This window comes from Lygodium microphyllum, chromosome 19, assembly GCF_053477565.2.
Source record: "Lygodium microphyllum isolate KBCC chromosome 19, Lygodium_microphyllum_v1.1.10, whole genome shotgun sequence".
NCBI lineage: Eukaryota > Viridiplantae > Streptophyta > Polypodiopsida > Schizaeales > Lygodiaceae > Lygodium > Lygodium microphyllum.
This window is the reverse complement of record NC_141153.1, coordinates 69,240,426-69,384,604: the sequence shown is the minus strand read 5'-3', so window position 1 is coordinate 69,384,604 and position 144,179 is coordinate 69,240,426. Positions and strand designations below refer to the sequence as shown.

The window sequence follows — 144,179 nt, the reverse complement described above, 5'->3', positions numbered from 1 at the left end:
ATCATGACATAACCCATAGCATACATCCGGTATCGATAGAGAAGCAATACATGTGACAAATGAGCTTCAGCCCGCTCATGTATAGCAGCTCTAAACAGTCCAAAATTGTCAATTTCTAGCCCAAAAACAATGCCAAATCATGGGCAAATTGAATGCATACATTCCCAAGACATTAGGCATCATGTAGACCGCATATGGGCATCAAACAAGGTAACCGGAGTAGAGTATAAGCATCAAATGCCAATGCCAAGTGTGGCTGCCCTGTTTCCAGCACTGTATAACAGTAAATAACAATCCCAAATCAGCCAATATTTCAGGCCAAAATCATGGCATAATCATGTGCATACATTCCCAAGGCACTAGGCATCATGTAGACCGCATACGGGCATCAAATAGCACAACCGGAATGGAGTATAAGCAACAAATGCTAATGCCAATGGTGCTGCCCTTTTTTCAGCCTGTTATGATAGTCCCAAATTTGAAGAAATCAGCCCCGAATGATCAAGACCAATGCCCAAAGCTTGAATGACATCAAACATGAAGTCTATAGCCCTCTTGATCAAGGTAGAGAGCAAGAAGCAATGGCCAAGTGTGGAGCTGAAGTAGACGAGTGCTAACAGCCTGGAAAAAAATGGTGCAATCTGCCCTATTGGTGCTGAACTTGCTGCTGCTCCACATGGGCTGAAAAGGGGGTAATGGGGGGCTCAAGAAGGGCCTATCAAAGGCCTATAACAAGCCTCTTTGAGCCTTGATAGGTGTAAAGCACAATATGAGGAGAATAAGCTTCAAGGGTTTGAAGCCATGGCTGCCCTTGTTGTTTGCAACCTGTAGAATGAAATAAAACCTTGAAAGAATGATCAAATACCTCAGTATCAATGCCTTGAAGGTGCCTCAATAGGCCGGGAAGGTGCTCGGGAAGCCGAGGAGTGACGGGAGCTCGGGGAGATCGGATATGGCTGCCGGGATGGAGATCCAATGCGTGAAGGGAGTCGATGCGAAGGTAGAGAAGCACCGACTCGAGCTCGAGCAAGAGGAAGCCAAGCTCTGATACCAGTTGAAAGGTGAGAAGAATCAAAGCTTGCACACAAGCTATGGCGGGAGAGCAAGAGCAAGAAAGAGAGAGACAAGAAATGGAAACTCCAACAGTCACAATGTGTGACCGGGCCTTCCTTTATTTACTAGTCACTAAAAAATGAATGTAAAGAATAAAGTGACATGACGGGCGCCCGCCACCTACAGTGTGCAGTGGCGGGTACTGTCAGTGTAGTAATACATGGGGCGGCACGGCGGAGGCGCCTTTACCCCAACAAAAATTTCTATGTACTTCATTGCTTGTGTGACTCATGCTAACTTGTCATTCGACAAAGCAAAAAGGTTAACTAGACATTGGCTCAATAATCATTACACATTGCAATTTTAATCATTACATTGTCATGCACAAATACAATATGAGACATTCAAGGTATAATAAAAAGCAATTGTTTTTCATTACACGTCAAAGTTCACAAAGTACATTGCATTGTAGTGTGTTAAAAAAACTCTAGGTCCTTGGTAGCTCTAATCTCTCTCCCATCTTATTCATCTAGATAAATTTATGTCTCTCTGCATAATGGTCATCTACTTGGCATAAATCATCCATAGATATGCCTCCTCGAAAAGGATGACAAGGTACGCTTTTTGTAATGTGTCGCCCTTCCCTTGGCGGTACGTTCTTAGTAGCCCATCAAGAGATATCCTAGAAGCGTCATCTAGGATTTTGGGTAAAACTCTTAGAGTTTGCTAACTAGGCTTGCTTGAGTCTACCCCGCAGTAGAAGTTCTAGCCACTCCCATGAGGATCGATCGGACTTTCGGTGATCAAATCTATTACTAGCAGCTAATTAGTATTAGCAGATTCTAAAGTGATGCAAATCAGGCTTTCTAGTTTCTAATGGTCCATCAAGTGCAATTTTTATTCCTTCTTAGGAAAGCTCTCGACTTACTGAGACCATCCAACTATAGGTCTGGATCCATCCTCCCACTTCCCTTGAGAGACTAAGTTTAGTTATCTAATTACCTACCACTTTAGGTTCAACATATAAAAACAGCTTCTCTGAATTATCTCCTAATACAAATTAGTTACATGCCTTTAATTCACAACACAAAATGGGAGTAAATCAATTCCTTCTTAATAGTTCCTTTCAGAAAAAAAATGACATTTACAATGTTTTCTGTTCAAAGTATTATTCTCTCCAAGTTTTTTTCCCCAACTAGTATTGGAACTTCCAAGAGTTAGTCTAAAAATCGAAAGGTAGTTGGCAATTTGTAAGAGCCTAAGGAGTTTGTGACCAGAGTCCCCCTGTTATCCTCACCTCCTCCTACTAACTAGAGTTCCCTACGACAAGACCTTTTGCATCATGATTGGTCTATTCTCACTACTACAAAACAAAAGAGAAAAACCCCTTGGAGTAGGTTTTATTCATGTTGGCCTTTGGGAGGTCTAGCGCCATTAGAAACACTACCTTAGTCAGTGTTCTATGCTCACCGGAATACTATCTCAGTTGGGGATCTATACTCAATCATCCATCTTTTAGCCATATGATTTTAGAAAAGATCAGTACCTAGCTTGCAATCACAAACATTTTTATTTCAAATGTATTATACTTAAACTTCTAACAGGTTTGTTTTCGAGACAAATCTTTTCTTTTCAAAATTTAATAATATCGAAACAAATCAGCATAAGTGGTAAAATTAGCATAAGTGGCATTACTTTAATAACATCGAGACAATTTCACACAAGTGGCAAAATAACTTCGAGACAAATTAGCATAAGTGGCAAAATAACTTCGAGACAAATCAGCGTAAGTGACAAAATAACTTCGAGACAAATTAGCATAAGTGGAAAAATAACTTCGAGATAAATCAACATAAGTGGCAATACCTTCCAATAGTCTTCCTGGACTTCCTCTTCCTTCAAGATTAGTTTGGACTAAATTTAAACAAGACTTTCATACTTGAGGATAACTCCCTTGGAGTTTCGTGTGTCTTTATCTACAACAAAAGAAAATCTTGGTTAGTTTAATTATGAAAAATATCATTTGGCAATTACATCTCAAGGTTTCTTATATACCGAGGATTAGAACCTATGGTTACCCATCAGAGATTTCGTTTTATCAACATAAAAATGAGAAATATTAAATCTTTTAGGGACACAGCACCTTCCTTGTACTCACTTAGGTTTATCTTGTATAGACCCAAGTTACCCCTTGGAATTTGTGGTTAAGAACTACTCAAATAAATTATATGCACGAATCGAATAAAATCTTATTTTACGCATGCAGCATCTGTTGCTTGTTTATAGGATAAAGGCCTACTAGCTGTTTTTATTTAGGAAAAATAGTACTAGAGGATCATGACGGGTGCTTGGTTGATGGTATTTGCAGCTTCATTTGTAATCCTCGTACTCACCATTCCGTTTGTAGTAATTGTCTCCACAGCATTATTGGCAGCTCCTGCCTCCTCGACCTTTGTAGCTTTCTTCTTCGGGGTCATGGTCTTTAATTGCAAGATCGCAAAAAGGGAAATTTGGTGAAGGAGCTTAGGGGTAATTAGATTGACAAAATTTTGATTGACATGGGAAAAATCAATCACCAAGAATCTCGAGAAATCGAGAAGAGTCTTGATTCCATAGGGGAATAGGATAGAAGGGACAAAGGAATTGAATTCAAGAGCTTGCAAAGTATCCTCCTTGTCTTCTTGACAAGAAATTCCTGTGCTTGCACTTCTCTTGCCTCACTCCCTCTTGCTCTATACTCTTGAGAAGGACCTCTCCCCTCTTGCTCGAATTGCTCTCAATAGCTCCCCATGCCTCTTATTTATAGCTAAATTGGAGAACAAGGGTTATGACTAAGAAGAAGAGCTCTTTATGGAGGGGATCTTGGCAAAATCAGCAATCTGAAGCTTCCAAGATGAAATATGATGCTGGTGATTTGATCTTTGAGGTCCATAGAGCGTGCCAAAGATGTCATGACTAATTTGTCAAGATTGTGGGAGAGAAGGAAGGAGTCTCACTTGTAGCTTTCTTGCTTGCACAATGGGGGAATACACACAAGGGTGGAGGCTGAAAACAGTTTTCCTCTTCTTAGTTGTGTAAGCCAAAAGAACTCTCATACAAAGAAATAGAAGAACCCTATATATGGGTCTCAAACCAAACTTAACTAACTAAGGTGGCATACTAACCAAGCCACGAACTAGAGTAGATAAGGATAGCTGTCATCTAGCTATTATTCATGGGCGGTGTACCAACCGCGTCTACAACTGACAAGTCGGTGACATAAATGCACAACGGTCACCCTGGCATATCACGAGTGGAGCTCGATATCTCAACACTCCCCCTCGAGCTCAATCCCAATTCCTACACACCAAGCAGGTCTCTGAACTTGCGCAGCTTCTCTGCGTCCAATGCCTTCGTGAATATGTCAGCTACCTGATCCTCTGTGCTGACATAAACTAGATCAATAAGACCTAGTAAAACCCTCTCCTGCACATAGTGATAATGCACCTCAATGTGCTTTGTTCTAGCATGATAGACTGGGTTATTTGCCAAGTGTATACTGCTCATGTTGTCACAATAAATGACAACTGGTCCATCTGTAGACTGATGCATATCATAAAGTAGCTTATGCAACCAAGCTACCTCACATGCAGCCATTGCTGCACCCCTGTACTCGGTCTCTGTGCTTGACAAGGCAACTGTAGGCTGTTTCTTGCTGCTCCAAGTGACTGCAGCACTCCCAAAAGAGAACACATATCCACTGGTAGATCGTCTATCAGAAATGCTACCATCCCAATCAGCATCAGTGTATCCATGCAACTGTATCTGAACCCCAGTCTCATAAAATAGTCCATACTGCAATGTGGACTTCACATACCTGAGTATGCTTCTAGCCGCATCCAAATGCGGTTTCCTTGGAGCCTGCATAAACTGACTTACCAATCCAACAGCATAACTCAAATCTGTCCTGGTAATAGTCATATAAATCAAGCTTCCTACTATGCGTCTGTACATAGTAGGGTCTTCCAAAAGCTCACCTGCATCTGTGCTCAGCTTCACATTCTGCTCCAAAGGAACTGAAATAGGCTTACAGCCTGTCATCCCATATTTGGACAGCATGTCCAATCCATACTGCCTCTGCAAGAGCTGTATCCCACTTGGTGATCTAATCACCTCAATGCCCAAGAAATAACGCAGCTCTCCCAAATCCTTCATCTCAAACTTTTGCTTCAATAGCATTTTCACATGAAGGATATCTTCATCACTGTCACCTGTCATAATCAAATCATCAACATAAATGACAAGCAGCATAATACCTTTCTCTGTCTTTCTCACATAAAGTGAGAAATCTGCCTTGGAAATCTGAAAGCCAATAGTGACAAGATACTGCCCTATCTTGTCAGACCATGCTCTAGGTGCTTGCTTCAAGCCATACAAGGCTTTCTTCAACCTGCAAACAAACTCAGGATGAACAGCATGCACATAACCTGGTGGCTGCTCCATATATACCTCTTCTTGCAAATCACCATGCAAGAAGGCATTCTTTACATCCATCTGATGTAAAGACCATCCCTTTGATGTAGCCATAGCAATGACTACTCTTACGGTTGCCATCCTTGCAACCGGACTGAATGTTTCTTCATAGTCAATGCCATATGTTTGTGCATACCCCTTGACTACTAATCTTGCCTTGTATCTGTTCACAGAACCATCTGCATTGTGCTTCACCTTATAAACCCACTTACAACCAATTGCATTCTTACCTTTAGGCAAAGGTACCAATTCCCATGTAGCATTTGCTTCCAAGGCATCCATGGCTTTCTCCCATTTTTCTTTTCCCATGGCTTGCTCAAAAGAAGTGGGTTCTGGTTCTTGTATCACTTTGACCATATATGCATAGTGAATGGCTGTAAATCCATCATATTTCAGCCTATCCACAGGATACCTAGCTCTCGTAGACCTGCGCAAAGTAGGTTCACTCCCAGGTGCTCTCAAAACATCCCTGGTCTTCCTTACTCCAGGTGTAATAATAGAAGGAATACCCAACTCATCATCAATGCTCTGTTCTGAGCCACTGGATTCACCATCCACATAAGAGTGACCTGCATTCACATCAAACATGGGCTGATCTATCTTCTCTTTTCCTTTTCGTGATACCTGCATACCACTATTTGCACTGCCTTCAGAAGATTCTCCTGATCTCAATCTGCCTGTCCATGGCGAAGAATGTGAACCACTGCTAGAAGACGTTCCAGGTCCACTAATATTTTGTGACTGCTGCTGTGAATTCTGTGTAGCATTACCATTTTGTGCATCTACATCATCAATCACATTTACTGGTTTATACCAGCTACTCATCTCATCAAAAACAACATCTCTGCTCACTGTAAACTTACGAGTAGAAGGGTTATAGCATCTATACCCTTTTTGCTGCAGAGAGTAACCAATAAAGATGCACTTCTCAGCTTTTGGATCCAACTTGGATCTCAACTCATCTGGCACATGTACATAGGCAATGCAGCCAAAAATTTTCAAATGAGAAATATCTGGTTTCCTACCAGTATACCTCTCCTCTGGAGTCATTCCATGTATTGCTGCAGTGGGAGTCCTGTTCATTATGTAGACTGCTGTAGCAACCGCTTCAGCCCAATAAAAATCTGGCAGGTCTTTTTCATTGAGCATGGCACGAGATACCTCTCCAATATGCCTGTTTTTCCTTTCTGCAATTCCATTTTGTTGTGAGGTATGACTACATGAATATTGCTGCTTTATGCCATGCTCCTGCAAGAACCTTGCAAACTCATTTGAGAGGTACTCTCCCCCTCCATCTGACCTTAGGCATTTTATTTGCATACCTGTTTCTTTTTCAACCATAGCTTTAAGAGTTTTGAAATGCCCAAACACTTCACTTTTCTTCTTCATAAAATACACCCAAACTTTTATGCTATAGTCATCAATAAAAGTGACAAAATAATGACAGCCTCCAAGAGATGCAGCTTTAGTAGTCCACACATCAGAGTGGATTAATTCCAATGGCTTCTCACTCTCTTGAACATGTCTAGGAAATGGTTTCCTTGCCTGTTTTCCAAATTGACAGGCTTCACATATCTTATGCATTTCTGCAACCTTGAATTTAGGCAATCCTGCAACAATATTTTGGGCCTGCATTGATTTAAGTCGCTGTACATTAACATGACCAATGCGTTTATGCCAGATATCAATATCTGCAACTACACCGGTCCCATGTGCAAACATTGTTGCACTCAATTCAGACATGTCTGCATCCAACGTAAACATTCTGCCCTTCTTCTTTCCTTTTGCTATCAAGCGACCTTTATTCTTCATATCCTCAACAAAGCATCCATGAGGATTAAATCTGACCTGCAAGCCCTGCTCAACCATTTGACCAACAGAAACCAGATTCTTGGTGATATTCGGAACATGAAATACATCAGACAGGTATTTCATTTTCCCATCCTGCATAGACAAAGGAAATTTTCCAATTTGCACAATAAGATGTGCAGTATCATCACCAGTCTCCACAAATCCTGGTTTTTCCATTTTCCTTGCATCCTCCATCCATTCTGCATGACCTGTCATGTGGTTTGATGCACCTGAGTCAACATACCACACATCGTTGCTTTCTTCTGCACTTGTCACAGAATTGTTCATGTGCTGCACCATAAACAAATGCTCATTTCTGTCATCACCCTGTCTACTAGAAGATGCATAATTTCCTTGTTGCAGTTTTCCATTCATGATGTCATTCTGCTTTTTATAGTAGTCTTTAGCCATATGACCCATTTTACCACAGTAGTAGCATTCAACATTACTGTTTGCATTTTGGCCTCTTTGCCATCCACCACGACCTCTTTGGCTCCCCCTGCCTCTAGAGTTACCACGACCTCCTCCATAGGACTGGTTTTCTTGAGTTTGCTGCATATTCTGATTTCTACCACGGCCTCCAAATCGGCCTCCTCTACCTCTGCCTCTACCTCTTCCAGCATTTGAGTAGAAGACAGTTTCTTTTGAAGTTCCTCCTGAAGAAGATGCACCACCATTTCTCTGCTCCTCAGAAATTAGAAGAGCAATCAACTTCTCAAAATCAGGAAATCTTTCATGAACTGAAATGGATGTCCGAAACTGTGCATAATCCTTTCCTAGACCATTCAAGGTCACGGAAACTAAATCATCATCTTCCACTGGCGACCCAATGGAAGCAAGTGTATCTGCAATCTTGTTCACCTTCATGTGGTAGTCATTGATGCTCATACTTTCTCTTTGCACATTATGCAACTCTTGCTTGAGCTGCATTTTCCTGGCTTGCGTATTTGTGCTATACATTTTTGACAAAGTATCCCATGCCTCCTTTGGCGTACTTGCATCCTGAATATGCACAATCATAGAGTCTAAAATACTGATAGACAGCCAGTACATAACTTTCCTGGCTCTCTCATGCCATGCTTTAAATACCTGCATTTGCTGTTGATTGGGAACATCAGGAAGAACTGGTTCTTCTTCATTTCCTGCAACAAATTCCCAATATCCTTTTCCCATAAGGAAATTCGTCATTCTAAACTTCCATGCTTGGAAGTTGTTCTTGTCAAGCTTTTCAGTGACAATCTGTGAAAGAGAATCAGACGCCATTACAGAATACTGCAAAAAATTCTCTCACTGCAAAGAACACAGCTTCTGGCTCACAAGGGCAAATCTACAAAACTGACGAAAGTGGTATTTGACCACACAGTCACTTCCTAGTGACGATTTTGCATCAACAGGCAACAAGGATGATTCTGTAACTCCCAATGTCTCTGCGCACAGGCATACGATGCAATTTCTACAGTAACTTTTCACCGACCTGTAGAACAGTGGTCGCACAGCATAAAACTGGGTCTTTTCCTGAGTGCGTGCAGAAAACTTCCGCCTCCAAAACAGGCCCCGAAATGGCCTCAAATCAAAAAAACAGGGTCTCCGAGGGCTAATGCCCATTTCCCGCAGCATATACTACCCTCTTGCTTCACCGCGAAGGGCGTCTCAACCTAACACAATGCACTCTTGCAATTTTCGGCTGTGCTACCTGCAGAGATCTGCTCCCAAAACAGAAAATGAAAGCAACACTGCTCCTCTTACCAGAACACCGCGAGCTTGGTTTGCTGTCTTGAGCTCCTTACCACGAACAAGGCTCTGATACCATGTCAAGATTGTGGGAGAGAAGGAAGGAGTCTCACTTGTAGCTTTCTTGCTTGCACAATGGGGGAATACACACAAGGGTGGAGGCTGAAAACAGTTTTCCTCTTCTTAGTTGTGTAAGCCAAAAGAACTCTCATACAAAGAAATAGAAGAACCCTATATATGGGTCTCAAACCAAACTCAACTAACTAAGGTGGCATACTAACCAAGCCACGAACTAGAGTAGATAAGGATAGCTGTCATCTAGCTATTATTCATGGGCGGTGTACCAACCGCGTCTACAACTGACAAGTCGGTGACATAAATGCACAATGGTCACCCTGGCATATCACGAGTGGAGCTCGATATCTCAACATAATTTGCTTGGCTCTTGGATGATCTTGCTTCATCCCAAGCCTCTCATCGAACTGAAAAGAGGGTGAGATTTCTGGAGTTGATTGCTAAATTACTAACGGTGAATTTAGGCTTTTTAGTTTAGGATTAGAGATGCCAAGATTGGGGGTTTGTTGCACCGTTTTTTTCCATAAAAAGGGGGGACACTGGCCAGATCATCATCATCTTCCTCTCTTTCTTCTATTTCTTACTTTTTTAAGCTTTAAGTCTTAAAGCTTTATGATTTATCTCTACTTACCAAGTTTTAAATGTGTCTAGTCAAATTTGACTTATGGCTCCTAACTCTCGTTTGCGCAGTCACTTCCGTGACGGGTGGCTACAGTCTTTGTTAATCTAAGAGAATGTCAAGTTACAACCCGCATGTCTTTTTGCTCAAGATCTTCTCTATTTAATGACTTTAGGGTTCTTCAAGTCCATTCTGTGAGAAGTCGAGAAGATTTTAAATTAATGTTGTGATATCACACTTCTATAGCTTCATGTGGTGGATAGCCTCCACTGTAATCCCTTGCATGTAGAATTGATATCTGTAAGAGTAAAGGATTTTCTTTACTAATCATACAAAGAGAACTTTTGTGATCAACAAGTTCGTGATCTTATGGTGCTTGCAAATCTCCCTAAGCATGAAAATAGCACTTTCATGATCAACAGGTTCATGCTCTTATGGTGCTTGCAAATCTCCCTAAGAGCCTGTGAGGTGTTCGCTAGTCTCAATCCACGGCACACCTTTTAGTAGTCCATTAGTAGGTTTTCCGTAAATGATGCTACCCAGTGCTCCCTTGGAACATCACGGGGTTTGTCACTTAGGCCTATCGAGTCTACTTCGCAACGGAAGAGTTCCGGCTGAACCCACTATGATTGACCTGAAGATTTGGGTTCCTAAAATCAAATGGGTCTCCTAGCAGCCAGCTAGCGTCAGTAATTCCGAGTCCCATTTTTAGAGGATTATTTAATCTGAAGCGGACTTGCCATTGCACTTGGTTCAAAGAGAATGGGAGACGGAGGGGAGTGCAGTACGTCAACCCCCCTGCCCATAAGGAAAAATCCCATTCCGGCCCTCTAAAACAATGCAAGTCGGTTCTACCTAATGACTAGTTGGTCAATTTACCGTCTTCCTATTTCTATTGCTGATTTAGAAAAGCTCCCAGCTAACTGGGACCACCCTACCATTGGACGGACCCGTTGGGGGTTACGCCACCCGCTTTCCTCTTATGGTGGGTCATCTTTAGTTTTTTAATTACCTACAACACATTTATTAGAACATATACAACCAGCTTCCTTAATTAGTCCATTAAGTCACAGGTTCCTTCACATAATTTATCTCACCAACACGCATACAATTTGAACAGCAAAGCAAACTTCTTTATTATATTGGAAGTATATTACAATTTCCATCATTATGTCCCAGTGGAAGATACACAAAATTCCATAAGGATATTCTATCCACCAAGATTCCACCCTCATAACTAGTATTTAGGGTTCCAGGATCCCATCCTGGGTCATGAAGGGGCTCGTCAGATTCTTGGAACAATGCAGGATTTACAGTCAGAGCCCCCTCTGGCACCTACAATTCCTACTGTCTGAGATTATCCCTACTGACAAACCTTTCGCCTACGGAGCCGGTCCAAGCCTCTCGTAGCGATAATCATGACCCCTTTGGAGTAGGGTCTCGCCACTAGTTTGGGGTAGCCTAGCACGATCCTTCCTTTTATTCTGTTTGACAATAATTTCAATCAAAAATCTAGATTCTAGCAAACACAAATAGTCCTTTCAAATGTGTATCAAATGATGCAATGACAATCACCCCAACATGTAATTCAGAGCTTCACATAGCCAAGGTAGACCTTATCCTAAGGTAACCTTACATTCTAATGAGGATTCTCCTCCCCATAAAGAAGTGTTGAGTACACCTCTTATAACATGTTAAGCAAGGCATGAATTTTCCATTTGGGTTCACTTATCCAACATAAGCAAAAACCCTTAAGGAAATATATTGTGCCAATAACTCAACAAGATGACCTATAGGATTCCTAAATAGACAATCTGTTTTTATAACCATCACTAGTCAACTCTTAACCTTGTTGCATTTGACCATCACTATATCGAATGCGCATAAAGACATATGTACAATAACCTTTGGCAATTAATTCTATCCTGATTCTATGACTTAGAATCTCAATTATTCTAGCTACAAATCATAGTGATTAATTGTTTATGCTTGTACTAATATGTTTTCTAGATAAGTTATCAATTTGTGTAAGTGAAGAATATGAAAGCTAATATATTATGTAATTATCTTACAAAGCAAAATAATAATCTAGTAATGAATAACCTGGTTTGGCAGCATGACGACATTAGGAACTTCGTCTTTACCCCCGCTCGCATTAGCCACACCCGATGTTCCATTGGTAGTGGTAACTCCCACAACCTCGGGCACTCCCATAGTATCATTGGCAATACCCGTTGCTTGACCGATTGCGTTGGTCCCCATGGTTTTTCCACTTCGTCGCTTTGGAGCCATCGTCCACGAGTGGTTCGAGAGATAGGAAAGGTGGAATAGATTTGAGATGAGAGACCGTAAGAGAATATGGCTTAGTTAAAGATCAAGACAAGGGATTTGAGCTAAGTCTCTCTCTCTCTCTCTCTCTCTCTCTCTCTCTCTCTTTCTCTCTCTCTCTCTCTCTCTCTCTCTCTCTCTCTCTCTCTCTCTCTCTCTCTCTAGCTTCTTCTCACAGCCTCTTGAAGGAGTATCCTTCTTTCTCTCTTCTTCTCTCTCGTAGCCTCTCGGAGTCTCCTTATGTCTCCCTAAGTGCCCCCCATGCCTCTTATTTATAGTGAATTGGAGAAGAAAGGTTGTGGCTGAGAGGAGGAGCTCTTTGTGGAGGGGATCTTGGAAAGATCAGTGATATGATACTCAGATAATAAATCGGATGGTTCCATTAGCTCCGAAAGGGGGGTAAAACCCCAAGACACTTGCTTAGAAATCTCTCAGTTCACTCCTTCTTTTCTCTGTTCAAAGTGTTGTCTACTGCCTGTAGACTGCGATCGCGGCGTGCACGATTTCGCCAGTCACTTTTCTTTATTTTTCTTTTTATAAAATCTTCAAACTAACTAACACATCACTTGTTTTTTCTTTTAAATGACATCTAGTTCTAGAAATCTCCATATCTCTCTTTTTTTTTTCATTAAAGGATAATATCTAAAATATCTAAATTACTTTAGTCTTGTCCAAAAGTCTAATATTCTTAGACCATCCTTACTGCGCACATTAACATTAGTGATTAATATAGCTCATATCTCATGTTCACGTTATAGCTTCCATGAAGAGTAGCTACGGTCCTTGTTAATTCATAAGAAATATCGAGTTACGACTCTCGATTTTATTTATTTATTTATTTATTTATTTATTTATTTATAATTAGTTATTAATGTTAGTTAATTTTTTTCTTTAGTTAGTAACCTTACTAACTTATTAATTGACTGACTAACTTTTGAATTAACCAACTAACTTTTATTGCCTGGGAATATTACAGAGCCACTAGGTGATAGTTCTTCCTCTGCTTTAGCCATTGTTGTGGTTTCCGTCCTTGTGTTTGTTGGGCTTGGGCTTGGGGATCAAGTGTAGGTTTCTCGACAGGGGGGGTTGTTCTGAAGTGGGGAGGAGGGTACTGGAGGAGGAGGAGAAAGTTATCACCTATTGCATGGGGCCCTTACCACCTATTGAATGCCCCTCAATTGCATCTCAACTAGCCTCGGGCCATTCTATCTTGTCCTAGGACCTATTGACCTTGTCATCAATGTTTTCCTTATCATCATTGTTTCCACTCTCCTCATCCATAGAGGCATCACTCTAATTGTTCTCTGACTCATTATTGTCATCTTCCATATCATTGCTTGCTTCTTTCTATTCTAAAGAGTCTTCTTGCTCATGAGCTCTTTTCAAAGTCTTTGAGCCTTTGGATGGACGGGGGGTTGCACAGAGAGAGAGAGAGAGAGAGAGAGAGAGAGAGAGAGAGAGAGAGAGAGAGAGAGAGAGAGAGAGAGAGGACATGGAGATGAAGAGGTTGTGCTACTACTACTATTGGAGCCATCCCATCAGTTGAAATTGGGGATCTTTTTGCCTTACTACGATGGAGAAGTAAAAACTTATCCTTGGCCTTGGCATGGTAATGGATAGCATCATGCAATTTTCTTGGTATAGGTCATGAGGTGGACTAGAAGAGAAGAAAACAATAGAAGTATGAAATAGAAAATGAACTAAAAGAGCTCTGTTTATATGAAACCTAGTTTTAGGGTTTAAGGGGGATTCTCACATGGTTTTACATACGTGCCCATTTTGACCCTTTCCTTTGTCTTGTCATGTAACATGCTATGTATGTGTTCATTGCATATATGTTTTGCCACTTTTTCTTATCAAGCATGTGGATTTGTTTCCTGAGAGATTTAGCCGATGCAGTAGCCTTAGCATTCTCCAATGTCATGGAACAACCAAAGGTGCACCTATAAAACCAAATAAACATTTCTACAAGGTAGCTTTTCTTAATGAGACCACCTCCATGACCTTGAAATATGCACCATGATCCTAGTAATGAGAATTTTTCATACCTTGGGTGCTCCACATTTTCAAAGATCCATATCTCCAAAAAATATAATCCATGAGTATATAATATGTGCTGCAAAGCTATGGAGCATTGACATTAGATTTGGAGCGTCATCAACATATCCAAATATTGAAGAACATGCAAGTAGTAGAGTTGAAGGTGTACCATGTAGTGGGTGATGTTGGTTTCTCCCCATGCATTGATAACTAGATTTATAAAATCATTGACCACTGTATGAAATTCAAGTTGAGTGGAATGATCTATTGATGGTTTTAGCATTATACACACTAGCTTATCAAAAGAATGTCAAATTGGACATTCTTAAGACTAGGGTCTTTTTCCAAATCTATTTTGCATTTTCATAAATCTTTTCATAGCTCCCACTTTAACTTTGATGGCTTGCTAGTCATATTGCTTAGGAATCTCTTCACCTTCATTCCACTCATCATTGATATTTTCTATGCTACATCATAAGTAAGGCCTAATGTTTTATGGTCCTTTTTAATCTTTACCTTGCCTCCATGTACACCTAATGAATTTAATAGCTCCTCGACTTTCTCAATAGTTGCTTTACGTCTGGGGGGAGGCTTCATTCTATATACATAATTGATATGCAACTTCAATAACTTGTCAAATATGCACATGAGGCAACACAAGGTGCAAAAATGGATATTCTCAATGCTAGAAGAATTATTTGTTTTCATGCAAATTGGACAAGATAATGATGTTGATGCCGTAGTATCACAATTGAATACACACTTTAAAGCCTTGAGACCACCACTAAATTGCCAATGAAGGTTGAATTTTTTTACTCTTTCCACGTAGAGATTCTCCCCACTTGTTTGCTTGGAAATTATATCTAAATATAGAGTACATTGAGGGAGAACATTATAGCTTTCCTTGGGCACTTTGACTACTGCTAGCCACCAAATTTCCTTTTCCAACTACACACTAAATGATTGGATAAGCATGCTATCTTTTGCATAGGCCATGGCATAATTGATCAATATAAGATCCACCCTCTCCAACTTAAGTCCCATTATGATTTGGCAAGCTTGATAACAAACTCCAAGATTGAAACAAAACATGGCAATCATAGTTGGTACAAACTTAGGAGAAACAAGTGTACTATATTGAATCTGTAATGTTAGATGAGGACTTGTCAATACCTTCTGAGCATTACACCTATAGAAATGAGCCATGGTACATTGCAACTTAACTAGGTCAACAAAATATTATTGAAGTTACCATAGTCATAAGAAATATTTTGAGCTTTAATTCCCTCCACTTTCATTTTTCCCGTGATAAAAAAATACCCTCCTATTGAATCAACAATGGATATATTTCGTACTCGTTTTATAGCTCTCAATCAAAATGGATGAGGTAAAATTATGTGCTATATTTTGCAACGAGCCAATATAGTTCTCAATCAAAATGGATGAGGTAAAATTTTATAGCTCTCAATCAAAATGGATGAGGTAAAATTATGTGCTATATTTTGCAATGAGCCAATATAGTTGCCATCATACCGTATATGGCCTCATAGCCTTGTCGACTAACCTTGACTGTATCACATGCTATTTGAATTTCTTCTGCGGATAAACTATTAAGAACATCTTTAAGAACCTCATTCAATGTAGCAAGTTGGAGGGCTCGATATATCGAGGGTCTCTCAAAATTCCAATTAGATGCTTGTGTTTTAAGAATGCCTTTAGAAGCTCCATTTGTTAACCCTCACCATTTGCCTCCAGTATCATTAAAAAAATTCATGAGAAAAAATAGATACTTTTCAGAAATAAAGTAGATTTAGATTGTCTTTCAATAGAAAATGATGAACCCTAATGCTTGCACACATCTTTCCCACACTCCACCATTCACGGATAGTGATAGCATTGGAAGTATTGGTGTTTTCTTTTCTTACAACCCATGGGAGTTTGCTTGCATCTTTGTAACTTTGCTTTCACAATGTTCTTGTCCTTCTCCATTTTCTCTAAAAGTGACTTTAATGAAGCATTCTCCTTCTCCAAGGTTGAATTTCTTTGCATGTCCACTATTGCCATGTCTTGTCCCTTGTCTTTATATCACTTCAATTCTTCTTCAAGCTTCTGCACTTTGATTTGTTGATCTTATAGGGCTTTTTGCAATACATTTAAAGAAACCTAGAATTGTAACGAAGATTGATGAGTGCTATGTAACATTGATTGATAATATTGATGTATATGAATATTTCTATCTAAGTGTTTGTACTAACCTAGTAGACCATTTTCACCATCCTTGACAAGAGCAAGCAACAACAAAGAAGTGGAATTGAAAGGTGGATTTAGCCTAGGGCTAGGATCATTAGGATACAAGGAACCATCCACTCAATCAATATTTTTCTTTCTCTCTAAATGATATTGGAAAGCAGTTATTGCAACTAGCCCACTTTTGCATGTAAGGGGACTTTGCAATAACATATTCTTCATCTACACGAACATGCAAATACACCTTTCTCTTACAATTGCTTGTGTCCCTAAGTAGTTCCATTAGAGCAGAAGAGAAAATGGAGTAGATTAAGTATTCATGGAATAATATTGATTTGGAAGGGCTAGAGGACAAAAGAGAGTATGAAAAATACTTAGATGCATATATAATATGATTAGGTACCATTGGAGATGGAGAAGACCATGTTTTGAGAAGGGAGGGAAAGACTCACTTTTTGGGATCAAAATTATTCCGTCTTGTTGATGTGTGGCAATTAGGAAGAGTAGTGGAGCATAAAGTAAGTATCTAACTACCTATGCAAGGTCCTAGGTATCACACATGTGGATATTAAAAAATATGAGTTGATTTTAAGGGCCTTTCATGCAAAAAAGTGTATGAAAATGAGTATTTCAACTTGCAATATGATCGTGTGCCTTTTGAAAAAAAGAAAAATATTTTGCATGAAATTTTTAACTTTTTTATTTTTGGGATAAAAATAAATCTAAGTTGCTAATGTGGCACTTTTAGAAATCCCTTCTTAGAGGATGAACTATTTTAGAGGGACTTTAATGCAAAAAAGTATACATAAAATGAGTATTTCAACTTGCAATATGATTGGGTACCTTTTAAGAAAAAGAATCCAATTTTTGTGAAAATTTTTAAAATTTTATTTTTTGGGAAAAAATATATTTGAGTTGCTCATATGGCACTTTTAGAAGAGTGGTAGTCCCAACTTGGAGGATAAAAAGGGCTAGTTACTAAGGTGAAAAGAAAGGGAGATCCCCCTCCTTTCTAGGTGGGGTCCACCACAAAAAGTGGATGCAGCCTAGGAATGTAGGAGGGCCAAGGAACAAAAAGGCATGCAATGATGACCATTGAAGAGGGACTAATCCAAGATTAAGGATTTCTAAACAATTTCTTACAACACTAGTCCATATTTTCCCTAATGGCTTGATACCATTTTGTAGGGGGGGAGAAAAGTAATACTGAATTACCAAGAGTAACCAAGACTAAACCAAGAGACCAACTCCAAAAAAAACCTGAAAGTTAAGCCTTAAAGAGCTTCAAAGACCACAATCAAGTAACTAGTAGCTATGAAGTAAAGCTAAATGATGAGTAAGGCTCAAATTTTCAAGTTGTGTGGATCTGATTTTTCAATTTTGATAAGAATATAAAATTGTACAATTTGAATCATTATTAAAAATTGTCTCATTATGAATTCCTTCTTTGTTTGTAGATGGCATCCACAAAAGTATGGTTCCTTTCAATCACAGCACACTCCGTGCAAATTAGAGACCCATTAAACAAAGACAAACCGATTTTCTTTGCCCAACAAAGACATGATCTAAAATTGGAGGTAGGCATGTGGGGAGTTGGCCACCTTAGGTTTTGAGATGTCATCAACCTCAAGAATCTGGTTGAAAAATACCAAATAGTGAAGAAACTCATAGTCAACTATGGTCTTGGATCAAGAATTATGACCCAACTACTAGATCTATTAATTTCAAATACAACATAAAAACCAATTAGAATTACAATGAACAGGTAGCTAGGCCCAAAGCAAGTGGAAGAGACATTTGGCATCAAAAGAGGATTAGGAAAGTATGTTAAAACATAGAAGCCCCTCCCCTCCCCTTCTCCCCCTCTCCCAAAAGTGTTTCAAAGGTAGGTTGAGAGTTCAATAGTTAGAATTGACAAGATTGTAGTGAAATTAGTGACCAATGAAGGAGTCCCCTTAAGAGCTATACTAGAAGAAGAGTTGAGGGTGATAACACAACTCTTTCATTATCTCTTTACCTACAACAAAACCTTGACTAGCCCAACCAAGATACCTAAGTACCTCCTAGAAGACATGCTAATAGGGAATTGGGTTAAGCAAGACTTGAATACTTTGTGACTAGAGCATATTATACTCGAAAGAATACAAAGGTGAAGCTTAACTAAATGAAGGCCACACAAAATATCATTAACTGTGGTATATTGCTTACTCGCATCATTGCTATTGTAGTGGGAGTGCCCCTCCAAGAGACCTTTCGATCATGTATAGAGCCACCCACACTTCCAATGGTTCATTTGAGGACACCATTGAAAGAGAAAAGAGAGAAAGAATGATAATATGAGTAATAAGAAGAAGAAGCATAGAGAAGAAAAAGGAGTGAGCTAATCTTTGAAAGACTTTGATGAAGGGAACAAGAAGAGAAATTAATCATTTGTGCTACTAAAAGGAGGTCAAGAAATAAATCGAGAAAATTGAAATTTAGAATGAGGCAATCATAAGAAGAGTATGAAAGGGCTATTAGAAAATGAGTAGAAGAGTCCATGCGTAGTAAGGACCAATCCATCACATAGCAAGTAGTGAAAACCTTATAGTCCAGAAAAGGAGAAAGTAGCTCTAGCAAGGGAAAGGAGAAGGTGAGAGAGGAACCAATTGGCAATTCTATGGCTATTTGTGATTGGTATAGATTAATGAGTTGGCAAAAGCACAAACTATTCTTGAAGTCACAACAACCAATCCAAAAGAGAGCTCTCTCCCAATAGATACTACAAAGAATACCCAAGAATGCTCCAAGGGGCATAATGGCAGGAAGGATAGGAGCCCTTGAGTAGATCATTGGAGAGCTCAAAGAAGACAAGACCAATGCACTCAAGGCCAACTAGGAGCTCTAAAATAGATTGGACAGGATACGTGAAGAGTACAAGCGCTTCTTGATAGACTCCAAAAAGTAAGTTGGAGTATTCCAAGCTCATTTGCAGGAACAAAACAAGGCACTGAAGGAGATTCAAGAAAATCAAGAGTGGGACTTCCAGGCACACAAGATAAAGGAGTGCAAATCAGCACTTGGGGATCTCCAAAACTAGCTGAAAGAGCATGATACTACTCAAATACCTCCAAGAGAATTAAGTACAAGAGCTTTAGAGTCAGCTAAAGGAGTGCAACACAATGCTTAAAAAGCATCCAGATCAAGTTAAAGAATAGGAGACTACCATGAGTGAGCTTCAAGATAGACTTAGGAAGTAAGACCATTCACTCATAGGCCACAGAATCAAAATACCTGAGCTAAGTACACAGATAATTGTAACCACACAATGCTAAGATCAAAGTGGCCTAGGAGAAAAAAAAGGTAGATCTACATGAGAGATGGAATTTGAAGCATCAACGAATACAAGGTCAATGGAGTGCCTCACATGCAGGCTTGGAGGGGACCACCTCCACCAACTTGTTAGGGGCTATGAATATGGTAGAATACAACACATAGAGGCTCTATCAAACCACCTTTATGAATCTCTCCAATGACCTAGGAGCATCCCTATAGAGTGAAAGCTAACGTAGAGTCTAGTTAGAGGCCTATAATTTGGTCATGGTAAAGCAATAAGAGCTATTTAGGAAAGCTATGATGATAGTTTCATAGAGCTTAAGAGGATTATTCACTATTTAGGTTGTCGTATATAGAGTGAAGCAAATGAAAATCTTCATTTGTTGATACTCAAACTGAAATGGAAGAAATGGAGGCGAGCTTACCAAGATCAACAATGTATTGAGCATCATAATCAGATTCTATGACGTTATCATCAGAATTTGCATGACCAAAGTAAAAATAAATATACATGTGCACAATATGGTCTAAAGGATTGGCAATTGTCCATGGGGAAGCAAGATGTGTTAGATCATTATATGGTTGAGATTACTGAGTTCTCACAATCAGAAGAGCCTTCCAAGGCATTAGTTGTGCATCAAATGTCTTTCAAAACTCCATCTCAAGATTTATTATCTGACATTAATTATGGGCAACCTATGGGAGTGAGTAATCAACTAGGTCATGTACCTATGAAGAAATATGTTGTGATACTAGTTACCAAACCTAACAGGGTCAACATTAGTGGCACACAAATCCTAACTATGCGGACAAAGTGCATGCTGAAATTACTAAATTATTAGATGTGGGTTTTATCTATCATGTTTCGTACAGTGACTGGGTCTCACCTATAGTCAACGTTCCTAAAAAGAACTCTAATAAAATTCGTACATGTGTGGATTATCGCACATTGAATAAGCACACTCGTAAAGATCATTTTCCATTGCCCTTCTTTGATCAATTATTAGATCGGATGGTAGGATACCAATTATATTCTTTTATGGATGGGTTTAGTGGCTATAATCAAATTCTAATCAACCCTGAAGATCAACCCAAAACTACTTTCACTACAGAATGGGGGACTTTTTCCTCTAAGGTAATGCCATTTGGTTTGTGTAATGCACCAGCTACTTTTCAGAGAGGAATGATGGCAATTTTTCAAGATTTTATGATTAAGTGGCTAGAAGTTTTCTTAGATGACTTTTGTGTGCATGTTGATGAAGAAAATATGGCTAATCAATTGGAGGAATTATTCCAACATTGTGAGAATATAGGAGTTTCTTTAAATCCTTAGAAGTGTGTTTTTGGAGTGTCATGGGGCATATTACTAGGCCACACAGTTTCAAGTGACGGTATTGCAATGGATATGGCAAAAGTATAGAAAATTGTTGATTTACCTACACCACAAAATTTGAAGCAATTACGAGGGTTTCTCGGTCATTTAAATTTCTATCGATGTTTTATTGAGTCATTTGTAGCAATCGTTACACCTTTAACTGCCTTTCTTAAGAAGAATCAACCTTATGATAGGGATTCAGCATGCCAAGCTGCATTTGAGAAATTAAAAGCTAAATTGGTTGAATGACCAATTTTGGTCTCACCTAATTGGTCTAAAGAGTTTCATATTCATGCTGATGCTTCTATGGATACAATCAGAGTGGTTCTATGTCAAGCAGATGATAAGAATATCGATCACCTACTTTATTATGCTATGCCGAGAAAAATTATACAACAACTGAGAAAGAGTGTTTATCGATTGTGTTTGCTATTACTAAGTTTAGACATTATTTGTTGGGCAATAAGTTTTTTTTTATGTGGATCATGAAGCACTAAAGTACTTATTAAATAAACCCAAACTTAGTGGCTGAGTTACCAAATGGATGTTTCTTTTCCAAGAATTTGATTTTGAAGTCATTACTTGTGCATGTAGGTCACATGTTCTTGCAAACCATATGTCTTGATTAATTACTGACAATACAGAGAAAGGTGTAGATGATGGCTTACCTAATGCTCAATTGTTTGAAGTTTCTATCACAATACCATGGTATGTTGATATCGCTAATTTCTTAGCACGGCTAAATATCCACCAACTGCAACAAGGCATGAACGCCATCGTATTTTATTGCAATGATGGTCCTATGTTTTGATGTCATGCTATCTATATAAGTATTTTCTCGTGACGAAATTTATCAAAGGTGTGCTCAAGAAGATGAGGTACCAGGGATCTTAACTACGTTACATGATGAACCTTGTGGTGGCCATTTTGCAGGAGATTTGATGGTGAAGAAAGTACTTTTTACTGGTTATTGGTGGCCTACATCATATAAGGGTGTATATGAACATTTTAAGAAGTGTATAGGGAGACCAACTAAATGCTCTATAATGCCATTAACCCTCATATTGGTCCTTGTATCTTTTGAGAAGTGGGGTATCAATTTTGTCAATCCAATTGATCCACCTACACGATATCATTCTAATAGGTATATTTTGGTACTAATTATGTAACTAAATGGGTGGAAGCTATAGCACTCAAGGCTGATCAGGGCAAGGATGTTGCTCTATTTCTTTACGAGAATATTATTACTCGCTTTGACTGTCCACTAGAATTGGTTAGCAATCGTGGATCTCATTTCTTGAATAATTTAATTTCAGAATTGATGGATCTTTATGAAATTAAACATCAAAAGTCTACCCCTTATTATCCTCGAGCAAACGGTGTTGTCAAAGTTACTAATCGTATTGTGATGGCAATTTTAACCAAAACAATAGCTGAGAATAGACACGATTGGAATGAGCATTTACCATAAGCACTCTAGGCATATCGGACTGCTTACAAGGTAACAACTAATAATACATGTTTTAGTTTGTTCTATGGGACTAAAGCTATATTTCCTATTGAGTTGGAAGTTCCCACTTTGCATGTTGCATTATCTAATCGCCTTGGTGAGCAGGAATCTCTTAGTAATCGCTTGTGCAAGTTAGTCAAGATGGATGAGGACCATATGTTTGCTTTCTACAATGTATCGAAGCCCATTATAAATGAAGGAAAGCCTGGCATGATAGACGCTTGAAGATTAAAGATTTTTAGATGAATGATTTAGTTTTATTGTATGATAGTCATTACTATAAATTTCCAGGGAAACTTTGTAGTTAGGTCCATTTCAAGTTAAAGAAGTGTATGATAACGATTCAGTGGTCAAGACTTAGAGGCAGTTCATGCACATTTTCGAGTTAATGGTCCTCGTTTGAAACCTTTTGTGACTTAGTTGAGAAGTTTGGGTTGAATGGTGTAGATAAATTATTAAAATGTTTGTCTTGCTTATTTTGTTGTTTTGTTTTGTTTGTTGGGGGATACATATTCTTTATGGGATACAGGTATGGAGATTTTGTGGATGGATGCCCTCAGACCTCATCTTGATGATGATAGTCCTGATCCTATACATACATGACCTTATAGCATTCCTCATTCTCAGACACATAACAGGTTTTTGTATGCTCTGAGAGGTGAGGCATGTTGTGGTACATATTTTGTGGTTGTCTTTTGTTTACAATATCATCCACCATTTGGTTGTAGATCTTGTCAATGGCATCTATTTGTGCACTCTCAGTTCCTCTATTGGCAGTGTTGCACTTATTTTCGACGTTATGGTATCACTATCATGAAAGATGCTATAGGTTACACTTACGAGCAACATGATTATGCTAGTGTATTTTCTCCTGAGCATGACATTGGTCTGTCTAGGGTGGGTAGAGAGCAACAAGAATGTACTAGATATTGGTCTACTGCCTATCACCTTACTCCATCATATTATGACTTGCAAACTAGTGTTAACTGTCCTTGTTGGGATTTTATATGTGGGTATATGGATGCGATTGAGGGTCATTCTTTAGATTGTTTACTAGTGGCACCTTTTCCCTATTATGATGATGATGCCTCGACTCCATTCCATGATATACTGGAGATTTCTAATAATGCACTTGTTGACGATGCTTCTGATATATCTGATGTGAGGGTGCTAGGGATTCTTCAAGATCATCCTATATTTGTCTAATGGATTTGATGTTGACTGTTTAGATGGTTTTGCGTTATGTTTGTTATTTATTTTAGAGGATTTATGGGGTTGTGATTATTTATGTTTAGATTTTTTTGTTTCCTTAGTTTGTTTAGTTTGTGTTCTGATTTACATGAAATTTTTTTAAAGCTTACCCTCACTTCAACTTACAATTTTTCATTAAGGATTATTGTTTTCATACATGTTGGAGAGAGAAAACCATATTTAATTCAAATTATTTTCAATAGCCAAAGGCATTGCATCATGATGAGGGTTCTATTATACAGATTTACCCATGGAAATCCAACACATCAATAGAATGATAGCAATAATGCTTAGCAAAAGCTTCTGGAATTTTATAGTTGGAAGGAAGGTCTAGGAGCATTCTTTACAATAATTTTTGTGGTGCAAGTGGCTTAGGATAGCACGACTCTATCAATCAAAATAACTCAGTTCACTTGCTCATAGTCATATCGATTTTGTTGAATTTGGCATCCATCTATGTGGAAGGTAGGGTTTGATTCAGATTCTTCAAAAAGAAATAAGTAGATGACCTTAAGACTTTCCATCCACTCAATTCGCTTCAGGTTTGTTTGGATGTAAACATAATGGTTAGTATTGATGACATAGTATATGCCTTCATGTGTCCAATTTCTTTCACACCAGTGCTTTCCATCATACAGTGAAGATGGATTATAAATTCAATCCCAAATAAGCATGAATCGATCTCTCTTGTTGAAGTTGAGAGAGTGCATGGTTGATATGAACAAAGCCCAAAATACTAAGAAAATTTGCCACACCTCATCAATTTGATTCAAATTCATCAAGCATTAGTGGCATAAAGAATTTACTCTTGGTTGACTCTTACTTAGTTTTTAATAGTTTGTAATAATATCTATATTCATTTATAAAAAAAATTTGCTCTTATACCAAGTGTAACATGTATACCTAACGAACATCAATAGTACGTATTTTAGTAGCCGATCAAGAAGTAATCAAGATTACCATCATTTGAAACTCATTAGAATAACCAGACATTCATAATCTTGAGCTACTTGAGTCTTTCCACAAGGGAATATTTTCCTCAAACCACACAAGGATCGACCTAAAAATGGGAATCTAAGTCAAATGCTAAAGTCTCCTATCAACCATCTAGCATACGCTTCTCAAGTGACCCCATTGCTATCATCCCTCAAGCCAAAGCAAACTATTGCCACACTTGGCTCAAAGAGAGTGAGAAATGAGAGGGAGCACTACACATTGACTCCTCTACCTATAGGGTAATGTCTCAAAACTAGCCCACTAAAATGTCATTGGTTGGTTTCCAATGATGGGATGCTAGGATAGTCAACATTCGGCTCTTCCTAGACTTGCCTTATCTAATGCTTGAATTGTGATGGAAGCCTCTCAGTGAACCAAGATCACCTTTCCTTTGGCAAGTCCTATCGAGGATCTAGCTACCCACTTCCCTTTAGGGTTTTCTTTAGTTTACTAATTAGTCCTAACATGACTTAATTTGACATATAGTAATCAAATTCCTTAATTAACCCTTTTAATGATGTTCCTTCATGTAAATTAGGCATGGATATAAATACAATTTTAAATAGTCATTTGTAAATAGTTACAAGCCATATATTTATCTACACCTTCTTCAAGGTTCAATGCCATGTCGGTATTCTGTCCCTTACACTAGGACCCTATACCCAAAGTATTTCAATACTCATACATGGGCACAATCCGCCCTTATCTAGCATTAAGACCTTCCAACAAGACCATCTCGAGATCATAGGGTTGGGTTGGTCCTCGAATTCCAAGGAATTTACACGGCTAGAGCCTCTTGGCACACTTGTTGCCTTCTAGCCTAACGTCCTTCCTATAGAGAAGTCTCTTGTATCTAGGGTTGGTCCTAGTACTTGTTGTAGACAAATCTGTCCCCTTGGTAAAGGGCTCTACCACTAGTCTTGGGAAAGACCTAGGTCATATCCAAGAATCCACTCATGATGCGACCATATCTTTTTTCAAAATCCACAATCAAGGCAATTAGCCTATTCCCAACTATGAACACATCTATTTTCCAGCCAACCAAGCTTATCTTAATTCAATTAATCAAAACCAAAACATTTTCTTTTGAATATCACACAAGAGAATATACAATCCATGACTTATTTCTCTTTAAGTGTGATCATATAGAGTGATACATAATAGTCCCCCTAATGTTTAGGTTGTGATACTTCTAAACTATCTTCATACATTTCAAAGGTCATCAACTTTTCTCCTAGATGATATAATTTGTTGGCATGTAATGCTTTAACATGCATGAGCATTGTATCCATCTTTACTTCTAGTAGTTCCATCCTTTAAGGGATAATCATGACTAGTTTTGACGATGAACAATTCATTTTCATTTCCTAAGGTCATTGTAAGTTGCAATCCCCTCATGAATGCATAATTATTTAAGAATATTCAAGGTTCTTTTCTACATGAATAGAAACTACCATTTTTCCTTCATCATTCCAAGTAATAACAATAAACTAATCAATCAATTAATTAATTGTTTGACTTAAGAAAAATTTACTTAAATCTATCCTAGACACCTGAGCAGAAGTTGGTGAAAATGGGACCTTGTTCACACGAAACCTCTTATTCCACTCCAACTCTCTATTGTTTTGGGTCCATCATAGCAAACGAACTTCTTCTTGCATGTTTTTGCTCTATCCCTTCTTGCACCCACATAGCACCTCCAAATTTGTATGTCTTGGAGTAAATCTAGCAATGAGTTACATAGAGTCTTGGAAAGGTAGGGGAGTATTTAGATGAGGAGGAAAGGATCTCTCTCTCTCTCTCTCTCTCTCTCTCTCTCTCTCTCTCTCTCTCTCTCTCTCTCTCTCTCTCTCTCTCTCTCCTCCTCTATCAATATCTCTTAGTACTAACTCCTCCTTTATCTATATCTCTTAGTACTTCTTCTCTCTCTCTTTTTCACTCTAACTCTTTCTCTCTATCTCCTTCTACTTCTCCCTCTATCTCTCACCAACTCCTCTTCTAGCTATCTTTTTCTCTCATTGTGTGTGCGTGTGCGCGCGCGCGTGTGTGTGTGTAGCTTATCCCTCTCACTCTTTCTCACTAACTCCTCTCACATATATATATATATATATATATATATATATATATATATATATATATATATATATATATATATATATAGCATGCTCTAGCCTATAAAACCTTGTCATACATGTCTACAAAGTCCTCAATTCAAAGCATATATTGGTACAGTTGTTGTACTTTGGCGCTCTCTTCTTTCCAAGATATCTATCCATGATGTAAAAGGGCTCACCAAGGACTTCAAGACCCTCTGGTTAATGTTTCATCTTAAATATAGATATATATATTTAGAGCATGCTCTAGCCTATAAAACCTTATCATACATGTCTACAAAGTCCTCAATTCAAAGCATATATTAGTACAATTGTTGTACTTTGGTGCTCTCCTTTCCAAGATAGCTACCTATGATATAAAAGGGCTCACCAAGGACTTCAAAACTCTCTAGTTAATGTTTCATCTTATTTATTAAACTAAAAATGGCTTTGGAAGTAAAGATCCCTTCACCTTTTTCTTCTTCAATGTCTCTTGCATAACTTTGAAGAGTTTAGCATAGCTTTGTCTAGTAATCCCCACTTCGTCCAAGGTGCTTTGGATGTCCTCTTTGTCTAGGCAAGACCTTTGCAGGAACTTTTCAATATATTATTCATTAGTCTTCCTAAACCTCTTCAACCAACATTCTCCCTAAAGCTTTGGAAGAAATAATGTTGATGTAGGCTTGTGATGTTCTCTCCATGTTCATTGTTTTGTCTAAATGGAGAATGGCCATGTCAATTACAACTATGAAAACGACACACATATGAGCATGGATTCATAAGGCATTCGCAAAATGAGTACTTGCTCTAGTCTACTTGATACTCTCAAAATACAATAGAAAAATATAACTAGTGTAGGGTGAGTGACCAACTATTACCGTATTGCTATTACTCTTCTCTTGCAACCTCAATTCTAGACTCTAGTGTCTTGATATTCTTTAGACTTATTTGTCTTTTATACAACCTAAGTGTCATTTTCTTCCATCTAGCTACACGTAGTTCCATTCGAAGACTCCTTATTTTTCATTGGCTCTCCTCTAATTATTTTCCCCTCTTTTTTGCATAACCATTGGTTCTCTAGCTTCGAAATGTTTGAATGGCCTACTAGATTATGAGTATAAGCTAGAAGCCCTTGATGACCTTCTCCAACAAACCTCAACAATGAGGAACACAAAGACAATGGAGGGGTGCTTCTTTTTGTAAAATCCATAGGATACAACCTACCATCCATCTATAAAACGATGTTCTTTCTACCCTCTATTCTCATTGCTTCTAACACACTTGGTGTGTTACAAGACACCTTCTTTCTTTTACAAATAGGTTCATGCTCACTATCCAGATCAATATGGAGGTGGGATAGATGTTTACAATTATCAACGCTTGCAATATGGATGTGGTCTAAAACCCCCCAAAACAAAAATTTAAAAATGAAGAGGGAATATTTGAGAGAGTCAGTGAAGCCTAAAGGAAAGTTTCTAAATGGCAGTGAGGCATTGAAGTTGACAAGTGCATGCAACACCTTTGAAGTTTGTCGTCAATGAATGATAGACAATGAAAGTAACAAGGTACAAAAGGAAAAAATTCCTCGAGATTACTTTTTTTTTCCAAATGTTATTTATAAATGGTATTGCATTTTCTCTCTCCTCAATTTCTTACAAGGTTGAGAAGTGACCTCAAACCTCCCCTAATGAAAACACGTTCAGATTATGTGGTGATAGCTATCTAAGTGTATGATTTTATTAATAATGATGCTAATGGGAGTTCTCAATCAAGTATTAGAATTCTTCAATTGAAAAAATTTGACATGAAGTATTTTGAGACTACCTAAAGAATTTCCATTACCCTAAGAGTACTTTAAAGATCCATCCCTCTTACAAAAGGCCTACCTTGAAGTATCTCTTATATCCACTATACTTGAAAGGCTCCTAATCCTTGCGTGCAATACCTTGAAACTTTATATCTCTATGTAATAGGTGAGAACATGAGGAAAGAAAAATATCACTAGCTAAGACAGATGGAACTCCATCTCACACACACAAACACACACACACATTGAAGAAAGAAGGAAATATTAATGCCCACAAAAAAGGGAAATTTAGCCTATGAGAGAAGCAAAAGTACATTTGTGTCTAAGATCATCTCATTATGAAAACGAAAAATAATTTGTTCTAGTATAAGCCTAATAGCTAAATATCAAAATATCTCCAAGTCTAAAAACTATATGTACAAGATATCTAGATATTAAAGTTCCTCTCTAAATCTCATGGTCAAAGTGAGTTTCCTATGTCTCATAATGAGAGAAAATGGGAGTGCATTCATGTCTAAGATCATCTCATTATATAAGTGAAAAATAATTAGATATTCTCATTATGAAAGTGAAAAATAATGCATTTTAGTATAAGCCTAATAACTAAGTATCAAAAGATCTCCAAGTCTAAAAACTATGTGTGCAAGATATCTAGATACAATAGCTCCTCTTTGAATCTCATCATCAAGGTGAGTTTCCTATGTCTCATAATGATGGACTCTGATCTGACTATGGTATGGGTCCCTTGAGTGCAATGGCCTTGTCTAGGGTGACACCATTGTTACAAACCATGGTTGAGCAAGAAGAGAAGAAGAGATTATGGGGTAAAGAAGAAGGACAAGAATGAGACCATGACAGTATGAAAGAGACTGGATTGATTTGATAGTGAAGCATGTACATTGTTTTATAGATTTCTAGCTTGGACATATACCTCACTCTTTACTTATGGGATTCAGCTACATGTTCCTCTAGCACCACACATACACTCCCCCCCCCCCCCCCCCCCCTCCTTGGTGCTAGCTTACCCTCTAGATAATTGCATTTGATGGTATAAGTTTCCCCCCGAATGCCTACAATGCCTCTAGCTCATGTAGTGTCAAACAAGGTGTAGCCAATTTACTATGTAGAAAAGATTTTGGAAACATTCTTCAGAGTCGGTTTTCTTTACAAAATTCGCTTTCTAGCTCAAACATTCTTTCTTGATGTGTCAAAACTTGTTGCAATTTTTTGTGCCTTGGTTTTCCTTTGTTCCAAGAATCTTGCTCTTTGCATCCATTTCTCCCACAAATATTGCATATAATTTTTTATGAAAAACATTTGTAGTAAAGTGCAATTACTATGGGGCTCAATGTAGAGTCTTGGGCTTGCTCCTTAAGTTTACATTCTTGCTCATATAAAGCAACTTCAACTACATTGATTTTTCTATCAGGTACATTCCTCAATGTTGCTACCACCTACTCATAACCTTTGTTAGGTTTATCCGCACTATTGAGTAGTATCGCAATGGCTTAATCTTCTTCAATATCTTTGCCAATGGAAAAGAGTTGTGCACCTTTAGACTTTTGAATTTATTGATGAGTGATGTTAGGGAGTTAAAAATTATTTAGATCCAATCCAAAAAATCCCATCAAAAGATGAATTTTTTTAAAAAAAATTTGTGAACCCAATATTTAATCAAGCTCTTTCCATGCTTCTTTTGCCCCTTGTATGCCTAAAATGTGGTGGAGTACATCATCTGAAAGGCCCCATGCAATGACTCCAAGTGCCTTATTATTTTTTCTCCTCCATTGTAAGTCATTAGGATTGTCTGCTTCTTCAAAGAATTCCAATATAAGTTTTTTCCCATGAGATGGTGCATAGTTTTCATCTTCCATGTATGAAAACTGTCACCATGAAATTTTGCCACTACTTCTATTTTTGACATTTGTGAATGGAGAGGTCTTACCGATGACTCACACGATAGTGTCTAACTCCAATTTACAACAATATATTTATAAGAGTTACAATAAATTTTTGTAGATTTTAATGATGAGTACTTACATGCAATATGAGCTTTCGGTTGCTTACGAGTGTGAATTACCCTTACAAAAAACCTAGTTTACGGATTGCAATGTGAATGGTGATTAGAAATAACTAGTTTAAAACTGGTTAAGTGTGAAAAATGTTAAGTTAGAGTTAAGGTTTTAAGATGAACATATTTAAGAATATTAAAAAAGAAGAAAGTGTGGACTAACAACGCTGTCTACTTGTGCCAATTTGCAAGGATGAGAGGAAACCGTATTTGATGGCATTCTCATCCAACACAAGTCGATGCAATAGGTGATGGGATGTGTGTGCCTTAACCAAGTTTTAGCAGCCTCTTTTCCTTCTCTATCTCTCTGTTCAAACTTAAGCAATCCCCTTGCTTAATTGATAAGCAGACCCTTTACATGACCAGTAAGCAAGTCCCTTAAGCAAGGCCCTTAAGTGGCCCCCTTAAGCTGGGGGTTTAAGCAGACCTCTTGATTGGTAGGAAACACAAGAAACTTGACAAGTAAACCTTATAAAGATGCTTCAATTTCTACCCTTATTCCACCTTTTGATAATGGAAGCATTCAAGAGATGAGCTAAATATATGCACACAATGGAGAGCTACACCTCAATGAGGACCTTCTTGTCTTCTCAATGAGCTTGGCAACTCCAACCTTCAATCTTCACTCCAATGCCTTCTTAGACAGTACCACTACCAATTCTTAAGCTCTCGAACTTGAGTAGCAGCTATGGATGCCTCCACAACCTCACAACCTCTAGGAAATAGGCTTTAATACCTTGTTATGTTGTGGTCATACAATAAATCCATATTCACAAAGATGTAGGAAGTGGCTCCAATAAAACTCCATATTTGGTCCTAGAGGAGAGGTAGTTGGATCCAAGTACTCCCTATCTCAACTCTCATAATTTCAATCGTAATAATCCAATTCAACTTAGATTAGCTATGGGGAAGTGTAGGATAGTCCAAGCTATAGTTGAAAGGTGAGAATCAGTTAATGTCCACCAACCCACATAAGCTCATCAAAGTCGCCATTTATGAGTACTAACATTCCCTCTCACCCATCATTGTTATCTATCTAGATGATATTAGTGCTATTTTGGAATATCTCTAGTAGGGGAGCTCCCATAACTTTTGTATGAAAGCCACTACTCTAAAAACTACTTCCACAACCATAAGTGTTGGCACTAACTCTACTCCGATAAAATAGGATGTGGACTAGAGGTCTTACTCCTAATCATGTATGACAACAATTGTCAATGGCCTCTCTATGAAATCCTAACCATTATAATGGTATCTCTCTAGGCTAATCTAATCAAGGAGCAGGCTTAGTCATCTATGATGCTCTATAAACTATCATCAATAGAGCCATCATAGTTATGTGATGTCTCCTCTCTACAAAGTGGTATATAAGGTGGAGAGAGAGAGAGAGAGAAGGGGGGGGAGGGGGAGGGAGGGAGGGAGGGAGGGAGGGAGAGCCTAATTTTAGTAGACTTTACTTTTTTGTTGTTACTAATGCTAGTGGCATCCATATGCATGTTGAATAATCAATGACTATACTTGAAAGTATAAAGCTAAAACATTACAAATTGAATTATAAAAGTCAAGGATAAATAACATTTTGCTATAGTATACACCTATCTTATAAGCTCAAAATTTCTAATTAAGCCATATTAATAGCATGTAAGCACTTACTTTCCCAGAACTTGATTGCTAATAAACATACTAAAATGTATCCAAATTTGTAGTCTTTTATGAAAAGCTACATCTATTGTGTGGGGTAAATACCAATTTACCAAATGTCGTGCAAGTACCTCTTTATGTGTACACATTGTATAATTATATATATGTGAAGATAATGAAGAATAAGGGAAGCTAACTACCTTCAAAGACTTCTTGTGTGCTTGCTCTTTCTTTGATCCTCCTACTCTCTCATTCGATTAACTCTCAATCCCATCATTACTTGCTCTAAACTAGTATCAAAGCTACATGTGTGGGAGCTCATGGTTGGAGCAAGGAGTGCAAAGAGTCAATCTTTAACATGAGGTCAAGTAGTCAAGCTTTATCGACACATTGATGCTTATTTTTTAGTTTTGAAAGAGGTACAAATCTTATCACAGAACTCTCTAATTTAAGTCAAATAGGTACCTCAATTAAGAAATCCATTGAACATCATCTTGGGGGTTGCCACAAGGGCAACTTGTTTCCACAAAGATGGCAATTAACTTAAGTGGGAAAACAGGGGGATTACTTACTACCCAAGCATCTAGCCTACTTCTCAAGTTTTGTTTGTTATGGCTTAGTTTAAAGCCTTGCTACCTCTCCTAAATCTAACCAAGTATGGCTAGAGGATAAACTCCACCTGTTTCAAACAGATTGAAAAGAACCTCAAAGCTTGTGTTAATTCTTGCCATTTAAAAAATTATGCCCCCTAATTAGGCTATATAGCCTACTTATCGTTATTAAAAGGCTTGACCATTAATACTTAAGAAGTTGTAGTGAACTAGCCCCTAGAACTAGTTTGAAGAGATCTCTATTCACAAGTAGTGAATTCAAACTTGTCTTCTCTGGAGCTCCTTTCACATTGAGGTTATGCAAGTCAAATATTTTGAAGTTGGTTTCATACTTGGATGCATTTTGAACTAGTTCGATTTGAATGAGTTGTGCAAGAAGTTGTTTTCACATTGCAGACCATTGATGCCAATTACTTTTGAGCCACTTGCCAACAAAAAATATATTATGAAGGACCTCAACTAGTTTTTTGGAAAACTAGTTCAACTTTTTGGTGTTCACATTGCAGAAAGAAAACACGTTGCTTTAGAAGATGTAAAAAGCTATTTTATGCAACCTTTCGCAGGCTTCTTTGGCTTGAGAAAATTATTGGGAAATTGCAAAGGAGTGCTTGGACACCATTTTGGCATCCAAATTGAGTTATTTTGGCATTGCATTTACTAATTGTTTGGCCATTGTGGTGGAACTCCAATTTTCACAAATTTTAAAGGTTATGGCTTCATCATTTTCTTCAAAAAATGTACATTTTAATATTGAGAACTTGGAATTAACTTATCATATTGGAAGGAACAAAAATATAATGTCTTGGTGCAAAAAAGGTAGGTTATGCACATTAAGTTGGAACTTGGTGTAAAGCTTGAAGACAAGGATATATATGCTTGGAATGAAATGGATGAGCTTGCACACTCCACTATTATGTTTCACATAGAAAAGGACTACTTTAATTGGAAAAGCAAGAATAAAGGCAAGCAAAGAAGTGACGAAGAAGGTTAAAAGGATGAAAAAACTAAGGTGAAGATTGAGGAAGTAAACACTATTTGCAACAATAGTGATGATGATTACGTATTGTATGCCTCAACTCTTGGTGATGCATTTCTCATTGCTACTAAATGATGGTATGTCGCAAGAGTGGGCCCTTGATTCAAGGATATTCTTTCGTGTAACTCCTCATAGGGAGTGGTTTGCTACTTATGATGAAGGTAGAAAAGGATGGGTCCATTTGGGAAATGATTTTTCATACAACATTATTGGAGTGGGAGATGTACATTTATCACTCACCAAAAATTCATGTCTTATGCTAAATATAATCCATCATGGATCAGATTTAAAGAAATTATTGATTAGCACTCGGCAATCAAATGAATGTATTTATTGTGTTCTCTTTCATAGTCACTATTAAAAGATGTGTAAAAGGTCACTTGTTGTTGGTAGAGGGACAAAGTCTTGTACTTTATACTCTCTGTGTGTGACTAGGGTAACTAAGTAGCCATATGTATCTCTTTGGCATCACTATTTGGGTCATGTGTTTGTGACAAGAATGAAAGTTTTGTAGTTATATTCCTTCTTTCAAATTTTCAAACTTTGAGATATGTGGACATCATATATATGGGAAAGTTTTGAAGTATCACATAAAAAGTATTTTTCTACAAAGAAATCCAAGCCATTGAAATTAGTGCACAATGATGTATCTGGGCCTATACCTATAGTTTCATTGGGAGACACATCTCATTTTGTTACATTCATTATGATGCCCTTGCAAAAAGAGTGATACATTTAAAGCATTTCAAAATTTATTGGCTTATGTAAAAAATCAATTACACAAGAAGCTCAAATGCTTGAGGACTAATAACGATGGCTTGGAGATTATACTTCTCATGTCTTCCAAAACTTTTGTGAGATCTAGTCCTTAAAATCAAAAATGGGGTTGTAGAAAAGATGAGTAGGACCATACAAGAAAGAGTTTAAAGGATATTATCTAATGTAGGTCTCACTTATGGGTTCAAGGGTAAGGTTGTTAAGAAGCCATTCACTTGATCAATCAATCACCTAGCAAGCTATTGGATGGCAAGATTATTGAAGAGATGTGGTTGGCCAAGAAACCCTCTTATGATCATTTATATGTGTTTGTCTATGAGCACTATATGCATATTTCCAAGGAAAAGAGGACAAGCTTGATCCTAAGTGATGAAAATGTTTTTTTGGATATGAGGATTTAAGAGATATCAGAAACTGATTATGGTACCCAAAGGCTAAAAAGATAGTGCACAACCATGATATAATTTTGAATGTGAAGATACTTAAACAAACCATAAAAATCATTGAGATACACATGGAGGTATTTTAGGAGGATGGACAACTGCCATATGAGTAACATATTCAAGCTATCACATATGAAGCAAGGCTTGGTCAACTAGGAAATTTTGAGGTAAACATGCCACAACCATGTGCATAGCCTCACATTCTACAAGATAGATAGTTGGAGTGATTAGATGCCCTAGACCTCCATACAAATATACTCCATCTCTTGATTATATCATGGTGATAGATTGGGGGAGTCTTCATGTTATGACGATTCTATGACCAGGGATGATAGTCACAAGTGTAAGAAATCTATGCAATCAAAGCATGTCTCTTTGGTTAAGAATGCCACTTGGGAGTTGGTTCCTTTGCCTAAAGGTAAGCATGCATTACCATGAAAATGGATGTAAAAGTTAAAAATTTTCTCACCAATAGTCAAGATAAGTCTTCAGACAATGTTTGTCTTGGTTTTCAAGAAAGACATGGATCTATTCCAATTGGATGTAAGGATAGTTTTCTTTCATGGGGATTTACATGAGGACATCAACATGCAACAAAAAGAGGGGTTTGTTATATAAGGCAAGGAATCGTTGGTAAGCAAGCTTCATAAAAGTATGTATGGTTTAAAGAAAGCTCCAAGGGAATGGTATCTTCAGTTTGATGATTTCATAAGGTCTCAAGGCCATACAAGAAGTGAGACATATTATTTTCTATATACATGAAAGGCTATAGGTGGTAGCCTTATATCATGATCTATTATCTGGAAATGCTTATTGTAGGAAAGTCACTATGGGATGTCAATACATTGAAGAAAATGGTTGCATGATGTAGATTTTTCACAAAATGTAGACTCTATGTAGTCTTATCATAAGATTTGTTTTCACATTCATGGGGGGTGCAATCTCATAGGTTTCTTGCTTGTAGCCATACATGACCTTATCTATCATTGAACCAAATATTTTGCTACCACTAAGGCGTGCAAGGAAGCTATATAGCTCACTCGTCCTAGTGTGAGGTCTAGGCATTGCTAAAGAGGTCCCCATTTTGCATTATGATAGTTAGTATGTCATGAAAGTTGGCACAAAATTGTCTTTCATGTAAAGACGAAACATATAAAGGTGAAGCATCACTTCATCAAGAAGGTGCTTCACAACAAGTTGATGGAGCTTGTCAAGATTCATATGGATGACAACCATGCATATCTTCACACTGAAGATTTCGTATTCAGAGCACTTTGCATACTACAAAGTAATGGGCATTGGATGGTATATTCACTAATTATTCTCCCTCAATAGCACATTGGCCCTTCATTGGAAAGATGTTAGGGTAAATTCCAATGACCAAAGGCCAAGTGGGTAGCCCTTGTATATGTACACATAATACAATCATATATATAAGTGAAGATAATGAAAAATAATGAAGTACCAAGAATCTCTCTCTCTCTCTCTCTCTCTCTCTCTCTCTCTCTCTCTCTCTCTCTCTCTCTCTCTCTCTCTCTCTCTCTCTCTCTCTCTCTCTCTTCATTGACTCCACATCCCACCATCTCTCCCTTTCATATTGCTTATGATTTAAAGAAAGGGTCTACTATAAATAACATACCTAACATTTCTATTTAGCCTATTGATCTTATGTGAAGTACTTATGCACATGATCCAGATTTTTCTAACGATTAGAAGAGATTAGTGCTTGCTAATGGACTTCCTCTAATAATCTTATGTTTAATGTTTCTATGTTTTTGAAAAATGTTTATGTGACATAATTGCATCTAGACAAATGTTTTTAAAGGAAATGCATTGGACACCTTATGTGGGATATAGAGGCATATTAATCACTTCAAAGATTATTGATGAAGATTTATTAACATGATTTAAAGAGAGATATAAATTGTGTACATCCCTCTCTCTCCCTCATTTGAAACACCACCATCAAGTACGTGGATTTTCATTACCTTGAATAATTACTTATTATCCATAATAATAATTGGGACCAATATGTCCTCTCACAATGTTTACAAAAATACTCCTCATACATCAACAATTAAAGTTTCCTTGAGTTTTTATATGGCACGAGAATACCAGATTATATCACTATCTTTACTCCAAAAATGCATACAACCAATCAATTTGGTAGAGACCACGAAAGTAGCCTTGAAATAAGCCAAACAACACATTATCAAAAGCGTAAAAAGGTTCCACGATCTAAGTAAATACACATATACACGCACAAATCTCTTGTAAGGGAAATTATATCTAGCATTGAAGAAAAATGAGAGCTTTTAAGAGTATTCTTTGAAGAATCCACCTTTTGAAGTAGGCCCTCGATTTTATTGACCTTACAACATTGCTCATAAGACGATTAACAATGATTTTAGGAGCATATTGTTTACAATTCATTGACTCTATTGGAAGACAACAACCGGAAGACGCCATGAAGATTATTCAACCTAAATGCATTTTGGATTTTTATCCAACTACCACTCACCATGCTAAAAATTTGTTTAGTACAATAATCATCCTATTAAGACAATAATTTCATGAACATGCTTTAAGGTCTCATCTTGGATTCATCATTGCTTATTGTTCCACTCATAATTGAGGGTGTTTGCTTGCTCACCCCAAGGTAATGTTATTGAGATGAAAAGTAATCATAATAATTATTTTTGTTGAAAGATTAAACCTTGTGCTCTTCTTCATCCAAACCAATATTGCTTGGCCTATTTCCCATGAGAAAACTATATTTAGCATCTCTTTTTTTTTTTGGGTTTAGCATATGATTAATGTTACCCAAGGTAACAATAGTTGACATTATTTAGCGTAGATGAGTCATTTGAAAATAACATTATTTCCACTTCTTAAGTTCAAACATATAGATCGATATAGTTATTTTAGTAGTGCCTTAATACTCTAGTTGTTTGAGTGCAAATGACGATATCTAATGAAGACAAGGATGCAAGATTGGAGGTTGATCATTTATTGAAGTGGATAATTCTTTAGCGAAAGATTATTTATTCACGAGCAATTTGCATTTTTTTGAAACATTGTATTTGACATCACATTTTGTATACTTGTTGAGTTTTGTATCATTTTGAGCGCTAGAGGATGATTCTAGGTCCAAACAGAGAAAAAGAAACTCTATTGTGTTGGTAAAATCTAATTTGGGGTGAATTGTTTCGTAAATACAAGGGAGAGTAGATCACTCATGCTTGGGGTAGATTGTACCCAATTTGCGTTGTCCAACCCATGCTCACATGAGGACAGTGCCCAAGTGGCTATGTTTTGGTGTCTCCAAGCATCACCCTTACAAGTATTATGAATCTGAAATTAACTTGCCAAAGAACAAAGTCACAAATTGAACCAAATTTGAAGAGATCATGGGTTGCACAACCTACCCATTGGCAATCCAACCAACCCAAAACATAGCTCTACAAGGTGGAGACATACTACACTATTTTCATCCCTGAAGCTGGCTCTTGTGCACAGATTAGGTTAGAGAAGCCATGCGCACTAGGAGATTCTAAGGACCAAGTGACAACTAGTCTTCATGGGATATTCTAAGGAGCATGTCACCGTCCATTAAGCTTCTTGGGAGCCCTGCACAGTGGGATTTTCTAAGAACTCTGAATAATTTCCACCATCTGCTTCCTTAGAGAGTGTTGGGATTGAGTTTTCCAATATCCTTCATTCATATAGCCCTGATACTGAGAGCCCATTTCGATCTCATAAACCATGCATTCGAATGACTGTCAACATTCATATATCGAGTTTTTTCATCTCGGTTCATACATCATAGGACATAGGCATGTAACAGTCAATCAATGCACATAAGCAGTAGCAGTCACGTTAGACATTAGAATTACATTGAAACAGTCCCTGAACTGATGTATGCCTTGGAAACATGAAAGCGCACAATTCTTAAACATGCCTATGTGAGAGTCTATGAATGCATTGTAAGCAGTAGCAGTCAGTTTATACATCAGAGTTGCTCAAACGACGTCACTGAACTAATTTGGCTTGGAAAATAAGATTGACATGAGCCGGCTGGCAACAAATAATCCAGGAAGACTTTAAACAGAGATTCTGATCTTGAAACTTTTAACTGCAGATCATGTAGAATGTTTACGGACTGATGGTCTTTAATATGAATGAGAACGCCTCGGGGGAATTTAAGGGAAAGGTGGGCATTTGGGTGTGTCTGTATTATCTATGGAAAAAATGGAAAAAGAAGAAAATGTAAGTAAGTGTCTACAAGGTATAAATTGTATCCGTGTCTGAGGTGGTTGAAGGACACCATTAACCAAGTGTATCTGTATCTGAGGATGGAGTGGGTGAAGAGCACCATAGACCAATTGTAAATGAGCTTTAAAAAGCTGCATGGCTGCACTTGACCTTCTTAGATTATAATGCTGGTGTCACAACAATACATTCACCATACCCATCACGTGCCTGTAGTACTCCACACCATCTGAAAGGAAATGATGTTAAAGCAAGCACAAAGGATGATTCAAGACATGAAGAGCCTACTTCTAAAATGTATAGCATCTGAAAACAAACATGCTTACAGATAAGAAGATGGTTCAAGAGATGAAAAAGTTGATAAGCTTTTTGACGATCCTTGAAGCCAGGTGAACATGGAAGGACCTCATGGTAAGACTCATAAAAGACATCGGCTGCAGAAGCTCTCATATCAGTATGATGCATTAAAAATGTATCAAGTGCAAACATGTTTTTCTTGCTTATGTTTTACACGTGTGACCACATATTCCTATGATTTGTAAGCTGAAACATGCAGTCTTAACAGTACAACTCTGGTTAGTTGCTAGTACTTACAAAATCCTGGAAAGCCTGCAACCGGGGCCCATCCTTGAAATGCCAAATCTATAAAAAGAGTCCATAATTAAAAAGCATTTTTAAAAAAAATCCTGCCAAACTTCACAGCCCTACAAGGGAGGTACCAAATTCTGCATCTCCAATAAAACTGGCAGGATCAAACATGGAAACTTCTCCTGTTGACAGCAGGCCAGTATTTCCCATCTGCAACAAGCATGTCCAATCAAAGAAAGAAAAATAAGAAAATCCCAGTTTCATGTCTCTTCCAACTCACCCAAAGGTCTCCATGCAGAATACTTGGCTTACAAGTATGGGCAGCCAATATACTAATTACCCGATCAGTCAACCTATCTTCTTTAGACCGCAGCTCAGTTGCCTGATCTCCAAGCACTGCATAAACCCGCTAAAGCTGCTGTGTCAATTGTCTTGACGTGCATGTTATACCAAGAATCCAGTTATAAAGAACCTAAATGAAGAGTTGTTAACTTTGAACTAACATGTTGCATTCAAAACTTCTCCATTAAAGAAAGTTACAAATGCAAAAGCATACCTAGACCTTGTCAACAGCTTAGCACTACAAAAGAGAAATTGCGAGTCCAAATACTCCTTAAAATGGCCAAACAAGGTCAATCCAGTCTATTAGAAAATCCACACATCGTCAATCTTGATAGCCGTATGACCTGGCAACACCCTAGATAGAAATGACTACTACAATGGTTAGTACACTTTGGAGAGGGTACTTCTCAACAAGTCAGTCTTGAATCAAATTCTAGGGTGTATCACTTGTTGAGCTAAAATATGCATTACTTGTTGATTAGCCTCTTAAAAAACCCCAAAACACCCTAAAAAATGCTCTTTTAGAGTAAAAACCCTAAAACGGGGAGCGGTTCAAGAGAGTTCAGTGGAAACCCTAATTTGGGAGGCTCCAATCCACATCTATAAATATATAGGCTGCCCACCATTCAACTATCATCCATGTTTGCAAGTTACACCACCTCCATCTGCTATCCAGCCATCATTGACTGCAGCCACATTATCTTCAACCTGTCCATTGCTGTAGGCGACAGCTCTCAGCTGCTAGTGACTACTCCAGATTGTCCCAGACTGCTGTTCAGCCTGCCGTCCATCATCTCCACGGTCAGCCAGCCTGCATTTTCAGCATTGCAGGCCCTGACACTCTCCAAGGTTACACCGCCTCCATCTACTGTCCAGCCATCATTGACTGCAGCCACATTATCTTCAGCCTGTCCATTGCTGTAGGTGACAGCTCTCAGCTACTAGCGACTACTCCAGATTGTCCCAGACTACTGTTCAGCCTGCCGTCCATCATCTCCACGGTTAGCCAGCCTGCATTTTCAGCATTGCAGGCCCTGACACTCTCCAACACACCCTCTCCAGCTGTCGCCCTGCTGTTTACAGCACCTGTGCATAGTTTCTAGCTTCCAATCGGTGGTACACTGCTACGTTTACCAGCTTTCAGTCTTCAGATTGCTGCGTTTTGCACTCCTACACTTTGACTAGTGGTCACAGACTTGGGATCCCTCTCCGGTGGATATCACACTCCGACATTGCTCTGCCCTTGAGCACACTGTACACTCTTACATTCATTTACAGCATTCATTCACTTCAGAGTTGTGTTCTCTCTCTCCCTTCTTCTGTTTGTGTTTGAGTTTTGAGTTTTGCGTTTAGGGTTTGAGTTTTGCCCTCTGTGTCTGTGTCTGTCTCTTTGTGTTTCTGTCGTGGTCATACACTCTGTGTCCTTGATGCAAACCCTAGCAATTTTCTTCACATCACCATCCACCAAGCAAACTACAAGATGTCCTCACACCATTGCCTGCACCAGCCATAATTTTATGTCACCCCAAGGAAAATAGATCCACATCTACCAAGGTTGGTGATGCAAAGGGTAGAAGAGGATGAGGCTGCCTCTAATGGTCATGACTCCCACCTTAGGAATCAAGCTAACCTCTATCTTCTTAAGGAAATCCTTGGCAATGCCCCAATCACTTGCACGTTAAACACTTTTCTTCTTGTAGCTTTTGTATTCCCTCTCAGATAGTTGTCTAGTTTTTTTTTCAATAAAGAGAATGTTTTATTTATGACATCTCCCAAAAAATCCCCCTGTGGCAAAATACAAAGTACAAAGAACCCTGTATAGAGTAGCTAGGTACATCACAAATACAATGGTTGTGTGAACAACCAATCTAGTGGCCTATATTGCCAAACCACCTAAGGGGCAGTGTGAAAAAAGGTACCAAAGTCCCATATTTGCAAGAAGGCATCTCTCCTCCTCATCCTCTCAAAGCTGTCATGTATCCTCTCCCATCTCAGGCAAAGTGTGGATGATCTCCTCAAAAGAGTCTCTACTATGGATACATCCTAAAGATCTATAGCATGGCAATTTTATTACATGTGTATTGGGTAGGGCATTACCTAGTGGGCCTTCTGGTCATTTTGTTGTGCCCTAACCATCTAATGGATAAGGCTTACATGTCGCGGTGCCTCCACCTCCACCGGCACTTTATGGAAACATTCATGTTCTAGTGTCTCCACATCAATCAGCACCCATTGGACATTATCAGCCTACTTAGGCCTACCCACCTCCCCCTCCTTATTCCCCTTCACCTCCTCCTACCTATTCCACTTATCCAACACCTCATGGTTCTTCGTCCTCATCAACCAAACATGTCTTTAATGATAAGACTTGTTTTAATGAGTCTTCACTACTTGGTCGAACCTAATGAGACATGTCCTTGACTCCTAGAACCTATGGGATCTTGTGCAGGAATCAACCTAATCCCACAATTGTTCCGTGTGAGATTGTGCACTCATGGAAGGCTAGAAATGCCTCGACTATTGTCGAGCTGATGTAAAGTCTCTTACTTGAATTTCATTCACAGCTTCAACATTTTGACTTAGTATCTGAGCGTTGGGCACACTTGAGTGACCGCTATGCAACTCGTCGAGATAGGACCCATCACATCAACTTAGATCATGAGCTCCAAAACTTTAAAATCACTAACCAGGATGACTTAAAAGTCAAGTTGGCTAAGTATCAGCGCCTTCTCGCCGAGTTCTCTACCACGAGGACTCCTAAGTCCTCGGACAATCATATTACATTGTTTCTAAATAAGCTATTGAGGAAATACTTCCATTTTGTGCAGCAAGTGATCTCACAGCCTACCATGCCCACATTCTATGAATTTGAGTGACAACTACTACGTTTTGCTCCGCTCTTCGAACAGTTTCATAATTTGACCTCTACAGAGGGGGCTCTCATTGCTTCTTCTTAGAAGAGGCAGCAAGGGAAGGGTAAACAAAATCAAAATTCCAACCAAAATCAAAATCAAAACCAAACTAGTGAGACCCAAGGAAACTCCCCGTCATCTCTAAAACTCAGGTAGCATAATATATCAAAGGAAAATTTGTATTGTCAAATTCAAAAGACCGGCCATTTTAATGACGAGTGTCAATCAAAGGCAAGAGGTGCAACACCAAAAGCTAAGAATGAGACCCCCGCCCCTCAGTCGGATAACCCCCCAACAAGGGAGGCAAGATGGTGGCAACCCTCAACAAGGGCAATAGCAAGGCCAAACCCACACACTACCACTAGTCAACCATCACAGTCGTCGACAATGCTCTCAATGCCAAAGGGCTTGTCTGACTAGTTTGCAAAGGCCCACATCGTCTTCATAGAGACATTTAAGGATGTGAGTCTCATCCATATTTGCAAGTTGTCTCTTGACGAGGTGACTATAGAGGCCCACTCATCATAGCTGAGTACTTCAGCTACTCAAATTGTGGACAGTGGAGTTACTCATCATATGACCCCCATCATGGACATTTTCATTTTCTGAGCCCCTACAGATAGGCACGTACAAGTTCGGAACAACTCCTTGGTCACAATTCAAACTCATAGTCACATCATTTTTTCCACTGACTAGGGTCCAAATCACACTATGTTGGATGATATATACTATGCCCCCCAACTTAGGGTAAACTTATTATCCGTTCAACAACTTCGCCATCTGGGTTTGAGCATCCTTCTTCACAGTGACCACAATTGCGGACCTTGAATCTCAAACTAGTTTAGTGATTGCTCGCAGTGAGGCATAGGCTAGTGGCTTCTTGTGCCACATGACACAGTTTCTTTCCACACCGACACCCAAGGGCTCTGAGTTCCACCACTTCGAGGCTTTAGCCGCTATACGCGAGCCTACAAGAACCGAGCATCTTTGGCATTTTCGCTTAGGACATCTCGACCATAACTCTCTTTATAAGTTGTCGCATGACAGATGATCGATGGTCTTCCTTGCTTGAAGCTATCACGGGATGCCTATAAAGCTTGTCAACTCGGAAAACAACACTATACCCCATTTCCTCAACAGTCTATACATAGAGTTGGGGCATCTCTCAAATTGATTCATCTTGATCTTTGTGGGACAACATCCGCCACTCCAATGAATCGCATATCGTACTTCTTTTTTATTTTGGATGATCATTCTCATTACATATGGGTGTATTTTCTTAAGCATAAGTCCGATGCTTTCACATATTTTTCTGCTTGGGTATTGTTGGTCCATAAATAGACTAGTCATCGTGTAGGATCCATGGAAAGTGAGTGGGGGCAAGTTTATCTCACACGCGTTTTCTAAGTTTCTACAGAAGCATGATATTTCACGCCAACTCACCTCTACCAACTCCCCCTCACAGAATGGAGTTAGGGCATGGGCATAGGAACCAGACCATCATGAACATAGTATGCTCTATGTTGTTCATAGTCGAGCTCTCTAAGCACCTTTGGGTTGAGGCTATTAACACTTCCGTGTACATCCTTAACCAGTGCCCAACTACGGCTGTTCCTCGAAGGACTCTATACGAGACATTCTTTGGCTCTCGGTCTGTAGTTTCTCACTTTAGAATCTTTGGGATTCATGCTTACACACACATCCCTCATGACAAAATAGACAAGCCCACTCCCTGAGCTGATCTTTTGATTTTTGTAGGATACTCCTCTTAAACAAAAGCCTATCATCTATTCAATCGCCAAATAAACAAGGTGATCATTAGGAGAGATGTGATGTTTGATGAAAGAGACATTGTGCAATCTTCTATACTAGATACCATGCCCTTTCCTCACATTGTTCCTACTGAGATAGTGCCTTCTAAGCCAGATCTACTAACTACTCCTAATCCACCCACAAATTCTTCACTTCCCAGACCCCCTCCGCGAGACCCATTACCTCGCTAGTACCAGCAGGCCATGTGGCATTACGGGATCCTTCCACCGGATTCCAATCCAAAGGGCCCTAGAAGATCTACTCGGCTTGCACCTCAAGCTTCATTTGAGTCATTGTTTAGAGCTAAGTATATAGCGTATTCTAAGCCGGATAGTTGGCAAAAGTCTCTTCAATACACCCCAATGGCAAGAGACCATGAAAAAGACGCTTGAGAGCATTAACCAAAATGAGACTTGGACCTTGGTGGATCATTTGAGCCACAAGAAAGTCGTCAAGACAAAGTTGATTTTTAGGTGTAACCTAAAAGCTGATGGAACTTTGGACAAATACAAGGCTCGCCTTGTGATGCAAGGATTTTGACAAAAGCAAGGTATTGACTATGAAGAGACCTTTGCTCCTACAGTGCGATTGACTTCATTTCATTTGTTGGTTGCGCTAGCGCTCACTTGGGTTGGCCTATCTATCGGATGGACATCAAAAGTGCCTTTTTGAGCGGTTATTCAAAGGAAGCCTATGTGGAGTAGTCTCTCGAATTTTCTTCTACTGACAAGAAAGATAAGGTCTTTCACTTGTGGAAGACTCTCTATGGGCTAAAGCAAGCACCACAGTCTTGGTTCCAGAGGATGGATAAGTTCCTTAGGACTCACGAATAGCATTCTACCCCTTATGACCCGAATTATATGTTGTACTACTTTAGAGGGGGTTAGCTATATCCTACTATATATAGATAATTTGCTTATCACCAACTCCAACTCTATTACCATAGCAAAGATAAATGCCCAACTTTGCTCGACTTTTGAGATGACAGACCTTGGTTTATTGTCTTACTTTTTGGAGATGGAGGTAGTGATCTGAGGGTGGCATTTTTGTCTCACTATAGAAGTACGCTCTTCAGTCAGCGGACCAGCGTTTCACGGATCAAACACGGCCTATGGCCACACCTCTTAATCCCACCATCCATCTTTCTAAGGATACCCTTAGTCAGCAATTACACCTATAGATTTGTTGTAGGAAAGCTTCTTTGGTGGATTCACGCTAGGCCAAATTTAGCTTACTTTGTTAGTTTGCTTAGTTAGTATTTCACTACACCTAGAATGTCACATTAGATTTCCTATTTGCATGTTTTGATATATTTGCGATGTACCTACTCTTATGGCCTAACTTATGGATCTGGTTTATGTTTGTAGGGGTATACTCACTTTGACTAGACAATGACTAGGCAAGAGATGATACCTAGCATTCCCACGACAGCTACCTCTTTACCTCACCCATCTCTTCGGCAAGCCACAAGCAAGAGACAGTGGTGGCTTCCACGGCGAAGGTTGAGTATCGAGCTATTTTCAATGGTATCACAAAGACCATCTACTTAAGAAGCTTGCTACCGGCACTACACTTTTCATGAAACTCTCCCACAGTTCTCTACTGTGACAACCAGAGTGCCATTGTCCTTGTGGGCAATCTGATTATTACACCACGAACACAACATATAGAGGTCCACTTTCACTTCACCAGAGAGCATGTTGAACAAGGCACCATACGCCTAGAGTTTGTGCCTTCCTCCAACAACTTTGTAGACATATTGACCAAGGTCGTCAATCGGCGTGTTATAGTATCTTATACCCAAGATCGGCTTGTGTATACCCTCCTCTACTTCTTCAGATTGATCAGGGGAGGGAAAACTCAAACACTCTAAATTCGGGTTGGACATCCTTTCTTGCTCAGTTTTTAGGCCTAAGACAGTGTTGAGCTAACATAAGCATTACATGCTGAATTAGACACTTAAACATCCCCCAAAATTCTTAATTAATTAAATCCCTAAAATGGAGGGCAGTTCGAGAGAGTTTTTAATTGGTGCATAGTACGAGGTCTCGAAACTTTCTATAAATGGGCCGGCTACCCTCCATTCAGTCTTAATCTCGTTTTTGTAGGTTTCAGGCCTTCTAGCTTCGCTGCCCACACCCCGTTTGTGAAGGACATCTCAATCAAGGCTGTCCTTTGCTATCTACATCAGATTGGAGCATGTTTCAAACCTTCTCGCAATTTGCACCTTTACCAGTTGTCCCCTGCTGTTCACAACCTTCCAAGTGGCTGCGATTTGGTCTAGCAGCCTGTTTTCTTGCATTTATAGCAGCCTATATCCTGGCGACTGCACCCAAAGTTTGCGTCTGCATCTATCAACTGCCGCCCAGCACTTTTCCTCTCCAAACTTACTGCATTTGACCCTTACTTCTGCTGCCCAGGCTGCTTACACTCCGCAACTATTTGCATTTGCTGTTTTTCTCTCTCTTCCACTACCTAACTACATCAAATCGAGTCTTTGTGGCTGTGTTTGCTGATGTTCGACTCTAGGAGGCTGCCATTGCTACGTTCTAGGATCTGTCAGGAGTACAACACAAGATACTTTGGAGTTCTTGGCTCTTATTTGCTCTCCCATATAAGAGATGCTAAGAACTTGAAGCTCCTTCCAAGCTATAGGAAACAAGAGTTCTTGAAATGTAGAGGTCTCATCGAGTGGGATGAAACAAAAGATTCCTTTAGAAGACCTAGTGAATTCCCTGAAACTAAAGACTCTTCTGCAATAGAGTCAGACTAAAAGATGTTAAGGGTTTCTTGAAACCCATCTTTTTCCATCTCTTTGTCTAGTTTGTAACCATTCTGAATATCTTTGCTTTGCACAAGATTTTAAATATCCCTCGTTTCTTCTTTGGGTAATAGTGGATATAGTCCTTGCCAAAGATGATGTATTCCAGAGAAATTTGATGACACAAGGTTAAAATTCAAAGGTTTCCTCCAACAAGTACAATTGTTTATATGGATGCAACCAATCATTACCCAAATTATGCTTCTCGGGTTGCCCTTGTAGGGACTCTTCTCTTAGGTATAGATCTCTCTTGGTTTGCCCCCTTACTTGAGAAGGAATCTCCATTGCTATATAATTTTGAGGCCTTTATACAAGAGTTTACTGCCACATTTGGAGAAGTAGACAAAGCAAAAGTAGCTAAAACAAAGAGTAGAAATCTATGCCAAGGGTCGAGACCCGCCTCGGTATATGCATCAGAATTTTAGCAACTCACATGCAATCTAACATGGCATGAGGATTACATTAGGGATAAATTGATTTGATGCCGTTCAAGCCATTGACAACTCAAGAAAAACAAAGAAAGGATGAGAGTTCATGGAGCCACTACCCCATCATTGTCGGGAAACGTTGACATTCAGGCTACACAAAGCTTCAAGAAACCTAAAAGGTCTCCTTCTACCTACAAATCCAATGTTAAGCTTTACATTACCAATATAGATTCACCTAGAGGAAAGATAGATAGACAAGCTTTGTTAGTCTCTATAGCCACACCATGCTTCGTGGACAAAAAATTTGCAGAGCAACATGGTATACAGCTTCTAAGGAAAGCATAGTCAATATGTATAAAAGTCATCAATGGTCCACTTCCTGCTTCGGGTTTTGTTGTTTCTGGAGCCACCAGCACTGCCATGTCACCAAATTGCTGCATTTTGATATTTCTAAAGCTGCCTACCTTGCCACATCATCTAGATTTCCGTGTTTGATAGTTTCGCACCATTGCCAACTGCCATGGCATCAAAGCTTGCTGCATTTGCTGTCCTGCTCCAACTACCCATCTGTCTCACTGATCTAGCCTTCACACAACAGCATTTGCTGTTTTCGGAGGCTGCCTGCTGTGTTTTAGGATCTGTCAAAGTACAATAGATTCTTTTGCTCATACTCTCTGTCTCAATCCAAAAGAGAGAGAGGAGTTCGAGGGTTAGTTTTTCACCTAGAATAGTGTGTTTGCTGCATTGAGCATTGTATTTATTCATTATTTAGATTTCTTTCATCTTCTATATTAACTGTAACCCTAATTAGTTCGGGCATCTATCATACGATTGTGTTTGTATACTGTAGTCAAGCATTTCTTTATTGTCACCAATAAGCTGGACTAGAAATCCTATTCAAGTACTGTCCAATGATGAGAAAAGAGAGGCTCCCCTGGAATCCTCATATCCACGTGCTTAGGCCTTTGTCTATACCCATTCTATAGCCCCTCAAGTTGCAACCATGGTCTGTATTATGCCATGAAAGATCGTATTGAGGACTCTTCTCACCTCCTAGCCTTCAAAGCAATTCCACAAGTAGCATCTATGTGCCTCACCTAGCTCACCACATCTCACATATGCCATTGGGTCATTGCTATATCCTAGCCAAGTGCCAATTGCTAAGCTCTTGTGTCATGTGAGCTACTAGTCACAGAAAGAGGGATACCTTCCTGGGCTTAAAGCTATCATCCAGCCTCCTCCAAAATTCTAATAGGAAATGATCTGAGATGTTTTATTTGTGCCAATGAGAGGTTGTTCTAGCTATCTGATCGTATTCATTTGAATCCTCCTTCCTAACCTCATACTATGACCAAAGGAGACCACATCACTTGGCCTATTGAGGAATGGATGCCTCCATGCCCACTCTCCCAAATCCCACCATGGTCTCTAAAATGGGCTCCTTTGGTAGGCCCAATGTCTCCATCTATCTAACAGCAAGGTAGCAAGGTCCATGTCTATATGTCACTTTTTCTCACACACTGTCACTACTCTATCCTTTGTCTAGCACATCCTATGAACTTTGTCTTTACCTAGTCCTCATGTTGAAGACAACCATCTTGCTCAACCATAAAAGTAAATACTCTATCTCTCCTAGTTGCAATGACCACAAGGACTCAAGAGGATGTCCCCATAAGAGAATAGACCTATCCAAGTTTGAGATATATCTATATCCCACCTCTAGTCAAGAGGTATTCCCTCTATCACGGCCTCAAGCATAATGCAATAGCCCCTAAAATACAAAACAATCTTCCACTCAAGCAACAACCTGTCTAGAGAACCTCCCCCAAGATAAGCAAGTCCTCTGTCCAAGAGTATGGCCCATCAACTCCAATCCTAGATAGTGATCAAAGGGAAGAGACTACCTCCTCTTCTCTTCAATTGAAGTCAATGGCAATTGATGGAGGGCACATGAAACAATCCTCTATACTCTCATGATAGCAAGAATAGATCTAACCTCAAAACTCCTCCCTAAGTCTTTGGTCTTGATCTCCTAGAAAATCCATTGAATGTTGGGCATGGTTCTCCATGTATAGGTGTAATAGCCTCGAGCCTCCCCCAACAGAAGTTTCTTCCAAGGCTCCTTACCTAGAAGAAGACCCCTAATCCAACCGGTCTATATATCAAATCTGTAGGGCAATAAACACACAACTTAAAGCACCCATACTATTCAATTCAGCAAAGAAAATAAATAGCACAGAGAACTTGAGAACTAGGGCACTCTTGAATAGTAGACGACACCAAATTGGCCTTCAATGTGCCTAATCTATGCATGACCTATGGGAAGTGATGTACCTGTTAGCAGTTTAGTCATCTCATGTTTGAGTCTAGTGGGCTAGGCATGTGGGCTGGGCATCTGGCATTTTTTGTGTACAGTTATTGTGGCATTTCCAGCATTTATTGCTGGTCAATGCTGGCCGGCCTGGTCACAATTATGGCATTATTTTGTGCTATATAGTCAGGCTCTCTCCTCCATAGTTATCATTCATCACTTGCAGATTCCAATGCATGCCTTGCTAGAGAGAGGGAACCAATGCCAATGCCCACGCAGCCAATGACTCACTGTTGTATGCAACTATCTCATGTTTGGTATATGGATCCCATTTCCCATACATATCTTTGAGTTCTCCTTTGCAGTGTTCTTGTGTCTTCTCTTTCCTTTCTCTTCTATCTTGTGTTCAGCAGTTTATTTCACCATACTTCTTTGCTTCCATTGCTGCACCCACATCTGTCATGGTATCAAATTTCTACAATCCGGGTGCTGTTTTCTGATGTTACAAGTCTTCCATCACTCTTCTCTGCTGGTTGCTGATCTTCTGCAGCTGACAAGGCGACTTTCTGCTGATTAAAATCAGCCTGTTTTCAACCATCTGCTGCCCTTATTTTATCTAAGCAGTCTGCATTTGCATTTTCTGCATTATGTTACTGTGGTGCAGCTGCATTTTCTGCCTGTTTTTTCTGTGTTTTACCTCTAGCTGACTAAATTTTCTGCATCATTTCATTATTCCTACAAGCTGGCCGACTGCATTTTCAGGTTCTGTTGACTGCATGTAATCTTCACCTTCTAGCTGTGTTTGCTCAAGTCTTGCTTGCTTGCAACAGTTATGTTGTGATCTACTGTCTCTACGCTCCATGTGAACTCTATTTAGTGTAGTCTATACTGTGTTTTGGCTGAACTCTCTCTTCTTCTCTTCTTTGCTTTATTTTCTCTTCCTATCTTCTCCAGATGGCTCACCTTGTGTTGTTCCACTCATGATAAACTTCACAACCCTAATTACTTAACAGAGAGTGTTGTTATGAAAGCATGGTTTGTGTAAAAGCGCTTATGGTACATTGTTTCTGGAGCTATTCAATGTTCTCAATGCCCCACTCCTCTTCCATATGATTTCAATGTGGACAACCACGAGAAAGTTGTGCTTACGTGGGATTCCAATGATACTCGTGCATATTCTACTCTTCTTCGCTATATCTCTAAAGAGGTTCTTCCAACGGTCACCACTTGCAAGACAGCTTTAGCAATATGAGCAAAGCTTCAAATGTTGTATGAGGCTCCCTCAACTATGCATGCAATTACCCTTTATGGACATCTCCAATAGATGAAGTTTGCGTTGAAGGACACTATTGAGTCATTCTTGCTTCGTGTTACACAAGTACAGGATCAGCTTCATCACATGCAATCATCCCCCCACAAGCTCATCTTGTGGGGATTATGCTCTACAAGCTCCCTCTGTAGTGGAGTCGTCGATGCTTTGCAAGCCCAAACATCATTGACACCAATGAGCTTTACACATATGTCGTCCATGTTGCTTGAGCATGAGGCATCTTTGCAATTACAAGGGAGGTTATCACTGTGGTAACAAGGGACATTTGCGCAAGCATGACAAAAAATTAGCAACTTTGAGGAAGGAGGAGGAGGAGAAGAAGAAGCATGATACAAACTCCTCCATTGAGTCATCCACCTCCTCCAATTCCGATTCTAATCCTCATGCCATAGTGAAGGCCAAGGCGCGGAAGGGATTCTCTCCTTTAGATCAAGGGAGGGCTTGGCAACCCCTCTTGTTGCTTTCTAGTGCAAGTGATGCAGTCTTCCCTCACAACTCTCCAGTGCCAAAGAGGGAGTGTGAGAGGGTGGTAAGATGAAGCGAGTGCACCTCATCTGTACATGTATACCAATGCACATGTTTCAATGAGGGAGTGTGAGAGGGTGGTAAGATGAAGCGAGTGCACCTCATCTGTACATGTATACCAATGCACATGTTTCAATGAGGGACTCCCCTGACACATCAACTGAAGTCTAGCAGGTTTGAACACCCTAGAGCGGGGATTAACATCTAGGTTCATGATGGGTTGTTACTCAATTTGGCTCCTAGTCTGAGCTCACATGAGGGACACTTTGGCGGTGTTGACCCAAGGCAGGGAATCCATGTTCACATTGCTCAGAGGCATTTTTGACACGATGGTCATGTATGTTACTACAAGGCATTGTTGACAAACACAAAGAGCTGTCATGATTCTTCTCTATTTTTAGGTTCTGGTATGATCAACATCGACATTAGGTTCTCTCTGAGACACCTTGGTAGTGGTTTATGCATCCACTACTTGGATATCCACGGTTCTATTCTGGTAGTCTTTTTTGTATGGACTATGATGAGTCCTTATCATTGTATCCTTGTATTGTATCAAATCACCCATGATCTAAGAGAGGGTGTTAGCAGTTTAGTCAACTCATGTATGAGTCTGGTAGGCTAGGCATGTGGGGTGGGAATCTAGCATTTTTGTGTGCCATTATTGTGGCATTTCTAGTATTTATTGTTGTTGGTCAGTCAACATTTAATACTGGCCGACTTGGTCACATTTATGGCATTATTTTGTTCTATACAGTTAGGCTCTCTCCTCCACAGTCATCATTCATCACTTGCAAATTCCAGTGCATGCCCTACTAGAGAGGGGTAGCCAGTGTCAATTCCCATACAACCAATGACTCACTGTTGTACGTGATTGTCTCATGTTTGGTATATGGACTCCATTTTCCATGCATATCTACGAGTTCTCGTTCGCAGTGTTCTTGTGTTTTCTCTTTCCTTTCTCTTTTGTCTTGTGTTCAGCAGTTTATTTCATCATTCTTCTTTGCTTTCATTGTTGCATCCACTTCTATCAATACCACATGGTCACAAGAAGAATCTAGTTGCCTATCACCACTCTCCTTGCTAATGAAAAGCCTCACCAAGCTCTAATAGATGGACTTTTCCCCAATGCTCAAAGAAGAGGTGCCAACTATTGCTCTCAAGTACTTCCATCCCCACAAGGCATCCAAGATATTTCATCATAGTCTCATGAGGGACCCATGTGATATCCTCATGAAATATCCATTCCAACTACCTAGTATTTTATACCCAAAATCCATAAGACATGTGCTAATTGATCAAGACACGTGATGCTCGGAATGATAGCTCTCTTCACATATAAAGCAATTAGGGCATGCGCTTGCGCATCACAGCCATCCCATCGAATCTACTCTTGAGTTAGAGGCGATGTGGAAGAGGAAGATGATTCAACATCATGAGGACCACACCTCTCAATCTGGAGGCAAGAGGTGGTACCAATGTTGGAGAAGCCGGCCTTTGCTCTTTGTCATTGACAATATGCCATAAATGATTTGCGACAAGAACATGTCACATCATGTAATCCCACATTGGGTGATTGGTGCTGTCGAGCTTGTCATGGGCACCAAGCATACCCAACAAATCATTATTATTGCTGGCCATGAGTGGAAATGAACAATAAAATAATAATTTCCAAGTGAAAAGAGAGAATATAAATGCTCTAATAATAATAAACCACTAATAAAAGAGATGCTGGCTGTTTCAATGAAGTCAAATAATATGAAGGAAAATAATTCTCTCTTGCCGTTTTCCCACTAAGGAGAGAGAAAATATGCTGAAAATAATAAGTTTCAGAAATAAAATATTATCCGAACAAGGCAGCAATCAGCAATATGCTGAAAGCAGATATTAATGGCTGACAATGCTGTGATAATGCGAACACAGCAGAGAATGAGCAGATCCGCCCAATGAATGCGCCAAAATAAGAGATTGTCCTCAATGTCAAGAGAAAACAGGACTATCAGCCAAATAATATGATTTCTGAGCACCACAAGGCCAAAGAAAGTGATTTGAGGAAAAAGCCCCAATTTTGGAGTCCCAAAGCAGTAAAATTGGACAAAAGTCCCAAATTTTACCCAAAAATTGAAGAGAAATTGAAGGAATTGGATAAAATTATTGCCCGATTGGTCCCAAACACCACACCTGAAGTTGAATTGAACCTCAATTTTGGTGAAATTTGATGCATTTCAAAAAAGCCTCAGTTTTTGAAGAATTTGGGATGAAGTTGAGATCAAATGGTGAAAAGCCCTAGATTTTATCGGAAATTTGAAGAGAGATTCAAAGAATTTTTGTGAAATTTTTACCCGAATGGTGTCGAGTGTCACACTTTTGATGAATTGGGCCTCCATTTTGATGAAGAACACCAAATTTAAGACAAGCCCAAACTTTAGTGGCAAAATTGGAGCGAAATTGAATGTTGCCAACAAAAAGCCCCAAAATTGACTATGACTAAAACTTTTTTAAATTCGATGGACGCCTCTGGGGAAATTGATGGAAATCCCCAAATTTTTGGCGTGGATTGAAGTTGAATTGGGAGATTTTGTGAAAATCCCGAATTCTTACACAATTTGTGCATAGATAGGACAAAAAGATTTGAACACCGGCTTGTTGGTGATAATAATAGAATTAATAAATAACAAACCATTGAAATAGAACTTTTTAAAAAAATAATGTGTTGATTTGATAGGCTGTTCTACATGGCAAGGCACAACTAAACAGTGAATGTGGCAAATAGTGCAATGGTCCGGGGCAGCCTATAGGCAAGCAACGTGCAGGTCCAATCGGCAAGCGATGAAGGTGGCAAATGCCTATCACGTCAGCACAACACACAAGAAAGGCGGCAAACCCCAAGCAATGTGTCTTGTTAGCAGAAAAGGTAGTAGCAACATTGTCAAACACTGCAACAATGGAGGCGCAAGGACGAGGCAAGTCAAACAAGGTAGCTCCTTCTGCAATAGAGGAGGCAATAGATGAAGACAACCATCGTGGCTATGACTCAAGAATGAAAATGGGCGGCACTAGGGCTGCAAGGCAGAGCCTCAAGCAATGATGGGAGTCTTCAGAGGTGATGTGTGCAAATGGGCAAAGAAGATGGTGGCACAGAATGCAATCGACTACCAAGGAGAACATAGAACCCGCCTAGTGACAATGGCTTGTGGGGTAGCTAGCCAAGCGAGAGGAGCTCAATGGCAATGGCTAGTGGTGGATGGTCATGAGCCATGGCAATGGCGATGCAATGGAAGCAAGTGGCTCTGATGTCACTATTGGCCCAAGTGTGGAGTAATTGCATGAATCGCGAATAATTTAATAAAGAATGAATGAAAATGAAAGAATTAATCAATGTACAACAGCACTCCATCGCAAATGAGAAGTGACGTAAGATAATAGGTTTCTTGCTATTCATGACATTACCTCCTTTAGCAATGAGTTTCACAAGGAGCGATGATGGGGTTTCTTAGTACGGCTCTTGGCTTCAATGGATGTCATTGATGAAACTCCTTTACTTTAGCTAGTGCTCAACGAAGATGGGAGGTTGGTTCCCATGTTTACTCACTAGCATCATAGCCCTTCCAATGAACAAGGTATTCAAGCCTTCCCCGAGAGATTTTGAAGGACTTACCACCCAAGAGCCTCACAACTAGCATTGGGAAGACCCCTATTTACACTCGAGTTGAGGAGCTTAAGGGGAAGCTTCTAGATGATGACATCATTGATAACATTAGCATTACTGACATAAGCAATGTTGATGTGAGCATTGACTCAAGTGGTATTCTGGACCTTCCGAAATGAATCTTCTAAAACCTTGTTAGAAGCTTCTAAAACTTTCTCAAATCTTCTAGAACTTCCTGGAAGATATTAGGTTTCTTGGTGCCCATGATAATTGTTGAGAAACCCTTCACCCACCGTTTGTGTTTTTTGTGTTTCTACATTTTGCATTTAGGATTTGCAGCCCCAAAAAGGGGCACCATCCTAGACTGACGTTGCCATTTTATAGGCCACTCTCTCATTCATTCTTTACAGCTAATTAATTCAGTCCATCACCTCTTCTCTCCAGCCTCTCCACTACCCTCGCACCCCTTCAGAAGAACATTGTGGTTCGTGGCTCATGGCTGTCTTCATCATCTTCCTTGTGCTACGGCTAAGCAATGTTGATGTGAGCATTGACTCAAGTGGTCTTCTAGACCTTCCAAAATGAATCTTCTAAAACCTTGTTAGAAGCTTCTAAAACTTTCTCAAATCTTCCAGAACTTCCTAGAAGATAGTAGGTTTCTTGGTGCCCATGATAATTGTTGAGAAACCCTTCACCCGCACTTTGTGTTTTTTGCGTTTCTGCATTTTGCATTTAGGATTTGCAGCCCCAAAAAGGAGCACCATCCTAGACTGACGCTGCCATTTTATATTATAGGCCACTCTCTCATTCATTCTTTACGGTTGATTCATTCAGTCCATTGCCTCTTCTCTCCAGCCTCTCCACTACCCTCACACCGCTTCAGGAGAACATTGCGGTTCGTGGTTCATGGCTGTCTTCATCATCTTCCTTGTGCTACGGCACCCTTGTTCCCTTGTATCACATTCACTCCATGATTCAAGTCTTCATCATTCCATTCATCAGAGTTTCTTCTCTCTTCCCTTATATTCTCAGTGTTTGCCAAGTTCACTCTGTGTGCCTCCCCACAAACCCTACTATCTCGTTGGTACGTCATCTTTTGACATGGTATCAGAGCTGGATCTGCTCAAACAACGGCAAAGATCCTTGTGCTACAGCTAAGCAATGTTGATGTGAGCATTGACTCAAGTGGTCTTCTAGACCTTCCAAAATGAATCTTCTAAAACCTTGTTAGAAGCTTCTAAAACTTTCTCAAATCTTCTAGAACTTCCTAGAAGATAGTAGGTTTCTTGGTACCCATGATAATTGTTGAGAAACCCTTCACCCACAGTTTGCGTTTTTTGTGTTTCTGCATTTTGCATTTAGGATTTGTAGCCCCAAAAAGGAGCACCATCCTAGATTGACGCTGCCATTTTATATTATAGACCACTCTCTCATTCATTCTTTACGGTTGATTCATTCAGTCCATTGCCTCTTCTCTCCAGCCTCTCCACTACCCTCACACCCCTTCAGGAGAACATTGCGGTTCGTGGTTCATGGCTGTCTTCATCATCTTCCTTGTGCTACGGCACCCTTGTTCCCTTGTATCACATTCACTCCATGATTCAAGTCTTCATCATTCCATTCATCAGAGTTTATTCTCTCTTCCCTTATATTCTCAGTGTTTGCCAAGTTCACTCTGTGTGCCTCCCCGCAAACCCTACTATCTCGCTGGTACGTCATCTTTTGACATGGTATCAGAGCTGGATGTGCTCAAACAACGGCAAAGATCCTCCACTCCAGTGACGGCAAAGACCAATGGCGGGTTCAGTATCCACTTCTCTTCTTCTTCCGCTACATCAAAATCTCGTTTTTTTAGGTTTCAAATGTTTTCAGCTTGCTGCCCACACCCCTTTTGCGGAGGACATCACAATCTCAGCTGTCCCTTGCTCTCATCTGCAGTCTGGTGCTTGTTTCCAGCCTTCCACCCACAGTTTGCAGTTGTTTACAGCAAAGCGACTGTTGCTGATCACTCTCCATTCAGAAAATAATCTCGTTTTTGCAGATTTCAGGTATTTCAGCTTGCTGCCCACGCCCTGGACGTGGAGGACATCGCGGTCCAAGCTGGCTATTGCTGTCTATAACAATCCGGTGCCTGTTTCCAACCTACCACACACTGTTCGGAGCTGATTTCAACATATTGATTGCTACTGCTAGTTTTCCCCGCGTTTTTAGTCTTTCTCTCTCCTGCACTCTCGTCTACATCAGATCCAGCCTTCCTTCGCTGTGTGATACACTACTGCTGGTTTTTTCTGCGTTTTTAGTCTTTCTCTCCTGCAGCCTACGTTTTTAGTCTTTCTCTCTCCTCACCTGCGTTTTTAGTCTTTCTCTCTCCTGCACTGTCGTCTACATCAGATCCAGCCTTCCTTGGCTGTGTTATCCCACAAAGATCCTCCTCATCAAAGAAGACAAAGACTGGTGGGAGATATCCTTTTTCTCCCTCCCACCCTTCCTTCTCCAGTTTGCCACACCAGTACTCTCTCCTGCAGCCTACATTTTTAGCCTTTCTCTCTCCTCACCTGCGTTTTTAGTCTTTCTCTCTCCTACACTGTCATCTACATCAGATCCAGTCTTCCTTGGCTGTGTTATCCCACAAAGATCCTCCTCATCAAAGGAGACAAAGACTGGTGGCAAGTTTAGCATCAACTTCTGATTTCTCTATCATTTCTATTGCCTACATTTTTAGTCTTTCTCTCTCCTCACCTGCGTTTTTAGTCTTTCTCTCTCCTACACTGTCATCTACATCAGATCCAGTCTTCCTTGGCTGTGTTATCCCACAAAGATCCTCCTCATCAAAGGAGACAAAGACTAGTGGCAAGTTTAGCATCAACTTCTGATTTCTCTATCATTTCTATTGCACATTGGGAGATATCCTTTTTTCTCCCTCCCACCCTTCCTTCCCCAGTTTGCCACACCGGTACCATGGCGTCTCCACCGACAAATCGCCCTTCTACTGGGTGCTACTACTGTGGCACGAACAGTCATCCCACTGAAGACTATCGACATCGACCTTTGCTCCCCACCCCTCCGGAGTATATGCGTCTTCCACCAAGCACTCCTTGTGCCACCTCTCCTTTCTGGGCCACAGAGATTGTTCTGCATCAGTTATTAAAGTACTATGCTCAAGGCAATAAGACGCATCCGATGTGCACTAAGTCCTTACGAGCACATGGAGGATCGATTGGTGCTATGACCTCCTAGAGATCGTCACAATGCCAACGACAATCTTCTCCCACTTATTTTTAGGTACAATGGCTTCCACAACCTATGGATCTACAATCTGCTCCATCGAGAGATAGCAATTGTTTGATACCGTCTCCTCATTAGTCCGCTCCTTCGAGAGAGAATGGCTACTCGACTCCTTTCTCTTCTTCAGCTACCTAGTCCGCTCCACTAAGAGACACCGACTATTGCCCACCTCTTGCTCATTCTAAGCCCCACCCTTGACTACTCAGGTTCGAGAGGCCACCTCTGGGAGTTCTTCGGCACCCCAGATACCTTCTTCAGCACAACCGACGGCACTTCCTTCGTCATCAGACAATGTGGAGTCTGTGATTTATGAGTTTTTGGATTCCCTATCTACTTTAGAGGGGGATTCAGAAGGGGATGTTATTTATTTGCCCTCAGAGGGGGCATCTACTTCTTCTTCGACTTCAGCAAGGGCCCTCCACCTCCCACCTCAGAGGGGGAATCTACTCCACATGAAGTTATTCACCCATCCTCTACTTTCAAGGGGTGGCTGTCTTCAACCAGTCATCTCTTCTACTAATACCCAGGATCTTCAGGTACCACCTAGATCGGGACCTCGGAGGTTGGTGACAAGGCCTTCGTATTCCTTCCAACATGGATGCATGGAGCTAGTGGCTTCTCTCCCGAGGTTGAGTTTTGGGTTCTCCAGTTCACTCTGTCTACTATTCTTTATTGTAGGTTACCTTTCAGGTGGAAATCTTGGATCTTAGGGATCCTCCACGTCTTTTTCCTCCTCTTCACTTCTTGCCTTGGTCACTTGGTCAACATGGAGCCACCTCCTAAGATCGAGTACGGGCATATCCTTATGGTTCTCAGCACCACACAAAGTCCGACATTCCTTCTATGCATTGTATGTTTTCATCATCTTTATACTAGGGCCCTTAGGCAAGTGAACAATTTTCCCACAAGGGACACTGTCCAAGTGGCACCTGCTACATGAGCATTCTTCAGCATGAAGCATTGCATCTCCACCTCTCTTCTCTTGTTCCCTTTTTTGGGCCTAAGAGGGGGTGTTGATAAACCCTTCACCCGCAGTTTGCATTTTGTGTTTCTACGTTTTGCGTTTAGGGTTTGCAGCCCCAAAAAGGAGCACCATCCTAGATTGACTCTACCTATTTATAGGCCACTCTCTCATTCATTCTTTATGGCTGATTCATTCAGTCCATCCCCTCTTCTCTCCAACCTCTCCACTACCCTCACGCCCCTTCAGGAGAACATTGCGGTTCGTGGTTCATGGCTGTCTTCATCATTTTCCTTGTGCTACGGCACCCTTGTTCCCTTGTATCACATTCACTCCATGATTCAAGCCTTCATCATTCCATTCATCAGATTTTCTTCTCTCTTCCCTCTATTCTCAGTGTCTGCCGAGTTCACTCTGTGTCCCTCCCCACAAACCCTACTGTCTCGCTAGTACATCATCTTTTGACAACAATTATGTCCCAGCACAATAGTGTATATCTCTCATGGAAAATGGGCACATTGATTTGCACAAGCCTAGACTTGAGGGCTATGTAGACTCTTGAGTGGAGAGGCAAAGGCTTTTATTCTAAGCCTCAATCATCTTGGGCATCACAAGTGGGTGTGGCTAATAAAGTGCTTCTAATTTGCATTGCTTCACTTTGCGATAGATGGTGCAGAGCATCAGGTCTAGGATACTTTGGTGACTTCCTCATTTAAGTAAGATATGCAACCTTGGCTCCATCCTTTTGAGCTTGGCTTTACATACCATTCCTTTCAGCATCCTCATCCCTAGGCTAGATTGGACAGGTACATGTTTGCCAAAGTGACTCTTTCCTTCTAGAAGTGCTAAACATGTGGATGGAGCCATGAGGTGTACTTTCAAAGCACTGTCCTTTGGTGTTAAAAATGCTCCATCAGCAACAAATGGATGCTTTCAAGGCCCTTCTTGGTCTTTACCTTTTGCGATTGAGTCAATCTTTTTAGATCCCAAAGTATATACAATCCACTTGGTTCGTAGAGCTCTCCTGCCCGTTACGTCATTGTGCTCCCACCCCTCTATTCGTTGCGCCCTGGCCCACCCTTGTCTTGTTGCTTCGTAGTGCGCCAGCGCCATCGACTCTCTCCCCCGCCATCGACAACCACCAGCGCCCATCTCTCTCACCCTGCGAGGGCCCGTCGCCAGCTCCTTGCGCGCCGCCTGCATCCGTCCTGCCCCCCCCTCCGCCTGTGCCTACCTGCCCCCCCGCTTATCTTTGTTCCCCCCTCCCAACTCCCCGCCCCCCGAGTGCTGCCTTGCCAGGAGGCCTGGCCCGCTATCAGGCTGCAACACCACCGCCATCGAAAACAGAAACCCCCCCCCCCTTCGCCATCGACACCACCCCCCTTCCTCCTCCAGTTGCTTCCTCCCCCTGCAGCAACTCCCCATCCAGTAGCACAGCAACGCGATAGGTAGGTTCTCCCAAAAGGGACGCACGATGGAAACCTATGGTCAAACGCCGGTGCACTCACTGACTACCCCCCAGTCGAACACCTTGCGCGTAGTCCTCTCTGAGGAGCAGCTCTTAGCCGTCCGAGCTAAAGAGCTGGAGCTAATGGAAACAGCGATTTATGGTCAAGTAGTAGGACATTCCCCAGCCAGGGCCCAGCTTCAGGATTGGCTCCACTCCACGCTGTGCATTGGCACAGCGCAGATCATGGAGGCGGTCCTATTGGGCCAAGGGATCTTCATGGTCCGCCTCAACTCGGCAGACGCAGCTCGCGAACTACTCGCCAGTTCACCATATGTATCCACGAAGGGGATCATATACATGGTCCCTTGGTACAGTGGCTTTATTGTGGAGGCGTTTGCACTCCACAACCGGTTTCTTCGGCACCCGGTCACCCTTCTTTTCCCCGGCCTGGCGATTGAGTACCGCTGATGGAAGACTTTGGACGGCTCTTCGGCACTCTCCTTCCCGCGTCCTTCACAGATGCAGTGACAACTGCAGGGGTCCCAAAGGTATGGGTGGCAGTGAAAGAGGTCAAGAATATCCCACAATTCCTAGAGATTGAGGCAGGCGGGTACTCCTTTAGGCAGGAGGTCATTGTGACTGGGCAACCAGAGCAGTGCCTGCCCTGCCACGACTTTGGGCATCAGGCAGCAGTTTGTACACGTTTCAGAGCCAAGGCGGTTCCGCCCACAGGTCTGTAGGTGGACGCTGACGGTTTCACACGGGTCCAGAGGCGACAGAGAGGGAGACGACCAGGGGGGGCGTAGCCAGCCCCTCAAACCCAGCCTCATCAGCAGGGTGTTGGCTAGCAAACGGCCCCCTCTCGGCAGAGCACTCCACAGCCCCCCCCCTGTCCGCCCCACCCGACAGGACCGCACCCCCCCCCCCCGCTTTCTCCACATGCGCCACAGACTGCCTCGCCTGAGTTCCCACAGGCCCCCCCCCCCCACACCCGCCATGCATCTCCAGCCATCCCACCATAACTCGATCCTCTTCACCCCCATCACCCCCCCTACCGAGCACCCCCCCTGATCCGCACCCAGGTTAGGTGAGCCCCCCCAGACCCACCCCCCCTTCTCCCACAGGAGGTGATGAGCCACACACACCTACCTCCTCTGCACACCAGCAGTCTCCCCCCATCCACACAGCCACCAGCTCATCTACCCCTGCCACACACTATACTTTCCCGAGACAGGCACAGCTGCTGCCACAAGAGTTTTTCCGCAGTGGCCCATGGTCCTACTTGCGAGTTGCAGAGCGCGGAGAGTTCCCACTACCTCTAGAGGTGGGAATCTTCGTGGTTCGTAAGTCAAGGAGGGACAAGGTCCACCTACTAGTACCACCGGATGGACCAAACTATATCTTTTTTCTTCAGTCATCTTACTCAAAGGAGTGGACGACTACACAGACACAGCCACCAGCTTATCTGCCCCTGCCACCCACTATACTTTCCCAAGACAGGCACAGCTGCTGCCACAAGAGTTTTTCCGCAGTGGCCCATGGTCCTACCTGCGAGTTGCGGAGCGCGGAGAGTTCCCACTACCTCTAGAGGTGGGGTTCTTCGTGGTTCGTAAGTCAAGGAGGGGCAAGGTCCACCTACTAGTACCACCGGATGGACCAAACTACATCTTTTTTCTTCAGTCGTCTTACTCAAAGGAGTGGACGACTACACAGATTGAGAAGGAGTTGAAAAGTTAGGTGGCGGATCACATCTCCCAGTGGATGGGAGATGAAGGATTAGCATTGTCGCACAACAGTGGCCAAGTTGCATGATGGACATTAACTGGTGGGCTGGCGCCGACGTCCCACATTTGAGCATTATCTTTCGAGCCCCCCCACAGTGGAGAGCGCCGAGGGATGTGATCGAGTGGTCCCCGGCACAGACGGCCCGCTTCTACCAGTGTACAGAATCGCGTTTTTCAGCATGGCTGATAGATGCATTGATAATACCACCTGGAGCATCTATCACCCTATGGTCCGGCCGAGGGCCACCATGGGGGACTGGAGCTCACCATCCAGACCGGCGGCAAAATGCACTTGCATACCTCACAATCTCTCTTCCTCATCTGCAACATCCACACCGAACAGATGTCTATTCGGTCAGTCACAGGTTTCCCCATGAGCTTACATCTTGCATTCTGGAATGTAAATAGTCTCCACTACAGTGGGGCACGTGGCTCGAGAAACCTGATTGTCCGGCAGGAGTTGCAACCTGCCCTTGCCAAACGGATAGACATCTTGCTTCTACAGGAGCACAAGCTCACCCTCGCCCAAGCTCAGCGGGTTGGGAAGGTACTTCCGGGCAGCTCGCAAACTTACTGGGAGCAAGCCATAGGTGCCCACGACAGGAGCGGAGGTGTATGCACCTCTATTGGCCCGAGTCTCACCACTTGTGTACGAGACCACGGGACGATAGTGGCAGGAAGGGTTCTATGGATCAGATTGGATATTGGGGACTCGTGTATCGGAGTCCTCAATGTCTATGCCCCTATGGAGGTTAGGGCACGCAATAGATTCTGGGTGGAGATTGCTGCTGGACTCCCAGAGGTGGACTCCTGGATTGTTAAAGGAGATTTCAACAACCTAGAGGCTTTGGAGGACCAGCAGGGCAGAGGAAGAAACTACCAGGGCATGGCTGGGGAGGAGCAGGAGGCATGGGAGGTCTTTTTGCTTGTAGCCGGAGCACAGGATGCCTGGAAAGACCTTGCCTTCCCAGGAGGAAGAGGTCGTTGGACTTCTCCTGGGGATACAGGCGGCTAGGTGGAGCCTTGCTGGAGCGGTTGGACAGGTTTTATATGGGAGAGTGGCGAGGCTCTCGTGGAGGCCAGATTGAGCGAATTGGCAGGCACCACGTTATCCGATCACTGCCCGGTTCTCCTAGCTCTTGATCCACCAGCATCCGCCCTAGATACACGATCCTGTCAGATCCCTGACTCGATCTATAGGAGGGTGGAGGTGTCGAGACAGATAGAGCAAATTTGGACCAGAGAGTGGGTCAAGAGGGACAGGATAGCAAAGGAGGTTGCAGAGGTCCTAGCCGAGTCAAGCAGAATTTGCCAAGAGGCAACCCTACAGGCCAAGCAGCAGTGCTAGGAGGAGGAAAGAGCACTCCGGCGAGACCTTGCAGCCACACAAAGATTATTGCAGGAGGCACCAGGAGACCGCACCCTCCACACACAGGAGGTGCGCGAGCGTGCAGCCATTGCAGGCCTAGAGAATAGGCACTCGGAGTTCTCTAGGCACCAGGAGACCCCACCCTCCACACATAGGAGGTGCGCGAGCGTGCAGCCATTGCAGGCCTAGCGAACAGGCACTCGGAGTTCTCTTTCTGCACTTCAGCAACTTTTTTGGCGCGGAAGGGGGACACGATGTGCATGGAGTTCTTCCAGGTACACCAGCCCCGCACTGCGGCAGAACAGATACGCAGCCTTAGGGATCAGTATGGGAGGACCCGTTCTAGCCCTGATGAGGTGATGGAGATTGCCACCGACTATTGCACGCGCCTCTTCCAACACCGGAGACAGCTTCAGCTAGAGGACAGAGCTGCAGACAGCAGGTATGGGATCACACCCCGTCCCTCGTCACAGAGGACATAGGACACGCCCTCCTAGCCCCCTTCACAGAGAAGGAACTAGAGGAGGCTTTCCATACACAAGATGGGCAGAAATGCTCGAGGGGGGATGGCCTCTCTAAGGTTTTCTTCAGTACCTACTGGGAGGTGGTGAAGGACCCCCTACTGAGGGTGATCTTCACCTTAGGACAGATGCCAGGGAGGCTCTCAGCAGGCCTTATCAGTCTTCTCCCCAAAGGGGGAGACCAGTTGGAGCTATCCCAGTGGAGACTGATCACCTTATTGTCAGTGGCCTAGACAATGTATTTACATTCTTTGAGGCGACAGAGTAGGCTCAGCATAGTGGGCAGAGACTGGCAGCACTACTCTTGGACTTCGAGAAAGCTTATGACAGGGTGGACTGGGATTTCCTAGAGGGTACCATGGTGAAGTTGGGATTCCCCCACGCTTGGATTCGCGGGGTCTCCGGCCTGTACAGATCAGCCACCAGCAGGGTTCTCATAGGCGCAAGGCGAGGGGAGGAAATCCAGCTGGAGAGATCGGTCCGACAGGGCTGTCCCCTGGCCCCATACCTGTTCCTACTCTTCGCAGAGGCGATGACTCACTTCCTCAGGTCACGTGTGAGCGGACTACGCGGCCTCCGACTTCCAGTGGGAGAGGAGACTGAGTTGTTAGACTCAGAGTACGCAGACGACACAAGCTTCTACATAGAGGACGATGAGGTGATGCTGGGGAGAATGAGGCTGGCTCTTGATGTGTTTTGTGTTGCAGTGGGTGCGAAAATCAACTGGCGAAAGTCGGTTGGTTTCGTCACAGACCCCGACTCCAGCACGGAGTGGGGTGTCTACTTGGGATTTAGATGGGCCCAACTCCAGCACGGAGTGGGGCGTCTACTTGGGATTTAGATGGGTGAGCAAAGGGCAGACTGTCCGATACCTAGGGTTCCATGTCGGACTTGCCATCACTCCTACCCAGCAATTTCTTCCTGTCCTAGATTCTATTCGGAGGAAACTGACCTACTGGATCACGGTTCGCCTCTCACTAGCTGGTCGAGCCCTGGTGGTTAACCAAGTCCTCCTAGCGACGGCCTGGTACATCACCTCGTGTTGGTGCTTCTCCTCATCATGCGTAGGGCAGCTTCGCCGCCTACTGCGGAATTTCCTTTGGTCTGGGTCTGATGTCTCCAGAGACTCCAAGGCCAAGGTGGCGTGGGCAACGAGCCTTCAGGACTATAAACCGAGGCTTAGCGATGAGTGGAGGCCGTCCCTGAGATGGATCTTCACTTCAGCCCAAATCACCCCCCCCAAATCACCTTTCCTGCAGAGCCTACTCCGCGTATGGCAGGGCCTCCGTAAGGCCCTAATCCAGAGTCCCCCCATGTTGCTAGGAGGAAATAGATCGTCAGTCGGTGATCTGGAACCTCCAAGTCAAAGATAGAGAAGGGTCACAGATAGGTGAGCGCCCCACATCCAGTGGGCTAGGTGGGAGGCCGGCCAGGATCGTTCCATCAGGACATAGCGGGAGGTGTACAGGATGGCGGACGAGGAGGTGCTGCAGCGAGTATCAGGGTGCACGAGAGGAGTGGAGTTGAGGAGAAGAGAGATAGACGCATCAATACCTCCGGAGTGGCTTGCCCCCCCAATACGAGAGCCGACAGAGGCCGAGGAGGTATGGGCAGCCAGGTTCTCTCCAGCAGGCATCCCTCTTCAGGTGGCAAGTAGAGTGGGTGGCGCCCCCTAGGGGACCTTCTTCGCCGTTCAGGAGGGGGGACGTCTGGCCCTTGACAGAGGGCAACAGGATGAGGGGATTGCCACCCTTTCAGGGAGGAGGATTCAGGTGGTGGGTCTTCAGGGGAAGACTTGGCGACTAGACCCCTATGTTTTCTGAAAGGAGCTCAAGGAGTGGCACCTTTGGATCTGGGAGGGTAGACCACTTGATGAGCTGGAGTGGGATCCAGGAGAGTGGCTATGGCCGGCCTCTGCAGTTGCCAAAAAGCCACCCAGGTTCCTAGAGTATACTGCCAGGATTGGCAAACATGTACTAATGCAGGAGGATATGGACTAGGTGCCATCACGCAGCAGGCACTGGGTAGAGCACAGCATCACGGAGCCCTTCCGACGGACCTTCTGGCGCCGCCTATGGAATAGCTAAAGGCCGAGGAGGGTGTCGTGTTTTTAATGGCTAGTGACACATGGAGGTTTGGCGGTGGGAAGCTGGCTTGCCCAGATGCAGGAGGGAGGTTGTAAGCGCTGCACACAGCAGCCTCTGGAAACCCCAAAGCACTGCCTTTGGTCTTGTGAGGAGGCATAGCTTGTGTGGAGAGGAGCATGCCGTATCCTTCGACATATAGCCCCCATCCTTGGGTGTATTTCATAGGAAGCTTTCTGTTGGCAGGCAGTCAGCCAGGGCCGTCACCTTTTGTATGAGGCCGGGATGCAAGACACGATATTCATGATTGAGGCAGGGTCATGTGCAGTGGTCGGTCTAGAGGCTTTACCCATCCGCCAGGTACTGGAGCCCACAGCAGACCGCTCGGAGATATGGGAGATCATAGAAAGTCTTACTGGATGGCATATCTGGAAGGCGCGATGCCAAGTGGCTTTCGGCGGAGAGAGACTTTCAACACTTGCAACCTTAGTAGAGCTATGGACCTCCATCATCCATTCCCTCCGCGGCCGATGGGATCAGGTGCAGGGCGAGTCCAGGGCTCGTCAGGAGCTCCGTGGTCACTTCATGCGTAATTGGGGCGGCCAGGGCATGTTCTTTGTGATGCAGGCAGGCAGCCCCATTTGGCAATATACCCCCCCCCCCCCCCCAATCGCTTCTTGCCCCCATCCCCCCTAGACTACCTTGAGAGGCTTGTATACATGATGTATTGGTGACTTTGCATCAGCTCCAGTTAGTCTATTGAGCATGAGCACTCTGTTGTAATCAGTTTTTTTGAGTAATATAATCAGCCACATTTTACTTGCAATATATATATATACAATCCACTTGCCTGCAAGTTTGTCAGCCAAAAAGTATATACAATCCACTTGCCTACAAGTTTGTCAACCAAAAAGTATATGTCTAGAATTCCAAGACCTCCTAGCTTCTTGGGCAAGGTACAGGTTTTCCAAGCTACTTTGGGTGCTTTGAACTTTGAGGATTCTCCTCCCCAAAGGTAGTTCCTACAGAGGGCCTCTAGTTGTGAGAGGCTAGATTTTGGAGGCCACCAGCAGGCAAGAAAGTATAAATATGAAGGGAGGATGATGCAATTGAGTGACTATTCTCAAAGCGAAGCCAGCCTTGAGATCGTTCCACTTGTTAATCTTATTTTGCCCATGTGAACCTTGTGTAAGAGGAAGCATCTACCAAGGCATGGTAGCCTTTCAAACTAGTCCAAGCCTAAATATGATTGGACACTCAACTATTTTGAGGGATTCCCAAATTCTCGAGTGTAACTTGGCTAACCCAGTGGTGTAAACGCCCAATGTTCTCTACCCCATTCAGGGTTTCTTTGGTGTAAAAAGCCACATGGTAAGGAATAGCGTTCCCCCCACCACGTGGCTAAAATTTCCACCTGAATGGTCAGTTACCTGGTGGGCAGCCGGTTTCTTGATTTTCTTGGAGCCAATGTTAAATCCTCAGAGAGAGAGCATTTTGATGCTGTCTTTGGAGCTTGCAACTATCAAGATTGAAGTATAGCATGTGCATGGATCAGGGCAGCAGCTGATCTTTTCCCCATATGCTTGAGAAATCAGCATGTCAGCTTTGCAACACCAAAACCAGCCTTTTCTACTACACTTTTTGAAACTAGACTTCCTTCTCGGATAGGGTGGTTTAACCTAATTAAACACTTAATTACAGCAATTAGCAAATGAACATAAACTGAAATGCTCACTTTACGTTCATAAACTTGGACAGTGGACACCCTACTGGCCCCAAAACTGGCGCCCCTTTCAGTATTTCTTTAATTTCAATTGCTGATGGATAAATTACAAGCCGAGATTTCGCAATCTCCTTGGCTGATTCAAAAGCCCTTAGCAAAGCATAACCCCAACTCATCAAATGCTGCCCCAAATTCACAATAGATGGGCTGGCATCTGAAATCCTCGTAATTCCACGAATTTCCGGTGCTGATTTCAGTGTACAATGCCTTTGACTGATGGCACGGGTCCCAAGGTGGCTGCTAAACCCTAATTACTGCTATAATTTAGGGTTTACAGCAGTAAACTCTCTACTGTCCACCAAATTTGGCTGTACTCTGCTACCCATGGCTGAGAATTGTTGAGAATACTTGAACATAGACTGGAGGAGATGAGAGAAAGAGAGAAAATCAGCTGAAATGTATCTTCTAATTCGTAGCTCTGATGACAAATCTGATGGCACCAACAACTTCAAAAGGGGGGTAAAACATCAGCTTTGCTACCTAGCCCTCCTCTCCTACTGCCGCCTCTCTTGAGGTGGAAGAGAAAACCTGCTGCCCCCTGTCCTGTCGCAGCGTGCGATCAGTCGTCCTCGCCTCTAAGAGCCAAATCTGATCACCTCCTCTCCCTCCACCAAGCTCTGAATGGCTGCCATTCAACTTCACCACCCTCCAACAACCTTCTCCCTAGTTGCATGGGAAAGTTTTGCCAAGTGGCAGTCTTCCTAATGCATTTTCAGCCATTAAATTAATTTTTCAGAATTAATTAAATTTAAAAATTAATTTCAACCCTTTTGATCCTGCCCAACATTAAACATACCCATTTGGAATGAAATTGGCTAGGCCATTTGCAACTTGCAGTGGTTCCCAACCTCTGTTGACCCTTAGACTAGCATTAATTAATTAATTAATGCTAGTCCCTAGTGTCACCACTGACACTTAATGGCCAAACAATTGTCCTAGGGTCCAACCTGGCACCAACTAACCACCAAAACCCAGTTGGCATAACTTAACACAACTTTTTCCTTTAACACCCACTGCATACTCGAGGTCCATGGCCCGTTCCCATGAAATAACTGCCATGTGCATCACATGTGCTAAACAACCTTGCACATTTGATTAGTAACTTAACCAAATGTTACTAGCAAGATTAAAGCATCTCAAAATTTCACATCCCCATGACAGACCTCCCCCTTGAAAACCTTGCAATCGTCCTCAATTGCACTGCCTTGGGCCAAAGCAAAAGTATATCGCACTGGAATTTCAATTTGGCATGACAGCCACCACAACATTGGACACTGTTGTCAAACCATTGCATATGCGCAAAACTTATTGAAAATTTCCAGCCAGCAAAACATAATAGAAAACTGAAAAACAGTTCAAAACTGTTGCTAGAAACCATTGGATGCATCCATAACTCATGTTTCTCAACCATTCTGACTTCAAAACCATAGTAAAGCATATTCTCAGCATAAACCATGGCTGAAACTTTCAATGGCATTTGTTTACATGCGGCTGTCCATGGAATCAGCTGTAAACCATTAAAAACTGAGCATGACCTGATCATAAACTGATCATGGACTGATATGAGAACTGATCACAAATGGCTGCAAATGAGACCCCAAACTGATCACAAACTGATGATTAAAAAAACTGATCAGAAACTGATGCAAAAGCTGATGCAAAACTGATCCCAAAGTGATCATAAACGGTTCTCAAACTGATCAAAAACTGAGCTAAAACTAATCAGAATTTGATCTCAAAATTGAGGCAAAAACTCATGCCAAACTGATCCGAAAACGCATGCATAAGTATAGTCTCAGAGCCGCGGTGACAACCATACTCATATACATGTATCTCACAGTGACTAGTACACCGAGTAGTGACCTCATGGCAGACATACTGTCAGCACAGTACCTTGGATGCATGCTAAATACATCCAAGATCCACTACATACGAGAGCTGTCCAAAACTGGTGGAGTGGAAGTGCTACCTCCCCCTTGAGCATCAGGCAATGCTCCGGACAACCGCTCTGCTGAACCTGAGTAAGGCCGATCCAAAGTCGGCTCTAACTGAAAGGCATCGAGATAAAGTTGCAACAACTAAGGATGGTCTGCCAAGTCATCCTCTTCCATCCATTGGTGAATAATTTTGAAACTTCACCAAATATCTTCTGGAAACTTTACCTCTGATCTTCCTTTCTTTATGTGCCCAAATTTGCTCGGGTACCAAAATCTCATCTAGTTCCTCAACCTCTGGCTGAATTTCAGCAGATACATCTTCTGGCACATCACCATGAAAAGGTCTCAACAAACTGACATGAAAGGCATTGTGTATCCGCCAATGTGGAGGTAATTTCAACCAATATGCAACATCGCTGACCTTTTCCATTACTTGAAAGGGTCCATAGTATCTCATGCTTAACTTCGGATACAACCTCTCTCTTCCCTTCATCTTTTTCAGCCTTTCCTTTTCGAAACGCAGCAATATATAATCGCCCTTTGCAAACTGTAAAGCACGTCTATGGCGATCAACTGCCCGCTTTTGCTTATCCTGTGACCTCTGAAGTGCATACTTTATCTTTGCATAGGCTACATCCAAGCTTTCCACAAAGCGATCAGCCTCAAAGATCTTATCCTTAGTGTGCAAAATAGGTGGAACCTTCTTGCCACCCTTAACCACCTCAAATGGAGCCTTGCCAGTGGAACTATGCATCGTATTATTGTATGCAAACTCAACCAATGGCAAATACTGATCCCACTGTGTCTTGTGGTCTGAAACATAGCACCTCAAAAGATCCAACACTGTGAAATTTGCTTCCTCAGAGACTGACCATCTGTCTATAGGGTGGTTTATTAGGAGGGCCACTTCCAAGGATAAGGTCTATGCCATGATCTTCAGGTCTTTCAGGTGGTAGCTGCCCTGGAAGTGACTAAGAGAAGCAATCAACATACATTTTCAGAAATGACATGCGATCCTTCTCTAATTTAGACATATTCCCAATATTCTCACTATCATCCTTATCCTTAGCAAAAACTAAATACGCTGAAAGATGATTTTTCATTACTCTAGAAATAGCAGCTGCAGATACAACAGGGACAGATTCCCCTTTTAACTTTACATCTAGTGTGAGTGTCTTTCCCTTATGTTGAATAGTGATCTCTTTTGCATATGAATTAATCACTGCATGCATACGGTGGCACCATGGCATACCAAGCAACACATCACAACTCTCAAGAGCAATGTAAAACTCTTCGCTGTCCACATATCCCTGTATGTGCAACCGAAGCTTTCCAATGAGTGGTGTGACAAGTTCTGCATGACCCTTACATGCCATTCCAACTTCCCCCATGGCTCCAACCTCATCCTCTTTGATGCCTAGACGGGCTGCCATGTTAGTAGAGATGAAGTTGGCTCGTGCACCATTCTCAAAGAAGATCAATGCATGCTGATCCCTAATTTTTCCCCATGCTCTGCACAACTCAGTAGCATCATCATTGGGCTGATCACTAACAACATCGGGCACCAATCCCACTGATGTTTTGGGCCTTTTACCCTTAGGATCTCCCTGATTTTCTGATTTTGCAGCTTACTGCCTATTGGGACAGTTCTTTGCAATATGACCCTCCTGTTCACAAATAAAGCATTTATTTGTAGCCATCAATTCCCTACGTTGTGCCAATGTTTTCGAGCCCTTTCTTTGCTGTTTTGGCCTCTTTTCAGGCTGGTTTTCAGATATGCCCCTTTTCTCAACCTTAAACGACTTTTTATTCGGCTTCTCCCCGCTCTCTTAGAAGCCCGAATCCTTTCCACACAGCAAAGCATCAGCTGTAGCAGCAGTCTCTATGAGCTGAGACATGCTAGACACGGTGGATTTTATGCAAAAATCCCTGATTCCTTTGGGCAGCCCACATACATATTTTCCACTTGCTCATTAAGGAGTACGGCACGATAAGAAGTGACAGGCAACAATGCATTCCAAAACTTCTTATTGTATTCCTCTAAATTCTTGCATTCCTTAGCATCAAGCTTGTTCCAAGCTATCATGATGTCCACCTCAAAGGTACTAGTCAACCAATTCGATGCAAACATTTGCTTGAATTGTACCCATGATGTTGACGGTGCTCTACCTTGCATCAAGAGCGTGGACCACCACTGCAATGCATTCCCCTTCAAGAAAGTGGCTGCCTTTCGAATCTTAGAGGATTCGGTGAAGTTTCCCCCTGAATAGGCTGCATCAAACTGCTGAAGCCCTATCTTGTGCACCATTGAAGGACTCAAACTTCACTGCTTTTCCACCCTCATCATAGTCTTTGGCTTCCCCTTTGGGAGTCAAGTTGTCATACACTAGCTGCTGCAAAAAGGGTGCATTTGCTGTATTTACATCATGACCAAGCCCAAATGAAGCATTTGGATGACCAGCAGTCATTCCTTGAGCCCCATAAGCATTCGGGGGTGCAGATGCATTGCCAAACATTCCACTTTGTGCCCTAGGCATCAAGCCAATGCTACCATACATAGGGTTTTGCACATTTCCAGCCATACCCGAAAACAATGGGCCTTGCACACCATGCATTAGCTACTGCATACCATAGGGATTTGTGCCATGCATTCCCGTATGCAACCCTTGGCCAACCATTGCATGAAAAATCGTACTACCACCAAAGTATCCTGGCTGCCCCATCATAGCATGCATGCCCGGCTATCCAAAATCCATTGGATTGGCACTTTCATAATGGCCTTGCATTTGCATTCCTTGCCCCATAGGTACCAATTGTTTAGCTTCATTGGCCTCCTTAGGAGCTTCAAGTGAAGGATTTGGCACTACCTTCGGTGCATCTTGCTGTCCTGAAGGTGTAGAAGTTGACTTCTTCTTCTTGCCCTTGTTGTCCTTCTTCGGAGCATTCAAAAATCGGGTGAACTGAGGATCCTTTGCCAATTCAGCAAAGAGATTTGCTGCTGTCCTCATCTGATTCTTGAACTGGTCATCAAATTCCTCTTCACTTTGCTGGTCATCTACCTCATGACGGCTTGAAAGCCCTGCATCTTGCCCAACAGCAACATTTTCAACTTGTTGTCCATCATGAGAGCCTTGTCCAAGATTAGGCATTGCATTTCCTTCATTCCCATGAGAATTTCCATACTGAGAGGCATCATCACTGCTTGATTCCATCTCACTATATGAAGACATGTTGTTGTAATTTCTCAGCTGAGCACAAAAATCAGCACTAGGACAAAGCTTTGGCTTGCAATCAGGTGCCTCGGGCTCACCAAATCAAGAGATTGAGTAATTATCCCAGCAATGAAACCATGAAACCAGTCTTCCTTCTCGGATAGGGTGGTTTAACCTGATTAAGCACTTAATTACAGCAATTAGCAAATGAACACAAACTAAAATGCTCACTTTACCTTCATAAACTTAGATAGTGGATACCCTGTTGGCCCCAAAACTGGTGCCCCTTTCCGTATTTCTTTAATTTCAATTGCTGATAGTTAAATTACAAGCCGAGATTTCACAATCTCCTTGGCTGATTCAAAAGGCCCTTGCTCTTCCAATAATCAGCAAAGCATTCGGGCAAATTGCCTCTTGATTTTCACCTAGGACTTGCTCTAATGGAACCCCAACTAGTCAAATGCTGCCCCAAATTCACAATAGATGGGCTGGCATCTGAAATCCTCACAATTCCACGAATTTCCGGTGCTGATTTCAGTGTACAATGCCTTTGACTGATGGCACGGGTCCCAAGGTGGCTGCTAAACCCTAATTACTGCTGTAATTTAGGGTTTACAGCAGTAAACTCTCTGCTGTCCACCAAATTTGGCTGTACTCTACTACCCATGGCTGAGAATTGCTGAGAATACTTGAACATAGACTGGAGGAGATGAGAGAATGCTGTAGAAAGAGAGAAAATCAGCTGAAATGTATCTTCTAATTCGTAGCTCTGATGACAAATCTGATGGTACCAACAGCTTCAAAAGGGGGTAAAACATCAGCTTTGCTACCTAGCCCTCCTCTCCTACCACCGCCTCTCTTGAGGCGGAAGGGAAAACCTGCTGCCCCATGTCCTGTCGCGGCGCGCGATCAGTCATCGTCGCCTCTCAGAGCCAAATCTGATCACCTCCTCTCCCTCCACCAAGCTCCGAATGGCTACCATTCAGCTTCCACCACCCTCCAACAGCCTTCTCCCTAGTTGCATGGGAAAGTTTTGCCAAGTGGCAGCCTGCCTAATGCATTTTCAGCCATTAAATTGATTTTTCAGAATTAATTAAATTTAAAAATTAATTTCAACCCTTTTGACCCTGCCCAAAATTAAACATACCCATTTGAAATGAAGTTGGCTAGGCCATTTGCAACTTGGAGTGGTTCCCAACCTCTGTTGACCCTTAGACTAGCATTAATTAATTAATTAATGCTAGTCCCTAGTGTCACCACTAACACTTAATGGCCAAACAATTGTCCTAGGGTCCAACCTGGCACCAACTAACCACCAAAACCCAGTTGGCATAACTTAACACAACTTTTGCCTTTAACACCCACTGCATCCTCAGGGTCCTTGGCCCGTTCCCATGAAATAACTGCCATGTGCATCACATGTGCTAAACAACCTTGCACATTTGATTAGTAACTTAATCAAATGTTACTAGCAAGATTAAAGCATCTCAAAATTTCACATCCCCGTGACACTTTTTCTCCTCCAATTTGAGCTCTCTCTACAACTGAGATGTATCCATTTTCTTCAAGATCTCACATTGGAGCACTTTCTGGACATTTCTACCACAAAGAAAGTGAGATGTGAATGGTTTTATAGCACGAAATGCATTTGGAAAGTGAGCGATGGATGGTTTTGTCAGGGAAAATGCCTTGCAAGGCAGAGTCAAGAAGACAACATTGGACAGGTTTGGAGCATTTTCACCCTGGTTTTAGGCACCAATTTGTTGGTGCTTTATGCCTATGTTTTTGGGGCAAAGTCTCATATGGTTTTGACGTACTTCTATCCTCGACAGATAGCCCAGCATTAAAAGCTGGTCAGAAGCTTATGGTTACGCATAACTTTTTTTTGCATTTGCATTATTGAAAAAGAAATATGGTTACGGATCTTTCTGTTTGCAAGCAGACCTACTATGGCCAATTGTAAGTGCCCAATACTAAAATTCAAATCCGAAAGCCAGCTGGTAATAACCTGCTTCATGGCAAACTGCAGTGAGATCCAAACAAGGCTTAGAAGCTGTAGGATCAGATGTAATCTCAGAATTAAGTACTTTCTTACTGTATTCTATTTTTGAGAAGCAATTTCTTACTGTTCCAAATGGGCAAAGTAGAATGTAGTCTTCCTTTGTTTACACAAACAAGCGTACTTGAGTTAGCATGAATCATCAATTAAACACATTTGACCCATAACAAAAGGAAACATCACAAATGCAATGTCTAGACGTAGAAACTATTAAGGAATAAAAATAGGTACCAAAAGTCGCTCTTTCAATCGTCTCTCCACAAAAAACTCTGTCCAAGACAATGTCCATGTATTTTGCAAGGGTAGAATACCAAGCCTGAAATATATGTCATTAGCACGCTTTTGAAGCTAACAATTGGCCTGCATTACATTCTTCCTGTATGTCAAGCATGTCATGCAATTTTTAAATGCGGATCAATACTACCTTGTTCCTATAGGGAAACCAAACATTTCTCCAACGTCAAACTGATGCAAAGCAGCCAAGCTCTTTCCTAGTGTCTCCTGACTTTTTTTCTGTAACTGACCAATCAATAAAGAGCTCTATGTTAGACACACAAAGAGATGAAAAATCACTTCAATCAAAAAGTATAAGCACCAAGACATGTTTGCTTTCCTTTTTCCAAGAAAAGAAAATTCCATAAAACTCGTCAACAACAAAAATCGCTGAGAAAAACTACAACACAAAGATCTAACACATTGGTCGCACTCAAGGAACAATGATCAATATGATGGTTGTAAGAAGAACTAGTTTGGCCATCTATAAAGCTAAACCATGTAAGAAGTCTCAAGATTGAAGAAGGTGCCTACATCCCAGATCACTAGAAGATGTCTCCCCATGTGTAACCAAGCAATGATGTGGTAAGACATATCGCACAAAACATCTCAGAACTACACGCTAGTTCTATTTTTGTTACCTAAGCCTAATAGCAATCATATCTCCACGGGGCTTCAAAAAACAGTTAAAGGGTTCTCCTCCCTACCTACTAGCCTCTAGGGCAATCCAAAGGCTCCTTGACCGCTCCATATCTCAAACAAGCTACTAGCATTATGGAGTCTGCTGTAACCTAGCCAAGCACCTACTAGTACACTACCACTACCTAGCCAACTACCGCCTACCAGAAGCCTAAGCAGCATGAACCACAAAAAGAGTGACATTTTTCTTTCTAGTCTCTTACAAAATTCTCAAAGGAATAGCTGAGTACTGTCGTGTTTGTGACAATATTGAGAAGCAGTTAGAGTCATCCTAATCTTGCTTGTGGAAATCCTCCTCCCTAGTCCAATTGGGTATTGGAAAAAAAGATTGTTACAATGCATCTCCAAGAAGAGGTTTCTGCAAGCCTTCTCTTAGATTCCAATAGTCTTTACAAAGTTGTTTTCTACTATGCCCAAAATCTCCCACTCTCCAGTGTAAAAAAGGTTGGACCTCAATCTACATACCGCTTCTATTGCAATAACCTACCAATCATGATCCTTCATCATTGCACCCTAAACACTCTCGCATCAACCTCCACCATCCTCAAATAATGAGAATGAAAATATCTTTGTTTTTCAGCAACTACCACAAAAAGAGGAATGTCTCCTTGTGCTAGCACCCTTGAAGAGACTATATAGTCTATGTCTACTTTGAGACCCAATTTGAGTTTAGAAAGAAGAGGTTGCCCCATCTACTCTTCTCCACAATTTAAGATTTGATGGAGTTGTGTTATAGAGAAGACATGTCTTTTCGAAGACTTGATGTGGCCATGGACCTTGCAACTCAGTCCTTATAATTGTAAGCATAAGCATGTTTAACTTTTTTCATATTCATTGTTGTTCTCAAGGAAGTTCAAGATCCTTTTTCAATGCATCAAGCTCAATAAGTGACAAGGATTGGCTCATAAAAAAGGGAATTGCAATTCCTATGGCAAACTGGGCCATTGTGAGAGAGAATGCAAGAAGAAGCTAAGAGATCACCTTTGACACCCATTGCCTTCTCGGGATCCTTAGCCTATTATCACAAAATAACTGCCATGTGCATCACATGTGCCTTGCAACATTACACATTTGATTATTAAGTTAATCAAATGTTACTAACAAGTGCAAAGCATTCAAAAATTTCACGTCCCCATGACTATTTGACAACTGCCTTGAGATGCATGCTCAGAATTGACGACCTAGGAGACTGGAATTCTTATAGCTGAAATTAAAAAATTTCAAGGAGATTCAAGTGGCCAGCTAGCCCATATCAAATTTTGGGCTTAATTTGTCTCGCAAGGAGCAAGGTGAAGGCCAATGCCCCAAGAAAACCAAGGGGAAATTTGGTTTGAAGGCTTGCTGGTCACTAATGACAACAAGTAGCACTTAGATTAGCAGAGGAGATTGGTGAATCTCAGTTGTACTCCACCCATTTGCAATAAAAGCTAAAGTAATACAACAAGGAGCACCAGTTTTGGGGCCAATAGGCTGTCCATTGTCCAAGATTAAAGTGGTAATGTGTGCATTTTAGTTTATGTGATTTATTTATTTCTTGTAATTAGTGTTAAATCGGGTTCTTACCACCCTCTCCAAGAAGGAAGGCTGGTTTCAAGGTTCCATTGTCAGGATACCATCAACTCCCTGAATTAGTGGGCATGAGGCACGTGATTAAAGGTCAGAAGTTTTGCTCTAGTATTGAAATTTATTCAGTTAAGCATTTATAAGGGGAAAATGCAATGCCTAATCTTGGAATAGGCTTACAACATGGACAGAAAGGAGAAAATGTGGTTGTTGACCAAGACGCGAACACCCCTTTTTCTTTTAGATTAAGTGGAAATAGAAGAGATCTATGCCTACTAAATAACATCAACTGGCATAGAAAGGTAGACCATAGGTAAGCTATGGCAATCATCCATCTCATTCCACATCATTGACTTGCACCCATTGTCAATCCTTCAAGGCCATAAGATGCTAATGCCAGCAAGGAAATGAAGAATTTGATAACCAATTCAAAGCTCGATTTGAGGCAGCAGTTGACATCTTTGTTCAATTGGCCAAAGATCCACAATTTGAGAGATTTTTGAATTCTCCCAAAAAGAACAATAAGGGCAAGAAGAAGATGACAACTTCAAAGGCCTTTGGGCAGGAAGAAGTTTCTAAAGAACAACCACCATAGCCTAAAGATGCATCCAAGGTTAGGGATGAGCAAAAGCAAATGGTACCAATGGGATTGGACACCCAAATGCAAGGCTATCTTGGTAGTGCCAATCCAATGGGTTTTGGACAGTTGGTCATGCATGCAATGATGAGGTAGTTAGAATACTTTCATGGTAGCACTATTTTTTATGCTATGGTGGGCTAGGGGTTGCAAACGGGAATATATGGCACAACTCCTTATGGTATGCAGAACCAATGCATGGTGTACAAGGCCCAATGTCTGCGGGTATGGCTAGTTATGCATTACCAACCATAACCCCCACGTATAGCGATGTTGGCACGATGCTGGGGCACAAAATGGCAAGTTTGAAAATGCACACATACAGCCCACTATGTGTGAAACTCACGGTATTAATATTGGTCAGCAAATGCTCCATATAGTGCTGGTCATGAGGGAAATGCAGCTATTAATGAATGCAATGTATGGCAAAATGTATCTTGGAATGGCTAGTAGTATGCAAACTCCCATGCACAATCAGATTGCAATAGTCCAAAGTATGCAAACAAGAATTTTTTCTAATGCATTTGGTGCTCCTAGCATATCAGGTATACATGAGGGGCTAAGTCAACTAGATGCGAGGTTTCATGTTTGTGAAAATAAAATTGTAGCAATGTGAGAGTTTCCAAGGATCTGTGTGCTCCAACAAAGAAACCAAGTCCTAGAACCTAATGGAGGTTTCGAGGCCACTAGATGAAACCAGCCTTCCTTCCGTGGATGGGTGAAAATTCCCTAATTACAACTTAGATAGGGCAATAACATTTATTACAAAACTGAGAAATGCAAATTAACTTACAATCTTGGACAATGGACACCCTATTGGCCCCAAAATTGGCGCCCCTTTCGGTATTTATTTAACCTAATTGAAGAAGAAGTTGATGTACAATGGGATTCTCCCGATCCCTTTCGCTATTCCAACTCCCCTTGCCATCCAAAATGACCAACAAGTCTTCAATCTGATTTGCCCCTTGATTCAGGCAGTCAATTGGCCTTCACCCACTTTTATGGACATGAAAAATGTCCAAATTCATTGATGTGCTGGTCCCTCCACTTGAATTTGACTAAAAACTGCTTCAGCCCTATTGAATCCAAGTCTTGGAGCTTCCAATTTCTGGCATGTTTCCTGAGGCTGCTGCTAAACCCTAATTTCTACTGCAGATTAGGGTTTACAGCAGAGAATTCTGAAATTTCTCAACCTCTGGCGATCTCAATTCTATAATCTTTGAAGCAAGCTCTAGAAAAGCTCGGAGATAAGAGAGAATGCTGAGGAGAGAGAAAATTTAAACTTTCTTCACGAAGAATTGAAAAAAATCTATCATTTACTGCAGTTGCCCTATCTCAACAACTTATAGATGCAAAAAACTAAAGAAAATTGGTCATTTACTATTCCTGCCCTGTCTCAACAACCTGTAGATGCTGGCATCTGCTGATGATTGGTATTCTCCTGCCCTTGGCTATCTCAGAAGGTCCTCCAATGGCTGAAAATCAGACCAACAGCATCTCCTCCCTCTCTCCTGCAGACTGAATGCACTAAAAATGGCTCTCTCCAGCCTCTAAAGACGTTTTTCAAGCTTGCATGGGCATTTTTTACAAGCGACGGCCTTCCCAAATGGTTTTTCCAACATTATTCATTAGTAAATATTAACTTTCAATCTTTAAATACTGAAAATTAATCTAATAACTATTTTGGTGCCCTAAAAAATAATCTCACTAGCCAATGATTAAATTCCTTTGGCAACTTCCATTCCCGAGTATCTCTACGCTATCTTTGACCATCAAATTGGCATTAGGTACCATTAAACACCACTACTCTAGTATCACCAACTGACACTTATGGCCAAATGAATTACCTATCCAACAACTAGCACCAAATACCACCAAGCACCTATGCGGCATAACTTATAGCAACTTTTGCCTTTGACATCCTGTGATTTCCTTGGATCTCGAACTCATAAATTTACTCTAATCCCAGTTATACCTCACATGTGCAACATTTACTTAACCATGTGATTAAAAATTAATCCACATGTTAAGTGAGGTTTCAAAAATACATGTCCTCATGACACTATAAGTTAGAGGTAAAGTTTACATGTATTTCTTGGTGAAGCTTCAACATTGTTTCACCTATGTGTTTTATACCTGACTTTGGATCGTGTTTTTGGGTTTTTTTCAAGCTCAACAAAGCATAGAACATCCAGAGTATATCCTCATGTTCAATGGAAGGTCGCATCTCCATTCCCCTAGTAATGGAGAGATCAATTATGTAGTGGATCTCGGATATACTTGGTTGCATCCAAGGTACTGTATGCTGATTGCATTTCTACCGTTCGAGTCACTATTTAGTATACTAGTCACTATGAGTTGGTATGCAAATGTGTATGGTTTGCACCTACCCTCTAAAACTATACATATGCAAGGTTGCTAGCATGTATGGAATATATGAAAGATACATTTGGATGTGATGTACATTCTGCACGGTATGTATAGGATACATGGATGGTATGCAACGTACATTTGTAGATGATGCAAAAGAAGTACAATTGCATAAGTCACATATGGTTTGCAATTGATGTGTGCTTTACATGACTATCATGTAGTACATTGCCATGAGACACTCATCATGCTTAGTTCATGCATTACTTTGCCTTGGTGGTCAGAGTATATTGGGTTTTGGCATGTGGATGCATCCTTTATGATTCTGACACTAGTTATAATTCATGTGTGTGAATTGTAATTGGTTTGAATGACTAGAATTTCACATGCAAAGGGCATAAACATGGTTAAGTAATTTGCATAAGTTAAATATGGTTTGCAATTGATGTGTGCTTTACATGACTATCATGTAGTACATTGACATGAGACACTCATCATGCTTAGTTCATGCATTACTTTCCCTTGGTGATCAGAATAGTATTGGGTTTTGGCATGTGGATGCATCTCTTATGGTTCTGACACTGGTTATAATTCGTGTGTGGATTGTAACTGGTTTAAATGACTAGAATTTCACATGCAAAGGGTATAAATATGGTTCAATAATAGGTGCACATATTGTTTGACTATGATGCCAATACATATTTACAATAGAGGCAATGGATGCTTTGGCAAATCATAGTGTAGTCAAGGATGAATGCAAGGATTTCAAGGATTAAAAGTTAATTAAATGTGCAAATGTAACTTGCGCATGTGAGACACAAGTTAATTATATCACAATGTGGAACCCATGACTCCAAAATATCAGTTGATACCAAAGGCAAAAGTTACAATAAGTTATGTTTGATATATACTGGGTGGTGTCTCGTTGTCAGATTTTGGCCTAGACCAATTTATTGGCCACTAATGTCCGTGGTAACATTAGAGACTAGACATTAATTAATACGAGTTTAAGAGCTTATAACTACTCAAGGATACTTAAAAACAAATCGGCCTAGCCAATTTAATTATTGGTTGGTGAAATTATTTTTCTAGACACTAGACTAATTATTAAAATAATTTTTAGAATTAAATATTCTAAAAATTAATTTAATAAGCTGGATAATACTGAAAAATTGGATTAAAAGGCTGCCACGTAGCAAATCTTACCCATGCAAGTGGAAAAACATTTTTGGGGGCTCATGGAAGTCTATTCTAGTCACTATGAGAGAGGAGGAGAATATTAGAAAGCAAGGAGATGCTGATATGATTTGCAACCACCAAGAACCAATCCTATGGCAAACAACAGTTGGAGCCCTATAAGTGCAGTGACAACATACAGGAGGGGATAGCAGCCTTTCTTGTGGACCTAAGTTGCAAGTGATAGCTTTCGTGGCTATTTAAGCGAGGCAACACAATGTTTTAGACTTCTCGAGATGAAACTCTAAAATTTATCTCCCTACTGTACTCTCTCTCCAACCATTTGAGTCATCAAAGGTGAAGATATTGGAAAATCTTTGTTGTAAACCCTAATTTTCAGTAGAAATTAGAATTGAATAGCTGCATCAGGATGTGTCCTCAGTATCGAGGGCCTAGGACTTAAATTCCAACTTCTAAAATTAAAAAATTTCAAAAAGATTCAAGAGACTAGCCAGCCCATATCAAATTTGGGCCTTAATTGGTATTGGAAGCAAGATGAAGGGCAATTTTCCAAGAAAGCAAGGAAAATTTTGATTTGAAGGCTTATTGGCCAGTAATGACCACAAGTAGCACTTGGATTAGCGAAGGACATCGATGAATCTTAGTTATACTCCATTCATTTGCAATAAAAGGTAAATAAATACTGCAAGGAACGCCAGTTTTGGGACCAACAGGTTGTCCCTTGTCCAAGATTAAAGTGGTAATGTGCGTATTTCAATTTATATGATTTATTTACTTGTTGCAATTAGTGTTAAATCAAGTTATTACCACTCTCTCCAAGGAGGAAGGCTAGTTTCAACCCGCTAGATGTAGTAATTCTCCCCATCGAGCTTCAGATCTGAAGGAAGAGCCGGTAACACAGGACCCTACTGTCCATAATAGCCCGAAACTCCACATTCATCTCGAAAGACATTGTCACTTCAATAACCTGCACAAAAACAAGGGCAATCCCCCTCCAACTCAAAAAGCACACTCTACTAAGGCTTCCTCTGCTTGTCCCGAACCTGTTTCAACTATTGAAGGCAATGAAAACTCAAAATCTACTCCAAGCAACTGAAAACACAACTTTTTCTCCTTCATGAATAGCAAAAACAGCAACTTTTCTCCTTTCCCTTGCTTTTCCTCTTTGCCTCAACCTTGTATGGACAGTGGATGGCAGCCCTCCCACTCGCCCTCAAATGCTGAAAACACAAACTTTTGTCACGTTGAAATCTCCATTTCAAATTTTCCCATGATATCAAGTCTATGAATATTGTGCAACTGGACTAATGGGTCCCATGAAGTCTATACCCCATTTCCCAAAGGGTTGGCGGGAAATTACCGGAATGAGTCCTATTTTATCCTTTCGAATAGGTAACTTCATGTGTTGGCACTCATCATAGTGTTTGGAAAATCTGGTTGTATCCTTAAAAAGAGTGGACCACCATGATTGGGTTTGAAGTACTTTTCAGGGTGTGGTATTGGCGTCAAAATGTCCTCCAGCTATGCTGCCATGAGCTTCTTACAGGACATTCGCAATTTTATGCTCACAAATGCACTGCCTTAAGAGCCCGTCTTGCCCTAGGCGATATAACTGGCCTATGATTAATTGCAGCGCAAAAATCTATTGTGAGTGAACACTGAAATGAAGAAGGCAGATATATACAACGGGCTGTCAAGTGTATCTCCACCGGACAACACCTAAAAAACCAAGTGAAGATTACCGGATGCTGGCCAGCCTATAAGGCAAGAAATAATCAATAAAATAATCAGGTCAGCCAGTTAAAACTGGCCAACTGCTGCAAAAATGGAATCGCAGCAATAAATGATGATTAAAGAATGTTGTGCAGCAATGCCTATGCCAGTGACATCTACACAGATGCATGGCCAGCCTGACTGCCAGCAATGCTGGAAAACACCAGACAACTGCATAAAATTGTTCGACAGGAAAGGCATAACTGTGCCCGAGAATGCTAACTGTACAACAATACACAGCCAATGCCTGTCCAAATAAATCTCTAACACAGCCACACTTGTCTTCCCTAGAATCAAAGAGTCATACTTCAGAGCTGCTACTAAACCTGCTGAGTTTGAAGAAACAAAAGGGTCTTCCTCCTATTTCTCAAATTTTTCTAGTAGATGCTCAAATTCTACTGGTGGATGGGCGACCACTCTTTGATGATTCATTCTCTTCTTTAGACAGAGTGACAATGATGATGGTGCTTAACTACTGGGTTTGAAGCAATGAGTGGGAACTGGTTCCCTTTACTCAAGAAGGCTGGTAATCCTGGCCTTCATCCTATTTCTCAAATCCTTCTAGTGGGTGGGGACTGCTTTGTGATTATCCTTCTCAAGTCAGCAATGATGATGATGTCTACCTATTGGGTTTGAAGCAACAAATGGGGGTTCCCTTTCCTCAAGATGCTGATAATCCTGGCCTTCCTCCTATTCTCAAATTCTTCTACTGGATGCAGGACCACTCTCTGATTATTCCTTCTCTTCTATAGACGGGGTCACAATGATGAGATGTAGTAGCTGCCATGAGAAAGATTAGATCCTAGGAATGGGAAATGAAAGAACACATCAATTCTTGGACATAGCATGAGAAGAGAAAATGTTTCATGAAGGGAAATTCTCAACCTGTACTATGCATTCATGCATATGCACTCGTAATGACATGCCTGACGCTTTTTTCTGTGTGTTGTCAGTGAGATGTGGGCCCTCCCCAAACTTTAGTCTTTTCTTGCTTGTCAGTGAGATGTGGGCCCTCCCCAAACTTTAGTCTTTTCTTGCTTGTGCTAGACCAGGAAATAGGCAGCATTAAGGAGTGCATTCTGAACCTCAACATATAGCTCTTTATAGCCATATGTGGAATACACCCTGCTCATTCAAAGGTTCCAGATTTGGCTACAAGCAAGTCTTTGCATTGGATATTGGTAAATTTAGAAGTTCTCTGCTTGTCAATAGAGAAACGAGGAACCCATCAACAGGGAGCGACTTTCATAGCACTAAGCAGTCACTGTGCAAAGGAATCAGGCAGATCCTGCTGGTTTACTGATATGTGGGTTTCACTAAACAATCCTTCTACATTCAGAGCTAACATCCGATGCCACCAGACTAACCTCTATTACATACCAAAGCAATATTTCTTTTCCATATTAGATCTGCAGCAATTTGCAAGATTACAAAACTCTGCTACACGTACCATACCAAAGGGACGAAATTGCAGGTGTTCCAAGATGATATATGATCCACCATTTGGTAGATCTCCATATCCCAAAGGATGAGGAACACGTATTGCTTGAGGTATGCTTAACTTCTTCAACCTGAAAATGTGGAAGACAAATTCAACTCCACTCATGCTACTAAAATCTCTGATATCAAATCCTGACATTTGCATAAATTTTATCAAGCATTTACATATCCTCACATAAAATTGTGTTCGTTTAGCACTTACATATCCTCATGTGAAAAGAATATGTCCCTACTTTAAGAAGGTTACACAAGGATTTCACTCTTCCAGTTTTGATTTCTTAATATAATTTAAACTTTCAGTCTTTCACCCAACAACAGAGACTTTTTTGATAACTTCTTGCAAATTTGATAGCAGTTAATATCTATTATCTTTTTACTACAATACCAGAGCAAAAAGCAACCTTTATATGAGCCTTTCTTCTCATGAGGTTTTAAACAAGTCAGTACGACACACCTAATCCTCAGGGAGGAATTACAAACAAGAGAAGAAATACAACATTGTGCCAGCTATTTTGGAGTATCCTTCATATATTGGCTTTAGAGGAGTGGGTGGTGTATGGCAGAGGAGTGTAGGATCTCAATCAGCTGTGATGTAACACCAGTAGAGTTGCAGAATCCCTCTGCAAAAACCCAAGGTAGATAGCATCTTGGTACATCTGGTCAAACTCACAGTTCAGAGTATGATGATCAGCTTGCCTGGGGGGAGAGAGTGAGTGGGTGTGATGTTGGGTTTAGGGTAGAGGCTATGATGGAGAATGAGAGGATCTTTCCTTTTTTCCCAAGGCTAGTTATACACCGTGGTGGACAGACAAATTTCGCGAAAAGAAGTGTCCATCATGCCATGTGCCGCGATTCCATTCGACCCATGTTTGTAGACGACGACTAGTGGACACTTTTGGGTGGGGAAGATTTGCAGGGGTTTGAGACAAAGGCTATGATGGAGAATGAGAGAATCTTTTCTTTTTTCCCAAGAAAACAATATTCTATTGAGGCCCCAGCCAAAACACCAAGGCCAGTTACACACCATGGCAGACAGACAAATTTCATGAAAAAAAAGTGTCCATCATGCCAAGTGTCACAATTCCATTCTACCCACACTTGTTGGGTTGTTGAGACTTTTGGGCCGAGGAGATCCCCCACCCAAAAACTTATCCACACCCAACATGCTAACTGACATTGTAAAAAGTTGTATCACGAGTGAAAGATTTGAGCCCCTGCCAATCATCACAAAGGGGAGCCTTTAAACACCACTAGACCCATTTTATTTGTCAAACATGGGTGCTGTGAATGTGTCCTTTCACGGATACATTGCACATTGCCCCATCCATCCGGGGCAGTGGTGTAACTGCCTCAAGGTAAAATTATAAATACAATGTACAAGAAGTGAGAAACTGATCTGGTGGGCCATAATGCCAAATGATGTGAGGCCCTAAATGAAAAAAGGTATTAGAGTCCCATATCTACATAAAGCACCTCCCTCCTCATCCTCTCGGAGTCGCCTTGAAATCTCTCCCATCTCCCATAGAGAAGATGAATAATCTGTGTCTAAATTTTAGAGAAGATGAATAAGGAGTCACCTTGAAATCTCTCCCATCTCCCAAAGAGAAGATGAATGATCTGTGTCTAAATTTTAGAGTCTTTGCAATGTAAACATAGAATGAGAGGATCTACCCCAATGGGTTGGCAGGATGAAAAACATCTTGTATGAGCTAGGCTCTCTCCCAAGATCAATTACATAATCCATTGTATGCTCCCTCCTCCATGTGGGAGGCTGGCTATGGCAAAGGAGTGTAGGCGCCCAATTAACTATGATGTGAGTAGACACAAGTGGTGCCACCGAATCCATCTTCAAAAGTGTATGGTAGACTAAATCTTGTAAAAATCTAGTTGCACTCACAGTGGAATGGACCATAGTGCGATGGTCAGCTGTACAAAGGAAGGAGGGGATAAAAGGGGAGGAAAAGACCAGAGAGGAAAAAGGATAGCAAGGTTTTTTAGGCTGGAAGGAGAAAGGGGGGCCCATGTCCTAATTGCAGCAACTCTTTACCAAAATGCGTGTGTTGGGGGTAAAGGCACCTCCGCCTAGCCACCCATGTATTACTACACTGACAGTACCCACCACTGCACACTGTAGGTGGCGGGCGCCCGTCACAATCACTTATTCTTTATTCTTTTAGTGACAGTTTGACTAAAGGAAGGCCCGGCCACACATTGTGGTTATTGGAGTTCCCACTTTTGAGTCTCTCTCTCTCTTGGCTCTTGCTCTCCATCCACCATAGCTCTCACCGCCAAGCTTCTTCCTCCTAGGTTCCACTTCCCTTTCAACTGGTATCAGAGCAAAGGCATTGGAGCTTGCCCGCCATTCTCTTCAGCCCAGATTTGAAGAGCTTCAATGGCAACCATGGCACCTTCATTTGCAGATATGTTTTGATCTCCCGCCTCCTCCCCGAGCTTCCGGACCTTCATCGGCTTCTTCCCAAACTGCATTGGAGCCCCCTTGACATCGCCAAGTGCCCCCAAGGGCTGTTGAAGATCCCCCAGCCCCCAGGAACAGCCAGCGCAATTTTCAGTGCATTTTTAGGGGGCTGGGCTGATCTGCTCCCCAGCATTTCCTTGCTCCTCCTCAGCTTCCCAGCACTCTTGGCAACCTTCCCGAGCATTGCTTGACTCCCCGGCATTATTGCTTGACTTTCGGTAATCGATTCGAGTGCTTCCCCCTTCAGCCCTTTGCTGCATACACAGTCCTAGGACTGTCAAAACAGGGCAACACTTGACATTTACTGTTTGATGCTTCTTGGCATTGCCCGTTTAATGTCTATTGATGCCCGGTGATGCCCGGATGTTATGGGATGCTATATCTATGCTTTGGGACTGATTTAGAGCAGATTTGAGCACCGTTTGAGCTTCATTTAACAATAAATTGCTTGCTGTAATACAGTGGGCTGAAGCTCATTTACTTGGTGTATGCATTGGTTCATGGATACAAGTGCTTATTGGAGGTTTGAATGATTATATCAATGTATTTGGAGGTTGTCAAATGCTTCTTGGTTCCAGAATGCTTTTAAGCTTAGATTAAGCTCCGACTTGGTCGTTCTTCACTGGCATTTGGCTTCAGTTGGCATGCTTTGGACCGGTCTATGCCTATTGTCACTGCTTGACATTTAGGGCTCTTGCATTTATGCTTTGGTCAAATATGGATGCCACTTGGTTTACCCATGCTTGACAGTTACTTGGAGCTTTGTCTTTAGATGTACTTGAGCATTTTGGATCTACTGGGCATTACATTTGGTTATCCGTTACATGCTCTTTGAATGCTTTCAAGCTTATGCTTTATGGGTCTGAGAGAGCTTGGGATTTATGCTCCGGATGTACCCTACTGGGATTTGGCATTTCTGATGCTATGTCTTTGATATATTAGAGCCTTGCTCGCTCTCTTTGCATCTGACTTTACTTCCAGTAGGGGAGCCGCTTGGTATATTCGGATGTACACAGAGTCTTATTTACAGATGAGCTTGAGCTTGTGGGACAATTACCTGCATTTGCTCTCTTGAGAGCTTTATGTCTGCAGTTTGTCTGTAGTGGGCTGATTTGATACGCCTACTGGGGCAGGCACCTATCTTTGTCACAGGTTTTTCAGTTTTGTATGCATCTTGAATGGTTATGTATTGAGCCTCTTACTCTATTAGTTCTGCTTATACTTGGTCTCTTCTCTTACCCCGAGACCCATTACATGCATGACTTCTCGACCTATGAGATGTCTCTTGCCTGACAAGTGATTGATTTGACAGTTTTTTGGTACCTTCTTGCCCCTGGAAATTCACTGTTGGATGTATCCTGCTATGTGGCAGTTGCAGTGACATATGTATCAGTGATTGCTTCATTTTGGGACAGTTTTACATACTGCTGTCACTTATTACAGCAAGATGAAATCTACAAATTTTGAGCACTTCTATGAGGGTAATGCTTACTATTTGATGTTATCTTGGTCATATTTGGTGGACATACACTTCTCTTGGTGAAATCCACTCTTTCAGCCAGTTTTAGTAGTGGTTTTAGTGTATTTTCTACTAATTACAGCAACCTACAATTTTACTTTTTTGCTTTGATTTGGGACATTATGGCTGGTCATCTGAAAGATACAGCTCTCTTTAACATTGCCAAGTTGGATGGTACCAGCTATGGGTATTGGAAGTCCCAAATATGGGAAGTTTTGGTGCGAAATTGCAAATAAAACCCTTGCATTTCAAGGGTATTAAGCCTAAGGATATGGATGATGATGTTTGGATGGAAGTTGACGAGCTATGCAAGTCTACCATTATTTTGTCACTCTCAGAAGAGGTCCATCATAATGTTGTTGAAGATGAGAATCAGAGTGCATGGGATTTATGGGAGAAGATTCAGGAGCTCTATGCGCACCAAAGTCCTGCGTCACAAATGTATTGGCTGAAGCAGTTAATGGGCCTTCGCATGAAGGAAGGGACCTCCCTTTCATCTCATTTCAATCAGTTTCATGCTATCATGAAGAGTCTGTTGTCACAGGGTATTGAGTTCAAAGACAACTTGCATCCGTTGTTTCTACTTGGCACCTTGCCTGAATCATTGGATGTCTTCCGTACTGCCATATGCACGAACAAGCTTGATGGGCTGAAAATCAAAGATGTTGAGAGTGCTTTCTTGACTGAGAAAATCAACAGAAGAAGAAATGATGCTTCCCGCTCTTCATATGCATTAACCATTAGAGGTGGCAAACATGGCAAGCATGATAATAATCATAAGGGCATGGACTCTCAGAAGTCCAGGTCCAAGTCACGTGGTCGCAATAAGTCCCGTGAATGGAAGTCTCATCTTACCTGTCATTATTGTGGGAAAGCAGGACATATTAGGCCGCAGTGCCATAAAATGCGCAATGATAAGCGCAAGGAAAATGGAAAAGAAAAAGTGCACGAAAAGTCTTTTGAGTGCAGTATTGTACCTGCAAAGTCCAGTGTGAAGATAGAAGAGGTTAACATCATGCAGGCCACTGATTCAGATGATGATTACATACTTGCAGTTTCTTTATGCGATGCCTTACAGACTTCTGAGATACATTCTATGTATGCACAGTGCTCGCTCTTGGATTCGGGTGCATCCTTTCATGTGACACCTTATAGAGATTGGTTTCATACCTATCGTACCATGTCTGGCTCTATGCGTCTTAGTGATGACAGGTCTCTTGACATTGTGGGCATTGGAGATGTTAGGTTGCACTTTCCTTCTGGCAGTTCTTTTGTTTTACATGATGTATGCCATGTACCTGCGTTGACTCGCAGCCTTATGTCAGCTGGTCAGCTTAATGATGCAGGGTATTTTGTGTCTTTTAGAGACTCTGCATGGAAGATTACTCGTGACAGGCTTGTGCTTGCAAGAGGTGCCAAGTCTGGCAGCCTCTATCCCTTACTTGTATCTAGAGCTACATTGGATCATGTTTTGTCTGTGGGTTCTATCCCCCATGTATCCCTTTGGCATGCTCATTTGGGGTATATGTCTCTTAAAGGAATGAAAATGCTCTGTGCTTTTTGCAATATTTTCCGCCTTTTGACTCTTCACACTTTGATTCTTGTGATCATTGTTTGTATGGCAGGCAGACTAGAAATACGCATAAAAAGTCTGGTAAGAAACGCATGGGTGAGCCCTTGGATCTTGTGCACTCAGATGTATGTGGGCCCATGCCCTGTCAATCACTTAGTGGAGCAAAGTACTTTGTTACTTTCATGGATGATTACTCACGTAAGGTTTGAGCTTATCCCATAAAGAGAAAATCCGATGTCTTAGACATATTGCAGTGTTGGCTTGCATTGGCAGAGAACCAGTCTGGGAAAAGGCTCAAATACCTAAGGTCAGATAATGGGGGTGAGTATGTATCACGTGCTTTTGAGCAGTTTTGTGATGAGCGGGATATTAAGCGTCACTCAACTGCCCCTTATACCCCACCCCAGAATGGTATAGCTGAATACATGAATAGGACCATTTAGGAAAGGGTCCATAGCATGCTTAGCCAAGCTAGCTTACCGCAGCACTTTTGGTCTAAAGCAGTTACTACTGCAGTGCATCTCATTAACAGGTCGCCTAGCAGTGGCATTGACTTTCAAGTTGCAGAGGAGGTATGGGCAGGCAAGCCCCCCTCTTATGATCATTTGTGTGTCTTTGGATGTGAGGCATTCTGCCATGTGCCCAAGGACAAACGCAATGAGCTAGATCCTAAGAGTGTCAAATGCATTTTCATTGGCTATGGAGATGCACGAGAGATGGATTACCGTCTATGAAATCCGCACGCGCGGAAAGTGATCCGCAGCCATGATGTCATCTTTCATGAGGACAAAATGCATATGCAGCCTAAGAAAGTCGTTGAGATACGCAGAGTTATCTTTCAGGAGGAGCCACCTGCTCCCGTTCAGCCCGCTCCACGGCCAGCTAGACAAAGTGCAGCATCACCTGATGCTCATGGCCCAGATGCTAGAATGCTGATATTAGACAAGATGTCGGTCAGGTAGCAGAGCCTGGATTGAAGCGTTCTACTAGAGATAGACAACCTCCTGACCGTTTTGCGCCCTCTATGGATTATGTACTGGTTACAGATGCAGGAGAGCCTCTCACTTATGATGAGGCTATGCACAAGGGTGATTGTCACTCTTGGGAGAGAGCTATGCAATCTAAGCTTAACTCATTGCATAAGAATCAAACTTGGGATTTGGTTTCCTTGCCTCAGGGTAAGTAGACTTTGCCATGCAAGTTAGTGTACAAGCTGAAAAGTACCCCTGGACACCCCAAGCCGGCATACAAGGCTCGATTGGTTACTAAGGATTTTAAGTAGAAGCATGGTGTTGACTTTAATGAAGTCTTTTCTCCTGTGGTCAAGATGACCACCCTACGCTTAGTCTTGGCCTTGATTGCACAGTTTGACCTGGACTTGTACCAAATGGATGTCAAGACTACTTTTCTACATGGGGACTTGCATGATGAGATTTACATAGAGTAGCCTAAGGGCTTTGCAGACCCTGGCAAGGAACACCTAGTGTGCAAGCTAAAGAAGAGTTTATATGGCTTGAAGCAGGCACCTAGGGAATGTTACCTTTAGTTTTATGCATTCATGCAGTCATAGGGCTACAGTCGCAGTGCTATGGATCCGTGCTTGTACACGAAGGAAGCCCGTGATGGTTCTTTACTGATTTTGGTACTCTATGTGGATGACATGCTTTTAGTTGGGACAGCTCATGAGGAGCTAGATGCTCTTAAGGCTCAGGTCAAGAAGAGCTTTGAGATAAAAGATCTAGAACAGGCCTCTCAGATACTTGGTATGCGTATTACGCGCGATAGATCTCAGGGACTACTCTATCTATCACAGAGGGAGTACATTCATAAAGTCCTTGAGCGCTTCCGCATACAGGATGTTAAGCCTATTGACTGTCCATTATCTTCTCATGTAAAGGTTTCACAGGCCGATTATCCGCAGACAGATGAGCAGAGAGCCGAGATGGCCAAGATTCCCTATGCATCAGCCGTGGGCAGTCTTATGTATGCCATGATAGCCACCCGTCCAGATATTGCTTTTGCAGTTGGGGTTGTGACACGTTATATGGCTACACCTGGCAAGAAACATTGGGATACCGTGAAGGGTATCATGAGGTACCTGAAGGGCACAGCAAATATGTGTCTTTATTATGGCAGCTAGGATACAGGAATTGTGGAATACACTAACTCTGATTATGCACGACATGCAGATAGTAGGAAGCCCACTTCTGGCTATGTGTTCACTTATGTTGAAGGGGCTATCTCTTGAATATCCAAGGCGCAGAAGTATACAGCCCTTTCTACTATAGAGATAGAGTATATTGCAGCCATAGAGGCTTGCAAGGTTAGGCCATTTGATTGCAAACCTTGGTATGACAGATGTTATGCCTACACTGCATTCGAATTCTATGAGTGCCATTCAATTGGCCAAGAATCCTGGCCAAGAATCCGGTCTTCCATGCGAAGACGAAACATATTGAGGTGAGGTATCACTTTATTCGCGAGGTCGTTGAGAACACGTTTGTTGACCTTGTCAAAATTTTGATTGAGCAGAATCCTGCAAACTTGCTCACGAAGAGCGTCACTACTGAGCGCTTTGCCTTCCTCAGAAGATTGATAGGCATTGGATGAGATGACGTCTTTTTCCTTATCCTGTTGTACACATGTACATGTTGTACTGTCTTTTCTTTTTTCTCTCTCTCATTGGGGCAGATTTGCCTTTAAGTGGGAGGTTGTTGGGGGTAAAGGCGCCTCCATCTAGCCGCCCGTATATTACTACACTAACAGTAGCCGCCACTGACACTGCAAGTGGCGGGCGCCCCTCACAATCACTTATTCTTTATTCTTTTAGTGATAGTTTGAATAAAGGAAGGCCCGGCCACACATTGTTGTTGTTGGAGTTCCCACTTTTGAGTCTCTCTCTCTCTTGGCTCTTGCTCTGCATCCGCCATAGCTCTCACCGCCAAGCTTCTTCCTCCTAGGTTCCACTTCCCTTTCAGTGTGATAGCCCCAATGTCAATATAAAATAAGCTATCTAAACTCGAATCCTCTTCTAAAATAGGCAATTGTATGGGGTCTTCAAAGCCAAGTCTGCTCATGGTCTATGCATTGAGACTTCCACCAGCATAACGTCTCTTAGATAGGCAAATATTTGTAATCTCATCTAGTGGTGCGTTGAATGGTGATGTGGCATCTATCTCCATATCCTCGTCTTATCCATCATCCACGACATGTCTTAGAAGTGTTATTAACCCCTTCTAGGGAGGCACAACAAAAGGATCACAAAAAAAATGATAAATTTTTAGAATGACAAGAGAAGCACAAATCAGAGCACCTATCCAATACATGTAATTTTTTGCACAGAAAATTATTTTGAAATTATTTTGTAAAAGAGAGCCAAGCTCACTCCTATACCAATTGCAATAACATCTTGAGTGGGGCACAAGCACAAAAAATCTAGGCCCAACAAGTTTTTAAAATGTTGTAAAATATCAAAGAATGCGTGCAAGGCAAGAGAAGACTAGTCTAAGCCAAGGAAATGGGAGGGTGCCCAAGAAAACTAAGGCCATATATAAAAGCTAAAAAGTAAATGAATAAGCTCATTCTTGTGGTGTGCAATCTTGTGAGCTCTTTTTTTGCTTCTTACATATATCTTTCTTGTGTGTGTGTGTGTGTGTGTGTGTGTGTGTGTGTGTGTGAGAGAAAGAGAGAGACAGAGAGAGGAAAGGAGAGTGTGAGGTAGAGTGAGGAATCAATCTGGAAGAAGCTCTTGCTTCCTCCTCTTCTTTTTCTTCTTATTTTTCTTCAACATGAACTTTGCATGGTGATTGAGGCTACAGAGGTGGAGCTCACTTGAGGCACTGCTTGGATTGTGGAGCCATCGATGATCCTTTTGTGGATAGACTACAACAAGAAGGTAAATCAATGAGTTCCTTGTGTCTGTTTGAGAGCACGCAATGGTTATGTGAGAGGTAGCCATAGCCATGTTGCTTGAAGCACTTGAAACAATAAGTGTTACATTAAGTCTAGTGTGCGTAGCTCATGAAAGTAACAACATTTGGGATGAAGACCCTCTTCTTCTACTAACTTATTTTAATTGAGCGATTGGAGAAGTAACCTTAAGTAGTTGCACATGGCGATGAAAGCAAGGTTCGAACAAGCTAAGAAGTCCTCCACAAACCATTTAAAAGAGGGAATCAAGTCCTTCTCATGGAACTTGAGGCTATCTTCTAGCTTATATATATTGACATTAAAAATTAGGGGAAAATCATACCTACCAACCTTTCAGAGTCGTAGTTCGACTTCCTGCCTCCTTGGATAAGGCATGTAGTGCTAGAATTTGTCAATTCTAGGCAGTACTCAATGTAATTTGTATGGTATGTGAACACTTAAATAAGTGTCAAAGTGTGGTGTGGACACCTTGTGTCTTAGGACTTCAATGTGGTGACACTGGGCCCTATGGTTGGTTAATTTAACTCTAGTTAGGGTGTGGAAGGTTGGTTAGTGTGAGGAAGGAAGGGAGGATCGAAGCTTAGCACAGAGAGCAGTAGACAGTGTGAGAGTGAAGCATGATACCCAATGCAATAGACTGAAAGAGTGTAAACTGAAAGTACAAGAGGTACAACCCTTAAACCTTAGGGTTGTAGGGGATGTTCACACCCGAATACGGTAAGTGCCCGTAAGTGTGTGTCATGCATAAGTGAGACGTGAGTGAAATACCCAACAAACCCCCTGGAGTAAAGAGTGATCAAGAGTACAAGGATCATCCGCTACCAAGGGAGATCAAATTTAAAGCATTGCGAAATGCTTTAAATTTTTCACGAGGAAGAGCTTTGGTGAAGATGTCTGCCACATTACTAGTGGTAGAACAATAGACAAGGCTGATATCACCTGCATGTAGCCTCTCTCTGACAAAGTGATAATGTATCTCAATGTGTTTTGTTCATGCATGAAACAGTGGGTTCCGTGCCACTGCAATGGCACTCTGACTGTCAGTGAACAAAGGAGTAGGCTCCATAACAAATACATCCAGATCAGCTAGCAAACGCCTAATCCATACGCATTCAACTGTGATAGTGAAAGCTGCCTTGTATTAAGCTTCACATGACGATGTGGCAACAGTGGACTGTTTCTTGCTAAGCCAAGATATGCAAGATGAGCCAAGAAAGAAACAATTGCCACTAGTGGAGTGACGTGAATCATAATCACCAGCCCAATCAGAATCACTGTAAGCATGTAATTGCAGTGGTTTCTTCTTGGCATAAAGCAATCCAAGAGATCGAGTACCCTGCAAGTAACGGAAGACACGATTAACAGCTTGCCAATGTGACATGCGTGGCCGATGCATATATCTGTTGAGGGCTGAAACTGCAAACTGTATGTTCGGCCTAGTGTTGCATAGGTAAATAAGACATCCAACTGCTGGAGCATATGTATGTATATCAAACAAATCACTGTCATCATGTAATGACAGCTTAAGTTCAAGTTCCATTGGTATACAGATTGGCTTACAATCTTGTAAGCCAAACTTCTCAAGAAGTTTACCAATGTATCTTGACTGTGATAACCCAATACCTCTAGCATCATGTATGAACTGAATGCCCAAGTAATAATGCAAAGACCCCAAGTCTGACATGTCAAAAGTTTGCTGCAAATTTTATTTAAATGCTGAAATCTGATCAACATGTGTCCCTGTAAGCAAGAGATCATCAACATAAAGATAAATGATCAACATGAATCCCCCCTCTTTACATACGTAAAAGGTAGACTCAAATGAGTTGTTTATGAACCCTTGGCTAAGCAAGAAAGCATCTATCTTTGCATACCAAGCTCTAAGAGCTTGTTTCAAACCATATAAAGTTTTTTTCAGCTTGCAAACCAAGTGTTCTCATCTCTCAATTGCAAAACCAATGAGCTGCTGTACATATACTTCCTCGTGAAGTTTCCCATGTAAAAATGCAGTTTTAATATTCAACCGATGTACAGTCCATCCATAATGAGCACCCAAAGCAACCATAGACCTGATGGTCGTCATGCGGGAAGTAGGAGCAAATGTCTCCTCATAATCAATGCCTTTCCTTTGTGCATAGCCTTTAGCTACAAGCCTTGCCGTGTATTTGTCAATGGATCTATCTACATTCCATTTTAGCTTGTAGACCCATTTTGTTCCAATGGCTTTCTTCCCAAATGGCAAAGACACCAAATCCCATGTTTGATTCTTAGTGATAGAATCCAATTCAGCTTGCATTGCTGCTCCAATGCACACTCTGTTGTGCATCCTCAAAACATTCCAGCTCCTCATCATCAAGGGTGCTTGCTGCCATGACAAACTCCAAGGTATGTGCAGTATCATGCATACGAGCTTGCCTTCTAGTACAACCAGCCATGGGTGCATCCAGATGACTATCTTTCATAGTCTATAAATACCATCTAGGCATTTATCTTGCCTTTCGACTGTGCATAAGCTCTTGCTGAATTTCAGTTTCAGCACTTTGTTGAATATTCAAATCAGCCAATGGCTGATTTTCTGCATTTTCCAAAGGAGCAGCTGGCTGAACATTGAGTTCACTTGCTGAAACTCCAACTGAATCACCAAATGTAATGGGCAGCAGCCCTTCAAATACATCACGGGCAGCCTGATATGTGTCTAAACCAGCCAGGGACAGTTCTGATTTTTCATCAATCCCTACTGACAAACACCTTTTTAGAAACAGGATCATAGAGTCTTTAGCCTTTGCTTTCACTGCTATAACCCACAAAAATACATTTAACAGCCTTGTCATCCAACTTTTTTCTAAGTACCTTTGGAATATGTGCATATGCAAGGCACCCAAAGGTATGAAAGTGTCCAACAAAAGCTTTCCGGCTGTTCCAAGCCTCAAAAGGTGTAATTTTCTTCAAGCTTTGGTGGGGCATCTGTTCAAAACATGGCAAGCACACGTGACTACTTCCATCCAAAAACTGTGAGGCAAGCTCTTTGCCTTCAGCATACATCTGGCCATCTCCATGAGTGACAGATTCTTCCTTTCTGCAACCCCATTCTGTTGTAGAGTATAAGCAGTAGTGTACTGATGGACAATGCCCTTGCTTCAAAAAAAAATTCAGCATAGAGGACATGTATTCTCCCTCGGTCTAAACGGAGAGTCTTAATTTTACAACCAGACTGGTTTTCAACAAGTGTAATAAAAGCCAAGAATGCATCATCCACTTCTGACTTTTTGACCAAAGAGTAGACCCAACAAAATCGAGTAAAGTCATCAATAAAAGTCACAAAATAGTAACATCCTCCCAATGACTTTGTCTGCATAGGCCCACATACATCCGAATGCACTAACTGCAACCTGGCTATTGCTCTAAAAGCAACATCGCGGGGAAAAGAAAAACGATGCATTTTCCCCAAAATACATCCTTCGCACAAGTGCTCAGGAGGTCTCTCGAGTAGAGGTAATCCATCTAGCATCTGTGTACGCTGTAAGAGTATCAAGTTGCCAAAGTTGACATGCCCCATCCTAGCATGCCATAACTCTACCTGTATCATAGCAGGAGTAAGAGTGGATGTCAAATACGCTGACCGATCAACTGAAAAAGCATCCAACTCGTATAACCCATGACATAAAGTGCCTGTCAAGACCACGGTCATGTATTCTTTGTCTCTCACCATGCATCTGTCATCATCAAATGTGACTCACAATCCACAACATGCGAAAGAAGAAATAGAGAGCAAATTCTTCTTTATGCCTGGCACAAATAAAGCATCCTGTAGGTGGAGAATAGAGCCATCAATGGCTATGAGCACAATCTCCCCAATACCTCAAACAGGGTATGATACATTAATGGCACACTATACAGACTTGCCAACTGGAGCAACACTAACAAGAGCAAAAAAATCTCTGCGATATGTAATATGCCTAGAAGCACCACTGTCAAAAACCAAGTGCCTATATCCTCAGTAGAGCTAAATGCTCGATCTGCCCAAGAGATGTCATAACTGCATGTGTAAAAACAATAGTCCTTGTCTACAACAAAGGACGCAAACTCAGTAGTAGTGAAAGGAGGCATCAAAAACAAACATTCCTGACTCCCTCTCCTTGGTAATACGCTTTCTGCACTCAATGATGTAGTGGCATAGCTTCTTACAATAATGGCATTTTTCCTTTTTGGCTTGCGTGTCCCCTTGTTTTTTACTTGCTTGTGATGTGCCAGAAGTTCCAGAACTTTGCAGAGCATTCTTCATTTAGTTGCCGTTGCCCTTCTATCTAGCCATAAAAGCCTGCTCAGAGGCTATAGCATCCACACTACTATTTCTACTTGTTTACCCCTCCTCTAGAAGCAAACTGACTAACTGAAGAAAAGTGATTGGCTGCGCGTCAATCCTCATGGTGAGGTTTAAGGCCATATGAAAAGCCAAGTACGAAGGAGGTAGCGAGTTTAAAGTGGTAGATATCATTTGTGCATCCGAATAGTGCTCATCAACATTCATGAGTTGCTCTCGCAAGTCCTGAATTTTGTTCAAGTGATCCTAAATAGAATCACCTTCATCCATTTTCAATGTCTCTAGCTCTTTCTTTAAGAAAGAGATGTGAGTCTCATTCTTGCTTGCAAGCATCTGCTCCAAAGTTAGCCAAGCTTCTCGTGAAGAAGCTGCTGAACGAATGTGGGGGATGATTGACCGCTGAACTACCAATGCAATCAGCGACAAAGCCTGTGTATCCCATGCTTTTTGAGCTGCTGATCTTTGTGGAAGTGGTTGAAGTGGAGCAGGCTTGTGGGAGCTTTCGCTCAACCGCCAAGACCCACGGACCGCTTATTGCTTCAAGCGTTCCAAGCCGAGCACTAATGGCTACCTCTCACATAGCCGACGCGCCATCCATATCTACGGGTGTAGTGAGCTTACCTCCATGCCGTTCGAGTTACCTCCTCTCCCGCGCACTCCGGTTACTCCACGATCCAAGTGCAAGCTTCAAGCAAGCTCCATCCTCAAGCTCCACGCTCCAAGCTCCATAGCCGCGAGCAAGAGAAGAGAAAAGAAGAGAAGAGAAGAAGAGAGGAGAAGATGGAGAGCTTCTCCACCCCACGGTCCCTCACCCTCACACACTTACTCCCTCACACTCTCACACTCCCTCTCTCAAGCACAAGCTCAAGCAAGCAAGCAAGAAGAAGAAGAAGAAGAAGAAGAGGAGAGCCACTTTTTGCCATACACAAGAATAAGCTTCTCATTCACTTTTCAACTTTATATATAAAACCCTAAATCTCTTTTTGGGCGGTCATCTCCTTATCCCCTTTTTTACATGGCCGGCCGTGACCTAGGTCCTTTTTCCCATTACCCTTCTATCTTCCTAGCTTCCTTCCTACCACCCATCTACCTTTACAAATTGCACGGGTAAGAGCCCGGCGCTCCTTAAATTAAATCACGATGCGCTTGCGCTCTTTTACAAAAGTATTGACTTGCGCTTTTCCTTGTGCGTCTTTTCCCTTATTTAGGACTTTTCTACGCTTCTCGTGTTTCTAGATTTTTCTTGGCGCGCCTTCGTCTTCCGTTTCACTTTGCATTGGTATTTGTATTCTGCTTTAGCTTTTCCACATTTTCCACCTTATTCGTTTGACGGTTAACATTACCCCCCTCCTAGACGAGGGCCAGTCCCATGGCACTCCTCGTCGAAGGTGGCATGCGGAGCTTGCACCGAAGACGTGGGTGGAAGGGACTATTGTGGTTTGCCTTGGAGGAGTTCTGATGTTGGTGCAGATAAAGGTCGTTGGTGGCGCTTTGCTGTTCTGATTGGCTGGTGATATGATTGTTGTAGGTGGCGATAGGGCTACTCTTTGTTGGGAATGGTCACTCATAGCTGGCACGGGTGTTGGTGTTCTTGGGATGCTCATGGTGGATTCTGCTCGTGATGATTCTCTGGTGGTCTTGCATGATGAAGTGAAGGACAAGAGTTCAGAGTTGAGTGTTGATGTAGAGCTGACGGCGCTTTCATTGGAGTCTTTAATACCTGCAATTGGAAAACCTCTCATGTGGTCTCTCCCTAAGGGGTAGTGCTAGTCTTCTTATCGTACACAAGACATATTTTGATTAGTTTAGGAGACAAGTCGAACTCTAAGCAAGCCTGGAGTATTGTCCTGCACTTGAGGATCCAAACCGTGTATAGGTTATAGTGTGAATATTAAGTGAGTACACGTGCGTAATTAGATATTACTGAGTTAGAAGACTGTTGGCATGGTTCCTTGTATAGCAATGGGTCAATGAAGCAAGGGGCTAAGTTGATGGAAAAATTTATCAATGAAGACGGAGAGTACACTTGAAGATTGCTTGAGACATCATTATGGTCTTGTCAAGGCAATGTAGCATAATTGAGCTCCTTGATGTCTTAGCTTTTGGTAGCTAGTGGCTACTTGTAGTGCTTGAAAAGTATGGTGTACTTTTCCATTGTCTTTCATGCCTTGCTTACCACTGTTGATTGTAATGGCATTGAGATGGAGTACAAAAGAATTGTGCAAGTGGTTCAGGGTGACAGGTCTAACCATAGGCGAGGCGAGCTCCCTAGGTATGTCCTGCCCTTGATGTGCCCTGAACAATTGTGGGGGATGTACAAAGGGCTAGGGAATTAGAGACGGAGCCAGCCGACCAAGATCACCGGACGTACCTAATTTGAGGACCCCTAGGTACGGTATTGTGATCGTGTGTGCTTTTTTTTTTCCCTTTTCTTTTCTTTTCTTTTTTCTTTCTTTCTTTCTTTTTTTTTTGGTGGAAAAAATGAATACAATCAATGCCATACATTGAGGCTGTTAGCCTTTCATTTGGATTGAGAAATGTTGGGATGGCTATGAAGAATGGATATTACAGAGATGATTGTGTCACTAGCCTTGATGCTAGAGGAACTATTGTTGAGATGAAAAGATACCTTGAGATTTTGCAAACCTTTTTGTAATATGTGAGACATCAAACAATTGAGGTAGCACTTGGAGTGAGCTGTGCATGGACAAGGGCAGAGCATCTTGCGAATTGAATCCTGGATGATGAAGAGACGTTCGCCCTTGTTGAGAGCGTGGCTCCTGCCCGAACATAGAGTTTGGCCAAGAAGGAGGAGGTAATCGATGATTATGCTTTGGCCATGCTCAGTTGCAATATGTGCTTTCTGCAAAGGTGTCCTTGGGTTCTCATCCAGTGGCACTTCCGTCATGGCTTTTGTTTCTTGGTATTCCTGTCACTTTTTCCATAATGGTTCTTTATGGGGTTGGTGGTCTTGTGGTGACTTGGATGTTAAACGCTTCTAGGCATTGACCTGTGTCATTCTGCATTCACTTGGAAAGGCGTGAGAGTACATGCAAGTCATATGCTTCAACCATAATGAAAATGTCCAGCTAAACAAGACATCGCCAACCTAAATCCCTTAGTTTTGACTTGATGCGTATCACCTGCACTTGGTCATCATTGCTTATGGGGTGTGTTGTTCTTTGCTTCTTTTGGTATTATTTACACAGCCACAAAACAAGTTGTTTATTTATGTACATGTTCATGAAACCATGTCACTCCGTGAGGATAAAAACCAATTGTAGAACTCAGGATTGTATTCGAGTGTGGCACATATATCTAGCTTCTGTGGTAGCCTACTTAGCAATAATAAATATTTGGCAACATCGAGTAGAATGGTGCCTTGTCCCAATCTACTGGAAGCATCTAGCTCCTCCTCAGTGAGAACTTTATTAATCAAAGGGCTCTCTAGGCTAGTTCCAACTAGGTCAATACCTCGAACTGTAGCTAGAACTCGAAATGAAGTTGGTGCCACATAGGTCGGGTCTCTTTGGGACCGCCATTTGGCCAGTCGCTCCTCTGAGACTGTCATGATTTGGGCTCCAAGTTCGGCCATTGTAGCGCGGTTTTCAAATCAACGTTTTCCAAATTGGCTTCTACCCTGTGATTGTCGCTTTAGTTGCTCTATCTCTAAGAGATTTGGCTGGCAGAGCATTTCATTAAATGTCACAGTTAAGCGTAGTTCGTCAACCTCCTCGTCAGAGATGAGTCGCATGCGTTCATGTAAGAGCTTGTCATAATGTCCGTCGAGATATTCTTGCTCTTCCCACGATAGCGGATACGGCAAATATTCCTCAAGCTGCTCTCTAGGGAATGTGCCCATGTCTGCATGAACATAGACACGTGCGAATAATTTCAGTTTAGTGTCCCACTCCGTCAAGCACTCTGCCACATCTCTATGTTCTATGAGGGCTTGCTCGGCTGCTATCTCATGCAAAGTTCTAAGGGTTTCCTTAGGCTTTAGCATAGCTGGGGGCTCAGACCTAGATGAGCAAGATTGATCAATGCCAGGATTGCTTATGCCTTTGAGGTTTTCATGTTTCTCCTGAGGCTTTATGGTAGTTGTGTCATGGTTCTCCTCGGATGTGACCGGCATGGTCTTAGCATCCTGTTGTGACAGTGTTGTATCCACTCTTCATTGATCAATGCAAGTTTCTCTATCGGTGGATTGAGTGTCGCAAGCAACAATTGATGGTAATTGTTGCTTTGATTTATCAGAATACATGGATGTGTCTGAGATTTCACTGTTGTTAGGAGAGATGGCAATGGGTTTATCTATGGATGAACCAGACACTTTGTTCATCATCTCTTCAGTACTCTTGGTCCCAATCTTCTTGTCGTCTGCAGTAGCTTGCAACTGTCGTTGTTTTCGTTGTTTTCTTCTCTTTCTCTTGGGCACTATCCTTTAAGAACTCAGGATCCTAAACTAGGTCAATAGTTGATGTGCTTGGTTGGGCCTTAGTATTCTCTTTCTGTGGCATGTCGTCATGGAATTTTGCTACGGCCTCACTAGGTTGAACAGCCTTGCTAGGTTGCGAGGGTTCAACTAGCTCTCTTTTTGGAGAGTCTAGCTGTCCAGCTAATTCTCCTCTGTTCAGCCCCGCATTCGATTGCATTGACAATTGCCTGGTTAGGTATTTACTCTAGATTTTTGTCCTTATCTATTAGAACCTGTCTCCATTGCTTCTTGTCAAGGTGAGTGTTGTGTTTAGAGCTGTTGTTCTCTTGCTCTGGAGGTTTGGGTGACTCTAGTGTAGAAACCAATGGATGGTTTAGGATTTTTGTCATGTAGGCTTGGAAGAAACCAATTGAAGAAGTCAGGGTTGTATTGATGGGAAGCATAGAGATCTAGGATTGTAGGGTCTTGAGTGAGGCAGAAGACATATGCGCTGACATCAAGTACCATGCTCCCTACTCCTAGCCTGCTAGCCACGTGTAGATCTTCTTCTAGAAGCACTTTATCATGCAAGGGATGTTTTTGGACAGTGGTAGAAAGCTGGATATCATGGGCAATTGCCAATGAGGTCGGGGCAGCGTACGTGGAATCATGTATTGATGTCCAAAGGGCTTTCCTTTGCTCAACAAGTGTCATTAGTCGGTGGCCAATTTTGGCTGCCAAACTTTGGTTGGAGTACCAATTTTGTGCAAAGGTACCTTGTCCTTTCCCTTTTCGTTTGATTGCTTCAAGATTTTCCTTGTTTATCTCACATAGAGCTGTATAAAATGAGGGTATCAAGCGCAATTCTCTAGCTGTGGCTTTTGGGATGTCCTTCATGACTTCTTCAACAATAGCTGCATAGCAGAGACAAACATGTTGCTGCTCATACCAAGTCAGTGGTTCAGCTATGAGCTTTGTGTGCTCTGGTGTTGGCCTTCCGATGAACGTATGCACGTGTGATGGCTGTCAACTTGTGATCAAGCTTCACCGTGCACTTTATCTCTGGTTCATTGGTCAGATGCGCCATTTCTTTGGCCAAGTCTTCAAGAGATTTATCCTCAAGCCTAGGCTTTAGGTGCTTTGGAAGGATTGGAGATCTCAAGGATGTTTGTTGCGACATCTCTTCCAAAGGTGAATTGCTAAGGACATGTTCCGCAATGGGTGTTGTTACGGCCAAAGGTTGTGACTGCTGTGGCCCCTAATTGGAAGTAGTGGTGGCTAGTTCAGTGGACTGGCTACCATTGGTAGACTGCAGTGTCAAGTCCTTAGACAAATCAGAAGTGGTCGTGTCTTTTGTTGCCCTTTGCGCATTCACTTGTGTAGATTGAGCAACGGCACGAGGCTACTGCTGCCGTGCTTCCAGTGTCCATTTAGGTGAAGAGGATGTAGGAGATTTGGGACTTCTACGTGGGCTTGGCACTGACTGGAGAATTTGCTCGTGATTGTTAGACGATTCTGTCATTAGCTTTGTTGAGCAATCAACCTTATCGTGAGCAATGTTATGCCTGTGGTGCTCATTATCCTCTTGGGAAGTCAAAGACTCCTTGGGCACTAGTGGACCTTGTGCACGCTCGACAGTTGCCTCTGATATCTGCTTGCTAAGCACGCTAAACTGAGGATCTACTTTTTGATAGGTCATGTTTGGTTTCTTGATTTTAATCGTGAGGGACTCAATCACTCCAATATTTTTGGTTCGAGACTTGAATTTTCGTTTAGGTTTCCTCCTACTCCTCTTTGCTTTTGACATAATTTGGGCTTCTGACAGAGGTGGTTTACCAGGGGGTTTTGGTACCCAAATCCATCGGTTGCCTACATAATACCCTTGAGCACGAAGCAACGCCTTGGATATCCATCGTGGCGTTGTGCTAGCTCTCCATCGATGCCTTCGTCTATAAGGCTGGGGCTTCTTTCGTAGTCTTCTACGATATTTGTAAGTCCAAACCCTATCCTTGGCCTTGTCTCCTAACCTTTTTGTTTCAAGTATGGCCTCACTCACTAGTTCTCTCCGTTCAACCTGCGCTTGTATCAACTCTTTCAACAACTCCTTGCTCTCATTACTAGGCTTGCTTGGTATGTCAGAATGCTCCTTGCCCTTCCCTTGAGGTTTGGTGAGGTCACCCTTGCTAAAAGTCGTGATTATCCTCACACCTGGTAGTGTTAGGTGTATCCTCTGTGCTATATGGTCGGCTTCACACTTCGTTGCCTTTTTGAAGGCCCTTCCTAGGAGGATTTCCTTTCCACAATTCTCGCTATTTGGAGGAACATAGAACAGGACTGGCAAGCTTTCTGTTTCAATAGTTACAAGGATTCTGTACTTCCCTAGAAGTGCTTAAGGGTGTTCCCCGTAAGGATTAAGAGTTGCATCAGTCGGTTTGAGCTCTGGTTGACCTAGTAAAGTCCATGCTTCGTAAGTCAAGATATTGAAATCTGCTCCTTCATCAATGAGAGCATCAATGAGAGCATCAACACTATGCTTTCGCTCAACCGCCAAGACCCACGGACCGCTTATTGCTTCAAGCATTCCAAGCCGAGCACTAATGGCTACCTCTCACATAGCCGACGCGTCATCCATATCTACGGGTGTAGTGAGCTTACCTCCATGCCGTTCGAGTTACCTCCTCTCCCACGCACTCCGGTTGCTCCACCATCCAAGTGCAAGCTTCAAGCAAGCTCCATCCTCAAGCTCCACGCTCCAAGCTCCATAGACACAAGCAAGAGAAGAGAAAAAAAGAGAAGAGAAGAAGAGAGGAGAAGATGGAGAGCTTCTCCACCCCACGGTCCCTCACCCTCACACACTCACTCCCTCACACTCTCGCACTCCCTCTCTCAAGCACAAGCTCAAGCAAGCAAGAAGAAGAAGAGGAGAGCCACTTTTTGCCATACACAAGAATGAGCTTCTCATTCACTTTTCAACTTTATATACAAAACCCTAAATCCCTTTTTGGGCGGTCATCCCCTTATCCCCTTTTTTACATGGCCGGCCGTGGCCTAGGTCCTTTTTCCCATTATCCTTCTATCTTCCTAGCTTCCTTCCTACCGCCCATCTACCTTTACAAATTGCACGGGTGAGAGCCCGGCGCTCCTTAAATTAAATCATGATGCGCTTGCGCTCTTTTACAAAAGTATTGACTTGCGCTTTTCCTTGTGGGCCTTTTCCCATATTTAGGACTTTTCTGCGCTTCTAATGTTTCTAGATTTTTCTTGGCACGCCTTCGTCTTCCGTTTCACTTTGCATTGGCATTTGTCTTCTGCTTTAGCTTTTCCAGATTTTCCACCTTATTCGTTTGACGGTTAACAAGGTTGAGATGCCCGTTGTGCACATCCTCCTGGAGGAGGAGTAGCTGGAGCCACAACTCCAAGTCGAGCTTCTTCTCCACTAACATAATCCCAAAGATTTTTTGCCACAAGTACATTCTTCATCATGAAGGACCAAAGTGAATAGTTATTTCCATCCAATGTGTCTTCCTTGGATACATAGGTGAAGACATCTCCTCCCTAATTTTCCATGATTATCAATTACCAAAAAAAGGCAAAAGAGCAATGTCAAAGCAGGACCACACTGAAAATCTGAAAATTTCCACAAATTGCAGGAAATAACTTTCTACAATTAGAGTACAGAGGTACACTCTGTCAAAATTGTCTGTAATGCACGCAGTCCACTGTACCAGCAAAATTCCTAAAATTTCTTGCTTCAGATTTATTCAAAACAGTCTATCAATGACTGTAGCTGCACTCCGTATGCCAATGTCCCCAGAAAACATAAAAGCCCCAAAACTTTTTGATGAATGTGTCCAGAAATTGCATTCAATGTGTCCAGAAATTGCATTCAATGTGTCCCAAATACGTTTCTGAATGTTGTGCCTTGTTGCGTAGGAACCCCTGCTTCCAAAAATTTATGCTAGAATTAAAATTTTTAAAAAAAACGTTTACCAGAAAAAAATTACGGATTGACTACTGGCGGGCGTGCAAATGATGACGTGAGGACTGTCAAGCGGGACGTCAGGTGTCAGGCGAGTACAAGCGGCGCTTTAGATGGGCGCTTCAGTTGGACTGGGCTAGCGATGGTTAACAGGCGCAACAACTGGCAACAGCTGGCAGGGCGTGCGACTGATGACATAAGGACTATCAAGCAGGACGTCGCAGGCAAGCTGGCGGCCACACGAGCGCAACACAAGGGTGTTGGTCTAGGCAAGCGCTGGTCGAAGCGAGCGCAAAACAAGGGGGCTGGTCCAAGCGGGCGCTGGTCCAGGCGAGGTGACTGCTGATGGGTGGAGCGTGTGCAGTCTAGACTGGGAGGGCAGCAAGCGTCTGGCTAGACGGCTCCAAGGAGCAAGTCGAGCTACTACAGAGGGCTCTTGTAGTCTTCCACTGAGGCGTTGGTGAAGCAGCCAATGGGGTAGAACTAGACTGAGCGGAGGTAGAACCTAAGTTGAGCAGAGCAAAGCCAATGCTTTGATACCAAATGTGAGGGAGAAAGGCAAGATCGAAGCTCAGCACAGAGAACAGTAGACAGTGTGAGAGTGAAGCACGACACCCAATGCAATAGACTGAAAGAGTGTAAACTGAAAGTACAAGGTACAACCCTTAAACCTTAGGGTTGTAGGGGGTATTCACACCCGAACACGGTAAGTGCCCATAAGTGTGTGTCATAAGCACATACAAAATAATACCATAAGTCTGGGGGAAAAACCCTCTCCTACCGAGAGTAAAAAGTGCCTCAGTGTCTTATTGATCACCGACACTCCTATATGAACATAGGCATAAGTGAGGCGTAAGTGAAATACCCAATAGTTAGGTCAACCTTAGACCTTAGTTATACTTTCATTTAGTACTTGCAACCTACTATAACATCAAGACAGTACACACTCTTTCTCTTTGGCTCACACTATCATTGTCTACTCTCTCATTTCTCAATTCCATAGCCAATCCTCACATTTGGTATCGGGGCCAACTCGAGCCTCGAGCTTTGAGCCACCTTATTGCCATCAAATTCGCTAAACAGGAGCTAAGAAGATCACTATTGCCAAATCTACCTACCAAGGAAAAGAAGAAGAGAGAGGAGTTGCAGCAGCAACACTGCCAGTGCTACCTAGCCCTATTATACCTACTACCCTCTCTACACTTGAGCCATCGTTGTCGACTCCACCAACAATGCCATAGCTTTGCCCTGCTATCTACTACTTACCGACAGTGCCTCCTGCAATGCTAGCCCCACCCATAGCACCATCCCCCTACACACCGCATACACCTATCCGCCATCGCCTCTACCAACTATGCCATACTCCTTGCAACATGCCCGTCAACGCTGTCGTTGCCCTACAATCTACCAGCTAGTCTCGCATCTCAGGCACCAACCTGCTTTTCTTCTCTGCCCGTCACACAAAACCACCCAAGAATTGACCATCAACGACACATTTGGGGTCTCACACACATCTGGAGGACTCAAAAATTTAGGACTTTTGTCCAATTCAAGGTCCTTTTCATGCATCTTCAACAAAATCGCTGACATTGTGCAATTCCACCAACATTTCCACAAGAAATTTGGGGCTTTTGTGATTCTTGGATCCGGCATGCATCCCAAAGGTGAGCTAAAGTTGCTGGTTGTTGTCAACCTACATCTTGAGGCAACATTTCATCAAATTTTAAGACTGTAAGTATAAAATTTCTTTAAGAAGATTTGGGGCTTTTGTCTTTTACGCATACCAAGGCAAGAAACAAACGTAGGTACAGCATTTATTTGCTCGTTGAAAGAGTTTGGGAACGGAAATTTGTGCAAATTTGGGGATTTACAGCATTAAATTGCTGAAACTCCATTTTGTGGCATGCATCCCAAGGTACAGCAGTGCATTGCTGTTTTATGCACATTTGGCATGCTTTACAAGGCATTTCAGGCACAATTATTTTGAGACAGTTTTGGGACAGTTTTAAGATTGCATTCTCTATCACGTGTTGGGATTTCCGTACTCGAGGGAGGACAGTTCACACTTGAGCTTGAAAGTGTTTGTTTGCAGGATTTGTGCATTTTACGGCAGCAATGGCACAACAAGGTCACCATGATCACAGCAACATTTTGGGAGTCCTTACTCCAGGAAAAATTGGATGGCACCAATTACTCCTTGTGTAGTTTTCATGGTATGCAATCTGCTCGCAGCTAAAGATCTTTGCAATTATGTGACCGGTGATTTGGCTAGACCAGGGGGGATTGCTCCTCAAACACCTCAAAGAGATGCTAGAGGACAGCCAGCTGCCCCCATTCCTCCTACAACCGATCAAAGGAGATGGGACTCCAAAGATGCACAGGCCTTGTCTTTAATTGTTCTATCCGTCAAAAGAGCAATAATAGCTCATATTTGGTCTTGTAAGATCTCGAAGGCAGCATGGGATGTTCTTAAGCATATGTTGTCAGCTAGGAATGAGGCCAAAGTCTCTTACTTGAGAAGAGAGTTGGCAAAATGCACACATGGATGAGGGTGATGGCATGATAGATCACCTTACCTACATACAAGATTTAAGAGAGAAACTGCTGAATATTGATGAGGTGATACCTGATGAAGAGATGGTCAGCATCACGCTTAACACTCTTCAGAGTCTTATCTTGGTTCCCATACTTCATTGAATTTGTCCTTAAGGGGGGCACAACAGCCCCTCACATTCGTGGAGTTAACTGGCCTCTTATTGCTGTGAAGATATGCTAGGGTTTCCATTGAGGAAACACAAAATGTACAAACCTTTTGAGTATGTTAAAGTATGTTTTCATAAGTTGTAAATATATTATTTCTTACATGTAATTTTCTTAAAATATTTTTCTTAAAGTCTCACCACAAGGTGGCGCTAGATTTTGGAGATGGCAGGCCAAGGAAAAAAAGTCGTGCAAGAGAAGACAATCAAACCACTAATGCCATTTACCGAGAAAGAACAAGAGGATTACAAGCCAAGAATGGAGGTCAAAGGATATCGCCACTTGTGGTATAGGTAGATTCATAACCTAAGGGAGATGATAATCAAGAATCCAGATGCCATGGGGCTAGTGGATCAGTGTCGATCAAGCATCTATATGAAAAAATTCAAAGGAAATGTAGATTATGAAAAGTGCACGGAATTCCTAATGACCTATGACCCTAACAGGCACAACAGGGTAGTCACAGTGAATGATGACAATGGGCAATATAACAAGTGGAGGTATCTCTCATTCCAAAGGTGGTCCATAAAGCCCCAGGCCTACTAGACAGAAAGAAGAAGTGGCCAAAAATGGATGTATATGCAATGCTTGGGATGGACAAACAAAAGGTTAATACATGCTCTATTTTCTAGCAATCAATACAATTCTATGATGAGCAAGATCCAAGTAGTGATGCTAGAAAGTGTAGCTGCACATACAATGGATAATCAGAACCTTAATGCTTTTGTTATAAAGACCATCCATGATATAGTAAAGGTGATCATATCTCATGCACAAGAACTTGAAAGCTCAAGACCCATGTTAGCAACAAGTAGAGAAATAGAGAGGAAAAAAGCTGCACAACTAAAGCCACATTAATAGGATTCCGAGGCATGTGAAGAGCAATTATACAAGAGGTCATCAAGAGTCCACAGACGAGAGAAACAAACATTCCATGAACCCCCAAGCATAGCAATACCGGAGGTGTCATCCACACACATAGGAACATTGGAGCATGAACCCTCAAGAGACCTAGAAGAACAGGAGATCACAAAACTATAGCTAGAATTGGAGGAAACTACCTAAGGAGTTGAAACAACTACAAGGGCAATTGGTAAAAGAGTTGGAGGAAGCAAAGCAAACAAGAGAGAAAGCAAAGCATAAAACCAAACAGCTTGTGGAGTGTGAGAATGAGATATAAGAAACCATAACTACACTCAACTCCAAAAGCAACTAGACTACGAAGTGCACCAAAGAAAATTGGCTAGAAGTCCTCACGAAGAGGTGAAACAAAGAGCTAGAGCAGGCAAAGGAGAAGATGAATTAGTGGGAGGAGAGAAATGTTAATGCCATGCGAGATCTCACCACCTGCTTAGCTCAAGTTGAGTGTGAAAAAGACTTTACAATTAAGAGGACTAGAACAATAGAAGCGATACGGGCATAGTAGCAAAGCTTCACCAACACGTTACTTGAAGTATGAAAGCCATGTGAGGAAGACAGATGATAATCTTAAAAAGAAGCTCCAGCTCACTAGGCAAGCACTCAAGCACAGCTTGGAAATAGGAGTTCCCCAGTTGGAATACAGGATGACGAAGGAAGAGCAAGTGCTATGACTAAGGGAAACTAGACTCTCAATAGAAGATCTAAGGTTGATTGGGGTAGTAGCCAATGAAGAACCCACTTCAACCCACATAAGAGCCACCACCATCACCCCTTGCACCTGAGTTAGATTGGGAAGAAGAACCTGAGGAACAGCTATCCCCACAATCAGAAACCGCCATAGAAACTAAAAAAGGCACCCGCTTCGGAAGAAATTACAAAAGCCATGCAATGCAAAGAAGAAAGGAGGGGTGGAGAGAAGTAGACGAAGACTCACTCACACACCCCGTAGATGTGTCCTTTCCATAGAGAGGGAAGTACATCTCAATTAGTTGGGATAGGAAAATTAACATGTGGGAGTAGTGGGAGGCTCAAGAATTCCCCATGCGTTCTCTTTCAACTTTCCCACAAACTTAAAAAGTTGTTACCACTCACAATAATGCAAAAGGTAATTCACGTATCCTCACGACATGAAAGAAATGGCTAGCGCTGAAAACTCAAGATCTTGGAATGTAGTAGCGAGAACCAACCAACCATTGGCAAAACAAAGTGTTCAAGGTACCAAAGACTGTGAAGAGCTATGACTCTCAACCAGCACGGAGAAGGAATATCCTAGATTGACAATATCGAAGCATAGATTAGATTCTACAGTGCACTACCCTTTGAATGGGGAAAACCCAACTACATGCCTTATCCAAAGAGGCAAGGAGTTGACTACAACTCTGAAAAGCATGGTAGATATGATTTTTTCCTATTTCTTAATATCAACATAGATAAGCTAAAAGACAGCCTCAAGTTCTATGAGAAGGACTTAATTGCCTCTTTCAAATGGTTCGTGGAGGACTTCTCAACTTATTCAAACCCTGCTTTCATCACCACATGCAAGTATCTAAGATTACTTCTTCAATTGCTCAATCAAAAGAAAGCAGTTAAAGAAGAGGATCTCCATCCACTCTTCTTTGACATAAATGCATGAATAGATAGATATGCCATGGTAAGGCTACTTTTTCGAGCTACACTGTTACCGATATATTGCTTCTAATTATTAGAGGATATGAATATCAACCGATTTACTAGTTGCAACTACCCCTTCCTCCCATCTACACCCCTAGCTGTTAGGGCAGCACTAGAGACCTACACAATGAGTAGAGCATACTTGGAAAAATCACTGCGACCACTCCCTCACCAAACACCAAGGAACTAAAGAGAGCCACAATGAAGTTCTCACCCCCAAAAAAAAAAGAGATAAAAGTGAACAACATTTTCACTCAAGGTCACATTGCATAGGGGGCTCCTACCCCCTAGCTGTTTTCCACCTCATAGACTCAGAGCACCTCAAGAGCAAGACATCCTGAAAGCATCAGTAGACCTCAAGTCTACCCTGAGCTTTGCAACACATCCCCCTAGTACCAACTGGATCCTCAAGTGTGGGATAACACTCCAAGCTTGCTTGAGGTTCCACTCATCTCCCAATTACACTCACACTTGTATAACAATCACAACATGACAAGGTAGACACTTGAGATTCCTTCTATAACAAGAACTTAGCTTAAAGATCGACTCGACCAAACCAATGACATCAGTAGCCTCCATCATCCTGACCTCTCCCCTCCCTTTAACTCGATGACAAGCTAACCCCTAGAGAACAAAGAAATAACTCATCCATCCACACCAACAATGGTCCAAAGCTGTAGCATTATTAATGATTACCCTCTACATGACCAACCAACAGTGGCCACACTAGGATATCCCCCAAATTACAAAGTGTCATAGGACTAGCACAAGTCTATGAGGGGAATAATGTTAATCCCTTCTAGGAAGGCACAACAAAAAAAGTGTAAACAGGAAGACAAACTTTTAGAATGACAAGAGAAGCGAAAATAAAAGCGCTTGTCTAGTATATTTGGTTTTTTGGACATAAAATTATTTCAAAACTATTTCATAAAAGAGAACCTCACTTCCATGCAAACTGTAATGACATCCTAAGTGGGGTACGAGCACAAAAAATCTAGGTCCAACAAGTTGAAAAGGAGTTATGAAAACTCAAAGAGTGTACCCAAGAAAACTAAGGCCATATATAAAAGCTAAAAAGTGAATGGATAAGCTTATTCTTGTGGTGTGCAATCTTGTAAACTCTCTTCTTGCTTCTTGCATGCATCTTGCTTGTGTAAGAGAGGAAGAGATTGAGAGAGAAAAAGAAAGGGAGAGTGTGAGGTAGAGTGAGGAACCATTGTAGGAGAAGCTCTTAACTCCTCTTCCTCTTATTTTTCTTCTTTAACGCAAAGCTTGCGTAGCAATTGAAGTGACCTTTAAAAAGTCATTTACAATACCATTCTTAGAAACTATGTGTCTTAGGAAGCTTTTCCAAGCATTCTATCCAATTTTTGTGTATACGCAAAGATCATCTACAAACACCTCCAACCATTTCCGAAGCATGTCCTTGAAGATGTTGCACATGAGCCCCTGGAATGTGGTAGGAGCATTGGTCAAACAAAAGGGTATTACTCTGTATGCAAACACTCTCCATTTAGTTACAAAAGCCATTTTGTACATGTTGTTTAGATGAACTTGCACTTAGTTATAACCTAAAAACCTGTCAAGGAAACTATCGGCTTCTTTTCCTACTATCCTCTCCAACATGTGCTCGGTTTAGGCCAGTGGATAATTGTGTCTCTTCGTTCATCGAGCTCATAGTTAAAATACACATTACACCACCTTTCCCATCACCTTCCCTACACAATTCTAGAAAGAACACTCTCCATTTAGTTACAAAAGCCATTTTGTACATGTTGTTTAGATGAACTTGCACTTAGTTATAACCTAAAAACCTGTCAAGGAAACTATCGGCTTCTTTTCCTACTATCCTCTCCAACATGTGCTCGGTTTAGGCCAGTGGATAATTGTGTCTCTTCGTTCATCGAGCTCATAGTTAAAATACACATTACACCACCTTTCCCATCACCTTCCCTACACAATTCTAGAAAGTATTGCAATCGATCAGGAGGGGGAGGGAACATAAGATTAAGGCTATGGAGGTGGAGCCCACTTGATGTGCATCACTTGGATTGTGAAGCACTCAATGATCCTTTTGTGAATAGACTACAACAAGAAGGTAAATCGGCAAGTCCACTACATTTATTTAAGAGCGTGCAATGGTTATGTGAGAGGTAGCCATAGCCGCATTGCTCGCAGTGCTTGAAACAATAAGTATTCCGTTGAGTCAAGTGTGCGTAGCTTGTGAAAGCAACAATAAGTGTCTAGTGAAAGTAACCTAATGTAGCTTCGTGTGAGTCTCATATTATGTAGATTCAGCCCAAAAACCCCTTGCATCAGCCCTAAATGTACATCATTTCCAAATATCATGCTCACATCAACCTTCCATTAATTTGGTGAAGTCACTTGTTTTGTACTTTGCGAGCACAAGCATACCCCAGCTATTGTAATCATCTTCTCAAGGAGTTTTTGATAGGGCTATTAGGCCCCATGTGTTATATTCTTTGAACCTTCTGTTCAGTTTGAAGTTGTGCTTAGTACTTGTGCTTCTGTATTGTGCATCCTTTTGCAACACCGGAGGATATAATATGTTGTGAAACTAGTCATGTGCACACACACCCCTTTTGAGGGAGTACTTCTGCACCCATCCAACTATGCCATGCTATTTTGGTGCTTAAAACCTGGGTTTCAGAGGCAGCTTAAAAGCAAAACACACGTCAACAAGTTAACTAACTCGTATGTAGAACTGAGTTCCAAACACTGGACAGAAAGCTGGAACTATTACTATTTTGGGAAACCTTTGCTACCTATGCAACAACAAGGATCAAAATTAAGATTAGAATGACCTTGATTAAATTATTCACCTAATACCCAGACTTCTTGTTTACTAAATGAACATCACCCATATTTGATCGCCTGACTGCTAACTCTATTTACATCTTAGGCTTCCTCAGCTTCAAACAGATTTAAACTATAGCAATCAAAGTGCCAGTTTTACAATATGTTTGATGATGAGCTCTTTGCAACATGCATACATGAGGCGAGTTTTTTTTTTTTTTTTTTTTGATACATGGGATTCTGGCACCTTCTTTACCTAGATTCACATATGGCTTGGCGTTACAAACCACCAGATTGGGTAGTCACACAGCCCTTCAGTAGACTTTTCCAAAGAGAATTAGATAGGAGGCCGTTCTGTTATGTTGTTTAATCATGAATGTCCTATACAAGGCTTCTATTGTATTTTGCCATGGTCTAGTCTGGCTGAGATGCCTATTCATAGGATCTTCCTTTCTTGTTTTAGAAAAAGCTATTTGCAATATGTTTGATGGCAATGCTAATGTCCCCAATCTGAGTGTATCATCTTGGCTGGCTCAGTTGTGCATCCTTATTTTCACTTGAGAAGGTATCTTTTAAAAAGATGAAAAATGGATAAGGTTAAAAGCTTTGTTTTCAGATACATACGCTTCGTATTCACCTTTGAACATGTCCTCTGCCACAAGTGACCTGCACAAAGAAAATCAAGTCATCAAGTTGCTAAGAAGTAGTTGTGAGAATAGTAGAAATGAGACTAAATGCACATCTCGTATGTATGCATGATCGTAACACTCAGCTCCATTCTGGTGAGATGTGATATCCACAATGAGATCCTTTTCAAGACAACCGTTTAACAACTATGAGCCAAATGACTGCAATGGAGAATACCTGAGTAGTTTAGTGAACAAACACAAAAGAACACTACACTCGACCTTGTCAAATTGTACATATAATGTATATAAACTACCAACCCCACCATATGTAGCATAAAGTTCAACCTTGCAGGGTTGCTGGCTATTCCTTTCTGATAAACTCTTTTATGCAAAAATACACATAAGAAAGTTTCAAGCTTAAGAAGGCTTGTACTTATAGAGCAGTAGAGTTGGTAGCAGAGCAAATCAAAGTGTTCTTATTCATGCTTCAAAAGCCAACAAGGGAGGAAGTCAATTAGTGAGGATAAATTTTTACAAGTCTTGTATCCAAAGGATGCAGGTTTGGGGAGTGCATGCAAGTATGCAGTGACTATGGTGAATCTCTATTTTGCCCGATACTTGTGTATGGAGGCTGTGCTAACTGTTGATTCACAATTTTTTGGTTGGGTGCATATAATCTCCTCCATTTGTACCACCCAAGGTGAGCTATGGCCAACCCTTCACTTGGCACAGAGGAATTGTCATTCTAAGGCTATGGCCAATCCTTCACTTGGCACAGTGGAGAAGGAGATACACAGCAAAACTGGGACAATACATTTTAACTTTTCTGTCTGTTGTTCTACAGGTTTCAAAACCTAAGGAACAGTTCGTGTGTTGCTGCCAGTAGCCCCGGTTCGGCTGGCAGGACAGGCTGTCCTAAAGCAAAGTGCAGGCAACCCTAGAGGGCACAATGCACATCCTAGCTCAACCACACCCACGCATTACAAGAAGTCTGAGAGCATGCTGACCAGCGCATTGAATAGTTGTGCCACGTCATCCAGGATAACCATGCCATTTGTGAAAGCCACGCAAATTGGATAAGGCTTCACTTTAAAAGCAATGTCATTGGCTGCCTAGTCCTAGATAAAGGCCCTTTTGGGGCAGCCCCATAATGGACCAAAAGGCTACATCACGGACACCCACATTTGAGGTGACATGTTGAACGACACGTTAACCATGGGCAGCCTGATGATCCATGCACATGAAGGCCTAACATTGCACACATCAGGATCCGTTGTTAACTATCGTGAGAAATGAAGAGAATAGTGTTAGGATTTTACCTTGTACAAGTTTGATGAACTTCTGGCTCATTTGCACACCCAGAGGGTGGCTCACAAGTAGCAAGGTGGTAACAATAATCCTAAGCACTATCCCGTACTAATCCCCCTAAGAATTGGTCAATAGGCTTCAGGAAAGGCAACCAAGTACCACAATCACAACACCAGAGCCATGATATAGCTATGCAAAGAACCTATATGATATAGAAGGCCACCCCCCTATGTCACCCCCGTAGGAGTCTTGTTCATCTTGTAGTTCATACTTTACCGTAGGGGTGGTGGTAGAGACGATCTATAGCTTGGAAAGGCACAAGACCATGATGGCCTGGTTGGGAACATTTTATACATGCATGTGAAACTCTTGCCCCGTCCAGCAATGTGTGAGGGCTTTCTAACAAGTTGGACAACGCATACCATTATACTGCCCTTTAAGAGTGGGGACCCTATGATACCTGAAAATAAAAGGACGATCATGATAGGTCACTACTTGGCCAAGATATGTGGATGCATTTTAGAGCATGAGCTCAGCTCATGGGCACAGAGGCATGCATATAGAGCACAAGGGCAGACAAGCTTCAAGAGGGGATTTACTATGCTTGATCATATATTAACTCTTAGAGCTACTATAGAAGAGGGTAGGGCACATGGAAAGAGGATTTATTGCTACTTTGTGGATTTCCACAAAGCATTCAACACTATGCCCTCAACCATGCTCACACAATAACTACAAGATATTGGCACTCCAAAGGATCTATAGTGGAGGATTGAACGGTATGCTCGGATACCATGTCGAGGGATAGTAGGGTTTGCAGGGAAAAACACTAAGACAAAGAAACTCAAAAACACAAAAGTAGAAGATGAATAAAGAATTATGAGCATTGAATCATATTGATACAATGGAGTGAAGCTCGGAGATAACTACACTATCTTGGTTGAACAAGCGACAACATCTGGAAGGGATCTGCACTATGAAGGGAGCAAAAGATAGTCCTTCGAGCAAAGGTGTCAATGACAAGGGCTGTTCTATGGAGGAATCGAAATGCAATCCTCCAAGTGATGGAATGATCGAGTAGACACTGAAAGATGAAGGCAGCAGTAGAGGGAGCTAAACACAATCCTCAAGAGATGTCGAAGATGAAGGACAATCCTCTAGGAGTGAAGAAAACACAAAAACTGTAAGTATCTGATATAGGGCTGATAAAGACGTCGTAACTTGCTGTAGATGGCTGAATCTACTACAAATGTAACCTCCATAAAGTGGTTAATGCCTTAGAATTGTTGTCTAGGTGCCAGGTGGCAGCAAGAGCTGGAAACACACAATAGTGATGAAGATAATTTGTTGTACCGGTCCAAGGAGGAGTGAAACCAGCAACGGTTGCATGTCCTCAAAACATAGTTGTTTAAAGTGTCTGGAGTTAATGCCATGTGAAGAAGACCTCCAAAATGAAATCACCAACTAGAGCTGACACGATCAAATGGACAACACCACAAACTAAGTTATCCACGAAGGTAGGGATATGAATAGCAATAGTAGAGGGTTGAGGCTAACTGTGTTATGGGGGAAATCTCTCTTACCATAGAAAGCATCAAACTTCACGCTCTTCTCTCCAGGTTTGAAGTCTCTTTTAGCATCACTTTCCTTTGCTCTAAAAGCATCTTTGGAGATTCAACTACCATAGAGATATGAAGAATTGAAAACACATAGAAATGACTTTAGTAATTTGATCGCAAAATCATTGACCAAACATATGGCATGTACACATAATTTATAAATTGACCTATTAACATCCGTTTTCAATATCAACCATACTTCATGAAATTAGAGACACAATAATCAACAATAATAAAGATTCAAAACATTGTAATCAGCAATGGATTATGATGCATTGTAATCAGCAATGGATTATGATGCATTGTAATCAGCAATGTTACATAAGTAACAAATGTGCATGCAAAGCCACAAAATATGTGCTAAAGTCTAAAGATGCAAGTTACAAGAGCTCCTAGTTCCAAGTCAATACTCAAAAGTTCCAAGAAACTAAGTGCTCTCATTCATGAAAGATGGCTCCCCTCCTATGCTCATCTTGCTAAACAACATCTTGGCCATCACCATCACCACCATCATCATCGTCGTCGTATTTTTTCCATCGTACAAAAGAATCAACCTTTGCAACAACTGATGTATGAGGTAGCAAGCGAAGATTGGAGCTTACATAAACTAGGTCATTTATCTTCATTGCACCAAGACAATTTCTCTTCTTTGAATGAATATGATTGAAACTCTATAGCTCTGGAGCTTCTGCCCCCTAATCCTCCCACCATAAAGAAGCCCCAATATTTGTCATGTCTTCTAGAGCATCTCTGCATCCCTAACATCTACCAATACATAGAGAGCTACTTTTCATTTTACATTGCATTTCACAACTAGGATAGAGCCTTGCAAGCAACGTGTTCCAAGCCTTGACCACCTCAAAGCCTCTTTCTTGCATCTTCCCTTGAAACTCAAGATCAAGTACATATGTTGTAGCATGCATAGGAGAGTCATACTTATTCCATCTACTAATGCATAAATCCTTAATCTGCTTATACCTATCTACATTTGATTCCAAACTCTCCAACTTCTCAATCAGAAATCCATACCTTCATAGATCTTCCCAATGCATGGATCCATACCATCTGCAAGCCTCAGCATGTGCACGATAGGATCAACCATTTGGTTGGTGCGATTCATCTCATCCCAAAAACCTCTATCAAAGACATGCATTACATAAAACAACAATAGTAGCGGCAGCCCCAGTCTAATATTCATACTCATCACTGGCAAATAGCTCCCTAGTTGCACATTTGCAATGGTGTAATCGACCAAGTATAAGAAAAAGTTATATGCAAATCATGTTTCTGAGTATTTGAGAAGTTCTTTGTCACTTCTTGCGAAACTCAGTGTGGAGTACTAATGATTACATATAAATGTGACAATCTTGTTGCCTTTCGCAACAAGAGATGCAATCCATGGCAAGTCCCCAATATCCTTCAATAAGTTATTCAAGAAATGTACCATGCATGGACTGAAGGTGATACGTAGATACACTACCATTAAAATGTTTCTTGCTGCCCTTTTCATAAGTTCACCATCCTGCCACAAACTGCACTACATTTTCTACCCCTACAACCTGCATTGCCTTGCACCACTCGAATGCCAATACATCTGCACTCTTTCCCGTCTCTAAGGCATCAGGACTATCAATGAAGTATATATCTCCACGAGAATATGCAACCCCGCCATATTGGACCTATTGTGAAGAAATGCTCTAAACGCAAAAGACACAAAACCAATCGTATGGCAAAGCACAGATTGATAAACTTAAAATACAATTAGGATTAGGGTTAGAGTAACTCCCATTGAGTCACTGTGCCCCGAAGCACGGGAAAATAAGGATGAATAGTCCCACTACCTTTATAAAACAGCCAAAACAATCCCACACATTGCTAGGATAAGGGCCTAGGGATGCCTAAGAGGGTATGTGAACTACTATGTGCCATGTCCGAGGGGTGATGATAGGATTGCTCGCAAGGGCAATGGCACTCTAATTGTCACAGTAGACACTTTAGGTGACTCGCAAGGGAAGTGAAGTGCGGCCACAAGGGCAATGGCACTCTAATTGTCACAGTAGACACTTTAGGTGACTCGCAAGGGAAGTGAAGTGCGGCCACAAGTTCCTCAAATAAATCACCTCTATAATACCATCAAAGAGAGTCCCAATACTCAACCTCGACCATGGAAACTACCACCATCTTCTACTTATGGCTAGCCCAAGAGATAGGTGGCATGCCCAAGGTGTAGAGATAGCCTCCATGATAACACCAAGTTTCATGATCTCCTGCCCGGTCAAAATCAATATACCCTTACAAGCATAAACCATGACCATAAGTTAGTTTATAGTTATAGGTCTTAATACACAAAGATAAGCAATCTAATGAGGCATTCTAGATACATTAAAGTTCTGACTAAGCAAACTAACTGAGAATGCAAGATCTGGCCTTAAATAAATCAACCAAAGTAATTTCCCTACAACATGACAATAGGTATGTCTTAATTTCTACTATAGCCACAGAATCTAAACCGATAAGTAATAGATCATCAACATATAGCAGGATATAGTTGACCCCCATGCTAGTGGTACGCACGTATAGATTGGGACCATAGGGGGTAAAATGGTAGCCATGAGTTCATAAGAACTTGTCCATCCTATGGTACCAAGACCTCCGCATTTGCTTCAACCCATAAAGAGCTTTCCACAAGTGAAATACCTAATACCTAATCAAGCTAGTCAGTAGGGGGTAAAATGGTAGCCATGAGTTCATAAGAACTTGTCCATCCTATGGTACCAAGACCTCCGCACTTGCTTCAACCCATAAAAAGCTTTCCACAAGTGAAATACCTAATCAAGCTAGTCAGTAGAAGAAAAGCAAGGAGATTTTCCCACATAGACTTCCTCCTCCAAATAACCATTCAGAAAGGCACTTTTGACGTCCATTTGATAGATCAGCCAACCGTGGTGAGTGGCGAGAGCAACCAATAGACGAAATTATGTCAACTGAGCGGTAGGTGCAAAGGTTTAATGCCATACTTTTGCCTGAAACCTTGCACTACAATGCGAGCCTTATATTTGTCTAAAGTACCATCAGCCTTTAGCTTGGTCTTAAAAATCCACTTCATCTCGATAACCAACTTGTGACAAAAGAACAATCTACCAATGTCCAAGTCCCATTGCAATCAATACTATCCAATTCTTTCTCCATGGCCTCATGCCACAGAGCGTCTTGTAGAGCCTCCTGCCAACAGTTCGGCTCAGAATGTACAATGTAATCAATTGTAAACAGAGATACATATAAAGCCTGAGAGGCAAGCCGAGTAAACCTTCTAAGGCCTTCCAGAGTGAAATCTAGGGGAAGGATCCTTGAATCCTGCATGGTCTACTAGTATCAATGAGGTAACGGGTCTCACGGCGAAGAGGCCTAGGAGCTGAAGTATCTACAAGAAGATCAACAGTGGGTAGTAGTCCTGGATTAGTAGGGATGATCTCAAATGATGTGAGCAAAGGAGAGAATAAAGAGTCCAATGTAGAGGATTGTACTATGTCCCTCTTATCAAAGACGACATCTCTCTTAACAATCACCTTATTCGTCTGAGAATCGAACAACAATAGGCTTTTGCTTCAGAAGAATAGCCTACAAAATTAAGAGATCAGCTCGAGGGATGAGCTTTCCTATCTTATTATCAGGAGTATGCACATAAGCACAACTACGAAAACTCTCCGAGAGCCAAAGAATGCCTCGTACAAAGTCTTTTAAGAGACTGCTATAGTCAAGCATAGGTTGAGGATGATACACTGATGTGTTAACAGCCTCGACCCAAAGGCGCTCAGGGAGCTCTACTATGGACAACATAGAGCGTGTCATATTCAAGACAATCTGGTTCCTATACTCTATAACTCTATTTTGTGCACGGGAGTTGGTAGAGGTGAACTGACGTGCAATGCCCTGCTCCTATAGAAACTCTAAAAACTCGTGGGAGGTAAACTCGCCACCAAAATGACTCTTCATAGTACCTAAACAATAACCAGTCTGCAACAGTATCCAAGCACTGAAATAAGTGTAAGCATCGGACTTGTGCTTGAGGAAGTACACCACATGTATCGAGAGAAATCATCCACGATCAAAAAGAAGTATAGTGCAACATTTAAGGCGATAGTGGATGTGAGACCACAAAGATCTACATGAATGAGCCTAAACAAGTTTGTTTGGGATGCACTCCCAAAGGGATAACCCGACAGTATGTATATGCGAGATCGAGCCTCCATCACCGGTCCATCATCCGAAAACGGATATGTAGAGGTCTTAAAGGCTATGCCTAAATGTGTAAAACCCCCACACCATAATGCGGTGCACTTAATGGAAGCAGAAAGAAAGGTGTAGCTGAAGATGAGAAAGGGATGGCTGGGAGCCCAAATGAATTTTTTATGGATGTTGCTATGGGAAACATGATTGGTTCCTTTTGTTCATTAAATGCACTAGATGAAGATGCACCTACTCCATATTGACCATGAGAAATAAAATCATTTCAAGGAAAAGAAAGGAAAGGATACTTACAAATTCTTCCTTTAGCTTCTTGTCTAGTTTTAAGTTCATAAAGAAATATCTATCTTCCTCATTACTCACAAACCGAAGCTTGTTTTGAAGAGTCCCTTCTTGATAAGCATCTCCCGATCCAACAGAAAATACAGAATCAACTGGCATAGAATCTGAAATAATAGGGTTCATACTTGGCACCGGAGAAAAGAAGTAATGTGGAAGTGATGTGTAATCCGAGCCAAATTCCACTTGTGGATGGCCGGTCCGTAGTGGAGATTTCAAAGGTCCTGCAAGATCATTAGTTCTGTGCACCGAATCTAAGGGAGAAAACTCAAGCTTACTTTCAATCTGCTCAGCCCTATATGTATAAGGATGAGATCATACTCAGCAGCAGAAATTTGATATGGTCTGTGGACTCCATGGTGGTCCGATGGCTCTCCGGCCATATTAGATCAAGCAGTAGCAAGTTGACACTGACACTTCTGCTATTCCTGCTTTCACAAATGAGCTTTCTGATCAAAGGCCAATGGTACCATGTGAAGAAATGCTCTAAACGCAAAAAGCATAAAACCAATCATACAAGAAAGCACAAACTAATAAACTCAAAATACAGTAAGGATTAGGGTTAGGATAACTCAAAGACAATGAACACAATGAAAAATAAAGTAAATGAATAATCAATATACATTGCTCATGCAGCAAACACACTATGCAGTGAACGCTGAACCTCAAACTCTCATATCTCTGGGATCAAGGCAGAGGTTATGAATTGTAGAGCGTGTCATACTCCAAACGGATCCCGAATCATAGCAAAGGCAGCCTCCGAGTTTCAAGCACCAACAAACTCAGTCAAGGAAGGCTGGAAGTGATGCAGACGGCAATGCAAGAGGGAGAAAGTCGAAAAAACGTAAATACCTGAGAAGAGAGAAAAATTGAACGACAACTGTTAGGTGCAAATGCAGCAAACAGGGGCGAGAGAATATCAGATTGGCAGTTAGAAACTGAAAATGCAGCAATCAAAGGAGAGAGAAGATCAGGGCGACAATTCTAGGCTGATGGCGACAGCACCAAATACTGACGTCAGCATCAAACGCAATAGCAAACTGTAGGCAACAGCTCCAAGGTACCAAGCAATAGCTGCAAACATGTGGTAAAGGCTAGAATTAGGTGGCAAATGGTAGCTGGGGGAAGCTTTTACCACAATATCCTCCGCAAACGGGGTATGGGCAACAGAGATATAGCTCCTAAAACCTACAAAAATGAGATTGAGGTAGAGTGGAGGGCTGCATGTCTATTTATATAAAGTTTAGCGCACCCAAATTAGGGTTTTGCATGTGGGACACATAAATCTCTAGGATCTCGTTTCTTTTTAAAATAAGATGTTTCTTCATTAATTAAGCGTGTTTTGGGCTGTTTAAGTCAAGCTAATGCATTTTTAGCTCAACACCTTTGGCATGTGTCACTCCATCCATCTATCAATGTCACTCTAGGACATTCCAGCCTGCATTTTGTTGCTGAAAATGCCCCAAATTTTCAGCTCCCAAATTTGGAGCAATGATTGATTCAAAATGCCCCAAATTTGGGGGCACTTTCAGATCCCTGGACCCGAATGCCCCAAATTTGGGGACATTGCAGCCAAATTTGGGCCCCAATCCTTGCTGAAAAAGCCCTAAATTTGGGGCAACGCCTAATGCAAAATACCCCAAATTTGGGGGAGATTGCAACATGAATCATAGATGCTTTAAATGCCCCAAATTGTCACAAGTTGCCCAAAATTTTGGGGACATTGCAACCGCATTTGAGCTGTGAATCCCTACTGAATCACCCCCAAATTTGGGGCAAAGACAGATTCGAAATGCACCAAATTTGGGGACAATTTCAAATCCAAAATGCCCCACATTTGGGGGCAATTCAGGCCGCAATTATAGACACTTTAAATTTGGGGCAATTGGACAATTTGGGGTAATAGGGGCAATTTGAGGCAATCTTCCAATTTGGGACATTGGGAGCGATTTGGGGCAATCAACAAGGGGACAATTCAGGACCCAAATTGCTCCATATGCGAAAAATTTATCCATAATAGCCCAACATTAGTACAATTTATGCAAATTTCTTAAAATTTAAATAAAATCAAAAGTGGTGTGCATGGTTAGTAAACACCTTGGAATTTAGAAAAGCTGAAATTTGATTGTTGATGATGCGCCAAGTGTGAATCTCCCACTCTGCACAAGCTCACAACAGCCCATGGGGCTTGATGAGAGGAAGCAAGAGCAATCTTTCTACAAACTCAATATCCTTGAAAAGAGTAATGGGGTTTTAGGCCATAAGATCAACTAATAAAGAAGGCTCTAAGCCATACATGTACTTATAGAGCTTTGCATCATCGCTTATGCTTTCTATGTATCAAGAAATTGATTGGTGTATTCTCTTATGGTAAGACCACTTTGCTCTAGTCCATACCACCTCCTAGCTAGCTTCTCTTTCTCAACCCGGGATACAAAAACTTCAGCCATAAGCATCTTGAATGTTTCCCAAGATTCCACTAGTTGGTTCTCTCTTTTGATGTACCATCACCAAGTATAGGCAAACCCTTCCAAATGCAAAGTGGCAAAGTGAATTTTCTAATTGTCGCTCATAGGGAATATAGCAAAGTATAATTCCAACTTTGCAATCCACTCCTCAAGGTCGGAAGGTAAAGACAACTACCCATTATATTTTACCGACACAATCTTTTTGCCCCCAAAATCAAATGATACCCTTCCATAAGGCAGCTGAGAGCTTTATTGGCATCTACCCATGGGCAAAGGATCTCTTAGCAATTGGAAATTTAGTCTATGCGCTTGAAAATTACCCCCATTGATATTACCCATATAGTCCTCATTTCTTTGCGAAGTCTCTCCCACCTCAAATTGACTATTGGGTATAACTCTCCGTCCAATAATACCTTGGCCTTGGCAATTGGAATTAACGGGCTGAAGTGGAACTCTTGCATCATTACTTGGCTGAGCATCGTCTCTATTCTCCTTATCCCCCATTTGGGTGTGAGATTTCACAAGCTTATCAATTGAAGCCTTCATTTGAGCATTGGACTCCACAAGTTTATTAACATAAGACTTTGTTTGGCAACTTCATATCACCATCTGTTCCATTCTTGAGAGCAATTCTACATGCCCAAAAGCATGTCTAGTTTCATGTTCATCCTTGTATTTGAATGTCTTCATGGCTTCCTTGAGGTGTATTTTCCAACATAGAATCTCCAATTTGCTATGCATACTCCTCCTAGACCTTCGTTTTGCCTTTATGACCTGTCCTATTGGTGTAGTCCTGCAATACCCCTTGTTAGTAAGAGGGCTATAACTTAAGCTAATAACTCCAATTGCCAAGCTTTTTGGTTCAAAATGAAGCCTTCAATCCCCACATTGAGATGAGTACTTCAATGCTATAATAGATTTAGAACCAAAAATTCTAAAAGCCAATCTTTGAACCTAAACTATCCAATTCTACACCATGTTTAGACCTGTAAGTGCCATGTTAGAATTTGCCAATTCTAGATACTGTCCAATGTGATTTGTGTGGTGTGGACACTTATTAAAGTGTCAAAGTATAGTGTGTCTAGGACTTCAAAAGTAGTGACACTAGAATCTAGAGTTAAATTAACTCCAGTTGAGTTAGGGATATGTCTAACTTACTTAAGACCTATTGTACTTTCATTCTATCATTCTAGTACTTGCATATTTTGAGTGTGGAACTTGTATTCTCTCTCTCTCTCTCTCTCTCTCTCTCTCTCTCTCTCTCTCTCCCCAACAAGATAGTGTGAAAGTGCACAATGGAAGTAGATCGTGAACACAAAGAGAGAAGGAAAGAGAGAGACAGAACTAATACAGAGAATGAAGAAGTGAATTTGCATTGATCAGAGAATGAAAGCTGAATACAAGGCTGCAACAAACAGCCCCTACTTGCTACTGGTCTATGGAAGTGGGGCACAAAATGTGGCAAATGGCAACTGAAAATGGCAGGCTTGTTGGCACCAAAAATATTGTGCATTAGATGAGGACAGCCACAGTGCTAGTAGAGGAGAATGAAATGGACTTGGGTGCCACAGATATCAAAGTGGTCACCCATCACTCAGGACCAAGGACAAGGCCAATGATTAGGCAGAATAAAAATGTGGCCAACATGCAGGACAAACTGGTCAACAAACTGGTGCACTGGTCAAATTGGTTGGACTAGTTGGACAAGTGGCAGAATAATCAGGACTGTTTTGTTGGCCTATTTGAAGCAACCTCCTCACCTTCAAGAATCATCACTCTTCATCAACTTTCTTGGCAGGTGTTCACAGCTACTAGTGTTGAGATAGTGGTTTGTGACTGGAGGCTTTAGAGGTTTGTGACCAGAGGTTTTAAATATGTGTAGTTCAGGACTACAAGAGACTAAATGGCAATCTATCCTAGACAAGACAATAGGTATTGAGTGCAGGAGCTGTAGGAGCACATATGAGCTGGTGCACAGCAAGGGTTTGTTGTTGGCAGCCTTGACCCTTGTATTTCATCATAATTATTGTTGTAATATATGGGTAGGAGGATCTTTTTCCCCTTTGGTTTCTCTTCTCTCTTTTGGGTTACGCCTTTTTGGAGACTAGAGACTTACAGTCAGGCACCTTCTTCACTTGAATCTGCATATAAACAACATGAGTTTGGCACTGGCAAATGTTAAAACCCTGCAGTTCTAAAGTTATAATATTTTAACCTCCACTTATTTTGGCTGGGCTGGTCTATGCAGAGAGTATGTTGAATATACTTTGGAGTGGTTTAAATACCGCTGGTTATTTGGCAAATATGACACAATTGGAAAATTTGTGTGTTTCAGTTCTAAAGTTATAATGTTTTTAACCTCCACTTATTTTGGCTGGGCTGGTCTATGCAGAGAGTATGTTGAATGTACTTTGGAGTGGTTTAAATACCGCTGGTTATTTGGCAAATATGACACAATTGGAAAATTTGTGTGTTTCATGTATGGACACAATATTGCTCATTTTGATTGGTCTAAGCATAGGATTTTCTGGAGATTCGCATCTTGACAGTACTCTTCCTTTTTGACAATCTTTGTGGCAATCCTTCCATGATTACGTTTGGTTGCAATTGACAGATCAGCTTCATCCAGATTTGATTTTTCACTGTTTTTGATCTTCTGTCATGAGGGGATCCCTCACATTGAGGGAACTCTATTGTGTACACTCCAAGTTCAAAAACAATGATGTTACCAAAACAAGAGTGTACATCCATGCATCAGTATGCCTGTATCAAATTATGTTATTGAAGCCAGCTACCAATCCTTGCTTGTGCATCTAAGAGAAAATAGCAGCTTTCATTCGACCTAGTTCTTGTGGAATTGATGTTGATCAAGACATAAAACTTCAGATGGACTGGTCAAGCCAAACTTGGGCACATATTGCAAAGAAAGAGAAGAATATAAAGAAAAGGCCACATGTATCAGCCTTTCCCCCAGCCCTTCTCAAAGAAACTTGGTTTCTCTGGCAACCCAAGTGTCACATCCATAAAGCCAGAATTAGGATCTTCTATTCTCAAGGACAATGCATGGAACCCTTAGATTACCATAACTTCAACATCAAGTGAAGCACCATACCTGTTGATTTTCACAAAGAATTTGCCCCCGGTGCAATTAAAAGTGTACGACTCGTTAATGCAGCCACGGAAATGTATACTCTTTGGCTTTGAGGTCAAATCTCCACATCCTAAATCTTTTAAGTTTGAGACTATTTGAACGTCACCAATGTTCAGTTGAGGCTCAGTTTGCTTTGATAAATCAGAATTGAAATCAAACCACCCTTGGCAGCGAATAGGAGGTAATCCACTCCTCAGCTGGCTTTCAGAAGCATTCCTATATAAATGGTCAAATAATTCATCATGCACTCAACATTGTGCCTTCGTCACCACCATAATAGAAAGAAGACAGGTCAATGACAAAACCAAGATGCAGCAGTACAAATGAGCCTTTGCTTAAAACCTTAGAGCTGATTAATTGCTATTTATTGCTTCATGCAAAAGAAAATTTCAATATTGCCTTCAGGTGCAGTAAAATGCAAGCAAAAAGTTATCATGTATCCATCACTTCAAGGAGTGCCAAAAATTGTGAAAATAGTTTTGGATGTTTTGAACTGGTTAGACAGCAATGCCTGCTTTGTCGGTGATTGGGAAGCTTTACAACCCTATGAAAGCATTGAGGACATATCATTAACCAGATTGTGGCAGCCAAAAGTATAATAGGCACCACCATCATTTTTTCAAAAATTAGTAGGCATGCAAGACACATGAATCTGCCAGGTATCAGAAGTCTCATGGGATGGTTGAAGAAAATTGTGGGAACTGGTTGTGCAAACATCTGAAGAAGTGTCTCACAGCCTAAAGTAATACAGCAGAGACAATGGTACCTTACGTTCGTAAGCTTAAGCACTAATGAGGCTGGATATCAAAACAAAGCAAGCTGAGATGGAAGGGGATGCTGATGGCAAACGCAAGGGTACAGGGGATAGTTTAGGGTGGAAAGAGTGTTTTGACACCAAATCCCTTCCACAGGACTTGTTTAGCTCTCAAATTTCATAAGCTTAATAAGTTTAAAATCTTTTTGAAGTGATAGAAAAACCAAAAGAAATTAGCCCATAATTTGAGATTAGCATTAGACCATGGGTGTCATGGAGTACCCAATGGCCTATTAGGATCACAAAGACAGTGGATATCTTCTTTTGAGCGATTCAAGAGTATTTTTCCTTTGCTTGAATATAAAGACATAGAGCTCTGATGAAGAGAACCACAGTGCAAAGCTAGTCCCCAAGAGTGTTGGTGTAGAAGATCAGTGAGGTGAGAAATGAATGCTACATAGTGACCACTGACCTGTCCAAGATCTGTTGTGAGCAATGTGCCCACATGCTTGATGAGGTAAAAGGGGAAGCATGCTGCATAATACACATGTTTTCACTTGGAAGGCTGGCCAAATGGGTTTACACCATGCCAAGGTCTCAAGGTACACAAACACAATGCAAATGCAAGGGGTAATGCAAGGTGGGAACACAATGCTAGTGCAGCAGAGGTGCCACTTGAGCAATGCCCTTGTGGGGAATTGTTCACTTATCCCAAGTGTCATTTTACAATAAACATGAATGCACAAATGAAAAGAGATATCATAAGAGCTATACACAATGACAAACCGATCTCTGAATATACAAAAAGAAGAAGAAATCTCTCCTACCATGTGAAAATGCCAAAGGTGGAAAAAAATCCAAGCCCCACTCCCTCATGTTGATGCCGGAGGGGAGATGGGCCATCACACAAGCACTCAAGCGATACCAATTGATTGCCTTTGTGAGGAGGTCATCCGAGTTGTCCTCTAAAGATACAAATACCAGCTGAATGGTACCCACCCCTACCTACTCTCTGGAGAAGTGGAATCAGACCACTACATGCCTGGGCTTGGAAGGCACGATACGGTTACCACCTAGTGCTAAAGCACTCTAATTGTTTGATGTACAGCTGGAGATGTTGACTGACCCAGGCTGAATAGAGGGGACTCAATGGACTGCTTATTCCTTCAAGTGGTTCTCCAGACTCAATGTGACACACCACTTTGCACTACTCATAAATGACCTTGGGTCCTCATAAATTCGAAACAAGCTTTTAAGTGAGTCTATAGAGATAGAAGCAATGTCCAAAACATTATATTACCTTTATGGGCAATGCTTGTTGCACGCCTTAATGATTAAACAAGGCTCTTCTCAATGACCTGACCACAAGGAAACATCTTGCCATGAGGCGATGTGTCTACATTATCACGTTCCACCTCACAAATTTTCTGATGATGCGGGCAAGGCTTCTTTGTTGGTTGTGAATTTAGTTACTGGGAGGTCAGTGAGAATTTGACATGCGACAAGCAAAGCTACAGAAACAAGAGGAAACTTGGATAATCCCTTGGGGAGTGAGCTTACAGATGCTTGGCGACAGCGATATCCCGCACATGCCTGCTCCATCCCGGAGTGGGGGTGAATCCTGATGGACCACCCAACGGAAGAGCCATCGCCCTCACTTTCGAGCTATCCCCACCAGGCCAAACAATCGTTATTTAAATTTTCATACTTGTTGCCATTATAACCGTTGCCTGTTAAAATGAAAAATAGTAATATCGCTGTCTCCTATCTGAATATCTTACTTTAGCCCCCTTCCCCCAAAAAAAACCAGAAACCATTCTTCTTCTTCTTCTTCTTATTTTCTCTCTCTCTCTCTCTCTCTCTCTCTCTCTCTCTCTCTCTCTCTCTCTGTGTGTGTAAGCGAAAGGTTGAAGCATGAACGGAAGCAAGAAGAGTACAAGAGCTACAGAGGTTCAAGCAAAAATAAAAGAGACCAATGTGTGGGAACTCTAACAGTCACAATCTGCGATCGATTTTCGCTATTTCTATTTGTCACTTAAAGAATAAAGAATAAAGTGACACTAATGGGTACCTGCCACCTACAGTATACAAATGTGCATATCTATAAACAATAAATGTAGGCATTTAGGCATAGGCGACCTTTAACTCCCAATAACCTCCCACTTAAATGTGAATGTGCCTTAGTGAGGAGTAAAAGAAAAGGAGAAAAGTACAATATGTGCGTAGAGTACAATAGGATGAGGAAAGACGTCATCTCATCCTACAACCATCAACCTCCTAAGGAAGGCAAATCGTTCCACTAGGAGACTTAAGTGAAGAGACAACAATACCCAATTAGAACTAGTAATATTGATGTGTATTATAGGTGTTAAAATTGCTAGCCACTTGTTATCTTGACAATCTTAATCTTGTCCTCTACCACCTCTTTAATGAAGTGATAGTACAACTCAATGTGATTTGTCTTCGCATGGAAGACCGAATTACAAGCCAAGTAATTGGCACTCATCAAATCTAAATGCAGTGTAGGAGTCATAGTCATACCAAGATCTACAACCAGACGGCCTAACCATACGAGCTCCTTGCAAGCCTCAATGGTTACAATGTAGTCAACCTCGATAGTAGACAAGGCCGTGCATTTCTACACCCTAGACATCAAAGAGATAGCATCTCTAGCATAGGTAAAGACATACCCTGAGGTAAACTTCCTACTATTTACATATCCTACATAATCGAAGTCAATGTAACCTACGACTTTTATATCCTGGCTACCATAGCAAAAGCATATACTTGTTGTGCCTTTTAGGTATCTCATGATACCCTTCACACCATCCCAATGTTGCCTGCCAAGTGTAGTCATATAGCACACCACAACTCCCATTGCAAATGCTATGTCAAGACAAGTGGCTATCATAGCATGCATCAAACTATCCACTACAGATGCATACAGAACCTTGGCCATCTTGGCCCTCTCATCATCTAAGTATGGACAATCAGCCTAACTAACCTTCACATTAGAAGGTGAAGGGGGACGGCCAATAGGCTTACTGTCTTGCATACAGAATTGCTCAAGTACTCTATGGATGTACTCCTTCTGAGACAAGTAGAAAAGTCCCAAAGAATGATTGCGTGTAATGCGCATACCAAGTTTATATGAGGAATGTCCCATGTCCTTCATCTCAAATCTCATCTTGAGCTAAGTCTTTAGAGCATCGAACTCAACATGAGCAATCCCAACTATAACCATATCATCAGCATAAAGCACCAAAATAATAAAGCTACCATTACGGGCATTCTTCGTGTATAAACATTGTTGCATATCACAATGAGAATACCCTTGTGAATGCATAAAAGCATCAAACTTATGGTAGCATTCCTTCTAAGCTTGCAGATCCCAAAGGCGGATAGCCCATCTCACCTACATCACCATATCCAAGAAAGTTGCATTTGATAAACTTTGGATCCAACTTGTTGCACTTATCGTGGGAACATGGCAGAAAGCTTCACATCCAAAGACCCTGAAATGAGCATATCACAAAGGTTTTCAAACCATACCTCCTGTGTAACCTAAAAACCAAGAGCAGTGCATGGGAATCTATTAATGAGATACACGATAGTAGTAACTATCTCAACCCAAAAGCACTACAATAAGTCTGCTTAACTAAGCATATTACGAACTCTTTCTTGAGTAGTCATGTTCATGCGCTCTACAATACCATTCTGGGGAGAGGTGTATGGGGTGGTCAGCTTGCACTTATCCCATTCATTGCAAAACTACTCAAATGCATTAGAGACATATTCACTCCCATCATTATACCTTAGGTCTTTCAACCTGTACCTAGACTAGTTCTTAACAAGAGTAACAAAAGTGCTGAAATGGAGCTAGAATATCAAATTTCAACTAATAAGATAAGCCCATACCTTATGTGAATAATCATCAATAAATGTCACAAAGTACTTTGTGCCACCCAATGAGTCTAACAAGGTATGGGACCACATATGTCAGAATGCACAAGAGCTAAAGGATCACCCATACGCATAGAGCCAATTTTTTACGAGCGTTACATGTATGCCTACCATAAGAACAATGATCACATGAATCAAAATGTGAGTAATGAAGAGGTGGAAGATACTACAAATGAGTAAATACTTTTATTCCTTTTAAAGACATAAGCTCAAGATGACAATGCCATAAAGATACATGTGGTCAATCGATCACAGCTAATACATGGTCAACAAACCCAAAGACAAACAAAGAATAGAGTCTACCAGCCTTGGCACCTTGAGTAAGAACAAGGTAACCACATGTAATCTTCCATGCAGAATCACCAAAAGAGACATGACATCCTGTATCATCCAATTGTCCAATAGAGAGTAGCTACATGGCATACATTATGAAAAACAAATGAGCTACCTATATTAAACTATAGTCTAACGTCCCTAATGCTAGCAATAGCCAATGCAATGTCATTTTCCAATCTCATAAAACCTGCGATTCTATGATAGGTATGAAACCAATCCCAATGAGAGATAACATGGAAAGAAGCCCCTAAATCAAGGAGCCAATAGTGAGAGTAAGTAGAAGAAGCATACGTCAACTAAGTAGTATCAAGATATGAAGCAATTAAGATATAGTTATCATCATACTCAAGCTGCACTATCTTTATCTCTTCAATCTTCACACCGAACTTAATAGAGACAATACTATGATTATTAGACTTTGCATTATCATGTGCTTTTCCCTTATCTTTCTCATTGTACCTCTATCATTGTACATTTTATGGCAATGTGACCTAGTATGACCTTGTGAGATTCCCCACGAGACTGAGATTTGCCCCTGTTGGGTTGTAAGTCTCTACCATGGTTATTATTGCCATTACCACAATTTATGCCTATAACATTCAATGCACGAGAAGTGCGGGCTATATCAATGTTCTTCATGTTTACCTCTTCTGTCAGTAGAGCACTCTCCACATGATTACATTTAAAACCATCCTCACAAGGACTAGCACTTATAATGTATGAAAGGTATCCCATGACTCAAACAGTGTAATAAGCAAGAACAAAGACTTGATATTATCTTCAAACCAAATGCCCTACGAGACAAGTTGGTTGAAAATGGAATGAAACTCATTCAAATAAATAGACATAGTCATATCCTTCTTCATGCAAAGGTCCACATGCTTCTTTAGCTAGTAGAACTGAGATGTAGGACTTTGCTTATCATAAAGAAACAAAACTTTTTCCATAATGCATAAGCACTATCCTCTATGTCAATGACATTAAAATACACTTGCTTTGATAATGACAAAATGATAGTGAACTTGCATAGCTCATCAAGTTCTGCCCAATCCTTTGCATCATAAAGCTTGGGCTTTATGCCCTCTAACTTTAATGGTTAAACCTGCCTCTTCTGCATCAAGATTTGCCATATCTATGTCTTCTAATATTAGAAGTCATTGCTATAAAGCTTTTCAATATTGAAAATAAAACTATTGGCTGATGAACTTACTATAATGACTGCAAATGTTTGCAAATGATAAGAGTATAGGCTATTGTAAATTCAGCAAGTAGCCCCAAAACTAATGCGAAAGGGTGTGAACAAGTGAAGGTATAGCTGTCCACAAACTGCAATCAAAAGAGTGTCAAAATAAATAGTCTACTCTTCAAAAGATGTTGAAAACTATAATTATAGAAATGCTGAAATAAAGACATAAGTATATGTCAATCCAACCATAGGCAAATAGCCAAGAAAGCAAGCTCCCACTGTTAATGATATCTGAGTAGCAATCGGGATATAAAGAATGAAACTAACAGTGAATGAGCATAGACCATTGGTACCAAAGACTACCACGAACTCAAAGTGTCAACAAACCATACATCCTATAAGCATATACCTCATGCATGTAGAAGATCTCAAGAGCAACTGCAGAGACTTGCCAAATGCACAACTAATTGAGTAAAGAGCACTGATGCTCAGTACATAACCAATATACATGTATACATCACTAACAAACTACTGATAGAGGTAAGTGTAAGTGTCCAAAGCATACGGAATCAAATCATCCCACAAGTTGAAGTAGCTATGTCCAACAGCATACAAGAGAGCATATACGTAAACCAAGAGTCCCATTGTCTTAAGGAACCAAGCTCTACCAAGTAAGTACAAGTGTCCCACTAAAAGTGAATCTAGAATACAAAGTGAGTAAACAAAACTAAAGACACATATATCAAAGCATTCGAGAAATGTAAGTGCATCATAAATACATCCAAGAACATAAGTATTCAATGAAGCTTCAATAAAACATAAGTCAGTAATGTAGTACACCACTCGGTGGGCCATAGGAACACTCCCCTTTAATAGATTTAATTGAAATTTTTTTACCCTCCACCCTTGTCGTCGCCAAATAGGTGGCAGGGGGGAGGAAGATGACGACGTTGACAAGGAAGAAGAAGAAGTGGTTGATGATGAAGATCACGATGATGAATGTGTAGTCGAGGAGGGAGGCCACAGGCCTACAAACTTTCCCGCCGCCATCATGCAAAACGGACAGGTGGTGGAGATGCCACCACCACTCCACTACTCCCCCCCTCCCCCCCCAATAATACCCCACCTCTCCAACTATAAAACCCCCCTCCCCCTTGCCCCCCCATGGGAAGAAAAGGAGGACTCAATGCTACATAGGCAAAGAGAGAGAGAGAGAGAGAGAGAGAGAGAGAGAGAGAGAGGGAGAGAGAGAGAGAAAGAGAGAGAGGGTGAGGGAGAGAGAGAAGGAATATTCCAAGGGGTCTTCTTCTCTTCCCCTCCTTAGAGGGTGTCCACACGCGTTCTTTCTTTCCCCCTTGCTTGCGAACCTATACCCTTTCCCGCGAGATTATCCTCCACCCGCAAGCTTGACTTCCTCCCCAATTGGCCCCCACTATTTAAGCAAAAGGCCGTTGAAGTCTTGTGCAAATCGCAACTTATAGAGAAGAAGATAGAAGATGGCCCCTAAACGGAAAATGTCACACGCAGAGGGCAATCCCACAACACGCAACGAAGCCTTCGGTGAGGTCATCACTGCCAATCCAATTACAGTACCGATCATAAGTAATGTATTTCCAAATTAATATTTTATGCATTAGACCCGTACTATGCCGCATGAGAATAGGTCATCGAAAGGGATAGGTTTCATCTCATATATTCAAAAGATGGAGTTTGCAAAGCGTAGGTATCAAGAGAAGTAAATTGCATCTAGATGCTATGCGACAAATTCGTACTACATAGCATAAATAGCATATAAAATTTCAAGGTGTTGTCGACTCTCCTTTTCTTGAAAATAATAGATATGTATTTCACCACATTGAAAGTATGTTGTAGCTTGCACACTTGATGGATTGCATGGTAAGTAATCTAGCCTAGAGAAAATTCATTCTCGAAACTCTAAGATCTTTGCCCAAGCCCTTGCTACTAATATCATGAACTGCTAGATCATTGGGATCTTGATGATGTGTGTAGTTAACACAAACAACGATCATAAGGATTAAAACTAAGATGCCTTGAGATCCATCCAATAGCTACTATGTTTATCAATCCTGTTCAGGGTTGGGCTAGATGCAAACAACAACTCCAGGGCAAATGAAAAGCTCAAGGATTAGGAAACCCTAAGTCAAAGGAAAGACCGATGCTTTTGTACTTGTTGGGAAGAAGGTCGGGTTATTGATCAATGTAAGCGATTATTAAAACTTATGTCTTGTACAGTGTTCGAAACTTTGACATGTGCCCTAGTCGAAGGGAGGGAGTGTTAAGTAAATTTTGCATAGAATCCCTTAGATCCCAAGGGAGGAGAGCAAATATGCAATGGAAAGGTTATTGTGACTACTCTTGCAATGTTTGGAAAAGAAAACCATTGTTTTTGTTGGTTCATCAAACAACACCCTAAATTCTTTACATTCAATTGATTGTAAGATTGTGATTTGGAAGATTATTCCAAGTGCTTGTGTTTGATGGTAAATGCACATGAGGGGTTCATGATGACAATTTGCCATGGAAATAAAGGAATGTTTTCCAAAAGATGTTATTAGGGTTGAATGCCTTGTTTGTGCTTGATTCTTAAAGGATTGAATTAAGGAAAGGTTCTTTGTACGGGTGGATCATCTCCAAGATTGCACCGCGGATTAACTCTAAAAGGGCACTGCTCGACTCATGGGTCGAAGGTTGAGTGGTGAAAAAGCCAACCAAGGAAATGGTGTTTCACTCCTAGGCAACTTGTGGATCAGGTGGAGCTCTGGACACCCCTTGCCAAGTCCGGAACGGAGTTGAGGATGTCCATGGCCCCAACGTCTATGGCGTTGGAAGATCCTATTCTAGATAAAGGATGGAAATTGTGGTGCCATGTGATTTGGATTAGTTACTTCTACAAGGCAGAGGGAAATATAATTTCTCCTGTATGGGTAGGAGATAAAGCTTAACGTGAATATAAGTTAAGGAATATGTTTAAATTTGTTTGTCAAAGGATTGCTTACTCTATATTCATGTTTGTGCCGTAAATTATGTGAACGAACCCTGTTTCGTAAAGGGATTAATTAAGAAAGTTGATTTTAAATGTCACACATAAATGTGATATGACCTAATTAGATAACTAAAGAATGCCTATTGAGGGAAGCGGGAGGACGGAACCCCTGATGGGTCCGTCCTACGGCAATGTGGCCCCAAAAAATTGGGAGGCTTCTCATCAAGTTTTACTGTAGTTCGATCCTTAGGTATTGTACGTTAGAACCCAATTCATGCAGTTTTAGGGGACCGGAATGGGAGTATGCCCTATAGGCAAAGCGGTTTAGCAGCACATCCCTCTCATTTCCCATTCTCTTTGAACCAAGTGCACCATGGATCTACTTCAGCTTGGGTATGTCTGCGCAAAGTAAGATATCTAGGACTCGACGCTAGAATCTTGTTAGGAGACCTTAACCATTAGGGACCCAAGTTTCAGGTTGATCCTAGTGGGTTCGATTGCGAATGTTCCGTTGCGAGGCAGACTCGAGAAACCCTGGGTGACAAGCCCCGTAACATTCCATGGGAGTGTCGGGTGGCGTCACTTAGATTCATCTGTCGATGGACTACTAAAAATGTGTATGGACAGCCAATAGGCGGGCACATTACAGTTGGTATCAGAGCGAAACTTTGTAATGATGTGTGTGATTAATGTATGGTTCATAGACATATCCTAATTAGAATAACTGAAGTGGTATGGCTTGATTGTCAGGCACCTTCTGCACCCACGAATGTTGACATGCAAGAGAAGAAATTCCTTCTCAAGCAAGTTAAGGCACCCGAGTTCGGTGGAGAAGGGATAGACGTCGCAACAGGAGGTAGAGATATGGATTGAGTCAATGAATGATTATTTCTCTGCTGCGGGGGGAATTGCCTTTACCAATCAAGCAATGATAGCCAAACTTAAGTTAGTTGGCCACTCTCGGATATGATGGAAGCAATGGTGCAAAGATCAAGGTGTTTCTAAAGCCGCTGTCACTTGGGCTCAGCTGAAAGAAGTTATATGTGGACAATACCTTCCGCCAACCTGCCAGACTTTGAGGATGAATGAATTCTTTAAGCTCAAGCTATTGGAATTAACCTTGGAGGCTTACTCCTCAAAGTTTGTAACCCTACTAAAATGCATGCCACCTATGGATATCACGCAACAAGTATCCAAGTTTTGCCATGGCCTGAACACTTCTCTGAACCACCGTCTTGAAGCAATACATCCAATAGACTTGCAAGATACATTACTCTGAGCAAAGCCAATCATGCAAGAACTTAACTCAGGTAATTCTGATAGAGATGATTCTCGAGATTAGAACAAGAGATGCCACATGTGCAGAGAGATAGGGCACATCCTTAGGAGATGTCCCATCCGTCGATGCTTCCATTGCAATGAGCTAGGGCACGTCCAAGCAGACTGCCTTGACTTAAGTCCGCCAGAGGACATTGAGCCTCCAAGTAAACAAAGCTACATAGGCGCAGTTTATGGATATATAGAGGAGTCAGATGAAGACGAAGACTTAGAACCTACTACACCTCTTCAGGATGATTAGAAATCCTAGAAACTTTATCGACATGTAATACAACTTGTACTGGGATAAACTCTACCCTTGTAACTATAGCTAACCCGAGTAATATGAGTTGCCTTGATTTTGCGCCTAGAACTTATGACAAGTGATCAGAGATACTTTAGTAAGGAATGATAGTTATAACTTACAATGAATTTCTCTCAAGTTGTTTTCTTTTGAACTAATTTAGATCGGGTCTTGCTAGAATGTCGAAGCTTAGGAGTATTCTTTGGTAATTCAAGCAAAGTCGATTGTCCATGGATCTCACTCCAGATAAAAAAAGAGGACAATTCGAAAATAGAGTTTCCGAACTAAAGGACCACTTCAGTCTGCTAAAAGGATCCTAGGGCAATTTGGTCTAAAAAAGAAAATCCTGCCACGGACAACCAAGAATTTTGTGACCACAAGTGATAAAGCTTCGTGCTGTTTCTATTGCAAGGAGTTAGGTCCTTCCAAAAGGGAATGTCCAAAGCACCTTAAACATGATGCTCCGACGAGTGCCGCAACATTGGACATATCCACATCAATTGTCCCAACGGGACTCAAAGGGAACTTGAACTTATAAGGAATGAAGTTGTACAAGCTTCAATGATTCAGAATCTACCAGATACTTAGGAAAAACCTAGAAGATATTCATGAGATGTAGCTACAATAAAAAAATTTCTTGTAATCTAGACTCGAATATATCGAATACAATAAGTTATTGTTTTACAAGACCGCATGCCTATGAGTGGTCAGAGTGTCGCAATGAATGTGTGATGGGTCCTATCCCATAAGCTCCAAAACGAAATCCTGAGTTCTTTCGAGATGAGAACATCTCAAGTTCTTTAAGGGGGAGAGGATGTAATAATCCTGCGCTTCGTGGACCATAGGAACACTCCCCCCTTTAATAGATTTAATTGAATTTTATTTTACCCCCTGTCATCACTGAATAGGTGGCGGGGGGGAAAGGAAGACGATGACGTTGACGAGGAAGAAGAAGAAGTGGCTAATGACGAAGATCAGGATGCTAATGAAGGAGAGGATGATGATAGTCGAGGAGGGAGAGCATGAGCCTACAAACTTGCCCGCCGCTATGCAGAATGGACAGGTGGTGGAGACACCACCACCACTCCACTTCCTCCCCCCGCCCCTATGGGAAGAAAAGTAGGGCTTAATGCTGCATAAGCAGAGAGAGAGAGAGAGAGAGAGAGAGAGGGGGGATGTGAGAGAGAGAGGAAGAGAGACAATGAGAGAGAGAGAGAAGGAATATTTCAAGGGGTCTTCTTCTCTTACCCTCCTTAGAGAGTGTCCACACATAGTCTTTCTTTCCCCCTTGCCCGTGAACCTATACCCTTTCCCATGAGATTATCCTCCACCCGCAAGCTTGACTTCCTCCCCAATTGGCCCTCGCTATTTAAGTAAAAGGCCATTGAAGTCTTGTGCAAATTGCGTCTAATAGAGAAGAAGATTGAAGATGGCCCCCAAGCAAAAAATGTCACGTGCAGATGGCAATCCCACAAGATTTGAATCTAAGCAATGCCGCCTGACACTCTCGTGGAATGTTGCGGGGTTTGTCGCCTAGGGTTTCTCGAGTCCACCTCGCAATGGTGGAACGTTCGCAGTCAAACCCACTAGGATTGACCTAAAACTTGGATCCCTAGTGGTCAAGGTCTCCTGACAACATTCTAGCATCGGGTCCTGGACATCTTACTTTATGCAGAGATATCCAAGTCGAGGCAGATCCATGCCGCACTTAGTTCAAAGAGAATGGAAAATGAGAGGGATGTGTTGCTCAACCTCTCTGCTCATAGGGCATAGTCTCATTCTGGTCCCCTAAGATGGCATGAATCAGGTTCTAACCTACAATACCTGAGGGTCAAATGATGATAAAACATGATGAGAAGCCTCCAAATTTTTTGGGGCCACCTTGCTATAGGATGGACTTATCGGGAGTTCCATCCTCCTGCTTCCCTCAATAGGCATTCTTTAGTTATTTAATTAGGTTCTATCACATTTATGTGTGACATTTAAAATTAATTTTCTTAATTAAACCTTTTATGAAACAGGGTTCGTTCACGTAATTTACGGCACAAACACTAATATAGAGCAAGCAATCCTTTGACAAACAAGTTCAAGCATATTCCTTAACTTATCTTCATGTTAAACTTTGTCTCCTGCCCATACAGAAGAAATTATATTTCCCTTCTACCCTATAGAAGCAACTGGTCCAAATCACATGTTACCACAATTTCCATCCTTTATCTAGAATAGGATCTTCCAATGCCACAGACGTTGGGGCCATGGACGTCCTCAACTTCATTCCGGACTTGGCAAGGGGTGTCCAGAGCTCCACCTGACCCACAAGCTGCCAAGGAGTGAAACAGCATTTTC

At 41.7% G+C, this 144,179-nt stretch overlaps 1 protein-coding gene across 6 annotated transcripts; it reads right to left on the bottom strand.

Annotated features, from left to right (window-relative positions):
* Positions 1-39,227: 39,227 nt before the first annotated feature.
* Positions 39,228-133,553, bottom strand: LOC148019996 (uncharacterized). Of its 6 annotated transcripts, none has more exons than XM_087700869.1 (11): positions 133,284-133,553; positions 130,931-131,185; positions 117,835-117,876; positions 86,777-86,897; positions 77,239-77,333; positions 77,046-77,130; positions 40,583-40,651; positions 40,374-40,452; positions 40,249-40,296; positions 39,981-40,088; positions 39,232-39,883 (listed from the first exon to the last, which is right to left on the bottom strand). In XM_087700869.1, the coding sequence occupies exons 1-11, from the start codon at positions 133,370-133,372 to the stop codon at positions 39,831-39,833; spliced, it is 1,044 nt and encodes a 347-aa protein (XP_087556995.1). In that variant the 5' UTR covers positions 133,373-133,553; the 3' UTR covers positions 39,232-39,830. The 6 variants fall into 6 exon arrangements, with proteins under 6 accessions (XP_087556998.1, XP_087556996.1, XP_087556995.1 ...); XM_087700868.1 differs by having other exon boundaries at positions 39,235-39,883; positions 40,523-40,651; positions 133,284-133,552; XM_087700873.1 differs by lacking the exon at positions 130,931-131,185 and having other exon boundaries at positions 39,233-39,883; positions 40,523-40,651; positions 117,848-117,876.
* Between the last annotated feature and the right edge of the window lie 10,626 nt (positions 133,554-144,179).

Bases quoted from the DNA above. Each gene is read 5' to 3' on its own strand.
- LOC148019996 (XM_087700868.1), bottom strand. From the start codon at position 133,372: ATGGCTCTTCCGTTGGGTGGTCCATCAGGATTCACCCCCACTCCGGGA. The intron at 86,898-117,834 runs GTATGTATCTGA...CCACATTTTCAG, and splicing joins TTCAAAGGTGAATACGAAGC to GTTGAAGAAGTTAAGCATAC. The intron at 40,652-77,045 runs GTACCTATTTTT...CAGCAGCTTTAG, and splicing joins GATTGAAAGAGCGACTTTTG to CGGGTTTATGCAGTGCTTGG.